This window comes from Dermochelys coriacea, chromosome 5 (assembly GCF_009764565.3).
Source record: "Dermochelys coriacea isolate rDerCor1 chromosome 5, rDerCor1.pri.v4, whole genome shotgun sequence".
In the NCBI taxonomy this organism is placed as follows: Eukaryota; Metazoa; Chordata; order Testudines; family Dermochelyidae; genus Dermochelys; species Dermochelys coriacea.
In genome coordinates, this window is record NC_050072.1 from 98997531 (window position 1) to 99099786 (window position 102256).

The following is a 102256-nucleotide window of genomic DNA, read 5'->3' on the forward strand; positions in this document are numbered from 1 at the left end:
TACTCTATGGCACAACCTTTACGTTTTGTGGCAGCATTCGGTGAGGATGTTACCAGGAAATGCCCTTATCTCCCTCCCACAAACCACACACGATTGTGGCTCATGGCTGGAAATCCTCATTGACATAAAATTCATCAATAATTATTTTCAACAGTAATTTAGGAGGATTGATTTTTTTTGGCTATAATTACCAGGTGGCTCAGCGCCAGTCCCTTGCTGTTGGCTCCCCCAGTATTGTTCAGGCATCTGCCCAAAAAAACTCCTTTTGCATGTGTGCCAATTAATTCCCTCTTATGAGGAAAGCTGGAGAGCAAGATGCAGCCTCAGGCAGGTTCTGCCAGGTCAGGGAGCCAGAAAACAAAATGTCAGTCGCCTAACTGCAGCAAAATAAAAAATTCCATGGTAAAAATATTGTATTCTGTGGCATCTTGGAAAAATACCAAATTCTACAGCTACTGAATCATGAGGCCCTAAATGATGTGAGGCAATTCACCTATCTCAATGTGATTGTTTTAGCTCTCTGCAGGCTCAGACCATGTGTTGCTGTAAGGTCTCTAGTGCAGACAGCTGTACAGAAGCAGCTAAGCTGCTGTAAGATTTCCTGAGTATCCACTCTATGCGAACAGGAGAGAAGTCTCCAGTTGACATAATTAAACCACCCCCAACAAGCAGCAGTAGCTATATCGGCAGGAGAGCATCTCCCGCCGACATAGCGCTGTCCACACCGGCTCTTCTGTTGTTGTAAATTATGTTTCTCAGAGGGGTGTTTTTCACACCCCTGAGCGACATAAATTATAATGACAAAAGTGCTAGTGTAGACATAACCTCAGGCAGTCATCACTGCATACTGTACTCTTGGTTCACAGTTTTAAGGATGTTGCGCAATCAAAAGGAATAATAACATGTTATTTAAATGTAAGCTGAGTTTCTCAAGCATAATTCTGCAGCATAGGGTGAAATAGAGTATAAAGTTGGTGGCTGACTAGTCACTAGATTCATGGGCCTTCAGGTATAGAGTAGTGGCTTGCAAGATGGAAATTTTTTTTTTTTGGTTACGATTAGTCTTTTAGATAATAGCTTCTTAAGAGGCTTAATGTTAGACTGTCATTTGAAAGCAAAACTTGCATCTTAAATTATGATCTGTCTGATAAGTATATGGCTAATTTATACATTGGAAAGATTATTAATGGCTTGACATTGTCACTTAACTTCTTTTCAAGAAGCAGGCTTCTTGCTTGAACAGTGATAATTACAGTCTGAGAGCCTATAAACTCCACCTGTTCTGCAGGAGAGAGGTGAATGCCAGGAGTTTGCATGGGAACTTGCTGTAGCATAACAGACTGTTCTCTACTTATTTGTTTGTCATAGGAGGCTAACAGAAATGGAGAAAGTGACAGCAAAGCAAATTGTATTTAACTTTTAAACAAAATTTGTTTGTGCTAAGTGGCTAGCGTCAGATTCTGTTCTCATGCTGGTATAATTCCATGTAATGTGAATGCAGTTGCTCCTTATTTTGATTTAAGTTGTTTGACAATAAAGGAGACTCGGGCCCTTCATTCTGTCGACCAGATCATTACTAAAGGCACAGCCCTGAGCATTGGATTGTACATAAATTGCACCATGCAGGAGTAACCCAGGAATCATTTTACGGAGGTAGTCATATTTTTTTCCATTTACAGTTTTTCTTTTGGCAAAAAAATCACTGTTTTAAAAAAATGGAAAAAAATCTCGAATCTTTGCATGGTTTTTGAAATTTCTGGGGTTTGGATGAAAAAACAGAAGAAATATCAGTTTTCAAAATCAGAAAGTTCTTAGTTTTCAGTTTTTCAGTGAAAAATTTCCCCTGAAAAATCTAGGGAGAAAAACTAACATTTTTCATTTCTTGTGTGTTGTGGTGTGGTTTGGTTTGGTTTGGTTTGGTTTGGTTTTGGGTTGGGAGGTTGGAATATACTTAACGTTTTCCAAAGGTAGAGCTTAATCTCTCTTTTGTGCCTAGGCTACCATGTATGGCTACTCTGGCCAGCAAGAAGGGGGAAGGGTCATAGCCCAGGGCCCACCCATTTTTGCCCCTCTCCATCCACTTTCTCACAGAGGAGAATATCCTAAGAGTATGGCCTGTGCTCCAACCAGACCTCAGGTCTTGATAGATCAAGCAAGGGTGTGGTTGAGGAACAAGCGTCCCTACTTAGCTAAATAGAACAGGAGGACAATGTAGCTCTAAATGAAATAGTTGCATATCTGATTATTGTATCTGTGTATGCTACACTGCAAGGATATCCTATATACATAGAACAGAGGAGCATTTTAGAGCTTTCCTATCATTTTGCACAGAATGGTCTCACATTACGCTAATATAATCATGGTGGGGCAATCATCATTTTTGTCCACCATTTTGTTTGCCTTTTTTCATGAACACATCCATTTACATAACTTTTTTATGTCCCAGTAGGAAGGACAGTTTGCTCAGTGAAACTATGAGAAATTATACATTGTGAAAAACATAATTTTCATTGAAAAAATGTTATTTGGTTCATAAATCTAGCCTCTCTCACGCCCACACCATATCCACATGGCTGCACATGCACGTGCACACACACACAGACCCCTTTCCTTCCTATTCATTTTGGTAATAGTTCACTAACAAAAGAGATTTCCCATCCATTTTTTTCAAACATATTTAGATTTAAACATTGACGTGAGCAATCCTTTGTTGGGCAATGAGACTGTGACGTGAGAAATAACTCCAGCAAATGATCATACGGTTAACTTTAGTTCATTTTCATAATCCAAAACTATCAAGTACAATACTGTAAAACTTACTTTGTGCATTTCCCCCTCATATTTTAAGAGAGTCATATCCTGGCTATAAAATCACAATATTACAGGATGGTTTTTCCAAAGGGCTCAGGCCTGATCTCTCTTCCCCCGCTTTCTGTAGGAACTAGCCTGATCAATTTTTGAAACCTGTTTCTTTTATGGGGGGGGTGGAAATAATGAAAGTACCTACAATCCTGCCTCAACTAGACCTCCATTATTTGTACTGCCAAATGTGGAGGCCAGTATCTGTCTTGCCTTAAAAATCACTGTGTCTTGGATAATTATCAGTTACTGAGAATGTATTTTTAATATATTTGCATATATGGAGAATACGAATGTTGGTATAAAATGGTCTAGATAATAGTTAGGCCTTGCCATGAGTGCAAGGTACTGGACTAGATGACCTCCGGAGGTCCCTGCCAGTCCTATGGTTCTGTGATTGCTGCACAGTGTTCTAAATTTCTTGGTATAAGAAAATGCTGAAAGAGTTTGATTAGTTTCACTGGGCTGAACCAATGGCCATTGACTCCCGTTGATTTTAGTGAGCATTGGATCAGGCCCAGCTGTATACTTGTCCTGGCCATGGTTTCTGTAACAAACTAGTGACAATTAGGAGTTTTCCACAGAAAAATCCTGGGGCCTGAATATACACAGCCTTGTACTTGTTTAGTTTTTTACACCTGGGAAAAATGAATGTAAAATGAGAGTAAAACCAAATCAGAATGGTAGCATTTTACACCCCTTTTCCACAAATGAAAATGACCTCATAATATACATGGCAGTGGAGAATCAGGACCATAGTGTTTGTCACACTTTTTATTTTTTTTTTTTTGGCTATACAGGTTTGTTTAACGATGATAGGAGATCTCTAATGTAGCTGTAATTTAGGAATGTATAACATGCTTTATCAGATCTAAGTAGGCTATCTTTATTTGCTTTTAAACTATTAATGGCAGCTATTTCCACTTTTCAAGTGGAGAATAATTTAATAATAAGTGCCACCAACTTTCACGTGTTAAACTAAAATGATTAGTGTTCGTTCTCTCTCTCTCTCTCTCTCTCTCTTTTTTGCCATGTCAAACAACCAGCCTTATTAATGGTGTATATTTTAACTCAAACACAGCTTTCTGTGAATGCTCAAATGCTGATGACTAAAGATGTGTTCAGATGTAAAGATGTTTCCATGAGTATTTGCACTTACTAATTAGCAGCACACACCTCCGGATGTGCAAAGTAGGTATATAGTTACAGATATATAAGTGCACACCAGTGTATAAGTCCATGTATACTTACAGGATCTGACAATCAAGCTGTATGTCTTCCCAGACATGTCTTTGGGGGCAAATTTACTGAGCGCATTTAGAAAGAAAACCTTTGTTTTCCCTCACAATATTGCATGCAAAAAAACCTGTTGAAAATTGTACCTGGATGAGAGACATCTACTCAGATATATTTTTGAACTACGTGAAGGGAGAATGAATACAGTCTCTTCAGCAAAATGTTTCCTCTTGGGAAGTTCCAGATCCCAGAGACAGTGGCTGTGGTGTAAGTGTACTTTGTATTAGATCTGAAAGGAGGTGATCTATAATCTCACTTTCCCTTTTCCTTCCGCAACCCCTTCTCCCCTACCCAAAGTCTGGTCTCTGGCTTTGCACCCCTCCGCTCCCTCCCTTCTCTCCACTTGCTCTTCTGAAGATGTCCGGGATGGTTAGGATTCATCAGGTCACACCTCAGCCTGTCAGGACACGGCGCCTCCTTTGCCCTGCTTCAGCCCATCGCTTCATTTCATCTGCAAAGAGGCTGGCGACGAGCTGGCCTCGTTAGACACAAATAACCACAGTGAGCCAAAGGCAGACAGCAATTTCCTTCTCGGTTACCTGTCACATCCCCTCGGCTTTTGCAAAACCAGCCAGTGCTTTTATTAACCCCAATCAGAGCCATGGCAGAGAGGCAGACACACAGACAACAAAGCTTCGGACAAGAACTCCTACTATCAAGCTGATAATAACTTGAAACCTGAGGAACCCAAAATCTGGTCTTTCCCCTTGCCCCAGCCTCATACCCATTCTGACAAACTTTTCCTCATCTAACTTCCCTTTCTCCCCTTTTCTGTCCTGACAACTCACTCCTCCACACTCCACCTCCTACTGAAACTCCTCCCTCTGCTTACACAATGGCTCAGATTTGACCCCTCTCCTGTTCTTCTGAATGGTTGCCTTTGTAATATTTCCCCCCCCCCACTCTCCTAGCTTGACCCAGGACACTACTCTTTACCTCTCCCTTTTACAGCTTAACTTTCCCTTCTCACCTGCCCTTCTTCACCTTCTCCAGCCTGAAACTGTCTTTGCTGCATGCTCATTAGTAGTCTGACATTTCTTCCTGCATTGTAACCCCTCCTTCCCAAGCTTGGCCTGGCCCTCTTATCACTCAGTGCTCTTATTCCCCCTTTCTTGGCTTGATGCTCCCCGTCTTTCCTCAGCCTCTGCTTCCCCAGTCTGAACATCTTCTCACTCTGTCTGATTTCTCCTTTAACCAGTTTGTCGGTGGTGTGTGTTGAGGGGGAAACTCTCCTGTTTGGTATGTGGTATTGCCTGTGTTACAACTGCAGTAGAGACATTCACTGTCTCCTCTTCCGCTTGCCATGAGGCTTACATTTCTGGCATTGGACAGAAGAGAGAGGGAATACCAGAAGGCCCAGCCAGAAAAAGTGTGTTAGGTAATTTGATGCCTCCACTGAAGTAGAGGCTGGACACAGAACATGTTCCTGTTAACACCCACTGCACACACATATATACACGTATACATATTGGTCCTGATTCTTGTCTCAGACCAGTATAAATCAGGAGTAGTCCCTCTACAGTCAATGAAGTAACAGCAGTGTAGAACTGGTATAAGTGAGATTAGAATCAGGGCTACTGTGTTTAAGATCACCAGAAACTTGAATTCATGCCTGGACCTAGGAAGGCCTTCCAAAGAAGTGGCATCAAAAATATATGCTTTCATATAACTGTTTTATATCTTATACAAAACTATCAACACATAGAGATATAATTATAGTAATGAAAGTTGAAGATTAAGATCTCTCTCTCTTTTCCACAAATATGTGCGTAGACATATATGTGTACACATGCTCTTGTAAGCCGCAAATTGTGCCCACTTACATCTTAAAAAGCATTGTGTGTGAGCACTGCAATTAGATCCTTCCATCCTGACTTTGTTATGTTGTATATTTTAAACTGGTATCATAAGGAAAGGTCCATTTAATTTTTGGTTAGAATAATACAAACCCTGCCATTTTGCTGGCAGTTGAGAAGAAGTTTAAAAAAACCTCAACAGTCAGATACCACTTCCTTCCATGAACATTTAGCAACTATAAGTAGTATTTTGGTTGTCAAAAATAACTGCAGCAATAAATCATGTATTTTTTTAGAGGTGGGTGCAAGGTAGGAACAGCTGCTGATGGGATAGCAATATCCAGATTTTGGAATCTGAGCTGTTCCCCTGTGGGTGCTGAAATACTTCCTAACAAGAAGCAGGAATCTAACACAACGTTGGATTTTATATATTTATTTAGTAATTTTACAGAATGTCATAATCTTTTCTTGGAAACCATGCAAACATCCCACCCCAACAATGCAGTCTAACAGTATCTATCTGTTTTCCCCTTTCTCCGTCCCCTTCCAACTCATGATCTCTCTTCTCTTCCTAGCTTCCCCCTCCCCCCTCTCTCTCATTAGTTTAACTTGAGTTAATTAGGAAGGGAAGGCAGCCCTCAATCTGTTATGTGTTAAAATAGAACAATCCAAACAGAGAGGCACAGACACAACTATGTGATTTCATTGTCTACGGGAGACAGAAAGCCAGTGGGGCTTCTCTTATCAAGGTTAACATCTTCCCAATGATTAATCTAACTGGCTTTAAAATGTCCCACAAATGCAGATCTAGGATAACAATCTTTCCATGTTTCCTTTTTTTCCATTTCATCATAGGCAAGAATGAGTGAATTGGATTGACGTGGAGGTGATGGAGGAAAAGAAATGGTCTACACGTCAAAATGACAATGTACATTACATGGTTAACAGAATGAGTGGTACGTGCAATGGCTGTGGGTATTTTCATCTGCTCTGTCATATAACAAGCTGCTTTCCCCCCCCCCCAAGTGTATCATCAAGATCCCTCCCAATTCAATGCAGATTAAGTGTTTGCTTGAAGGATCTCTTTCTATGAGTAATATCACTTGATAAATGTGGGATTGAAGTAAGAATCTAAGTGTTCACTTGTTGCTATTACTGCTTTGTGTATATATAGAGGTCATGCCTGGTGCTGTGACTGGACTGTTGATCACAGACCTGAGGGCAGAGTGTGCTGTGGAAGTGAAGTTTAGCAGATCTGGAAAATCAAGCTTTGGTTGTAAAGGTAAGGCCTTGGAATCTTGATTATCTGAGTATGGTACATTTTGCATTTGATAAGATGTATGTTCCAGGAAGAAAAGCATAACAGTGCACATACAAAGAAGAATGTTTATAATGCTTTAGCCCTCAAAGAAATGTTATGCCATATTATATGGGCTACCAATATTTAAGTTTATAGCAATGGTTAAATAACACTGACAGCTTTGTGTGAAGGTGTGCAAAATATAAGATTGTAATTAGTGTTAAAATTTATTTGTGAAGTACTAAAATGCTTAATGCAGATACAAGTATCTTTGAAATTTAAAAACATGTCAATAATCTTTGACATATGATATGCAGGACACAGAATGAAAAATCGGGACCTTCGCTGAGAAAAGAAGAGAGAGACCTTAATTGTTTAGGAAAAATATTCTGCTTCCCCTTCCCCCCCCCTTGCCCCCAACATGATTTTTGAATGAGCCAGAGCACCAGAATTTTAAATTAAGAACAAAGTGCAAGCTTCATAATCAGACCAAATAAGGGCATTAAAAATAGGGGAGTGGAGTATCTCTTTTGAAAGGCTTTCCTGGAAGTTTGCTTTTTCTGAAAGAGTTTCAGGCTAAGCGGAATGCAGTTGGCTTCAGACAGGGATATACTGTCTGTACATGTGCTTTGATTAGATTTTTAAATAAAATCATATTTTCTTACAAAAATTAATTTAAGGCCAAAGTGTGCTCACCTTATTGAGGAGAACAGGATTTGCCCTTTAAATTTACCTGATGTTTTTGTGCTTTATACAGTAATTCAAAATTAGTCCTCAAAAGCTTTTTCTGTGTAAAAGATTTTATATATATTGCTTGAAGTATTTTCTATTAATAATTATATAAAATTATTATTAAGAGAAAATACTTAAAGTAATGGCTCTTGACTCAATATTAGTAACCAGTGGCAGATGGTATTATGTCTAGTATTTCCATTTGCTCTTTTCTTACTGTAAATGTCTTAGATCACAGTGTGAAATATTTTTAAACAGGCAATTAATTGAAATGTTAGAAATTACAACATTTTGCCTTGATTTTTAAATCAAGAAGATTTGAAACAATAGAGTAGGTAAGATTAAGAATTGTACACATTATTGTTATTTGATATCTTATCAATTCCAACTAAATGTCAGTATGCTGGAAGTTTGTAAGGATAGCCATAACATACAGATATATGTATGTATACTTTCTTGCTTTACTCAGAAAGTACAATAAGAATTAAAATATTAATGTTTATTTACCAATTCCAAATCTCTGGAAGAGCAATCAAGGTTTCCCCTTTTGTATGGACTATACTTGTTATGTAAGACTAATATGCTGTGGGTCCCCCAAAAATTGACTTTTACTGGAGTAGATAATTGGCACCATGTGCAGCAGATTAGACCCACAAGTCCCATTACTGTTCATTGCCTTTGCCCATGTCAGACTGTCATGCAAGACACCTGAAAATCTACCATTCAAAGCATAGCATGCATCTCAGTATAACATACAGAATCCTTGGCTCCCAACAGCCACTGAGGGAGGGGTATAGGGACAGCATTGCAGTTGGAGGAGAACAATTTTAAAACATAATTAGCTAGGGCAAATGTTTGTTTCTAGTCAGTTAAGTGGAGCTACTGTAGAAAAGTGTTGTTTGAGAGAGAAATGACAATCTAAAATATTATGTAATTTATTTACTATAAAATTTAGGTCTGATTCTGGTTTCTCTGCACACTTGCAACTCCAGCTGAACTGAGTCTGGGATTGTTGAAGACATACAGAATGCAGGATCATACCCTTTTATTTGTAATAAACATATACTATACTAATTTCAGAATAATGTTTGCATTTGATTAGCGATATATGGTTTGTTTGTGTACCAGAAGAATCAACTGTATCGGCAGATTTGTCCATTGTCTAACAGCAAAATCTAGAACGCTTAAAGCTCATGTATTTTATAATTTTTCCTTCGCATGCCATTATCCTATTTATACTGCTTTGTACCAAAAAAACCCCAACAACACACTTATGTCTAGTGGATCAACAGATTTGCTAGTAGAAGCTGCTTCAAATGATTCAGTTGTGCTGGTTGGTTACCCCCTATGACCCTAAAGCTGATTAGTGTATTGCAGTGGACTTTACTGTAACATTAGATAACGATCAAAACAATGATATTTTTTGTACCTAGTGTTATGCTACAAATTAAGCATTGGAGAACTAAAATAGACAGTGATTAGTGAGTAGAAAACAGTAGTTATTTTGCTTTTGCTGAAGTGTGTGTGTGTGGGGGGGGGCTGAATGTTAAAAAACAACATACATATACAGTGTTAACACCCACAGAATTTTGTAAGTCTAAGTCAGGTGAAAGGTATTGAAAGCACAGTAACAACTGAGTCTAGTATTCAAGTTGTAACACCATATTTCTTAAGAAAAATGAATATTTTATGTTAATTGTGTAGTACCTCAACAATAATTAAGAGATTCCACTTTATGCTCCACTTCAGGCATGTACAGTATATTTACCACTGTGTCAATTTCTTCAAAGGGCAGAGATATAGCTGGCAACCTTAATGACTTCACCAACTTTTAAATATTAACAAGTATGCTGTCAAGGGGTTTGAAAATTCAAAGTTTTCCATAAACCATTTCCTACAAACTGGAATATTTTACATTGATTTGAAGTGTTTTATCTTCAGCAGTGTATATTTCATCTTGCAACCTATTGTCTTTGGCAAGGATTTAATGAGGGAAATACAATCGTAAGTTTAAAAGCAAAGGGCCTGATTGTCCACTTTATTGCACTGCCATAAAAGTAGCGTAAAAGAGTGGATCATCAGGCTCAAGGATCGTCAGACCATTTCCCCAAAAGTCCAGTGTATTTTCTTAGAAAACAGCATTGGGTACTCAGTTTTAAACATGAAGTAGACCTCTTGTTAGTCTTTGAATCTGTTTTCTGCTTGCATTTGAGTGGTGTTTTCTTCATATCTAGAGGGGGATTACAGACTTGGGAACACAAATGGTATTTTATGATCTAACAAATAAAACAGTGATTGAAAATACTGAAAAAATGGCTGCAAGGTATGTACATGGACGGGAATAACCACACCCTAGGCAATTGCAGTTCCACTATACTGACAAGTGTGCAGTTCAGGCTAATATCCATATTTTACAATAACAGTGACCTCACATGGTGGGTAACTTCTGCAATGCATACTACTTTCTTAAAACAAACCAATACCTAATGAAATTTTAGTTTTTAGGACTTCTTATGGGAAATCTGTGTTAAACAGACTTATTTCTAATTTTAAGCCGTATTTAACATAATGTGATTATTAGTTTTTTTACCACTTGCTATTTAAAAAGAGAAATAGATTTTTTTAAATGATACTTCAGTGAAAAGGGGAGTTCTGGGTGGTGTGTTTGTTTGTTTGTTTGTTTTCCTTAATGGTACAGTGGAGATGAAGTAAAGAGAAAATCACTATAAAGTATTTTATCAAAGGGGAATTTAACTACTACATGTTAACTGTGCAGACAGATATCTGACAATTAATTAATTTGTAGGACAACAAAGCAAAGAGTTTCTTTGCCCATAATGGATTTTCACACTCACCAATGTACTTTCCTTTCTTGAGCTTCGTCCACCACATATTAACAAATGCCAAACAGACACATGTTATGTAACATAAAGTCCCATTACAACAAATGCTTACTACAAGGCATAGCACCTACTACCATGACTGTGAATGCTGAAGTTCCTCACTGGCACTTCAACTGCAGGCACACACCTACATGATATTTCAGTACATAATAAGTATCTTTAATTGATTGCCATGATTATATTTAAATCCATTCTTGGGCACGAGGATCTAGACTTTCCTGTTTTTTAACACATGCTACCATTACTAATATGCTTCAAATTACTAAGTAAAGTTTAAAGAAAAGGAGTACTTGGGGCACCTTAGAGACTAACAAATTTATTTGAGCATAAGCTTTCGTGAGCTACAGCTCACTTCATCGGATGATGTAGCTCACGAAAGCTTATGCTCAAATAAATTTGTTAGTCTCTAAGGTGCCATAAGTACTCCTTTTCTTTTTGCGAATACAGACTAACACGGCAGCTACTCTGAAATAAGTAAAGTTCAGTGATCTGAAAACTTTTTTCTTTTCAGACTGGAGAAAATACTACATTAAACTATTTGATTTTCTGATGTGTGATTAGATTAGTGAGAAATTATTAAAATGATTCACAAAGATTGCATTTGGCAAATATTGTGAAATTAACATGTATTTATGAAAAATATTCCTCAGATACTTAAGAATTTCACAACATTTTCCAAACAAGATATCTGTGAATCATTTTAATTATTATTCTCCTAGTTCTAACCACAACTCAGAAAGTCAAACAGTTTGATATTATACATAAAAATGTCACTGAATGAGTCATCTGTGTGTATTATTCAACTAACTTTACTTCTTAATCCAGTATAAAATGCAGCATTGAGTATTACTTTGACCAAATGAATTTGAAACTTGTTATTAAAACTTTATTGCATTAAGTTCACAGTTATGGTTCTCATTCTCTAAGTTAAGGACAAAACTCTCATTGACTTCAAAGAGAGCAAGATCGATCCTTCTATCTCCATACACAAATAAATATTAAAAAAATAGATGCATCATTGACTTTCATTTAAGTGAATTATTTTTACAGCCACGGCTGCACTTAAAATGGACCATATACTTACTACAATCCATCTGATATAATGTCCATATAATATCCTTTTATATGTGGTACCACAAACTGATTTACAGAGGGAGTCAGTCATATGATTAACATTGTTAAATACCATATACACTCTGCTTTTCAAAGGGTCTTATGTTGATTATCCTTCCATCCAAAATCTGTGATCTCTGATGAAACACTTTTAATTGCATTAGGTGAACCAAAAATACATGATACAATTCTCAAAACACTGAATGCTCTTGAACTATGAGTACTATATGCAGCTATAAATTTGCCTAGTCACAAAGTAGCATCTTAATAACTTGCCCTAGCTTGGTATGAGCTTGCATGACTTTACTGGTAGATGACACTACTGCCTAGTTTTACAATTGTTCTTCCTCTTCATTGCAAATTATGGCACTTGAATGTTGTAATTTTCTCTCAAAGAACAGACATTTTGTAGTTTTACTATGTACAATCTTGAGTGGGTAAGAGGGAACAGCAAGGAATTCCATTACTTATTTCATAGACGTGATGGTATTCCATTGATACTATTCTGTAGGACTGATAATCCTAATGAATTAACAACAAATTGTATAGAGGGAAGAAAATATTCAGTGCAGAGAATTTTGGTTTCTGTATGTGATTAACTGCATCATATAGTCATACCTGTGTAAAAGTATTATTATTGTTATTTCTACAGCACCATAAGGAGATAGAGCCCCTTACAAACACATAAATTGAGAGGTTTCTGCTCCTGAGATGAGATTTTACATAGTAAGGGATAACAAATTGTGAAGTGGAAAAGTGGCGAACAATTATGAGAGTTTATGCTAAAATAAATTTGTTAGCCTCTGAGGTGCCACAAGTACTCTAGTTCTTTTTGCTGATATAGACTAACACGTCTGCTACTCTGAAACCTCCCAAATTGTTGGGAATCAAGAGAAACTTTGAGCACTCTAACAACCTCTGTCTCACTTTTGCCTCTCTGTTTGCTCTACAATTTGCTGATTCTGCAGGTAAATATCATCATCATCATGACCAGGGGCTATGACTTTGGGTTATAATTCAGGTAATGTATAATTTTGATAACTATGGTTATAATAAACATAATTATTGTATGTACAGTATAACATTGTCTGTCACACACACACAAACCATAGAGTTAGTAGAAGGAGATAGTGTGGATTTGACAATAGACACTATTGTCAGGAACTTAAAAAAAAAATCATATGCACTGAAACTTTATAAGCATACACTGATTTTTCTTGGGATATGTGAACCAAATATTAAATGAAATGTTGACATTTCCAGTGTACAGCCATCATATTCTCTCTTGTGTACAATGATGGAAAACAAGTAGGCATTAACTACTTTATTAGCTGATAAATTTAATAATCAAAAAAAAATCTCTTTTCATTTAAAACTTTTTGAAGTATAGTAAGTTCTTAAAGGATTTGTTTTAGGATCGGAGTCTTTCTCCTCTTAAGATATTTGGGCAACCCCCAGCCAGATAATGTTACACACGAGTGGCAATAAAAGGATTTAATTTACATTCTTGATTATATAGATTACGAGTGGCCTGAATTCACTGGTGACCAAAACTTGCTTCAGAGCATTATTCCAGACAATATTATGTACAATTTAAATAGAACAGAATGAAATATACAGTGCGAGATAAAAAGGTACTCTTATTGTATAATCATGTATTTTTGGAGAGGAAAAAAAAGAGAAAATTATATTTTTTAAAAAGCAATTATAAAAATAAAAAGTGAAGGGGAGAAAATATTTATGTTGCAAATAAACAGCTGTCTTAACATTTGGTAAATGTCTGTAACCATACTGGTTCTTGTGAATGAGTGGACTAGGTAGATAATGTATTACCTTTTGTTTGACCAATATATTCATTAAAATATACACATTTCTAAGCTACTGATTGCTAATACCTGGAGAAAGGGCTTTTTTTATTTTCTTTTTCTGGCTACTTCCCTAATGGTGAGATTAAACATTAATGTGAAATCATAGCTGCATTCAGTGATGCTACTATTCTGTATCTGTGAAATATTCTTGCAATTAAAAAAAGAATTTTAAAACAGGAAAGGGATTTGTTTTGTGCTAACTCTAATTTTGGATAAGATAGTTAATAGTGTAACTACACAACATGCAGAAAATTCAAACAGCCTAGCCTGCATTAAAAAACCCAATATATCTCTAGGATTTACTGGTTTCAGAGTAGCAGCCGTGTTAGTCTGTATTCGCAAAAAGAAAAGGAGTACTTGTGGCACCTTAGAGACTAACAAATTTATTAGAGCATAAGCTTTCGTGAGCTACAGCTCACAGTAGGCTGTAGCTCACGAAAGCTTATGCTCTAATAAATTTGTTAGTCTCTAAGGTGCCACAAGTACTCCTTTTCTTTTTAGGATTTACTGTGTACTATAATTGGGTTTGCTTTATACTTCTGCTGACTAACAGTATTCCTCCAACAAACGAGCAAATTAATTCCTAGATTTTTAGTTGATCTCTTTGATTTTTGGTTTAGGAATGTTTTAAATTTCTGGGTATAACTGGGTGTTATAGGAATGCCATTCCCTGACTGAGTATTAGAACTGGGCCTAAATATACATTCAATGTGTGTTCATATTATTTGCCACAAAATAGATTAATTTTTAAAAATATTTATTTAATTCAATGAGACTGTCCTACTCCCACTGAAGACAATAGCAAAACTCGGATTGACTTCATGCGGAGGAGGGACTAGCATCTAAATTAAACTGTATTTCCAAAAACTGCAATAAAGTGTTCTGCTTTGTTTATTAATTTTTGCTTATCAGTGTTGCAGATGACTTGGAACCTGTACATCACTGATTCAGCAAACAGTATACATGGGATCACAAAACAACCAAATACATGAGAAACTGGTATTTCAGATGATTTAATTAATGAAGTCAGTTACACTGTATTTAAATTTGAGGATTAGAGGTGTACTACAGAACAATGGGATAATGTAAATTCTACTAATTACCTTAAAAATAAGGTACCTCTCAAAATCCAGGTGTGGGAGTTTATTTGGTCCATGATAAAGTTAGCAGTTGGTAGTGAAATTTGGATCCGAAATCCAAAGTTTGAGTGTGTTCAGATCCACAGTTTTGGTTCAGGCCCATCTTTAAACAAACTGCTCTGGACTCAATGAAATGCTCAGCAATGCTTTACAAAATGTAAATGGAATAATGTTTTCATTTTTCTTTTCTTTTGTAAACCCCCCACTTTCATTATACAGCTAAGATAATACTGTACTGTATGGCAAGTGAGTACTGGATCTCAAACTGAGATCCTGTAAATCAAATGAAAACAAATCTAAAAAATGGCACTGCAACTTATACTCTTGATCAACTTTTGCTTCTAACAATGCCATTAGTAATAATAAAAAGTGGTAACAGGCTATCTTGGAAAATGCATTTGGGTATATAATCAAAAGATAAATGTGATGGTAAGTAGGAGAACAAATGTCTCACCATTACCTATCCTATATTATCAAAAACTTCGAACTGTACTACATTTAAGTGTTTATAAAATACTCCCTCAAACTCAAAAAAAGGAGAGACATTTTTACATACAAGACTTTCATAATGAAGGACATAATCTTCTACTGACACACAGGCTTATAAAGCACACAAAGCAATTATGTAAAATCAGTTGAGGCTGTCTAAATCTTGGCTTTGAAACAAATGTTCATGTAGGGAATGCTGAAAACTACTTGGCAGCAATTGTTATTAACAATGCAGGTTAATAACTAACAACTTTGGGCTTGATCCTGGTCTCACGCAAACTATTTTTACTTCACTGACTTCAGTTGAATCACTCCTGATTTACTTCACTGTGAGATCAGGTTAAGGTCATTTATCTGCAACCTGTGGCATAGACCCATCTGTTTGTTCAGACCCAATTATCTGAGAAAACTTTGAACCATTAAGCAAATTATTACTCTAGCGTTACTAGCAAGTTGGGAGCTGAACAGAATTATGTATCTTAAATTCTTTAAACAGTAGAAAAATGGGAAAAAATTGAGTTCCTTCTTCAAGTAAAACTTCCTTATATAATTCAACTGTCATATAGAATTTATAAGGATGAAATCAATAGTGTTCTATAGAAATTAATCTAAATCTTTATAATGTCAAATTCGGCTGCCATGACTGCATGGAAGTCAGTGGAGTTACACCAGCATAGAATTTACCTCAATAAGTTTCATAGAGAATACTATTTTATTTATATTACATTATCCCCTATTTATTATCCTACAATTATAACATATTTTCTATAAGTTTATTGAACTATAGACATTTATAACAGGGACCCATTTGTCTATTAATTCTAGAGGATAACTATAGGAAACTAGAAAGCTTATACTGTTCTATTAAAAAATGTAATCCTGTTGACAGCAAAGATAATTTGTTTGAGTAAATGCCACAGATTTTTGTTGGATTGATTATTAATTATAAATCTGCTGATTTCTTTTCATGTGTGTGTGCTTGATCCTGCAAACACTCAATATCAGTCATAGTATTTCAGAGCATGAGAAATCCCATTGAAATAAATGGGGTTACTTGGGATTATATGATGTATACCTTTTGGTAAGTGTGTACAGGATCAGGCCCCAATTTAAGATTCATACCTGCACTGCTGATTGGGACCAGGGCTGGCCTTAGGTGTGAGCCACCCGGGTGACTGCCCAGGGGCAACATGGTCAAGAGGGTGCTATGTGGCAGCACAGAGGTGTGCCCTGCTGGTGTAGAGTCAGAAACTGCTCCCAGCTGGCAGGGAAGCGCTGTGGGGGGGAGGGCATCCAGATTTCTCCCTGCTTCCTTTCGGCAGAGGAACATGGGTGGGGAGCAAACGGTGATGCACATATACTGTCCCCCCCACCTAACATCCCTCTGCACCCCCCCTAGGGCTTATGTGAAGGGGGTAGTGAGGAGCAACACCAGGGCTTCCTGTATCCAGGTCACTTTCCCCATCTGGGCTGTGCTATGAGGCATCAGGAGCTGCTGGTCTCCTGCCCTTCCTTTACTCAGACCAGGTGGGGAAAGTGATCTGGATGCAGGAAGCCCTGATATTGCTCCTCGTTACCCCGTCTCTCCCCACCCCCACAAAAAAACCTAGGGGTGCTCAGAGGAGCAGCATTTGAGGGGGGGAGCAAGCTGCAATGCCAGCTGCTCCATGCATCCAAGTCATTTTCCCCACATGGGTGCAGGAGGGGGGGTGCTGGGGTTAGAGGAGCGGGAGGGGGGCAGAGATTAGGCGCACAGGGGGGGAGTGAAGGGTTTGAGATGAAGGGGGGTGCCTAGATTCCTTTTGAAAATGAGATTTCAACTCTTAAATCTTTAGGTGCAGCAGCACCTAAATACCCTTAAAAAGCTTGACCTGGGTCCCTGTTGACTTGTAAATTCTCTCTTCTTACATTAATTATTATTGGCGTTGTTATTGCTGTTGTTATATAATTATTTCATGCCCAAATTTGCTAGGCATCAAGAAGACCCTGGTCCCTGCCCCAAACAACATACAATCAAAAATTAGATAAAACAAAGGAGACAAAACATAGTAATTGTCAGGGTAATAGACAGAGGGATAAATGTCATAAGAACACATGGTTGCTTAGACTGGTGCACATGTTTCTAATGAAGCAGATTGCTCCAGCTGAGCACAGCTAGTTTTTACATAAATATGCCTGGATGCCAAGTCAATCTCTGCAATGAGCAAAGACTCTCTCTGCACTCAAGAAATGTTAATCCTCTCTCTTGGACCTGCTAACCACTGACAGGATTTGTATCCCCCTGGGAAATACTCTAGCATTATTAAATCCTAATCACAAAATATTACATCTACCACAGAAATATAATTCCTAAATCTTAAACTGGAAACCACTTTCCTGGGGCAGCCCCCTAGGGCCTGATCTTGATGGACCATCCAGTCATGTCATCTCAGGCCAGTTGGGCTGAGGTGTTGGGGGGGGGTCATGACTAACTGGGCAAAGATAGCTTCCAGACTGGTTCTCTTCAGCCACCTGGACTATTGGTAGGGTCACTCAGTTGTTTGCAGCCCCTTTTCCTTCCTGGACTTGTAGCTGAAGATTACTTCTACTGCCATCATGTTCAGAATATGGTACACAGGAGGCTGGGAGTCCCCCAGCCTTCACTATGTTTGGCTCCATTTTGTCATTTCCTACACATAAGTGTCTATTTTTAAGGATTTATGGCAATAATTATAATGACTAGTTATTGCTGTATTTGTTATGACTTTGTGCCTACTTCTTGCCAGTGCACATAGAATATAGGAAGTGGAATGGGAGATTCACTTTCTAAAACTGTGCACACAGTTGGGAGAAATAAAATAATGTCATCAGCAGGGCTAAGCTTGATCGACATGGACGACATGGTATTCTTCTGCAGTGGCTCAGTTTGTAACAAGCACAGGCAATGGGGCAGAAGACACACTTGTTTTGTACCTTGTGCATGAAGTGTGTTAGGCTCGATGTGAAATTACTAGATTCTGGAAAGGTTTCAACAGGATTAATATCTAAAAAAAATAATGGCATCAACACCCTGCTGAATAAGTTAGCTGGAAATCAGTTAAGGTGTTATATAATGTCACCAGTACTCCAAAAGTTTCAGCCTTGCATTTTCCACCTATCCCATTTCCTGTACCCTTCATTGTGATGTATACATAGCAATACAGATTAAATTAACCATGACTACTGCAAACTCTTTTGTATAAATAGAACAAAAAGCCTGTATTACAGCATTTGCTTAGACTTGTTAGTGATGAAGATGTTGTCAAGAAGTATTTCTTGTGACACTGCCTCATATGTTACATTTTGTGTAGTAATGGTAGAATAAATAAAATGAGAACAACCTGCAAACCTAGGTACCTAAAGCTGCCCACTCCCCTACTTCTATTTAGGCACTTAAGTAAGTGTGCTGACTTTCAGAAGTGTGGAGCACCTAAAATTCCTGTTGAAGAAGAAACTGCTCAACTGCCCATTTTGGCCTGAATTCCTAACTCTTAAAATGACTGTTAATAGACCTTTTATGTTCACTTCAAATCCACTGAGAATTCTTACTGGCTCAGGTGTTGGTAAAGAGCTAATTCATTTTTCATATCCCTTCACGTCTTTGCCTTCTCTGCTCAGACTGCTAATATTGGTGCAAATTAGTACCTCTATAATGGTTTTCTGATGGGTATTCCTGTCCTCTGGGAACTGGATAAAGACCACTAACTCATTTTGCATAGGCCATTTATTAGATGTCCTAGATTTTCAAGGATGCTTCTAAACCCCTTTGGCATTTTTAAAACTCTCCCTCTGGATTAACATAACTTTCTGTCAGTGCCAACGAGGATAGGTCTGAAGCACTGACAGCCTCCCTTTATCTCCTGGCCATCCAGATTCTGAAGAAACATCTCTGTTTGTCACAGTTTTGAACAAAAACTGATATATCTCGTGGAACACTATTCAGATATTATTTTGCATAACTTAAATATGTGCTTCAACATATTGATCTCTTATCTAACTTCAGCATACATGATACAGACCTATTAATAAAACTGCTTATCTTGTGGACTTGGTGATGAGTTACAATGAGGCTGAAAGAAATTGTAAAAGGGCTATTCACCTTTTGAAACAACAACTTTCATATATAGTGACAAAGTTCCTGCTCTACCTTGGTGGGTATTGCACTTATTGGTGGATTTGCTCACCTTGGAGCTTCATAGCAGCCCTCAGCTTGGCCATTTTTCTGAACCCACAGTCCAGGTTGACTCCTCCTGTGTCTAACCAGGAGTTGGGAGGATTTGGGGGGAACCCGGGCCCGCTCTCTACTCCGGGTTCCAGCCCAGGGCCCTGTGGAATGCAGCTGTCTAGAGTGCCTCCTGGAACAGCTGTGCGACAGCTACAACTCCCTGGGCTACTTCCCCATGGCCTCCTCCCAACACCTTCTTTATCCTCACCACAGGACCTTCCTCCTGGTGTCTGATAATGCTTGTGCACCTCAGTCCTCCAACAGTCCGCATTCTCACTCTCAGCTCCTAGCACCTCTTGCTCCCAGCTCCTCAAACGCACCACAAACTGAAGTGAGCTCCTGTTTAAACCCAGGTGCCCTGATTAGCCTGCCTTAATTGATTCTAGCAGCTTCTTGATTAGAACACCTGCAGCCAATCAGCCTGTCTGTCTTAATTGTCTCCAGAAGGTTCCTGACTGTTCTGGAACCTTCTTTGTTACCTTACCCAGGGAAAAGGGATCTACTTAGCCTGGGGCTAATATATCTGCCTTCTATTACTCTCCTAAAGCCATCTGGCCTGACCCTGTCACAATATATTTTTTCTTTATCACACTTTTTAGGAGATTGTAACAATTGTGAGGCTCAAGAGGAATTAATTCGTCTGGGCTTTTACCTGGTCAACAGCTGCCAAAAAATGTATAATTTGGAGCATTCTCAGAACATTTGAATTGAAACAGTTAAAGATGGGGAACACCTACTCTCCATTTTCCTGCAATAACAATATGAACCCTGTGTTGTTTTATATCTAGGGAACTTTGAGTGGAAATATGGATCATCTTATAAGTTCTAATAATTTGGAGTGCGCATGTAAAGGATGCTAGCTTGACTACTGCAATGAAAAGTTGTAACCAGTTTATGTTAAGGGTGAGACTATCTGGGTTTTCCCTAAGCCCATTGATTCTTCATATAACTTCATCTTCAATTTTAGCACATAACTCTCCTTTATATTTGACATGGATATGGTGCCAGGTTTTCTTCCTTATTTGGTGATGTTTATGCAACGTTGTATATGTATGAACCAAAAAAAAAAAATCCTTCCTGAAATCCTGAACTTCCTTATGGAAAGACAACTCAGATTAAATAGTCAGTGAAGAAGTTTACCCCTTTCTTGTCCATCCCTCCTTTATATGTTGGGGCAAATCCAGGGTACCTTGCATTTTTCCACCAATGCCATAGTATTAATAAAATGTTCAGGAACTTAAAAATATTATTATGGACCATTGGCCTGATCCTATACTCATAGAAGCTCCCATTGATTTCTATGGCATGAAATCAAGCTGGGTATGTTTAGGGAGAGGTATTTCTGGCCCTCATAGTTAATCTTCAGATGTATTTTACCTTGTAGCGTAACAAATGATTAATTTTATTCTGGGCATAAAATAAATTACTTATATATATAAAATAATCGTTATTTTAAGAATTGAGTTATTTTAAGGGTTAAGAAAAAAGTCGTATTTGGAGTTGTGATATACTTGGTTAAAGGCAACCTTCAATTTATGTCCCTTACAAACAGAGTAAAAACAGGCAGGGCATAAGTAGAGATAAAGTACTTACGCAAGCAGGGCCCTCCGCGATCAGAGCTACTGTGCCTCTTGATTCATGCCAGCCATGATCTTTTAAAGACCAGTGTATGGGAAATGTGCTGTTTCTGGAAAATTAAGAACGTTCAGTGTGGTCCTAATTACTGTGAGTTCTTACATAAGGGAGCAGTGTGATCTTCCTATGATCAAATGGATATTGTCTTATATGTCATTATCCTTTGTCTTCCTTCATCTTCTTGTTCCTCTTATTTTGTTATTGGTTTGGTGCATAGTGGATCATTATCTCTGTTCATATGCACCCGAAAAAAATTTGCAATTCAAGTTTAGTGATGACGCAGTATTTGAATATCAGGATCAATAATGGAAGATTATGGTATTTCTGACCTCCACACTTGCATCTGACCCTCCTCCCTACCCTTCAGGATCATAAATACTGGACAATGGTACAGAATTATAGTCATCCCTATAACTAAAGACAAAACTTTATATGAGGATTATTCCCCTCTGTGGAAAAGTTTGAGTGAAGTATCAGTAAAAAATTGTTTTTGAAGTATTTTCCCTCATTAGTTTGTTGTTGTAGTAGTAGTAATTTGTCTCATTTTATTTAATCACAGGTGGTATATATGAACTGGCCTACCCAGTCCTTTTAGATGCAGAAGGCAACTGTGTCTAGGATAGGTATTGCTTGGATAAAAGTGATTTGTATTGCAATCATAGTGTCAACTTAGATTTGCCAGAGAAACGGAAACTACCACATTCAGAATTTAATAGTCAGTCCTGCCATCTATCCCTTGTAGATAGAAACCCAGATAGGTCTGATGAACCTCTGTTCTTTTATCATTTCAGGACAGTTGGGGGTAAACAGTAAAAATCACAATGAAAATACATAGCCATGTATATTTTAACATCATAGAGATTATTTGGTGTAAGCTCTGAAGCAAAAAGGCCTAGTAGAGGGCATTAAACCAAGAAAGAACAAACACACAGACACACACTGTAGTTGTCTAGGAACATTTTTGTCACTTTGTTGTTTTTTGTAAAAGCTTCACTCCCATAAGAGGGTGCTGTTCATAATTAGCATGTGAAGATCACATTATGAAAAAGAGAGGAAGAGCACTTGCTGATGATGTAAGCATTCCCTTTTCTGAGCTGCTGGCAGAAGTAATGCAAAGTAAAATATTTAGATATTGTCAAGTTTCTCAGGAAACCCTAAAGAGTGAGATGTTCTTGCCCCAGACTTGGGGTATGGGGGCACCTCTCCTTTCCATATAACCAAATTTGTGATAATGGTGTAATGTAATCCTATAAAATAAGATACGTATTTTACATGCTGTCCGCATAGGTATCAGATTCACAGTATGAATTTCTGGCCAAGTCCTTTATGCCATCTTCTAAAATACACTCATCTTCTGATCTATATTATCCACATTTGAGATTGTGGATCTCCATAAAGGATTATACCTTTGCCTTGAATACACCTTGAATAAGGTTACCAGAACTGAAGTTCTTGCATTTGTAATCTGATCACATTTAGATATCCACAATAAACTAAACCTGACTTTGGATGGCTTGATAGCTTAGAACTTTAGTTAATAATGAGTCATATGATTTAAATGTTTTTTTTAAATCTTTCAATATTTGATCCTTAAAATTTGTAAGTTTATAAGTTGGAAGATTAAAATTTCACTGAATAATGACACCTACAGTAGTAGAGAAAACTTGGTTTAGTTGTGGAAAGATGCAGTGCCAACTGTGAAAGACCTATTTCTAGTTGATCCAATAGTTTGTCAAGGAGGAGAGAGATAGAAGCAAGAGGATTTTGGCTGCTAGAAGTAGTTTTTTCTGGAACATTTTACCCAGGGTAGGAGGAGAAAGCTTGGAAGGGATCAAGATGGAAGTGTTTGGGCTGGAGGAAAGTTTTGGCAACTTGAATGGATTGAGCTGGAGAGAGTCAGACAAGAACAAACAACTTGAATTTGAATGTATTCTCAAAATGCGGAATTCATGTCTACTTTCATGAAAGATTCAGAATGGGTATTTCTTTTTCTCCATTTATGAAGTAGTTGGAAGGCTCATGCTTCTGTATTATTGATAGCTGAAGGGGAAATACTATATAGATTATATAGCTTCCAAATTATATGTAGCCTCTGAGGAGCACTGAAGGAAACCAACATTAAAAAAAAACAAAAACAAGTAGAGCCCTTAATCTTAGTTGGTGACAGGTTTATTCCAGTCTACACCCACAGCACAGTAATTGCATTGGTAGAAAATCACAAAGCATGTTTACTAAAAAACTTGACATCATACTCTGTGCTGCTTGTTATGCAATGAGATATATCAAGTGACTAATTTTATTGATGATTCTGTGAGGCATGAGGCTGTTGGCAAACAGCTCAATGCCAAGCTTGTGTTGCAATACATATAACTAAAGGCTGAGTGATTACAACCTTGGTGATATCTCCCAATGTTACTATACCTGAGGTATGTAACTGGGCACTGTGAAATGCCCTGTTGGTGGTTCTCTGTTTGGTTGGTTGGTTTTTCTTGTTTTTAATCTTTGTGAAGAAACCAATGTAATGCATTACAATATAATTGATGTTGTACAGCTTCTTGCACGTAAACAGTGTCTCAGAACACATTAAAAAGTTTTATAACACAATTGAAAAGTTTTTTTTAAAGATAGCACTAGAAGAAAAAAGAAATCAACAGGCTTAGGCCAGGAAGAAAAGTTGTACTATCAGATAGCATTTGAAAATAGATGGAGAATCTAGTTACAGAAAATCTCTTGTAAATTGTGGATCTGCCTTTCACGCCAGCAGTGGTGAGATAACAGTGTAAGATGAAGTAGAGAGGCACCTGACCAATACTGTTGTGAAAGGAAGAGGAAAATTTCCATACCTTGGAGGTATGGGTGAGATCCCAGGAAGGCACCAAAGATGCAGACCAGGAGGACAGATTGGATGTCTGAATCAATAAGGGAGATAGAATTAGATTCGAGGATGACACACTTGCTTCCATCTTCAAAATGTTTTGCAGAAGAAAGTTGTCATGAAGTTTCAAGTTTACTTAACTCCTCCATGCAGAGAGAGTTGAACAGGGAAGGGTCACTAAAGATGTCATACAAGATGCTCAGATGTTATATTTTAATTGAGGTTTGAGGTAAAGATAAGATGATGATTGAGATGGAGAAGGTAGATAGAAAAGAGCAATTGGTTAAGGACTGCACATTGGACATTGGTATAGAAGAGCAATCTTTCCACACAGAAGGAATCTCCCCTGTTATGAGGAAAGAACCTTTTGACAAATGTGTAAGTGATGAGATTTGCCTGCCTAGTTATGGAGGAGGTCCAGGACGATGTTGTGGTCTGCTGTGTCAAAGATTTCACAGACTTAAAAAAGAATGAGAAGGGGGAAAGAATTGATTATGGCGAAAAGCAAAAGCAGGAGGAGAGCATGAAAAGAAGCAATTTCTGTGCTAAAGCCTGAGTGAACCCCAGGTTAAAAATGGTCAGGGATGTTGCTGAATGATAGATGACTAGGCAGCTCATGGAAAGCTCCCTAATGAGGTGTTTTGTTGAGAAAGGGCTGTAGTTAGAATGTCAGGTAGAAAGGAGAAATTTTGAAGAGCCCGGCAGTCATAGAAAGCAGAAAGTTGGGGAAATTTAAAGGTATTATTGACAATAATAGTAATGTAAGGCAAAAAGTTTTAGCAGACAGGATCAAATAATATGAGAAGTCCGGGGATCAAGATAGCAGGTAATCCTTTTTTACTGGACTTCACATTGTCAAAAAGGTCCAAGGATGGTAGGGAGGAAGGAATCAGTACACGTCTTGTAGTAAAAGTAGCTTAAGTCAATCCAAGATTGAAAGAAAAACCCAAATTCCTTGCATCTGGTCAGGGAACAGTTTGGAAGGGAGAGTAAACTATGTGTGGAAAGGAGAATAAATGGCATGAAAAAGGAAGCAAGGATTTCCAGAGTCTTTCCAGGATCTCTAAATAATATCTGATGAGATTTTGCAGTCTCGTAACATATAGAGAGGTGGGATATGTGCCTGGAAATGAGAATGTGATTCAGGAAAATGTCATTTGGGAACGGCACATTTTTCATAAAAACCAGGTGAGGCCATTGATCATTATGTTGCAGACCTGAGTGATAAAGCTAAATCATGTGACTTTGAACACTTAACAGATTGGCTAACTAGAGACTGAATTATTTTCAGGAAAACTGATAACCAAATCACAGCAAAGTTATTACAAAGTATGGACGTGACTTTGCAAAGTCTTTATTTGTTGTGCTATTGAAAACCATGCTTCCCAAGTGAAAGTGGTAATGAAAACTGCTTCCCATATGAAAGTGGTAGCAAGCAGTAAAAGGCCTGAAGTGTCTCTAATTCAAGTGCATATCAAGACATGAAGAGACACTATAGAGGGAAACAGATTGCATATACCCGGTCATCAACGCAAACTGTTGTACAGTGCTTCCTAGTGGCTAATCTTTCCTTTATAGATCTTGAATGGAGAGGGTTCACTTCCTTCAGGGATGTGGAGGGGCCAGAGTTGCAATACAGCTGGGGAGCACCCAAATTAGCAGTGTAAAAGATCATAGTGCCGCAGCAGTGAGCACTGTGTTCATATGGGTATGTGGCTAGTTGGCATTTGCTGATGATGACTCACTTTTAGCTCCTCCCCTGCCAACTTCATTGGCATAACAAAAGTGTGGAGTAAACCAGCAATACACTTACATTTCACATACAAATACAATACAATTCACATACAAACACAACAAGACCCAGGAGCAATAATAAAGGAGAAGCAATCTCTCTCCTGCCTACATCAAATAAACGCACTATTTTCTCCCCCTATCTGAAGAGATTTTTTTAAAAGCAGATACTTTAATAATCCCTCCTCTGGGACCTACATTTAGTTTGGAATGCCCTCGCTAGCCACCTATTCAAATTAGCTGAGGACTGTTCCTCTACTTCTGCAACCCATTCTGCCCTTTTTTGCCAGGATAAGGTAGCTCTGAGGATAGAACTGACTTTCATTTCAAAAATTAATTTGGTCTTTCTTAAAGCCAGAAGATCATGCTACCTTCTTTTGTCCAAAGCCAAAGCTCCACAATGAGAAATTGTGGCACATATTAGAAGTCAATGGGGCTGCTAAGATATATACAGAAAGAACCAAATGGATCAGAAGATCAGCTTAACTATATGGCCTGTATCATTGATCGTGAGAGGCAACAAAGACTCTACCTTCTCCATTGCAAGATAGCTCAGATGAGGCCTGATCACAGCTCACTGAAATCAATGAGACTTTCCATTGACTTCGATATGCTTTGGATCAGGTCCAGGAGGCGTATCAGAAGCTTAGAAAATGAACAGAATAGTGTCTCCACAAAAACTCAATGCTCATTCTTCAAGAGTGATGGCATCCTCATGGGCACAGAAGTTTCATGCTTTCTATGAAGAGATGTGTGGAGTAAACACATTTACTCCACACTAAGTAATAGAAACTACACATACACAAGCATCAGTGGGCACCTCCTTCAGCAGACGGAGGGTACTGGATGTAATAGTACTTCAGCAGTCCACTTTTCTTAATGAATTACACATTGTTATTTGAATAAATTCAGATACCCTTTCTAGTGGGCACTGCTGAAAAAATGCTACTCACAATTTGTGGAGCTTCCTCGGAAAAGAAATAGGGAATTTTTTGTTTTTATCTCCAAATTTTCTTTCTTGGATCAGGCAGGTCCATCATTTTGTCCCTCCCTTAAATTACTTGGTATTGGTAAGCGTATGAGGACCTTATATTAATACATTAGTTTTCATTCCACATGTTCTACAACAATAAGTGTTATCAACAGGAATTGTGATTTGTTCCAAGCATATTAAAATCACAGTTGAGTACTTTACAGCTCTGGAAGTTATTCTGCCTGGCTCTCTCGTGCGAAAGGCTTTGCCTGCATCCAGAATTAAAAAATTTGTCTCTACCTCCAAAGCTGAAGAGCCCAGATTCGAATTTCTGGACCTGCCTGATCTAAGAAAGATATTTTGCAGGTATGAACAAGAAATGTTCTAATATTTGCAAACTTTCATAATGTCTTTCAATACAGTTTATTTCTGAAGAATTTGCATCATACAGATTTCAACCTAAGTGAAAACACTGGTGCCCTTGGTGTTAGAAATAAGTAGTGTCATTTTCTTTTTGCAGTGAAACCTTTCATCCAATCATAGTCTTGTATGCAAATATACCATAGCCAGTTCAGACAAAATAGCACAAATGAAGCTAAATGCTCAGTCAGGACAAAATCACTCAGCTACTCTGATTCCTCATTTCACCTGTGTTTCAGGAACTAACTAAACATGTCAACTGAAAATAAGAAAAAACAAATCCCAGATAGCAACTCTGCTCCAGCTCTGCCTGCACCACTCAGTGATCTGAAAATTAAGTATACTAAGGTTAGTATGCATGTTTATTAACTTGCCTTAGGCATTCATATAAGACTATATACATAATTACCGTAAGTAGTTTTGTTCAAACCATCGAAATAACACTAACTCAATTATTGTTTGCAGTGTTGTAGCCATGTCGGTCCCAGGATATTAGAGAGACAAGGTGGGTGAAATAATATGTTTTCTGAAGAGCTGTGTGTAAGCTTGAAAGCTTGTCTCTTTCACCAACAGAAGTTGGTCCCATAAAACATATTACCTCACCCACCTCGTCTCACTAATTCAATTGTGTATTTACAAATCTTTTTCTAGATTTAATTCTTATAGTGTAATTCTGGAAACAATCTCTGATCTCTTCTGTCTTGAGAAACTCTTCCAAGGAGTTGGTAAGTTTTATACTACTATTTTTTGGTGTGCTGTCCATATTTTTTTCAGAAGCTAAGACCTGTGGTCATAAGTATCCTGGAAAGTGTAAATGACCCAGAGAAGGAAACATTTACATCATTTCAATGAACAGAAAGAAAATAAAAGATAATTGTAGAATATGTTAACAAGTAGTCTAATTTTTAAATAAACTGCGATATTTACAGACAGATTTTAAGAATTATGCCAATGATGTTGGTCTGGAGGAAGGTTTTGTTTTGTTTTGTTTTTTAATAAAACTAAAGCAAGGGTCCTCCTGCATTTGACATATGTTCCCACAGATAATAAACCTGTTTGTCTTGCTAAGCAAGTAACTATCAATAAAACAGCTAAAGTCCACCATTGCTAATTAGTCAGCATTACCAGGGACCTTGTACAATAGCAAATTCTTTCCATACTCATTTAAAAACACAGATAAGGTAAGCATGAAATGGATCCTCTGGGCTAACCCTAAAACTAGACTTGTATTCCTGTCTTAAAAAAACACTTTGTGTTTCATACCACAATGCACATAGAGTTGCAAGAGAGTCTGAACTTTGAACAAACAGCAAAGTCATTGCTAGTTTCTGCAATCTCAGACTTTCAGGTAGTGTTTGGTAGAGCAAAGTGAAATACAGCAATAAAGAGAAACTGAGAAACTTCTGTAACAATTGTAGCTTTTGCTGGCCATGCCTATCTCAGATTCTGGACACACACCAAAATGCCACATAGTATGTTACTGCTATCCAGAAAAGTTCCCAAGTAAAACAATCAAGAAAGTGTTCTTGTTGCGACTTCGTGAGCTAAACTTCAATTTTTCCAAAATACAAATATGCATGGGATTGAATTTTAACTTCTCACTAGAGTCAAAACTTGACTTCTTTTCAAACATTAAGGTATAATCTGGAGAGCTCAGTGCCACTCAAGGTCAGCTCTTTTGAACCCAACTCTGCACCCCATTTTCAGGGAAACCCCAAATTGATGTTGGTGTCTATTTTTCATGAATAAAGACTTCAGGATTGGGATCTCATTTTGTAAATATTTAACAGGCTGTTAAAACTGTGCAAGTGCAGAATAGTTCTGCTATGTGATAGCTCACTTCGGCTATTCCTGTCTCAGAGTATAAAGGGCTTAATCCAGGAAAGATATTTTAGGAACTGCAATGATGCATTTTCAACTGCTGAATTAAACTACAAACAAAAAGTAATGAGGACAAGGTGATGCCCCAAGTTATTGAAGATCTGAAAAGCATAAATTGGAATATTCCTCCCCATTCCCCACTGCTTTCTTTCTTAGCCAGCATAAGCTCACTTAGAAAAAACTTTCATTAATAGGACAGATTCTGTAGGTAACCACAGAAGAGTCGTCATATCAGATGTTTTTACATTGCCATCTAAAAAGGGTATTAATAGGAATATATTTCTTGAGTGTTTCATCTTTTTTCTGAAATAACTAATGCACAAGAGCCTCGTCAGAGACTTTGCCACGAGGAAGGTGTTTCCCTATATGTAAAGGTGTACAGCTTTCAACTAATTCAGTTTCATGTGCATTATTGTGTACTCAGGGATTGAACAAAGGGTCAAATCCAGCATATGAAAAGATCATTGAATATGTAAATAATAATGGTTCCAATCATGATTCACAGCTGTACGTGTAGAGGGAACCAGATTCACCTCTGCCCTTCATAGCACTTTCCTCCTTTTCCAAAATCTCACTGAGGACTGTCTATGGACCAGGAGACCACATAAAATGAGATGGTGAGCTGGGATGAGGGGACTAGGATAGGGCAGGGGGTGAGAAGCATACCCAAGGTTACAAATACATCATCCTAATACCACACTACCAACTCATGACTAATTCTTTGACAAGCTAATATTGCCTAAGGCTGGACTGACTCTTTTAGCACTCCCCCCAAGACCCTTTATGGGGCTTCAAGGAGAACCAGCTGATGGTAAAGCCCAGGTAATATGGCATTATTGAAGTTAAGCTTCAGGGATCCACAGAAAGACCTGAGGGGCCTAGAACCAGTGCAGTTGTACAAACTTTTCAATCTTCAATCTCCTTGGACTCCAGCAGATTCTCAAATATTTGTAGATTCCAGGGACTGGACTCCTGTACAACAAACTGCACCCCCTGCCCTTCTTAGAACGATCTAGGGAAAACTCTCCAGGGGACCCTCATGGACTTTTCCTCACACCATGGGCCCCTTTCACAGGTTTTTCTACAATCAGGAGCAATGTGGCCCTAAATAAATTAATCCATTTAATCCAGAGGTATTTCTATGATGATATAAGTATTCCCAGATCATAGTCTGTACCTTTCTCATAAAGCATGAACTAAGCATTCTAAAGAGATATTTAACACACTCGAGTCAATTGCCAGAAACTGGGAATGGGTGACTGGGGATGGATCACTTGATTGTCTGTTCTGTTCATTCCCTCTGGGGCACCTGGAATTGGCGACTGTTGGAAGACAGGATATTGGGCTAGATGGACTTTTGGTCTGACTCAGTATGGCCATTCTTATGTTCTTAATTTGGATGGATTAATTTTTAAATTGTCAAAGAGAGTTTGGATCCTGAATTGGGGCATGATCTTGAATTCCTTCTATACCCAAAACTCCTGAAGAGATGTGTTCAAGAAATTAGTGAGTATTTTAGGTATGTAAGATTGGCTCATATGTACTGGTAAATATTTTACTTTGTTACACTAAAGAATTAGACAATGATTGTTTAACAAATTATTTCTGTTGTGATGCTTCTGAAAAGAGCAGTTCCTATGGCACTCCAACAGCCAGGTATCAAAGCACAATTAGTTACTTATCAGGTAGTTAAATTGCATAAGGTAGCAGAAAAAATAATATTTCTCTTGCCACCGCTGATCTTTACAGTGTCTGAGGGAAGAACATGGTGTGTGAAAAGTTAAATCACTTATGGTAAATAAAGGAAAAGTGAAACATAAATATAAAATGTATTTTAATCATTACAGCTAGAAGCAAAGAGGAAATAATAAAATGGTTTCAAATTTTTAAAAAAGGATCAAATCCCTACTCAGCTGCCACCTAATCCTGTAGGTGCCTAAAATCCCTGGGTGCCTGATTTTCCACCTTACAGGAGGTGTGTTTCTGCCAGTGAGGATGCGCACAGCCTGCTCGTTCTAAGGCACCTGGGCACCTATTTTATGCCTCAATCCCAGCAAGATCCTCAGACTAGGCATTCCCCTGCCTATTTCATCTGATCCAGTAGGCATTGCCATGCAATACAGCCCCGGGGCAGAGGGAGAATGAGGAGGATTCCTCCATCTCAGCCTTTAGCTTGTGGCTAGATCACTCACCTGGAATGTGGAAGACTAGGGTTCAGTGTCCTCCTTTGCCTGATGTGGAGCAGGGATTTGAACTTTTTTTCCCCCACCTCTCAAGTGAGGTCCTGATTAGCTGATTATGAGATGTTCTAGTCTGCAGGTCTCTCTGTGTCTCCTACTGCAGCTGTTCTAATGTGTATGAATAATTAAATATGCACTGGGCCAATGTGAGAGTGGGAATGACTCTAAGGCCCAGAGATTGGAGTATTCCCCAGGTTAGTGAGAGACCTGTATTCAAACCCCATTCTCCACACCCGACAGAGAGGAGAATTCAACCAAAGTCTCCAATGTCCTGGGTGAGTGCTAAAATGTATAAGAGAGGCCTTTTTCCTCACTTGCGTGCCTCCTTGGCATTTCTTGCAAAACATGGCTTAGACACCTAACTCCAGCAGACAGTTCATGGCTGAGAATCCCAGAATTTAGGCACCTAATTCTCAGAGAGGGGAAGGGTTTACGTTATAGCCATCTCCTCATCATTTCTGAGTGACTAGCTTAGATGGCTCCCCGTGCAGCATGCTGGCTTTTGTGGGTCCCAATCTTAGGTGCCTAATTCTCCCTATGCATTGTATAGGGCCTAGGCGCCTAATTTGGGGCTGTGGCTTTCACTGGGTGGCAAGATGCCTAAAAGAGAAGCACTGCAATGCTCAGCATTGCAATACTTAAGTCGCTTTGTGGATCTAGCACAAAATAAGTGAGGCAGAATCAGACCCTGCAGATTCCCTTTAATAGTGTTTCAGGTTTAATTGACTGATTTTTGATGGTCCATAGAACTCTTTAGGTTTAGCTGAATTGGTGGGATTTTCCATTCATACCACATCAAACAACCACAAATGTACAGGATAGGATGGCCAGGTGTCCGGTTTTCGACCAGAATGCCTAATCAAAAAGGGACCCTGGCAGCTCTGGTCAGCACAGCTCTCTGGACCGTTAAAAGTCCGATTGGTGGTGCAGTGGAGCTAAGGCAGGCTACCTGCAGCTCCCAAAAGCAGTGGCATGTCACCCCTCCAGCTCCTATGTGTAGGGGCAGCCAGGAGGCTCCGCATGCTGCCCCCCCCAAGCGCCAGCTCTGCAGCCCCCATTGGCCGGAAACCATGGTCAATGGGAGCTGCAGGGGAGGTGCCTGCGGATGAGGCAGCATACAAAGCTGTCAGGCCATGCCTCCGCATAGGAGTCAGAGGGGGGACATGCCGCTACTTCCGGGAGCTGCTTGAGGTAAGCGCTGCCCGGAGCCTGGCCCCCTCCCACACCCTAACTTCCGGCTCAGCCCTGATCCCCCTCCCACCCTCTGAACCCCTCAGTCCCAGCCCTGGTCCCCCTCCTGCCCTCCAAACCCATCACTCCCAGCCCAGAGCCCCCTCCTGCATCTCCAAACCCCTCATCCCTGGCCCGACCCCAGAGCCTGTAGCCGAAGCCCTCACCCCCTCGTGCACCCCAACCCCCTGAGCCAGCCCGGTGAAAATGAGTGAGAGTGGGGAGAGTCAGCGACAGAAGGGGGGGATGGAGTGATTGGGGGGCAGGGCCTCAGAAGAGGAGTGGGGCAGAGCAAGGGTGTTCGGTTTTGTGCGAGTAGAAAGTTGGCAACTCTAGTACAGGACTATAAACTTGGAGCAACTATCACAGTCGGTAAGAGTGTATATGAGTGGATACCAGCTATTTTTCAATATTGTGTTTCAAATTTTTGATTTAATGTTAGTGTAACTAGGTACAGTGCTCCTATTACGGACCTTGAGCCTCTTAAGAGCAGGCGTTCTGGGAAATGTAGTTTCCCAAGAAGGACTGCAAGTCTTGAGCGCACATGACCAGGGAGTCAGGTGACCACCTTTGGAACAATATAATGGGTAGCCTAAGTAGTGAGTGTACTGTGGGGGAATATGATGGCTCCTAGAGAGAAGTCTCTCCATGGCAGGAATTATAGAATACCTAGAAAAGGTTACTTGTAGAGAAGAATGTGCTCTTCCCCTCCCAACTTACTGAGACCTGGTTGCTGGGTTCAGGTGTTTTAAGTTTTTTTTATGTTGTTTGAGTCTTTTTGTGATGATAAAAGCCAGCCCTGAGGAAAGAACCTTGGATTGAACTGGTTTATTATTTGGGGGGGGGTTATTTTACCTTCCCTGGCTGGCATATGTGCCCACTATCTTACAGCAGGCAACAATTATATCCAGTTAGATGGAAATCTTTCTTGCTAAAGGATAAACATGGGGTAAATCCAATTTGTAGAGGCCAGTTTGAGTAACATGGGTGCACGCTGAGGATTGCTGCAGAGCTGGGGATGAGGAATTTCATTTTGAATCCATAGAGTAGTTTAGGAACCACTCCTCAGTTGCTATTGAAACTTTTGGGACCTGAAGCCTTTGCAGAGTAGCCAGCTGCCAGTTGGGGACCAACTGCCAGAGGATTCACGCAGCAGATAATCCTGCCTTGTTCCACTCTTAGAAACCCTTTTTCACCCACATAAGGAGGTCCTGCAGAGTGTATAGTAGATGTGCACACTGTGCAACCCCATGAAACCTTCTTCTCTCTTTCTGCAGAGCTGCAGTAGGTTCCACTTCACACCAAGCCCTCTGTGGATCAAATGCTGTCTGTGTGTGATAAATAACAATAGTAAGATAATAGTACTCTTTGTCTTAAGGGTGCCTTGAAAACACTAATCAATTTTCACAATATACCTATGGGATGGAGAAATATTATCTATATTTCCCAGATTGTGAAACTGAGCCATAAAAAGAGCAAGGGTGCCCAAAGCCATAGAACAAATCATTCTCAAAGCCAGGATAAGACCTCAGGAGTTCCTTGCTCCCGGTCCTATGCTCAGACCATGAAAGTAAGCAAATAAAATCCCCAGACAAGGACCTTAAGACTTCAATATTGCCTAAACCTCACAAGGCTGAAGCTAAACCCTTGCAGAGCTGCCAGTTTCCCACATTTCTGATTATCTGCAATGACTTGGAGAATTTGGAGAATCAGGATTTTACTATACTTTTATCATTGAAGATGAATGCCAATCAAATGAGATTTTGCTTGCAGCTGCCATAGAGCTAGCCATCTGGGTCTGTATTTTGAAATACAAAGCTTTAGAACAGTGTCAGAATCCATTACAACAAATGTTGATTTCTAGTTCTATGGTCATTATGAGACTTGCCATCTTACTTGAAGATCTCAGTGAAAACAATAGCTCTACCATGCACACCATAACATTTCTAAGTAAAAAGTTACTTGCTGCAAAGATTTGACTTGTCAAAAACTCTTAAACCCAATGAGTCGTATCCAATCCTTACAGGTGAACATAAACACCCATCAGAGTAGCAGCCGTGTTAGTCTGTATTCGCAAAAAGAAAAGCAGTACTTGTGGCACCTTAGAGACTAACAAATTTATTAGAGCATAAGCTTTCGTGAGCTACAGCTCACTTCCGATGAAGTGAGCTGTAGCTCACGAAAGCTTATGCTGTAATAAATTTGTTAGTCTCTAAAGTGCCACAAGTACTGCTTTTCTATAAACACCCATGCAGCATGTGCAACAGTGGGTGAACATCTGGCAAAAGAAATACCTTACTATGGAAGACCTAGATATCTGACAGCAAACTACCACAACATGATGCAAGATAACTGCTACTGCTTTTGCAAGCATGGGCAACGAGTGTACTGCAATTCAAGCAAGCCAGAGGCTGATCTTTGTTGCAGCATCTGTTCACGTTGGCTTGTGCACTAGCTGTTTCTGTTTTCATTGCACCACAGCCCATGTGTCCATGCAGCGTACACTCCAAAGGAGCATAGCTGCCAACATACTCTGGAAAAAATAGCTCCCAGTCTTACAACATACGTAACATTGAGTATAGGTTGGATTTGGGCTTTTTGCACCATTTTCTTTAGTTCATTCCTGTATAAGCAAAGTCATAATGTATCCTAATGGAGCTGTTGGGATACTGCAGTTTTCAGTGTTCTTGTACATTGTACAGGTTTGTATATAGTGAAAGGTTAGGATTAGGAGGAAATGACATTAGGAATAATAATAAGTAAGGGACTCTAAAATAATACCATTGTGTTAGTACTCTAAATGCAGTACTTAAACCAATATTTGCAAAACTTCCCAAAATAGTACATTTTACTATTACTCCTTTCACAGACAGACATGAAATTGGCATACTGTTGCATCACACAGCACTGTTATGTTAATCTTTACCTTTTACTTTGTCTCTTTTCTTGGCAACACAGCTAGTGACTACATAGGATTTTTTCTTGTTAACCAGCTGACTGCTGTGCATCTGTGCCCCCTCACAGCATCCACAATTTCATATGGACTCCTTAGGATCAACCATGTGAAATTGCTAGGAAGTCGTATAGTACTTTATTATCTTTACAACTTTTGACAAGCCTGAGATTCAGGCACTGTTGGCTGCAGGCATCAATGTGGCTGTGCATATATCTCTTTGGATACCTATACAAATACACCTCTACCCCCAATATAACGCGATCCTCGGGAGCCAAAAAATCTTACCGCATTATAGGTGAAACTGCATTGTATCGAACTTTCTTTGGCCTCGAGCATTTCCGTTATTAATAGTCACTTCCCGCTGCCTGACTGACCCCTCAGAACCTCCGACCCATCCAGCCCCCGGTTCCTTGTCCCCTGACTACCTCATCCAGAGACCTCCCCCGCCCCAACCACCCCTCCCAAGACCCACCCCGTATCTAAGCCCCCCTACTCCTTGCCCCCTGACCGTCCCCTCCAGAGACCCCCGCGGCCCTAATCACCCTCAGAATCATAGAATCATAGAATATCAGGGTTGGAAGGGACCTCAGGTCATCTAGTCCAACCCCCTGCTCAAAGCAGGACCAATCCTCAACTAAATCATCCCAGTCAGGGCTGGATCCCACCCTGACCCTTATCCACACCCCCACCTCCTAACAGGCCCCCCAGGGCGCCAACATCCCTGTTCCCTGTCCCCTGACTGCCCTGTCCCCAGAACCTCCAAACCATCCAACCCGCCCTGCTCCCTGTCCCCTGATCACCCCTGAGACTCTCTGCCTTATCCAACCGGCCCAGCACCCTTAACATACTGCTCAGAGCAGCGTGTCGGAGCCAGACACACTGACGCGCTGATCCACCAGAGCACGCAGCCCCGCCCCGCCTAGAGCATGGCTTTACCATATTATATCTGAATTCGTGTTCTATCGGGTCGCGTTATATTGGGGTAGAGGTATAATCTAAAATGTGTACAAAAATATAACCGTAGGATAGTAGGCATCCCAGTTTAGGAACCATTTTTGTGGACTTGAGGTTTTCTTATCAAAATATCCACCTTTACCATTTTTTTGGTCACAGTCAGTTTAAGTAATATATCTAGTTTTTGAGGAAAACAATCTCCATTCTCCCGAATTAATTTAAATCCTTTGTTGCACAGTATATGTGGTGGTGATATCCACATGCTAAATTGCAAGACCATGTGATAAATACATTTATTCTGCTGTTATAACTGCCTTACCTGCTTTCTGCCCTGTGGTAAATCAAGCAAGTTAAAACAAATTCCTACTAGGCTGAGCTATAGAACAGTGTGATATTGAAAATGGGAATAAATCTTTCTCATGCTCATTCTGCTGCAGCTTTGTCTTTCTGCACCCTCTGAGTTTGGCTCCATGGTGGTAATATGAGGGACTGACAGAGGAGCTTTGTGCCAGAAGGTGATGGTTTTAGCTATGATCATAGAGATATGCCCACTAGAAAACCTCCACTACGAACGACAGTGGTAGAGTTAGAGCTTGTTGTAAAATATAATGCAGAGGGTGAGGGATCTGGATCCACAGATGACAGAGAAGACTTGATAGTGGATGGTACTTATTTTTACTATTGTGGTCTTATATAATAATGCCCACAATAAAGACTAGCTAAGGTAACAGCAAGCACCAGTGTGAGCACTAATCTTTTTACCCACTAGGGTATTTCTTACTGATGTTTTTCCTACTTCCTTTTCTAAACCAAACTATATGCTGCTTGTGAGGCATTTCACCAAAAAATGTTGACTTTTTGTGAAAGAAAAATTAGCTCTTCAGAGCTGGTGAAGAAATCTTTAATGGAGTATGGATCTAGCCCAGTTAATAAACAAAACCTTTTTCTAGTTAACATTTATATAGAAACCAATACCTTGAATTTCACCTGACTGTTGAGTGACTTACTTCCCGCTGGGCTCTTTTAAAATTCAATATCAATGTTAAAATTTTACAGGCACTCAATAGTTAAACCCTACAGATCTGACATATATGAGGAGGCATTTTTCCTGTTTTACTCCCTCAGCAACTGCTGGACCAGTCCAGTTTTGCACCACTCTCAAAAAGAGGCTATGTCTTAAAGGCACAAAAGAGATCACAGTATTTGATGCAAAACTATTATAATCTGTTTACCAAGGTATAATGTTCACCATAAAGAAAAACACTTACCCTAATTTACCATGGTGACTTGTGAGATGTCAAATTTTCCTTATAGTTACAAAAGAAAATAACTGCAGTATCTCCAACACCACTTGCTGGTAATTGTAGGTAAATGTTGACTTTTTGATAGCAACTGCTTTGGTTTCTTTCACAGCATTTTATAGGGAGATGTTGTTTATACCGGCTGTACAGGGACTCGTACTAACCTTCAAGCAGGATTTACAAGTAACTGAACACGAAGGAGAGAGACAGAATTACCCATTTATGAAATCCTCATTTTGTGTAGTTTTAGAACATATGCAGTCAGCTTAGGGACGATCAGTGTGGCCTAATACCAAGGGGAAGGAAAGTGCCATATGGAACAGACTACAAAATTCAGAGTAAAAAGCAGATAAGATTGGGTGGCGATTTTATCCCTGCCAATCCTGAAACTTCTCTGCTGTCTTTGAAGAAAGTGCTCACATTTGACTCTGTTGTCATCCAGACATTCTAAGGAATTCAGATATTTACTTCTTGCGGGGGATTATTCCAGAGTGAGAGTGAATTTGCTAATAAGATAATCAAATGTTTTCCTGTGTGAGTGACGTGATTTGTGTGTTTAATGATACTGATGATGGATAATGATATCCATTCCATCTAGTTTTATTAAAGTGTGCTTCTGTGCCAGGATATCTCAATGTTCCTATCTGTGCGTGAGGGTGGTTGTTCCAGCTATAAAAAGGAACACTGGCATGTGCTGCTCTTTCTGCCTGTATAAAGGTTAAAGCTACATATGTAATGCAGTTCCTGGCAAATATGAAATAATCTTTGGATGTGATCTCAGCAGTTTTAAGGTTGCTGCATAAACCAGTTTGATTATCTTTGCTTTGCCACAGTACATTTTTTGTTTGTTAATTGCCAACAACATGCTCAGTACTATATAAGAGCTTAAAATCGAAAAGACAGAAACCAATAAGACGGGATACCCAGAGGGAAGAATAGCTTACTAGTTTGGTTTGGTTTGTTTGTTTGTTTTTAAATGTCACATACTAGCCCACTTCTAGTGTGGACCATGCAAGAAGTTAGTCATTAGAAATCATTGGAATGAGAACCAGTTGCTGGTTTGGTTACGTGGGATGAGGAAGGTATTCCAGGCAAAGCAAAAGCATGGAATAAGGCACAGAGAAAAATGTGAGAGAAAGAGATACATGGAATATCAAGTCTGGTGTCATTTATAGAGGGAAAATGGTGAGACAGACGTGATAAAAGATTTAATCAGAGATATAGGATGGAGTGAAGTTGTGTAAGGCCAAGAAATGCTAATCTGATGTTGTGGATGACGGGGATCCAATGAAGACACTCAAAGTGGGTGGTGATGTAATCACACAAAAACTACGGTATATCAGAAAACCTTAATTTTTTTTCTCATTTCCTATGATTGGAAATCCCCTTTTCACAAAATATATAACACTATAGCAGATACGTTTTAAAATACACACACACACACACACACACACACACACACATACACATAATTAAAAGAACATTAAGGTTGCAAAGTGGAGCTCTCCTGGGAACTAAAGTTGGTAACCATCTTGCCTAAAAATACTATGTGGTTATGTAATTTAAAGACCAAGCACCAAGTTCCTTGCTGGTGTAAATTTGGTGCTGCTCAGCACCAGCAGAAAAATAGGCCCATACTATTGTAATGCATACATACAGCCTTCACTTTTGTGTTGCCAGACTTTTGAGAGCTTCACTTTGTGTTTGTGTGAACTTCCTAATGTTGACAAAAAGAAAAGGAGTACTTGTGGCACCTTAGAGACTAACAAATTTATTAGCGCATAACCTTTCGTGAGCTATAGCTCACTTCATCGGATGCATTTGGTGGAAAAGTGAGCTGTAGCTCACGAAAGCTTATGCTCTAATAAATTTGTTAATCTCTAAGGTGCCACAAGTACTCCTTTTCTTTTTGCGAATACAGACTAACACAGCTGCTACTCTGATTCCTAATGTTGGGTTTTTGTTTTGTTTTGTTTTGTTTTGTTTTGTTTTAAATGATAAAACAAACATAGGTGCTGGAACTAGGAATACTGGGCGTATTGCCGCACCCCCTGGCTTGACGTGGTTTGCATCATATACAGTGTTACAGTTTGGTTCAATGGTTCTCTGCACCCCCACTATACAGATTGTCAGGGGGGCTGAAACAACAAAGAAATTCTGTCCCACACAAACCTTTGCTAGACAACCGTAGGATACTCTCAGTGTGTGTGCAGAACAAGGGAAGGGCTCCTGCAGGATGATGCAGGGCTGCTCTGAAGCCCTTCATCATACCCTACATAATTTCAAACACTGATTGGAAGGATATGGGACTCCTTTTGAATGAAAACACATAGTCAACCTTAACTATCGACCTTGTTTCACAATCCACCAGTAATACTCTAGAATTAACATGGAAATGAGTTACCGTGCACCATTTTCTGCTCTCAGTTCATGGTGCAACCTACTGAAGTCAGTGCGGTTTCCCCCACATAGCTGAGAATGCAATTTGACCCAGTATATTTAAAATATATCTCAATATTGAACAATGTTTTCACTTAAATAACACAATAATGTATAGTATTATAACAGTTTTAATAAGTTTCCAGCATTGTTGCATGCATTTTGAAATATATGTGCAATGTGTCTTTAAGATCTAATCATTACAAAGACAATCCATGTTTTGGCTAAATAAGCAGTGTCATTTTAGTAAATGCCTCTTGATCTGTGGATACTCCTCCATGAAATGAAATAGATCCTTTAGTTCCTGTAAAAGATTAATAGCATTACATTTCTGCTTTTAAATAAGTTTTTTATTAGGATCATATTTAATGAAGCACCAGTCCGCAGGCCAGAGGGATTTGGAAATAAAATCACAGAGATTAGTGTTCCTTTTTATTTTTCTCCTGTGATATGGAAGTAGAGGAGTGTACAAACCATATTTTCTTGCTCTTGCATTATGCCTCAATGGTTCCTTCTTTGTTGTAGATTTCATTAAACTGACTGCAGCACTTTAGTGTTGTCTTTCATTTCAGAGACACATGTTGTTTGAAAGGAAATGAAAGAAGTTAGATAAATGGTTAAATAAAATTGCTCTTTCCAAAACATCTATAGGGACTGCTCTGACCTAGTTGTTTGTCATCTTCTGTTAGGTGACAAATCATCTGCCTCTGAGACACAAAGGCTCCCGTGGCAGTAAAACCTGTGTGGTTGTGCTGGGCAAAGGGGAGATAGGATTTCAAGAGGGCTATACAGGGAGTTTACATTCCCTGTGCAGCATAGAGCTCAGATCAAGGAGATCCCTGTATGCCTGTAGAGCAGGACAGGAGAATATACTGCTACACCGTTCCATCTGCCGTCCCTACCATGTTGAAGGGGTTTATTAATACTAGAGGAGCTGCAGTAGTTGTGAAAGTGGATAGAAGTGAGAGAATGTCTGCATTTTTAAGTCATTGGTGACTCAAAACAGATAGGTGAATGTTACTGAAATTTTCAAATTCTTTAAAATTCCAAATTTATTTATCTGTATTTACTCTGCAGAAATCGAAGGGGCCTATTCCCCATTGATGCCTAGGGACCTAAAACAAAAAAGGATTGTTGGATAGCTCTCAGCTATCAGATGATACTATACTGATATTTCATTGCAACAGGTAATAAACTACGATGATATCTGTGTTATTGATGATGTTCCACTCTTGGTTTCCTTATTTCCTTGCAGATATTTATAAATAATGAATGGCATGATGCAACTAATGGCAAAAAATTTGCAGTCTATAACCCTGCAACTGGAGATAAAATTTGTGAGGTAGAAGAAGGAGACAAGGTAGGTTTTTAAAGCTTTGCCATGTCACTGCTTTCTTTGTATGCAGTCCAGCACTTGCAAGGCAATGGGACATATGCTGTGCTGGTGCCAATTGACACAGTTCCACAACTTCAGTGGAGCTATACCAGCTTCCCCCAGCTGAGCATTTGGCTCCATGACAGCTTTGCTATTGATTACACTGAGACCAGGAGCAAGACCTTTGTATTGGCCACTACTCCAGTGTACAGTAGTTTGTGAATCTGGAGAAGGATTTAGTTGCTCAAGTAAACTTGAAAAAAAGAGAACGTTTTAGAAACAAAGTCCCAAACCCTGTGTTTGGCTAATTGCTTTCTTCATTCATCTTACTATTATTCTGGTTATTTATGTCTGAATTCTTTCCTTCCATACTGCCCAGCTCCTTGTTCTGATTGTTCCTCCAGTGAAGATATAATGATATACCTGATACCATGAAAATAACTGGGATACAACGTATTCATCCCTGACTGATTTATTTCAAAGTTTTGCTTACTGTGAAAGCCTTTCTTAACAGTTCTATTCACACTAAGTGCATGTACTATGTAAGGACAGTTACAATAATCAGCCACACTGGTATTTGGCCACGCTAGCCACATTAATCCCTTAACTCTTATATAAAATGCCAGGGAATCTTTGCTAACAAGTGGTCACAACTCCATATGTATGTCTTTTGTGAATGATGATACTTCCAATAAGACAGTGCTTCCTTTCAGCACCAGTGGATCATTGATTTAATTCAGATTTGCAGTGATGAATGCTGCCTGCTGAATCACCAGCACCAGTTCCTGTGAAACGGATCTGACTCATACATTCCTAATTGTTAAGATTTGATGGGAGGACTGCAAAAGGTGGTAATAGCTGAAAAGAAATGTGTACTTTATTTTGCCATTTATAAGACCACTTGGGGTGGAAAGATACACTTACATACAGATTTCAAAAATCTGGAACGGAACCCGAAGAACTCAAGAGCAACTTTCGTATATTTTCATAATTTTGTATAATTTTCTGTTTGAAAAGATTTTGCTTAATAATACTATCTAGTTTCAGTGCACATTATCAAGTACAGAGTGATATGTTTATATATAGCAGGCTCTTTTGTTTCCATAGTTTTAGAACTGATGACCAGAAACATTTTTTGGATGAACTATCTAAATGGAAGCCTGAGATACAAGTGTTCTATTTCTAGCTGACAACTGTAGACAAACTTTTAACTAGACCTGTGGGAAAAATTTCTAGTTTTATCTGTTAATGTTTTCATTCATGCAAATATTTGCCTTTGTGTATGTTCTATTCCCGAGCATGCATGTATACACAGGCACATGCAGGCACACATTTTTTCTGTTTCTATAAAGTTTCCTCATTTGTGACATCATTTTTGGCCTCAAAATTGGCCCGTTTTTGCTTAGAAAAGTTTTTGCACACAAATAATGATTTTTATGTATATAGATGGGTCCATGGTGAAATTAATAACAAAATGCAGAAAACACAATTTTTCAGGGCTTTTGCATTTCATTAAAAACATTTTGCACCTGTTTTAATACTAAGTACCCAGTCCTGTTTTCATTGTATATTCATAACTCCCACTAAGTCAACAGCCATAAAGAAATGCTTATTGGGCTGAATCTTCAAATGTGATCACACCACAGTTACCCTAAAAAAGTGAGATGGCCAGAGGCTAGGTCAGTCCCTTTTGTGACTTTGAGGATGAACAGGATAGGACACTACTTCCACCAAATGACACTGTCATCAACAGAGTCACTGTCCACACCATTATTCTGGAGGACTCCATGTAACCCCTTTGGCCTTGACTTATGAAACTGTACCCTGCTTTCAGAAGCCCTGGCAAAAGATGTTTTAATTAAGCTCTCTCGGCTGGTGTAGAATGGTTGTTGAAAGTGCTTTTGGCAGATTGAAATCCCATTGGAGATGTTTATCCCATTGGCAAAGTTGCCCTTCCCAGTCATTCATGGGGCCTGATTGCATGGGCCACCCAGCCATGGAGTTTTCCCAGCTGTTTCTGGACTGCATCACAAGGCACGGTGAAAGAGAATCAAGCTCTGATGTGAGTGATTCAGCAGGAGCTGATACTCTTGTGGCCATTAATGATATCAGCTGCTCAAGCAGTTCTTTCTGCTAAGCTCCGTCCTCCACCTTTAGCCACCATTCCTGTTCCAGGAACTGCAAAACAAGTGACAGCTCCCATGCTGAAATCCTGCCCTCAAGCCTGAGCCTTTCCTCTTGCCTCTCGCCATGACTTTCCTCTTCTGTAAGTCCCTCCATCTTTGGTGCTGGACCTGCTTGTTGGCCCTCTCCAGAATTTCAACCATATGTTCATCATGGAAACAGTCTGTGAAGGTGCAAGGTGAAGGTCCAGGCTTCTGCTGTAGTATAGGTGAGCGATGGAGGTGCTGCAGCCAGAAGAGGTCGAGGGGCCTGGAACAGGACAAGAGACAGAGGGATATTGTCTCGGATAAACTCAGAGCAGGAGCATAGACAAACTTCTTGTGGTATTTCAAGGGCTTAAAATGTTACTTTTCCAAGCTTCAGACCACAGAAGCTCCCTGGACACAGCCTGCTTAATCCCAGCATTAGAAGTAAAGGAACAATGGTAAGTTAATTTGAAAGTTGGTTTTTTCTTTCTAAAAATTGTAGAACTACTTGGCCTTGCGAGGTGGGGGCATCAGTGGCTGAGTTCGAAAAGCTTTTTCTATCATTTCAGGCCTTCCACATTTTGGAGGACATAACAGTCCTTTTTGTGCCCAATTGACACAGAGAGATGTTATTCCAACCTGCTGCTCAGAAACCTGCAGTGTATGCAGCTGAAGTATTCATACGTATAGTGACTGAACAGCACATCTATGAGTGGAGTTGGCTGGTCAGCTACCAAGGTGGCCCAGGAAAATGCTTCCTTTTCTGAAATGTGACTACCTATCCGGGGGGAGAGTTCCTGTTTCAGGAAAAGTTTACAGCTATCAGCAATTGGAACTGGGTCATAATTCATGACTGAATCAACAGGATGATTTCTTAGCTTTCACATGGCTTAGCCTGTTATGGCTGCCCACAAGCACATAGAACTCCACAGCCATCCCCCTTCTCCTCCCCAGCCACATTTCTGGACAAAATTTCAAACTACAGTCAAATATGGCACAAAGAGTTCTGTCACCTATGGACTGCATGGACTAATTCTAACTGACATGGAGTAGATTAGTAAATGGAAAACATTTCCACTTCCCCTTCCCACAGTTCACTGTTTTCAGTCAAACTCATAAAACGGGCATGAAGTCAGTGAGTTGCCCAAGGTACAGTTCTGGTCCCTGGTTTGAGACCAGAGTAATATAGATGACTTCAACCTCCCTGGTGAGAGGGAGAGCATCCTGGCTTATGCAGATAACCTGGTCCTGACCGTGGACGACCCAGAGAACTTCCAACATAAGCGAGATGCCACCAGTCGAGCTGCCGATTGGATGGGGCTCCTCTTCAATGCAAAGAAGTGCGCATCTCTCCACATCGATGGCAGCAAAAGGGACTCGGTGCAGACGACAGGGTTCCAGATCCAGGGCGAGCCCATCATCCCCCTGGCAGAGGGGCAGGCATACCGGCACCTCGATACGCCGACAGGTTTCCATGTCTGTCAGACACCCGAGGACACCATCCAGGAGATCTTGCAGGATGCCGCCAAGATCGATGCCTCCCTGCTAACACCGTGGCTGAAGATAAACACCCTGAACACCTTTCTGATCCCCCGCATCTTGTTCGTCCTAAGGGGATCTGCCGTGGCCAAGATACCCCTCAACAAGGCAGACAAGATCATTCGGCAGCTGGTGAAGAAGTGGCTGTTCCTTCCCCAGAGACCCAGCAATGAGCTGATATATATCACCCACAGGCATGGCGGTGCCAATGTCTCCCACATGGGTGACCTGTATGACGTCGCGGTGATCACCCACACCTTCCACCTGTTGACATGTCCCGATGCCATGGTAAGGAACATCACAGCAAATGCCCTCCATGACGCAACAAAGAAGCGGATCGGCAGAGCCCCCTCCAACCAAGAAACCGCCACCTTCCTGGGTGGTTCCCTGGATGGCGAATTTGGATGGGACGCTGGCGACATCGCTTTACTGTGGTCCCGCACTCACAATGCCATGTGTCGCCTGGGGAAGCTCATTGGCTGCCGCTGGGAGTGGTGCGAGGAGCGCCAGGATCTGGGAGTCCTGCTGCCACAGATCAGGTCCGACGACAACACCATCGTCACCCCGAGCGCCAGGGGCATGCTGGAGAGGACCCTGAAGGTGGCCATCCACTTGCTGTACATGAAGTGTAAACCGGACCAGGGTAAAGCCTTCGAACTGACAAGCAAGTGGGATGCCAGCAACCACTTCCTCGCCGGGGGTGGCTTCACCCGTTTCGCCGACTGGCGGTTCATCAACTGCATCCCGCTCAACGGAGCCGTCCGCCACGGGAACCAAGACAAGCATTGCAGGAAGTGCGGCTACTCTGAGACCCTGCCCCACGTCCTGTGCAGCTGCAAGCCCCACTCCAGAGCCTGGCAGCTGCGCCACAATGCCATCCAGAACTGCCTGGTGAAAGCCATCGCACCACGCCTGGGGGAAGTTGCCATAAACTGCGCCATCCCCGGTACTGACAGCCAGTTGCAACCTGATGTGGTTGTCACCAACGAGGCCCAGAAAAAGATCATCCTCGTCGACATAACAGTCTCCTTTGAGAACAGGACCCCGGCCTTCCACGACGCCCGAGCTCGTAAACTGGAAAAATACACCCCCCTGGCTGACGCCCTGAGAGCGAAGGGCTACGAGGTGCAGATGGATGCTCTGATCATCCCTGGGCGCTTGGGCCCCTGCAACAAGGGTGTGCTGCAGACCTGTCGTATCGGTTGATGCTATGCACGGCTCATGCGGCGCCTCATGGTCTCAGACACCATCCGATGGTCCAGGGACATGTACATCGAACACATCACCAGCCACCGACAATACTAGGAGGTGTGAGCTGGTACGACATCGTGCATCAACTATGGGAAAGGGACTGAGAGACATTTTCCATTGGACCATATGAACTGGAACCATAAACTCACTGAACATTAAATCCCACCAAATGAGAGTAGATCCATCCTCATCATGGTATCCGCTCATTATAGTCCACACCTGAACATAGCCATTATATGGACAACATACCCCCATATCTCAATGTCTGTACTTTGACCCGTTAAACTTTTACCCTCAATAGGGGAGATTGCAGATTATGTATTCCTTACGCCACACGCTCCTAAACCGAATTTTGCATGCTTTGATAATCTGTACCTTATTCACTGATAACCAGAAACTTCTATGCCTAAACTCTGTACCATTTTCTTTTTACTTCAACATTATCTTAATAAAATTATTAATCCACTCCATGAACTGGTCACCGAGCCGGTAAATTTGCAGTGCTGCTATTTGCTGGTAGGTGTGGTCATTCTAAGTACTCTGACTAAAGTACACAGTTTTGCGGGCTTTATACCAGAGATTTACCCAAATCTGGCTGTGCTCCCATGACCATAAAGCAGCACGCTTTGCAAAAGACTTCTTCTGTTCAGCCTTTATTGCAAACCCAGAAGATATCTCATGGTGGGTTTGTAGCTCAGCGTAGGGAAGACAATGAAAGGGTTAAACACTGACCTACCAAGCTGCTGCATTACACCAATGGAGATTCTGTCTGTTTCCCTTGAGTGTATTGGAGATGCTAAGGACAGAGTGGACAAAGGAAGTTGGCCCATGGAACTATGGGATACTTTTGGCAGACTCTCAGGACCAAGTCAGAGGAGGCTGCATACACTGTAAAGCAACAGAGCTTAAATCCTGGGTCCTGGCTTGACTTGGGCTCAAACCCTCTGCCCCTGCAGGGTCCTAGAACTTAGGTCTGAGCCCAAGAGATTTGTGTGTAAACAGAAGAGGGTTTGGGCTAAAGCCTGAATCTGGGCCTGGGCTTAATTTGCAGAGTAGACATACCCAAAGTTTCACTGTCACAAAAAACCCTTCATATTCAGCCTAAATGCCCCCTTTCTTAATGTTCTTGGAGTTCTCCCAGTTTTAAAGCTTTTTACTAGACCAAATCATTTGTTTACTTTGTTATATATTCAGCCTTTGAATACATAGGAGCACAGTTCAGTGCCCAGTTGCTCAGGTTCCCATCCCCTTCCAGTAATCATTTAACGTTAATATGGTACTGATCCAGATCCAGCATAAAATATTCTGTCTGCAGCATAATTCTGTGGATTCTAAATTACAGGTTTCAGCACTTTACCAGATACCTATACCATGGATTTGACGACGGGATTCAGGTCCAAGTGTTATTGTCTGATAGGTGTCCAAGCATAAGAGCTGATTTGTAAGATACCTGGCAATGTTTGGAACATCTTTGCTATACAAGTTTGGATCTATTTCTTATAAAATAGATGGCTAGATGCCCTGATCGAGAATGGTTTCCTATGGTTTCAAATATCTCGGGAGGACTCATGATATTGGATACATGACTGCATTTATTGAACAAAAACTCCATGTAATGTAAAGCAAATGCACATCTATAACAAGTGTTATAGTAACACTATAAAAACCTAGTAAATCTGGCTCTATGAAATCTGGTCTTGGAATTTTTCATTCTTGTCCTTCTCCAGTCCAGGTTGTCTGTAGCTGATGCTCAGTGTGACTTTGTCTTCATTTTTCATTCCTTTTGTCCTTACCCAAAGAATTTCATAACCATTATTGATTGTATCTCACTGGCATTGTAGGTATCTTTCATGTTTCATATTTCAAGATATTTCATATCTTTCATCCTACTCTGAACTCTAGGGTAGAGATGTGGGGACCCGCATGAAAGACCCCCTAAGTTTATTTCTACCAGCTTAGGTTAAAAACTTCCCCAAGGTACAAATCCTTCCTGGTCCTTGGATGAGTACTGCTGCCACCACCAAGTGAGTTAGACAAAGATTCAGGAAAAGGACCATTTGGAGTTCCTGTTTTCCCAAAATATTCCCCCAACTTCCTTCACCCCCTTTCCTGGGGAGGCTTGAGACTAATCTACCAACAAGATAGGGAAACAAGGCAAGCACAGACCAGACCCTGGGGTTTTTAGAACACTAAAAACCAATCAGATTCTTTAAAAAAACAGAACTTTATTATAAAGGAAAAAAAAGTAAAAGAAGCACCTCTGTGAAATCAGGATGGAGGGTAATAAGACTTAAAACACAGAGGATTCCCCCCTAAGCAAAACTTCAAAGTTCCAAAAAACAGGGATAAACCTCCACCTTAGCACAGGGAAAATTCACAAGCTAAAACAAAAGATAATCTAACGCATTCCTTGCTATTACCTACTATTTCTGTAATATTAGATGTATCATTTCAGTAGGAGCTGGATTACTTGCTTGGTCTCTCTCTTTGTCTCGGAGAGAACACACACAGAGCACAAAAACAAGGCCTTCCCAGATTTGAAAGTATCTTCTTTCCCCATTGGTCCTTCGGGTCAGGTGCCAACTAGGTTAATTGAACTGATTAACCCCTTACAGGTAAGGGGATTCTGTACCTCTAGCCAAGAGGGATTTTATATTACTGCATCCATAAAGGTTATTACCCTTCCCTTTATATTTATGACACCTTCTACTACTTCTCTTTTTAATCTTTAAAAATCAAGTTACATTGCAAATCAGGTTGGCCTGATATTTGATCATCCTCAAATTAAATTACTCATGACCTGCAACTGTTCACTTAACATTTGAAACTCTTGTAGCTTTCATTCTTTACAAGCAATCTAACAACTCGTTAAATAAAGAGATAATGCTGTTCAGCATACAGGTTTGCTTCATATGCAGTAATTTTGTAAACTAATGTGTAATGACAACTGCTATTAATTAAATTGTCTAGTGAAATGTACAAATCTAATAAATTACAGTCATTGTAAACCGAATATTCTAGAGTCTAGTCTTTAGCCAAGAGATTTTAGGAATTTAATTTGTATGTACAATAGAGTTAACAGAGAGCTGTACACTGCCTTTCAGTGTGTGTTTTTTAAGTGAAGATTACAAAGTACAGACACACATGTGAATGGGAACGGTTTTCCTTTCAGTTAGATGGCTCTTTTAGGCTATGCTCACTAATCCTGAAGGCCCCTAGTAATAATAAAGCATGACTACATTTATTTAACAAATGATCAGTGAGATGTAAAGTAAATGCACATTTTATAACAAGTGTAAAAAAAAAAACACCTAGTAAGCCTGGCCCTGTCCATAATTATCTGTCTCTGTCTCTTGGTGTAGATTTCTATGTTAAATTAAGTCTCATACAACTGACAGAGCAGTTTTATATTTTATATTTTTTGCTCAAAGGACTTAATTTGTTGAATTTAAGTTTTGCGTTCTCATTTTATGGATTCTAACTATCTATTTTTTACCGTAGAAAAGATCCCTGCAAAAATAAGCATTTGATCATATATAGACTAAAAGCATCTATTACCCTTAGGCCAATAGGCACCATAAAATTAAACAGTATTAATTATTATTTTATACAGTTGTTCTGGGTCATTAATATCTGATAGAGTGCATGGGAGAATTTTGAAATTTCAACAAGTATGATGGAAAATGTCTTGAACATATTTGCATTTTTTTTACAACCAGATCTGCACATTCTATTAATTGTATGATACTGGAACCACAGTTAATTAAAATGAGAATTTGAGACAATTTTAAATGGTCTAGCAACATTTTCACCCTTGGTGCCTTAAATTAGGCACTTAAATAAGTGGCCTAATTGTCAGAGGTGCTGAGCACCCACAACTCACTATTGGCTTATGTGTGGATAAGATGGGTTGTGAATTTGTGGGAGTGAGGAAGAGGATCTGCCACTGTGCAGACCATTCAATCCTCTCTCTCAAAGCAGGGCCACATTAAGGATATGTGGGGGATACTTCAGCCGTTGAGCTGAGATTGCTTCTGCAGAGCAGCTACAAGGCTACTCCATTGGCTTGTGGGGAGGATGTTCCCTCATTTTGCTGTGCATTTCCCCTAGTATTCATGCTGAGTGAAGGGGTGGGGCATAATACCATAGACACATTGTGTACCATTGATTTTTACACTCGTAGGAAATTATTATGTCTAAATCAGTACGTGGATTACATTCCATCATACAGTGTATATAGTTGTTTCATCCGTGACAGATAAAGCATAAATGTTCAATTTGGGATCAAATCCTTATCCCTTCACAATGTCCAACTACATGGTCTATGCATGTGGTAGCTTCCATTTGGGGAAGGAATCATCTCCATCAGGCTACAAAATACTAGCGGAATATTAGCTTTATTGTAGCCTCAATATTCCCCACAGCTACCGTGCCTTCCCATGTAGGTGGGGTTGGTCAGCAGAGCTATATGGTCATGAATCCACCTGCTCCACACACTCCTTTCCTTCATCCTGCCCCCAAACCTCATGATGACTTGGACACAGAGAGCCACTGTGGAGCTGTCTGTGCTGTGATGGTAAGTACCCACTGTAGGACGATCCTGCCTACATAGCAGGTCTGCACTGGTCCTTTTGCTTTCTAGGCTCTCTGTGACGTGATTTGTCCCTCACTAAGTCATTGAAGGATAATTCAATTTCAGTTATCAATATTGATTAAAAATATTGGGCCTGATTCTGCTTTCACAACAATTTTACCCTAGTGTTGAATTCAGTGGAATTACTCCTGATTTACACCATTGTGAGAGGAGAATCGGGCAAATTACAGTGTGGGACAAATTTTCAGAAGTTGCTGCTTAAATTGTACATGCAAATTGCACAGAAAATTGTGCTACAGATATTTCTAGAAAAAGTAGGAATCTATTCTTTCAAAAAAGCCAAAGGGCTGAATTGAACCTCCATTTGTATTTTACTTGGAAAAGGAGCAGCAGGATGTGTGAAGTATGACAAATTCCCAAATACTGAAAATCATTTCTAAATAGACCTTTAATTGCTTCTTTTGCATCCTAGAACACCCTCCATGTAGATACAATTCCCTCACAGTGAAATATACATTGCTCCATTGTTGTGAAAGCCAAAAGATTAATAATAAACAGTATTATAAAAACTGCCATAGGCTGACAAGTTAACATGTTTAATGTAGAGACAGTGCCAGCATTGTGGAGTGCTTAGGATTGGCAACTAAAACCTGGTCAATTAATCAGATGCTTCCATGATTTAAAGTGCTTAGGTCCTGCACTTCCAATTAAAAAAACAAAGATTATTTGTTTGCCAAAGAATACATCTGTGATCATCATATGAAATATTTTGGGACATATTTTTAATCTGGCCTTAACCAAGCCTTTGGGCAGTTTTATGTCTAGAATTTAGGCTACATTAGATGTTTAGATGCCTGATTTGTGGGTACAGGCAGTTGGACATTGAAATAGATTGTTACACCTGCAAATAACTGTGGGTGCTAAAATGGGTGGTAAGTTTTTGGAAATCTAGACTTAAAAGTGGAGTTCCTTAATATACTTTTATGTATGTGTTTTGAGACTTCAGCTGTTTCCTATATCACTTCATATAACTGGGAAACTTTTCAAGTAATAGTGAGCATGTTTGAAAAAAACTGATGTAAAATGAGTGTTCTCCTCTAATTAGACTGTAAGTTGCTTGCAGCAAGGTTGATGTCTTGTATTTATTCTGCAAAATGCCTAGCAAACTTAAGGTGCTGTACAGATAGAAAAAAACAGGATTATATAACAGAATCAAATATTAATCAAATAAATCTCCATATTGTTCACACACAGGAGGACATAGACAAAGCTGTTAAAGCAGCGAGAAAAGCTTTTCAGCTTGGGTCGCCATGGCGTACAATGGATGCTTCAGAACGGGGAAGGCTCTTAAATAAACTAGCTGACTTAATTGAAAGAGATCGTCTACTCTTAGCTGTAAGTATAAAGCATTTACAGAAAGAAGGGAAAGAGTGGTCTTTTACTGATGCCCCGATTTTCACAGGACACATCATCAGTGGGAGAAGTTGGTGCTCAGCCCTTCTGAAAATCAGGCCATGTCAGTGCTTATTTTCAGCCAAGTCTCTGACTGGCTTGTTTTGTATTACTAATTGGCATGTTTAAATGACCAGCACTTTTGTACCCTCATTCAGCAAAGCACTTAAACATATGCTCAGCTTTAAGTCATACTCAGATCCTACTAGCATCAATGTAACTTCAATGGTATTTAAGTACATGCTGAAAATTGCTAAATCAGAGCCTAAAAGCAAAGCTCTGCTCTTAAAGATGGAAAGAATTTTGGATTTCATTAATGCACCATTTTCATCACTGCCACTGCCGCCGCCGCCGCCTCCTCCCACCCTCTCCCTTATATCTGACAAATTTTGGATCAAAGACCAAAGGCGCAACATATTTGCTGTTGACAGTGAGAAGGTGAGAAAATAGAGGACCAGCTAACTCTGCATATATAGTAGAGTGCTCCTTATTGGAACATTTTAACAGTCAGATGGCTGACAACTTGCATTAATGCATTTTAAAACTTTATAGCAGTGCTGCAAATAGCTGTGTACATGGTCCAAAATATTTACCTTCACCTTTCTCTGTAGCCCAATATTGTTGTTGTCATTGAGACATTCACTTTGCTATTGCAAGCAGTGTTAGAGATGGGATCTTACAGTTACATAAAAAATAACCACTAGGTATTGTAATTGTTCACAAAATCCTGATCTGGGACGTGTTTTTCTGCCAAAGATGCCAGAAATTTAGCCATAGCATCAGTGTAGCTAACCTCCAAGGTAACACAATGATTTAACCATGTTACCCAGAATAATTCAATCACAGCATTCAAACTATACAGCCAACAGCTGCAGACAGCACCAACAATTTAATGTAATGGAACCAGCATACTTAGCCTACAAAAATACATAAATATCTGCAAAGAAATCTTCATTTGCCCTTCTCTTTCTTTCTGGCTATAGAGTCTTTTTAAATAACACTTGCCTGCATTCCGAAAGGCTTTTTAAACCAAAAATGAAGATTTATAGGGGCTGTGGTCAGTTGCTCACACTTGAGAGTTGGCAACTGCTAGTTTCTAGAGCAGCTTATTTTTCAAAAATCAGATCTGAACATATATTTTTCTTCAGCAAAGTACCCACTTTAAACTAGTCCTGTCAGACCTCACAGAAGAACTAGCTGTCACGCTTCTTGGGAAACACTGGGGAAACTACATTGTGAGCCTTCCCCTATTTGAACTAGTGATTTAGCACATTTTAAAGGAGTCATACTTTTGATGTGGATTTTACATACCAATTTTAATGATGACATATACTGATTTTTGTATCTTCGCCATACAGTACAGACTATAGAGGTGTAAGAGTCAACAGTGTAACACTTGCAAAAAAAGCAAACATTATTCTGGTGTGTATTAGCAGGAGTGTTGTAAGCAAGACACAAGAAGTAATTCTTCCACTCTACTTCATGCTTATTAGGCCACAACTGGAGTATTGTGTCCAGTTCTGGGCACCACATTTCAGGAAATATGTGGACAAATTGGAGAAAGTCCAGAGAAGAGCAACAAAAATGATTAAAGATCTAGGCAACATGACCTATGAGGGAAGATTGAAAAAGTTGGGTTTGTTTAGTCTGGAGAAGAGAAGACTGAGAGGGGACATGATAACAGTTTTAAAGGATGTAAAAGGTTGTTATAAGGAGGAGGGAGAAAAAATTGTAGTTCTTAACCTATGAGGATAGGACAAGAAGCAATGGGCTTAAATTGCAGCAAGGGCGGTGTAGGTTGGACATTAGGAAAAACTTCCTAACTGTCAGAGTGGTTAAGCACTGGAATAAATTGCCTAGCGAGGTTGTAGAATCTCCATCATTGGGGATTTTAAGAGCAGGTTGGACAAACACCTGTCAGGGATGATCTAGATAATACTTAGTCCTGCCTTGAGTGCAGGCCACTGGACTAGATCACCTCTTGAGGTCCCTTCCAGTTTTGTGATTCTATGAAGAGAAAAGGAAACTAAGCTACTTCCACAAGACAGCTGAAGCAGTCAGTTTTGTTTTGTTTTGTTTTTTACTTGCCAATCCAATAATATCTAATTACTTCTTCCCTCCCCTACTAAATCCTCTTGTACATCTCTGTTTTCCTTAATTTGTTTTTATTTCCCATACCTTCCACGTGATATTGGATTCCTCTTCCATTTTAGATAGGAAGTGTTCATAAATTCATAGATTCCATGACCTCTGGGATAACCTCCTGTATAACAAAAACCATAGAACTTCCCAAAGTAATTCCAAGAGCGCATCTTTTTTTTAAAAAAAAAAAATCCAATCTTGATTTAAAAGTTATCAATGATGGAGAATTTACCATGACCCTTAGTAAATTATTCTAATGGCTAATTACCCATACTGATAAAATTTACACCTTCTTTCCTATATGAATTTGTCTAGCTTCAACTTCCAGCCATTGGATATTATATCTTTCTCTGCTAGATTGAGGAGCCCATTACCAAATATTTGTTTTCCATGTAGGTACTTAAACACTGTGATCAGGTCATCCCTTAACATTCTCTTTGTTAAGCTAAATTGAGTTTCTTGAGTCTATCACTATAAGGCATGATTTCTAATAATTTAATCATTCTTATGGCTCGTCTCTGAACCCTCTCCAATTTATCAACATCCTTCTTGAATGGTGGACACGAGAGCTGGACACAGTATTCCAGCAGCAATTGCACCAGTCCCAAATACAGAAGCAAAATAACCTCTATACTCCTACTCAGGATTCCCCTGTTTATGCACTAGCCCTTTTGGCCACAGCATTGCACTGGGAACTCATGTTGAGCTGATTATAAACCATGACCCTCAAATCTTTTTTGGAGTCACTGCTTCCCCAGATAGAGTCCCCCATCCCGTAGGTAGAGCCTACATTCTTTGTTCCAAGTTGTATACATTTATATTTAACCATATTAAAAACAAATACTGTCTGCTTGTTCCCAGTTTATCAAGCCATCCAGATCACTCTGTATCAGTGACCTGTCCTCTTCATTATTTACTGCTCCCCCAATTTTTGGGTCATCAGCAAACTTCATTAATTATGATTTTATGTTTCTTCATAAACATTGATAAAAATGCTAAATAATGTAGGGCCAAGAACCAAACCCCATAGTACTCCACTAGAAACCCATCCGTTTGATGATGATTCCCTGTTTACAATTGTATACTGCGACCTGTTAGCCACCTTTTTAGTCCCTTTAATGTGTGCCATGTTAATTTTATATTCTAGTTTTTTAATCAAAATGTTGTGTGATACTATGCCAAATGTCTTACAGAAGTCTATTACATCAATACTATTACCTTTATAAACCAAAATTTATAATCTCATAAAAAAATCAAGTCAGTTTGACAGGATTTATTTTCCATAAATCTATGTTGATTGGCATTAATTAATTTTTATTAGTCAAGTCCTCTATCAGACACTCCATTACCTTGATGGGATTGATGTCAGACTGACAGGTTTATAATTACCAGGTCTTCCTGTTTACCTTTTTTTAAATGTTGCTACATTAGCTTTCTCCCAATCTTCTGGAACTTCCAGTGTTCCAAGACTTATTGAATATCATCATTAACAGTCCAGCAAGATCAGCCAGCTCTTCTAAAACTTTTGGATGTAAATTATCTGGACTTGCTGTGCAAGTTTATGTGCAACTTTAGTCGCTCCTGTTTAACATCCTCCTGAGATATTAGTGGAACGGAAAGAGTATTAGCATCATATGATATGCCTACATGATCTGTTTTTCCCCCCTAAATACAGAACAAAAATATTGAACGTCTGCCTTTTCTGCATCATTATTATTGAATGCAGTGCCTTCCAGACCCCATCAATAAGAGATTTTTCCCTTCCCAAAGCTGAACCAATTTGGATAAACTCAGAACACCCCTGCAAACACCATTGATCAAAATTTAAGGATAATCCAAAGGGTTTTTTTGTTTTGTTTTGATTTTAGTTCAATTCATTTTTTAAAAAAATTTTGAATAAATTTGCACATTTGGCCAGGACCAAAAACATAAATGCTGAAACTCCGAAACAGTACGTGGGGATTTTTTGGAATTTCCGACCTACCTAGGAGCAGGAAATACTAGGTGCTTCTCTTACTGATGATCCCCACAAGAGCCTTCAGACAGTTTAAGACCCCTGGTATCTGTTTGCATAGGGAGACATGAGAAAAACTGTTCTAACAATATTTCAATCTCCAAGATGTTTCTGAATAGTTTGTTTAATCCTCAGCTTAGTTCTGTATAAACATGTATGCCTTTGATTGCTTAGTGAAACATCCCAACCTTTAGAGGTTTAACTCCATAATCTGTATCTCAGCATGGGAATCTGCCTTACTAGCAATAGGTGTTTCTGAGAGATTACTTGTACATTCTGGATGTAGTTAGGTCAGAAATCTCAAAAAGCAATAAGTGTACAGCTGGATGAATGTGAAAAACACAAATCAAAAATGTTTTAAAAGTTCAGTTCCGATCTATTTTGAGCTATGGGCAAATGTTCAGGTCCATTCTTAAATTTATGTTAACCTACTTTCCAACCCTAATTTTAACTGTCTATTTTTTCTATAACATCTTTGCTATTCTGAAAAGTTTTAGTAAAATAAAGTCAAAACATAGTGGAACGTGGGATTTCTTTAATGTTAACTCTTGGGCTGGAGTACTGACAGAAGTGGGCACCCATGATCAAGGGGAAAATTACACGTTTGGAATCACTGACTTGTCACTCTGAGAGTTAATGTTTTGGATGGCTATTTGCCAGGGGTGGAGGGAGGGCTTGAGTGCAGAAACCAAGTTAAAGGATTTTATTCATTCATTTACCACTATGTAGCTAGCTAATAAAAGACAATCCATTGTTTAGGAGGTGTTTATTTTTCCATACTGAAATGCCCTTCATCAAAGGCTTCTCATTTGTACAGGCCTTTCATATGCAGACTGGGAGACTTTGGTTTGGTTTTGGATGCCATACTGCCCTAAGAGCCCTCCACAATGGAATCCTGCTCATATTATTTGTAGATTATTCACTCTTTCATTGAGGTTCCATGGAAGGTCTCCCACAATACTGAAGAACCACAGTATCCTACTGCAATGACACCTAAGTGATATTGCCATTGCTGGGAGCCTCTGCATCCCTTGGACATCATTGAGGAGGGTTAATCAGCTCTGAATTATCTGTTGCAGAGTGTGCAACCTGAGAAGGCCCACTGGCTCAGTATTTATGGTTCCATTTATATCATCTGAGCCAGGAGCTTCCAGTTGTAGCTCTTTTTATACACACCAGTAGATTACTCGGTCTAAACTGGAGCAGCTTCACTTACTCAGCTAACAGAAATCTGTTCCTCTCCCCCCCCCCCCAAACCTGCATCTTTAAAATGCACCATTATCAAATTATCTGCATAAATCACTGAGAGTAAAGCCCTAGGGAAACATCTGGTTTACAGATTTCCAAACTGATTTTTCAGTGGCTCTGCTTCTTTCAGAAAGTGGTTGATTTGCCTTTTAGAAAGTGAATATACCAGAGCTGCAAATCTGTAATTTGGGCAGCCAATAGCAACATAACAAGTGATTAGATATAAAAAGTAACTGCCATTATTAATACATAGTTGATATGTTTTCTTCTAGACACTGGAATCCATTGATGGTGGGAAACTTTTTTCCACTGCCTACTTCATGGATTTAGGAGCCTGCCTTAGAACTTTACGCTACTGTGCAGGCTGGGCTGATAAAGTTCAAGGTCGTACCATTCCAATGGGTGAGTAGCTTTGAGAAAGTCTTTTTTTCAAGCCAGAACTGATGCACGATATGTGATATGCCTTTGAACTGCCTCTTGCTAAAAATTCTGTAACGTGGAAAAATATCTTGCCTTGGAAAGATTTCAGATAAACATTAATATGGGTTGGTTAAGACTATCAGATGCCTCTTTTTACACATTTGGCACAGTTAGCATAACTTACTTATTTACATTTTTGGTATTTATTCAACTAAACAATATTGATTATTTACTAGAGAAATATTAGTTTCTACATGTGAAAGTAAATATGAGGAGTCTTTTTTAAATGGGCAATATAAGTGGTAGAGGTTACACATAACAGTGTAACAGTATTGGAAACAGATTTTAAAAGACTTTGGTTCAATAAAGACTAAGACCTGGGCCATAAGAAAGTGAGGTGCCCTACTATTCTTTGATTCCATTATTTGAGGATGGATGAGGAAGAGTTTGACTGGAAGAAGGGAAGGGAAGAAATTCACCTGATTTAGCTCAAAGCCCATTCTGTTGTCCCTTCCATTGATCAACTCTAAGGAATCTGACTGCCCTACCTTCTCTCTAAGAAAGATAGATTTGTACTGAAGGAGGAATTAGGGTAAGCAAGAGTGATAAATACTTCGGCTTCAGAGATTTTTGCATCACACAGACCTCTATACTAGGCTTACTGGAACACATGTTTATTTGAAACCAAGAGGATTTTATATTTAATGGATTTCATGTCAGCTAAAATATAATATTAAAAAATGTCTAAGTACCTAGGATTGTGAGTAGCTTTTTAAAAAAAAACACTTTTTTAAAAAAAAAACAGGCAGGGGGGAGAAGAAGGAATTAAAAATACCTGAGTGGGCATGCTTTACACACCCCATCAGGAGGCCTACCCACCACACAGACAGAAGCAGAGCTGCCACTAGGAAAAAATCAGCCAGGCTGGGCAGAATCAAACACTGAGGCATGTAGGAAAGGTCCAGATTGAATCCAGATGTACTTTTTTGTTGCATACTTAAGATTTTGAAAATATCGTTTATAAGTACAAGAGTATGTAGCTATGTTTGGTAACTAAGTTTATCTTCTTTATACTTGAGCTGTTTCTCACAAAAGTTTGTGTCTGAGTGTACTATTTTTTCCTCTTGTTTAGATGGAAACTTTTTCACATTTACGAGACATGAGCCCATTGGTGTGTGTGGCCAAATTATTCCTGTAAGTTGGAGCCTTTACATTTAAAAAAAAAGTTTTTTATTTAAAAGGAGTTGCTTTCAAAATTATCTCTGCACAAATGAATGTATGGCTCTTTAATCATCAGAACCTTCCTTCTCAGGCCAGACTGCTTGTGGACCTGATCCTGAGAGGAGCCATGCTAAAATCAGAAGGTGCTTGGCACATGAAGGGTAAACCCCTCACAAAATGTAGCACTGGTTTAAAATATGTACAGTCTAGAATGTAAAATAAATTATTTCCTTACCATAGTGCCTAGGAGTCTTAGTCATGGATGAGGACCCACTGTGCTGGGTTCTGTACAAACATAGAAAAAAAGATGGTCCCTGCCCTCAAAGAGTTTACAATCTAAGTATGAGACAAAAAATAACAGATGGATACAGGCAGACAAGGAGTAAACAAACAATCTGCATCATCTCTTATAATAAGTTGTAAATCTCCAAGTACCTTTTGGTGTATTCACTGGCTGCTTCACCCCTCACAGATCTTCAGAGATGGCCAGATGGTACATTGTACCTTCCTCTGTCCCTGGCTGCAGGCACAGAGACCAACTGCCTCCTGCCTGCATGAAGTATTTTCAAAAGAACAGACAGTTGGCCCACCTTGCCCCAGCTGCATAGTCTGCAGCAGCATGACTAGGAGATTTCAGAGTAGCAGCCGTGTTAGTCTGTATTCGCAAAAAAGAAAAGGAGTACTTGTGGCACCTTAGAGACTAAAAAATGCATCCGATGAAGTGAGCTGTAGCTCATGAAAGCTTATGCTTAAATAAATTTGTTAGTGTCTAAGGTGCCACAAGTACTCCTTTTCTTTTTTATGACTAGGAGATGTTTCTCCAGTGCTGTGTAGATGATTTAAAGACTCTCTTTATGAATCCTATGATAGCAGTACATACTAACTCTAGCAGAAGGTAAACCTTTTCAGACACCAGCAGGAATAAATGAACATTTCACAGTCCTGCTACAGCAGATTGTGGGGTGGAGGGACAGGCTGTTAATGATCCTGAAGCTATTTCCTGTTGATTGTGAGACAACAAACCAACAGTTGACTCTCCAGAGATGCACAGCAAGGGGAGCAAGCCAACCAGCTGCTCCTTGAAGACTGGTTCTCTCATTCTCATCAATCAACCACTCACCAAAGCCATGCGGAGGTGAGAGATTGCAAGTTACAATCCCGTCCCTTTCAGTAGGCCAATTCAGGTGAGGAACTATAGAGAGAAGGAGATGGCAAGACTCACCAGTTTCATCACTAAACTGGCAACTTTTGTCAGGCTTTGCTTGAGTTGCATTAGGTGTTTTCAGCCTCATCTGATCTCTAACTGCCAGTTTGAGTGCACTAAAATCACATAAATCCAAATCAGTGGGTTTTGCACAGCCCATGTGGCAGTTCATGCTTCTGTTGAAGGGAAAGCAAATGCAATACAATGGTGTATTAGAAATAGGATACATCTTCTCATCTGTCTTTTAGTGGAACTTCCCTTTGGTTATGTTTGTCTGGAAGATCGCTCCTGCTCTTTGTTGTGGAAACACGGTGATCGTCAAACCAGCAGAAGAAACTCCACTGACTGCTATTTACATGGGTTCTTTAATTAAAGAGGTGAGTTTGCCATAGCAGACTAGTATACTTTTCTAAGAGGCCAGAACAATAGTAAGAACTAGTTTGCACTGGGCCAAAATAGCAAATAGCATATCTAGCCTTGTACTATGGAATTTACTGCAAACCGCTAGCCTACTTACAATCTAGCCTACTGAAAAAAAATCACACCACATTAGCAATCTAGTAAACTAAATTTCTTGGCAAATGACTGTGTGTTATAACAGCATCATACCTTTCAAAGTTCAAAGCAAAAAAGAAACTCCTTGGAGATGAGTGGTGGTTAGTTTATCATCACGGTTATCTTAGTAATAGATCTGTTTTGTGCAGGCGATTTGACGGAACACATATTTTTTTCACCTGGGTTTATGATTAATGAGAATAAAATTAAGCTGCTTGACTGACTGCTGCCAAACTTCATGTACAATATGTCCAACTATAATACACTCCCTCTGCTTCTGAATATCTCAAATACAGTAGTCCTTAACATTCCATTGGTTTCAAAGTAACGTTGCTGGGTGTCACCAAGCATAGAAGGGACACCAGAGAAGAGTGGTGAAACAGTTAAACTGGCTCTCTTTAGGGTCAATAAAACAAACTAAAAACTTTATCTAGATGTGATTACTGCCACCAAGGTCAATAATCACCAGGCTCAGTAACTTCCCCAAGTACTAGCAACACTGACTCAGCACATTTTAGTGTTCTGCCTCATAACAATTACTCATCACAAATGCAGCCCATAGTACGTTTAGGGCAAACATAACAGTATGACGAAGTGGACAAGGTTCACAAAAGGGCCAAATGCTGCTTATAGTGAGTCACAATGGAAAACTTTACTAGAAAATACAATTTGGGGGAATTGCTTTTACTGCTCAAAGTATTTCATCTGTTCATTTTAAACAGCAAAATTAAAGATGATGGCTCCATTGAAAAGCAATATAAAAGAAAAATTAACTGAGTTCTACCCTGACTTTGATGAAGTACCCATCTCTCTCTAAATATAAGATTAACATTCCTGCAATAAGGAGTCAACTGTATTCAAAATCTCAGTGCTGTTGTTCAATAGAGTATAACTGATACACTTTTATGTAGAAATGAGCAAAGGAGTAGAATTACTATTTTTATTTAAAAAAAATCTAGTTTTATCATTTTTCATTTTGTTTCTGTTTTCTTTATCCAAATTTCATCTGTTGAAAGTTCAGGTATATCTGAAATTTGAATATATCCGGATTGAATATTTTTGATCGATGCTCCAGTATAAGTTATAGGGCATTAAAATGTGCAAATTCTTATTAAAGTTGTCAAATTGTTTCTGAGTCCAAATTTGTGAACCAAAATTAATCATAGTTCTGCTTTTGCATCTGAATTGCCTATTGAAATCTGAGTCTAGTAGTAGTGACAAAAAGTTGTTACTCTGATAGCCGCTGTATGTGAAACCAATTGGTGATCTAAATTCATGTCTTTATGGACAAGCGTTCACATCAGAATACAACATAGTCACAGTTGGCACTAACTGATACCCTCATTGGCAGTCTCATTACGGAGACCAGTGATGGTATAGATTTATAGACCCTACACTGTCATTTTTTTAACCGTAATGTTGGTCCTTTTAGGTTAGGGATGAAACACAGCTAAGGCAGCATAGAGAAAATTTCATTGTTTTATCACAGAATGGGTCTGCAACAGAGGACTTCAGTTGCCAATGATATAAATCTGGTGCCTTTAATGAGCACTTAAAAAGACTGAGTTTAAAAAATTAATTAAAAAACCTGCTTATATTATATTATATTTGATATTATAATTTAACATGTATATTGTAGTAGGGCCTAGAAGCTAACTAGGGTCAGGGTGCCATTATGTTAGGAAATATGAAATAACTTTTAAAAAATATATACAATATGTGTATGAGTCTCAGCTATATGGTATTCTTAATTAAACACGTCTATCTGGGAGTTATATTTCACTATTAAGTGCCTCAAAGGCTTCTTATTTCAAAGACCCAGTTCTACTCTAAAAAGGGACTCTGTTAAAGTGATAAAATGGGGAATCCCTGTTTATTACCTTCTGTGATTCCATGCCACATTTGTTTCATGTAAAATAACTGCCTTCATGAAGTTAGAAATAACTTCATCTAACTGCCAGCCCTGCAGATCCATTCTATAAAATTGAGGCCCACCTTAACTACACTTACCTTGCACCTCAATTGGGTCTAAGTTAGCAGTGAGGATTCACAAGCAAGAAGTACCCAACTTTACTCTGAGACCCTAATGGGAGTTTGCTTGGGTGGAAACACATTCTTTTTGTAAACTGAGCAAATTTCATCTGGAGTCACCAAGAGACAATGGATTTGATTCATGCCAAAATCTGTACACCAGGGAGGAGGACAGCATTAAACAGAACCTTTTGAAGGGAGGTTAAACGGCACATTTCCTAGGTACACAGGACATGCCTCCTCACTAGCCAGATCCACTCACTTTGTATTGGAAAGTTCCTTACTAGCAGTCCCTCCAGGAAGTCTTTCCACCACCAAAGACCTACAGCTCAGGTTGTGCCAATGGAAAGAAGCAAGCCATTCCGTGTGGCACACCACAATGTCATTTTTACAGTCACTTTCCAGAGCAGAATCTCACTCTAAATCACCAAATGAATGGAATTGGCTTAATGAAGTTGAAACAGATATTAACCAGTTTTCACGTCATTAAACATTTTCTGACTTGGGGAGGGGCATATTGAATTAATGCTGTTTCACCATTTGACAAAAGCGTTGAAATAATGACAAAAACTGAGTCTGCTTTTCCAAAAGAATGTCTGCAATGGATTGGAGCAAGATACCTAGTCTGCAAGAAAAGCAAAAAAGACAGAACTGTCAAATAGAAAAATATTTGAGTTGGAGGTCGGAATGACTTTTTGGGTGGTTGGGGAAAAATTACTGGGGAGCTGTAGAACAGAAACAATTTAATGAGAGTAATAGACATGCTCATCCATTTTTCATCATTAACTCATAATTCTAGTGGTTTTTACAATGTAGGCTGGATTTCCACCAGGAGTAGTGAATATTGTGCCAGGTTTTGGACCCACTGCTGGAGCAGCAATTTCTCACCACATGGACATAGATAAAGTGGCTTTCACAGGCTCTACACAGGTATTATTCTGAATGCAAGTAACTATAAACTGGAATGCTCTGCTCCTCCGATTCTGAGTAATGATTTAGTGTCTAGCTTGCTTTATGTAATTATTTTAACTTTTTTTTTCTTTTTTGGCTGCTGTTTTGTTAAACAAAGTCTGTGTAATGATTTGTTAGTTATTGAAAACTTCAAACATATCTAAACAATGTTTGTACTGTAGGAAGGCCTCTTCAGACAAAGAAATCCAATGAGATACAACTGGTTCTAACTTAGCAATACTATTTTGAGGCTTCTTTTTAAAAATATTATTCTCATATCTTTTTTGAGGGGTGTGGTTGTCTTATATATTTGAAAATTCAACAAATGGAGCTTTCTGCTATTTAATTTCATCAATGGCATTTTGGTAGGGAAAACTACCTGAAATCTATGCCCAAATCTTGCAAAGATTTATGCATATGTATGCACGTGAGTGATCCTATTATAGTCAATTGGACTGTTCACATGTGTAAAGTTAAACTTATGCATAAGTCTTTACAGGATGGGCCTCTGTTTAGATCAGGGATTCTCAAACTGGGGGTCATGTCTCTTCAGAGGGTTGTGAGGTTGTTATATGGGGGGTCATGAGCTGTCAGCCTCCACCCCAAACCCTGCTTCATCTCCAGCATTTATAATAGTGTTAAATATTTAAAAAGTGTTTTTAATTTACAAGGCGGGGGGAGGAGGGGTGTGGCACATAGAGGCTTGCTGTGTGAAAGGAGTCACCAGTACAAAAGTTTGAGAACCACTGGTGTAAATGATCATTCATGCCATAGGCCTTTATCATGATCATAAATGAATGATGGCATCGATAACTCGTATATCAAAGGAAATTTTCTTTGAGAAGAAAAGTGTATTTGATAATGTTTCCATTCAATAATTTAAAGAGGGGTTGCAAATAATTTCCTGGAAGCAGGAAGATCTAGGTATTATCAACTCCCCCAAATTATCCGGCTGCAATAAAAGTCAACAGGGATCTTACTACACTATCCCTCACACTGAAGCTGGCATCGCCACCCTATCTTCTCCAGTCTGGTTTGCAAGGGAGTCCCCTTAATAATGCAATAGGTGGAAGGGAAACAGAATGGTGCCATGCACTGTGTCTGCCCTTCCCATATTCTCTAGTCCCCTCTGGGCCTCCTTACCTCATCCCACTGAAGAGGTAGAAGCTGGGCCAGGGAAGAGTGGGCTGTGCAGACAGAGTCTTGGTCTCCACAGCTCCCCTCCCATGTATGGTGTTTCAAAAGGCTTTCCCACTACCTGAAGTAGAGGAAGGCTGCTTGAATGGGAGAAGGTCAGAGATCAGAGCCCTGGTGCCCACTGTGGCAGCAGCTTTTCCTGCCCTCTGCCTCAGAATGCCTGTGTAACAAAGGCGGGGGTGATGTCAGTGCTTGGTGCTGCTCCAAGACAGGCACGATTGGTGAGGGAGGTACTGTGTCCACGTGAGGGAGCCACAGAATAACCCTTCAGAGATAAACCCTTCACAGATACATTAGAAGGAGCTGGGCTTATCTCTGGTTTGGGGATGGGGGAATTCCTGGGGGACATAAAACTCAGGGACCCATCCTACCATCTGATCCCCCCCCAAAAAAAATATTTTTAATGATTCTCATATTGGACAGCTACTAACCCGACCTTCACTTTTTTGGGAAAATGAGAGCTGGGGATAGAACAACACTTTTAAGTTTTATGGGTTTTTTGTTATGAAAACGATGAGATTAAATTCTATTTTGTGCTACATTTTAGGTTGGCAAACTGATCAAAGAAGCTGCTGGAAAGAGTAATCTGAAGAGGGTTACACTGGAACTTGGAGGGAAAAGTCCTAATATTATATTTGCGGATGCGGATTGTTAGTAATTCTTTTTATCTTTTTTCCTGTTATAGCTACCTTCCTCTTTTGCTTCATGGTCTTAGACAATGTATCTAAATCACTGGTGTTTTGTTTCTTTTTTATGTGTGCAACATTGTGCATTTGTCCAGTACCTGTGTGGGATCCTTCATTCTTTTCTAGTCATGCCTCAGGACCTTTAACTTAATTTTCACTTAAAAGCTGAAAAAAGGGACCTTGGTCTGACATTCATGGAAGGACAGAACTTCTGTCAGTGTGTCAGCCCTTAATATCATGTGGTAATTTTGTACCCAAAGTTGATACTAACTTCTGTTATGGGACATGAATCCATGAGATTCTAAACCAATGGCAAGGGTGCTGCTAACTCAGGCAGATGGATAGCTGAAAGCTGATAATTTTCAGCGTACCATAACTGAATGCTCCTTTTGGCACTGTTGACCCAGCATCATGAGAAAATATGGAATGAAAATTCTGTACCATGTAGTCAAAGGTGCACTTGTCTAAGTATATCATATTTAAAAGTCTTTTGAATAGTAGTGTTGGACACATGTAAGAGGGCTCATCTGTGCCTTAAAAGACCACATAGTGGAAAGTTTTACCAATGAGGTGGCATGACAAAGGGAGGCAAGGCAGATTTTCCAAATGTTATGGAAACCAGTATATGTAGAGACTGTAAAGAAATGAGATTTGACGAAATATTCATTTCATTGCAGTGGACAGTGCTGTGGAACTTGCACACATTGGTCTGTTTTACCATCAGGGTCAATGTTGCATAGCGGGCTCTAGGATTTTTGTGGAAGAACCTATTTATGAAGAGTTTGTCCGCAGGAGTGTTGAGCGAGCTAAGAAAATTACCCTTGGTGATCCCCTGTCTTGTGGTGTAAATCAAGGTCCCCAGGTAAGTTATAGTTACCTAACTTTTTGTGGTCCTGTAATGCTATGGCAAAGAGTCACTGGGAGGGGGTGTACTCCCCACACTGGCCCCGAGGCGGTATATAAGGCCCAGTTAACCTATAGGCAGCATCTGGAGGAGCAGCCAGGGAGCAGGGAGTGATTAATCAGCTATGAGGCTCAACTGAACAGGAACAGGAGGGACCTATATCAAGCCAGGTAGTTGGCAACAGAAGGAGGCTGTAGGGAAGTAGGCTGCAGTCACTCCGTGGGAGAATGGAGGTGTGTTAGGACTATAGAGGACAGTCCACTTATTCCCTAGGAGGAGAGTTGGGTGGCTGGCAAACCCAAAAAGGGGGGAAGTTAGGAAGATAGGAGAAGACTCAGAGGAGCAAGGAATAGGAGTGTAGACCTTGGCTGCTGTTTAGAGGGTCCCTGTGCTGGAACTTGGAGTAGAGAGTGAGCTCGGTTTCCCCTATCAGCCATTGGGGACATGGCACAGACCAGGCAGAGGACAGTGGACTACCTGGGACAATTTGTTCTGGAACATCTTTGTTTCACCCTCCCACCCTGCCCTGGAAGGGGAAACACTCATAGTAACCTGGCCGGAGGGCTGAGTCACAAAGAGGAGGCTGTGGTTCCTGGAGTGAGTGGGCTTCTGTGACAGGCACCATGCTTTAAAATATATTCTATTATTAATTAGAGTCCTGGCAAGGATTACATATCAGGAGACCTGCATTTTATGCCTTACTACCTTTAACTAAATGTTCTTGAGAATATACTTCACCTCCTTGTCTCAGTTCCCTCTTCTATAGAATGGGGATAATACTATAGTACCTACCCACCCCTAAAGTGCTTTGCGAAAACTCAGATGAAGGCCATTGTAGAAGTTCAAATTACTATTACCCATCTATACTAATAAGAGACCTCTAACAATAATATATTCAAGTAGTATCACTGTATTATAAGTGAACAGCTGTGCAGAAGTCAAAGTTACTGACATTTTTCCCACTCCTCCAAGGCTCATGTACTTCTCCAGTTCTGCTCCCCAAAATATTGCAGATTTTAAAACACATTGTATCACAATTTGGTGGTGACCCATTTTGCTCTGCAGAACCTTAGCCTGTTACATAAATATTCAATTAAGCATATTTTAAAATATAACATCATGCAGCGGATAAGGATTCTTTTTAGGTAACTTTATAGCACTGTTAAATTGTTGTCTAAAGTCTGACTAAAATGGGAGTCGGCACTGTAAGGTATGTACTGTAAATATACCTTTTTTACTCACTGTGTACCTGATCCCTATAGAATAAAAGTATCATCTTAGAGATGATAAAGCTAGAGCTGAACAAAGAAAACTCCCCAAAATTAATGGTTTTAAAATGTTCCTCTTCCTGGCAACTGTACTGACACTTGGAATAATCAAAGACATCACAAAAGATGGAAAAATACATCCAAAACCATGCTAGCTGGGGAGTTTGAAAGGTGTGCCCTGTTAGTGAAGTAACAACCCATATCCTGGGTTGAATAAACACCAAGGCCAAGGAATGTGATGTTCATAACAATGAACTTCAGAGAACTAAGGTGTGTATGTGTTTCTTAGTCTAGTGTTCAGAGTAGCAGCCGTGTTAGTCTGTATTCGCAAAAAGAAAAGGAGTACTTGTGGCACCTTAGAGACTAACAAATTTATTAGAGCATAAGCTTTCGTGAGCTACAGCTCACTTCATCGGATGCATTTGGTGGAAAAAACAGAGGAGAGATTTATATACACACACACAGAGAACATGAAACAATGGGTTTATCATACACACTGTAAGGAGAGTGATCACTTAAGATAAGCCATCACCAACAGCGGGGGGGGGAAGGAGGAAAACCTTTCATGGTGACAAGCAGGTAGGCTAATTCCAGCAGTTAACAAGAATATCAGAGGAACAGTGGGGGGTGGGGTGGGAGGGAGAAATACCATGGGGAAATAGTTTTACTTTGTGTAATGACTCATCCATTCCCAGTCTCTGGTATTTCTCCCTCCCACCCCCCCCCCCACTGTTCCTCTGATATTCTTGTTAACTGCTGGAATTAGCCTACCTGCTTGTCACCATGAAAGGTTTTCCTCCTTCCCCCCCCTGCTGTTGGTGATGGCTTATCTTAAGTGATCACTCTCCTTACAGTGTGTATGATAAACCCATTGTTTCATGTTCTCTGTGTGTGTGTATATAAATCTCTCCTCTGTTTTTTCCACCAAATGCATCCGATGAAGTGAGCTGTAGCTCACGAAAGCTTATGCTCAAATAAATTTGTTAGTCTCTAAGGTGCCACAAGTACTCCTTTTCTTTTAGTCTAGTGTGTGATTAATACTGAGCTAACATGAAGCCACTCTCATGTTGTTGTTGCTGTATTGAGTTTAAAATTAAGTACTCCTGCTTGATATGAAAGAGGAAAACAAACCTACAACAATCAAAAGGGCTGGTCAAACTGCTGAAAGGTACATTTCTGAAGAGGTTTAAATGGAAAATAAAAAAAACCTTTTCTCCCCACTCCCACCATCTCCCTCTCATCCTCATTTTCATTCTTAGCTCACCAGCACCCCTTACCTTCCTCCCAGGCGAGCAGAGCTTTTATTCCTAGAATCAGTATACTGTCCTTTTGTTTACACTGTTTTTCAAAACTGAATTGAAAAAGGGATGGAATGGGATTCAACTGAACGTGGTGAACAACAATTACTATTGTTACTGTCCTGAATGTGTGTACTGTTTAGTAATTATGTCAAACCCTTTCCTCTTTTCTTTACATTCCTTGAACTATTCTGGCCCTCTTCTCAGTCCAAAAGGCAGCACCAGTTTGTGATGCAGCAGTTTCTTTCAATGCGCCAATTGAAATATTGACTTTTTTTGTACTGGAAAGTGAGTTAAAAGTGATGGACAGGCCAGAAACTGGAGTTGAAAGAGTAGCTGTGCACTTTGGGGGAGGAGGTGCTTAAAACTCTCACTTTTAGTTCTGCCCATTTCCCTCCTACTCTAGCTGCCTCTCTTCACTCTCTCATGGTACTTTTATTTTTGTTGTTTCTCCTCCCCCATATCCATTAAATATAATGAGAATGGGTGGGTGGGGGTGGGGGGGGTGTTTTGTTCTTTACATTATTGAGGTACCAGGACCAAGATATTGCAAACTGGGTGCTTAAAGTTTGTAAGTCCATTTTTAGATACCCTAAGAGGGTTAACTTTGAAAAGTGCTGAGCACCCAGCAATTCCCATACAGGCCACTAATTTTGGTGTATGAGGGGCCAGTTTGGAAAATCTTGGTCTCACTGGGCTCCACTGGAGATTTGTGTGCAGGTGTGATGTCATCAAAAGGACCAATCCAAATTTAGACAATCAGTGTCTCCAGCCAAACTCTAACATGTAGGAGACACAGGTTCATTTTATTTTATTTTTTTAATGGATCTGCGAGAGAAATATTCTTTAGCCAAATATCCAGGATTTGCAAGATTGCTATCTGAGATTCTATGTGCAAAAGTCATATCATTTCCAAGTATGTTCTCAAACAAATAGCCGTGTAAGGCTAGGAATGAGAGCTTTATCCTATGGGGAAGCAGTGCTTTCCAGCTTCTCAGTGAAACCTGTTTCTTACTCTGGAAGGGCCTGGTCATGACAGTTTTATTTCTGTTGTCAATGTTATGACACTGGATGTTGTTTTGGGAGGTGAATTACATGCATCCTGATTTGTATCTCCCTCTGAGTCTTGCACAGTGGTACTCAGGGGAGCACACTATATCACATATTCATTCATATGTACATGCACACTGACTCACACATCATCATCATGTATTATTATTTGGGTATTATAATAAGGTCCAGAGGCCTCTATCAGATTACGGCTCTATTGTGTTGGGTGCCATCCAAACAGATAGCATGAAACAGAGTCTTTCCTGAAGAGCTTACAATCTAGTTTACATTATAACTGAAGTCGCCAAAGAGTTAATTTGGAAAGTGGACACAACTGACAGCAACATCCAGCTATTTCATTTCAACATTTTCCATTCTTCATGATGTTGCAAATATCAAAGATATTTTTCCCACCAGGATAACAGTAACCTTATATATCTATTGTGTACAATAAGGCAACTGTTTAAAAGTATTGCGGGTGGCCAACGGGGGGGAAATAGTTAGACTTTAATCCTCATAAATAATTTCAAGCTTCTATCATAGCTTTTGTTGAACCACTGGGTAGCTTGGAACCTCAAAAGAGACCAAAATGATCCAGGGTTCTCCAAAGCCTTTTAAAAATACTGTTTTATGGGAATGAGTGTGATAATACTAGAGCTGATTAAGATGAAGTGTCTAGCCTCCTGCCTTGTCCTTCTGTTTGCTTAGTCAACTCTCCTGTCCCCTTCTCTACTATGTGGAAAAGGGATGAGGTGCAAAACATCTATGGTGAATTATGATACCAGACCACAAAGAATGAAAAAGAAGAAAAACTGCTTCCCAGATAAAGCTGTCTGTGTATACTTTATTAGCGAATCCTTACTTAGCAACTCCAGCAGTAAGGTTTTAGAACACAACCCTGATAACTGTAAACAATGGTGTTAGCAGTTGACAATTTTAAGAACTGGACAAATCATGTGAGTATTACAGTGAGATTTGGCTTGAAGACAAATTCTGTAGCAAGAATTTAGTTATCACCTCCTCTCTCTAAGGTGTCATCTTAAGCAAGAAAATAGAACTCCCTCCCCCCCTCAGCAAAATGATATAATAATGGGGAAAACTGCTCAATAAGAATGCTGATAAATGCTGGGCGAAAGTAAACATAGTGTGCCTACCTGAACTTAATCAATGGGAGTTTTGCCACTAACTTCACTGGAACCAGGATTTCCCCCTGAGTGTTGTGCTGTCCAGAGTAAGGACCCTATCCACACTAATGGATAGGGGTAAGCTTACTCATGGGAGTAGTCTCATTGTCTTAATGACTGGGTGTTTGTAGGGCTGAACCCCAAAAACACACAGAAAAAAATCACTGAGAAAATGGACAAGATAGGAAGGTTCTCAACTTATAAGAAACAAGTTGTGGTGTTGGTTTTATATTTTGAAACATATGCAGAGTTAATTGTACAAAATTTCCCTACAGGAAGGAATGGACAATAGTGTGTTTATTTTGCTGCCACAATAATAACTTTCTAACATGGTACAACTCTATTTTCTGTTATCAACTTTGCCATTTTGTTGGAAATGTCTTGTCTCGGTTGCATTCGCATTGTAAATGCCTGCTCCTTCCACATCTTGCTCTGATGGACCTGCCAAGCTGATATATGTTTGGTGTTGCTTGCATTTTGTTTTTTGATTTTGGTGTAACACAATAAATAAACCACCATTCAAGCTCAATGCCAACAGTTATTCTGTATTCCAGCAACTTCCAGTGATAGAACAAAATGAAATAGTACTGAATACAAATTCTGCTGTGTTTTTTCCCCCTCTACTAGTGTTAGTAAAAGAGTGTGACCAATCTGGCAGTTTTTGGGAAGGCTTGCCTGTATACTTGATCCCAAACAATCCCACTGACTTCAGTGGCTGCTACATCGGGCCCTATATTAGGACTGCAGGATCAATCTCTGTGATGCCCACTTGCACAGGCCAGTAGTAATCCCACAGATTTCAGAGTACTGAGAGAAGTTTGCAATTAATGTATTTTATAGAGGAGAATCTTTATTTTTTATGAAACCAGAATATCAACTTGTCTAGAATTTTAACCCCTTGTACTGTGCTTATATCTCTTATTACTGATATATATGGGGAAAGCCTGTAAAGTTTTGAGAAGTTAAAGACAAAAAAATTTGTGGGGCTTGCCAGCTGTTTCATTTCAACATGTAAGATTTAATGAAGCTACAGCGTTGTTAAGGAACAGTTAATGGGTTGGGAAGGGATTGCTATCAGTACATGCTACTTTTATCCCTCCTGCAATATATTTTCATTTAGATTAATAAGGAGCAGTTTCATAAAATACTTGACCTAATTGAGAGTGGGAAAAAAGAAGGAGCCAAACTGGAATGTGGAGGAGGTCCATGGGGAGACAAAGGTTACTTCATCCAGCCCACGGTTTTCTCTAATGTTACAGATGATATGCGCATTGCCAAAGAAGAGGTAAATAAATTCATGAGAGTCTGTACTTTCACATGCAGTTCTCTGCTTAAATGTCTGTACAAAATATCCATTTAAAAGGTCAATTTGGTAGATAAAAATTTTTGCAATAAATCTTTATTCTAGGTTGGTTCAGTTTAGAATCTCTTTCTTAGTTACTTACATTAGCTTAGTCAACTCAATGAAAAGTGCTGGAAAGGGAGAATAATCTCCCTGGCTAAAAAAGGTTCCAGTTAGAGTGTATATGAGACAACAGGTACAGTGGTTGGAATTTTTAGTTACATCACCCTGTACTGCCAGAGCTAGGGTAACACATAACAGAGAAAACAAATCTTTCAGGGACAGCTTGTGAACCCCTTGATCCCCTTGATGAGCAGCTATTTGCTGCAGTAGTCCTATTGATTTCAGTGGAACTATTCTGTTGAGTAGCTGCTCCCCCGCCTTCCCCCCCCCCCCCCCGCCCCGGAAGCAAGGGGTTCACAATTTGGCTGTCAACAGATTAATTTAAAGTGAATAAAAAAGTCCTAGTGCCTCTAGAATGAATCCTGAGGGATCAGGAGCAACAGGAGAGCGGTTTAAAAATCCTCACCAGATTTACTGGTTTCCGTTAGGACATCACTCACACAAGAATAGCCTCTCTGTTATCTGCACTGATCTAGATGAAATCAGGATGAGCAGAGACAATTTTAAAATGTTCAAGTTTAATTTACAATTTTGAACCTCAGAGGTTGACTTTCCATTTTAATTTGGGGGGAATGTTCAGGTGGCTGCTTCTTTTATCCAAACCAATTCATATAGCCCTAGTTGCAAAATTTGAACTAGATGCCATTTCTAGTAAAGTCATGCACAAAGCTCCCATTCATTTCGGTGGGAGCAAGACTGAGCCTAGGTGGTACTATTCCTCTATCCCTAGTTACAGAAGTACTAAATAGTGCAGCATTGCAATTTCTGGCCGAGAACACAGAGCTAAATTAATTGCCTAATAACAGAAGAAGAGCTAAGTCTAATGGAATATTTTCCTGTATGATAGTTAACACCCAGAAGGAGAGTAGAATTAGTTATTTGACTTGGCTTCCTTGTTTAATTGTGCAGGCACTTGTGGAAATAAAATGCTAATAAAAGGTTTATGAGAGGAAAAATTGAATGTATTTTTCAATTTTAAAAATGGAGTTGACCAAAAATAAATAATTTAAGAGTTCACTGGAACACTGTACAGATGTGGTAACTTGTGGTAACCTGTAACTTCATGTTAGGTATTAAATGATCTTCTGTTTCTCTTTAATTATTTTCATGTTTACAATCATCTTACTTTAATTAATTGTCGACTCCATATTATTCTAACCTCACTTGCACTTAGGGTAGTAGTGAACATTTAGTTATCATGCCCTAAAGTCTATGTTCTTGATTTGACTAATAACCTAGGAATAAGGCTCCTCTGACAGAAATAAATACTTTAGAAATAAATTATTTCAAACAATAAACCATACTGAAGTTTCCACAGATTTTAACCACCTTTTTTTTTGGATCTGAAATAGATTTTTGGGCCAGTGCAGCAAATTATGAAGTTTAAAACTGTAGATGAAGTTATCAAGAGGGCAAACAATACTCACTATGGATTAGCAGCAGCAGTTTTTACCAGAGACCTTGATAAAGCATTGACATTTGCAAGTGCTCTTCAGGCTGGAACAGTATGGTATGTAACAATGATTTAATTATCCCTCATTGATAATATTTATACATAGCCGAGGCTGAAATAGGAGGCCATTTCAACAACACTTTATTGGGTGACTTACGATATATGTTTTTTTCTTCTAACTCTTTCTGATCTCTAGGGAGGCAGATTCCCTCCCTTTGCCCTCCAATACCTCATTTGCTATTATGAAGTATTTCTCATGAATCTGCCAGTTAGAAAGTGCAGGTGACTTGATGGACTCTCCATACACAATACTGTGGTGGCACAATATAAACTTAGTTCATAAAACTCAGTTTCCCACGTTACCTTAAAAAGCCCATTCTCTTAAAATGCTTCAGACATCAACCTTGGTGGAGTGGCACCCTGGGGATGAGCTGAATGGAGAGAGAGACTCAAATGATTAATGCTGTTCTCCACATTGAGAGTGACCGTGGTGCATCAGTAAAGTGGCACATGGTAGTCAAAGGGGTAGACAGATTTTTCAAGGGCCCAAAGCTTGGCCTTATTTTGTGTTGAATCTTAAACAACACACAATTAGCACCATTCTCCTGTCCAATTAGACTTGCATTATTCACAAAATAATATATGGTTACCGGTAACCCAAACAAATGCACCTTCTTACAAAAGTAATTTTAGGGTTTTGATTCAAGAGTAGGTATTTTTCTTTAGATTATTTAAAATTGTATAACCCCTTTAGAGAGAGAACCAGTGTGAAGCATCCCAGTAGTCAATAACCAAAAACATTTGAAGAGAGTAATTTAAAAAAAAATATTTTCTTGTCTCAAATAAATGTTGTTCTCTGTTGAAATCTCTGTTTTCTTCCTAATCCTCACTTGCCAGTGTTGAAGTCAGTGGGACCTGGCAGTGAAAGAGAAGAAAATTAGAAGCAGTAGAAATGAAGAATCACTCAGTTGAAAATGCTGGAGGACTGAGTCAACTAATCAATTGAACCAGTAGAAGGGTCCCTCTGCCCACACTATTAATTCTGCTAGTTTCCAGCCCCATTAAAAAATTTTGTCATAGGTATTACATTTCTACTGAGGTTTCTTGTCCTCAGCTGTAAATAATGTAGAGTATTGGAACTGTCATGCAGAATCCAACAGAATATCCTGAGTAAATAGTGAAATGACCCTAGACTTTGTTTCTGAGAACAAACCTGAAAGACACTGACTGTTCCTTGGGCTCTGAAAAATAGTGCCAGAACTTCACAGATTTTCAGTAGGAGGGAGATTTGTTATAGTTGTCAGTTACAAATATAAAATTATCATTATCCCTTGAAGACCCTAAATTGTATTACAAATCCAATATCTACAACTGTAAATGCAAATATTACTGTTTCACTGAACTGTGAACAACATACCTGGTAAGTATATTTAAGATCTTCAGCTGGTGGAAATCACCATAGTTCTGCTGATATCAAAGGCGCTATACTGATGTTCACCAGCTGAGAATCTGACGCATGATGTGTAAAGTCATATTTCTTTTTCAGGGTTAACTGCTATAGTGCAATGTCTGCTCAATGTCCTTTTGGAGGATTTAAAATGTCAGGAAATGGACGAGAACTGTAAGTAATGCTTTAGATCTGTACACTGGGATTTAGCTGCATGACATTCCCAGGAATTCCCAAACTCAACTTTGGGGGACCACTTTCATCATTTTTCACTAGAACTCTTTACCTAGGGTCTGTAGTGTCATATATTTCAGCTGAAGTTCAGAGCTTTCCTGTTATTACATATAGCGTCAGGCAAATCATTTAATAAATGTCAGTAATTAAATTGTTGACACTGTAGCCAGTTTCTCAAAGAATGGGCACTTGTGGTGAGGTATAAGGGCACACGTGTATATGCAAAATTGGTATTTGTGGGTACAGTTTTCCATTTTGTATGCACACATGAATGTTTTAATGCAGTTACCTGAATGCTCATGTATAATTTGAGGATTCCACTTTAGGTGCTCAGTTTTTGAAAATTCAACCCATCCTGCATATTGTAACTAGTGAGACACAAATTTCAAAAGTTTTGGAATTTCATTTTAGTTTAGATGAACATTTCCAGGTGTACAGGCTCATGGCAACAACATTTTAAAAATGCTTCCCAGTTCCAGTTTACTCAAAAGTAGCCACAGAAATAGCCTTTCACAGTCTCAGTCCTTCTACCTTTGGTTTTGACCCAAACTACAAAGTGCAGAGGTACATACAAATGAAAAATGAACCAAATGCTTTTGAATCTCTGAAGTTTGGTTCATATTCCATTTGGACTACTTGTTGGTTTATCTGAGCCAGCTCACTCATCCCTACTTGTAATATTAGCAAATGTGATGAGTCATGTAATGAGTAATATCATGAAACACCTGACATCATGTAAGACTGTTGCATTAAATAGCATTATGCCTTCTGATTTTCAGAACATACATTGAAAGCAGCCACCTGCAAGTTTCTAAAGAACACCAATATATCACAGCAGCAATGTTCCATCTACGTTAATTTATTAACTGAAGGGTAAAGCAAAAACAATAAATATTTTCCCTTTTGTTAAGTCTCAAGATAGATACTTGCATCGAACAACAGAATTAATTTGATAAATAACATATGTACAGGTGTACTGCATCTGAGTTAATGCTCTCTTTCTAGAGATAAGGGGTAGGATTTTTCAAAAGCACTCAGCATTGGCCTCAATCTGCTCCTTTTGGCAAAACTAATTTTGAAGGGAACAGCCTGGTCTAATCTAGGCACTTCTGAAAATCCCACCCAAAGAGAACAAATGATGATTTAAGCCATTGCTATCAAAGACTGTTTTAAATTTGGTATGTCAGATACTTGAGGCAGTCATTTATGAACCACTGTCTTTAGAAACCAAGGGAAAAAAGCCCTTGCAGAAATCAGGAGATACATACAGTTATTAGAGAGAGATTTCACCACTGGAAATTGTACAAAAATAACGTAAACACTGGTAGTAAGGATTTTTAAGAAAGTTGAGCACCTAATTCCCATTCGTGCCTTTGTAAATCTCCTCCCTTATGTTGTGTAGGAGTGCATCATCAGAGTTAATGGAGTGACATAAAAGGACAGTTAGAAGGCAAAGTTTCCTTTGGCTTAGGTGTCTAACTTAAGAATCTGAGCCATAAGTAAACCAAACATGAGAGAGAGAGAGAGAGAATGTATGGAGAAAAGTCTTATGGAAAGGAATAAAATTTTATGTTAAATTTCTATACACAATATTTGGCAAAAACATTTTCAAGGAGTAGACACACAAACAAGCAAATGTGTGATAAATAAAACAGAGAACAAGAACGTAAATGTGTCGGGCTATATGTAGAATTAAAACTAAAAGAAAACTTAGTAGGTAACCATTACAGTGAAGGTTATACAATTTTGCTGTTACAAAGTAAATAAATGAATATTATGAATGGCCAAGATGCCTCATGAAAGATTTCCAATTATCCTCGGTAAAGGATTTCTCAGTGTAGGGTCCTGATAGTTGATAAATCTCAGCTTTTCTCATATACATACTTAACAGTATGGTTATAGGAGCCAAGATATAATTAGATTGTAGCAAGGCCTAACTTAATATGCTGTAAAAACAATCAATTATTTCTAAACAGTGTGGCATAAAATGTAAAACATCTAGGAAACTCGAATTTAAAGCATACAGGCCATCCTGATTTCACAATGTGAAATTTAAAGGGCCACCATAAGAGATTAAGATCAGTCAGATTTAACTTTGTTTCCTGACCTCTGTTAGTTTATGTCAAAGCCTGAAAAATATTTAAACATACTGTTGTAGACAGTTTCTTTACTAACTAAAAGTTCCCATAATAGGTTAACTATGTGTTTCATTCACCCAAGAATAAGGATCTTAGGAAAATTCAGACAGCTGAGGAAGGCCCTGCAAAGTGTATGCGGTTGTATGTCGTGACAAGTTCCTGATTTGGGGCTCAGTTTAAAGATGTGCTAAATTGCTTCAGTAACATTGTTTCATACAAAATGGACATCAACATCATTCAAAATGGAAGCCCTTTGACACATTTTTCCTGGGAAGCAATTGCTTTTGTGTTAAAAATAGCATCCAGCGGTAGCCTAGCTACACTGAAAACTTCCAAGGAGGCCAAGAAAATGTAGCCAGTTGTAAAGTACTATAGGAGATCCATTCTGAGACATCACTAATATGATCAGCATTGCAGAGAATGCTATTGTTGTTTCTCATTTATCTAGGGGAGAATATGGCATACACGAATATACAGAAGTTAAGACTGTCACAATCAAAATTCCACAGAAGAACTCATAATGTTGCTCCAAGGCGGAATTTAGCATCTTCAAATGCTAAGCAAATCTGCAAAAGTTAATTGTGCTGTGAAAAACTTTACATCCCAAATTATTCATTAACTTGCAAACAAGGAATTTGCCTACATTAACATGATCGAGATTAATGTAGAAATTGTACATGTAATTAATTGAGAGGGAAATTTTAATGCCTGGAACATAGCTAACAAATTTTGAAATTCTTATTGAGAAAGGACTAACTGTTTTTTCAATGGAATATATGTGCTATGAAAATCTTTTTTTTCCAATACATACAGTTTGTGCATTTTGATTTAATGTGCTATTCTAAATATTAGATGGCAAGCTGTCTTTACATTTTTCATCATGATGTTAGCAAAAGCACTTAGAAATTACTATCTAATCAATATTCTTCTCTGTCTCTTTGGAAAATCATAGATTTGTTCTAGGTACATTGCTGAGAATGTTGAATTTGTTCATCATGTTAAGTACTCCACACATAATCTGGATGTAAACCTTATTAAAATCTATTTTCAAATCTAATATTGTTTCTTTTACTGACATTTAAAATGGCAATAGTTTTCACTGAGCACTGTACAGTACACTTTGGATGCGACAGAATAGGCAGTACTCTCAATTAAATGTGCTTAAGTCATTAGAAATATATTAAGTTGGCTCTAGGAAAGCTAAACTACCTAATTCTTTGACAGTTACTTATAGAAGAAACCTGTAACAAATACATAGGTGCACAGAGACCAGGATAATCTGAGTCCAGCATTTAGGGTGTGTCTACACTTAGAAGTGGAGATGTAAATTGCAAATTGAGGTGACGTACTCAAACTAGCTCTAATTGAGCTGCCATGCTAAAGATAGAGTGTAGCTACGCAATGGGAGGGGTTAGCTGCCCCAAATAAGGACTGCAGTCATAAACATGATATAAACCCCTAGAAAGACAGACAAGAAGTAGAAGCAGGGTTCCCTTGGGGTGGGACACCTGCATTCTCTCTCTGTCCTGTTTTTCTTCTCCACTTTGTATACACACACACACTCCTCAATGTTTTTTTCTCCAACTGTTCTCTTTAACCTCATCTCTCCACTGTTTTCCCCTCCTCTTCTTCCTGATCCCTCTTGTTGTTCTTCATCTCCTTCTCTCAGCCTCTCTCTCTCCTATTTTTACTCTCACACAATAGGGTTCCTCATACTATGTGGTGGAGGCACAGTGTGCTGATATTATCATACAGCACCTCTGCCCACACCCTCCCATTGCAGGCTGCCTGCAGCAACACTAGCAGCCATTAGCTAGACCTGAAGTTGCACTGTGAGGCACAGAGAGTGCTGCAACAGCACAGACCCGCTATCAGAGATGCTTAGTGGTCCTAGACCCTGCTGAAGTCAAGACCCAGGGCAGTTGCACTGGCTCCCCCTCCCCATTGACAGCCCTACAAATAAACTCTGTCCATTAGCCAGGATATGGTACATGAGTAAACAGAAAATATATACAATACAGAGGCTTTTGCACCATACAGAATGGAAGAGGATTTTATTTATTAGGGGTGTATCTACACTAGAGTGTAAGCCCAGAGTCTGAGCTCAGACTCAAGCCTATTTCCCCTTCTGTCTACACACAAATCGTGCTAACCCAGGGCTCAGACCAGGAATCCTGTGGGGTGGATGGTCTGAGCTTGAGTCAAGCCAAGACTAGGTTTGAGCCCTGTTGCTTTGCAGTGTGGACTCTTGCTCTTGGAGTCTGCCAAAAGTATCCCACAGGGCAACTTTCTTTGTTCTCTCAACAGTCAAGTTTTCCCACACTGAACCACAAACAAAGGGCTATAGCAGCCATATTTTGGGAGGACGCTAGGACATCTGAGATATGGGTGGTTGGACTTGGGCCTGCATAATGCAATGTAGATTCTGGAGCCCCAGGTTGGGACCCAGGGTTCACCAGTTCCTAACCTGGGGTTACAGATGAGTGTAGACGCTGAAGCCTAGCTCAGGCAACCTTTGGCATGCGACCTGTCAGGGAAATCTGCTGGTGAGCCAGGATGGTTTGTTTACCTGCAGTGTCTGCAGATTCGGCCGATCGCAGCTCCCACTGGCTGTGGTTCGCCATTCCAGGCCAATGGGGGCCGCAGGAGGGAGTGGCCAGCACATCCCTCGGCGCGCACTGCTTCCTGGAGCCTTTATTGGCCTGGAACAGTGAACCGCAGCTAGCTGACGCTGCAGGTAAACAAACCATCCCAGCCCGCCAGCAGATTTCCCTGACAGGCCACATGCCCTAGGTTATAGAACCAAGGGTCTGCTAACCTGACTTCTGCTAAACTGACTTCTACTAACTTTGGGCTTACGTTGCACTGTAGCCATACCTTGTGATACATTTGTCAGCGCAACCAAAACCCAGATCGGAACTTCACATCTGGCCCCTTCTCCAGATACTAACAAACTCCCCTGGACTTTGGGGAAGATAAGATCAGGATCCAGTCTTCATGGCCAGACCCTACACAGGATTCTATATTATCCTTTTTTTGGAAGGTGATACCACCAAATCAACTCACTCATGCTCTAGAACAGTCTCACCACCACCCACATTTGGAGAATAAGCAGGATCCACATTCCAGCTCCCATCACCAGAAGACTAAGGAGCTGTAGGAGAAATTGAGCAGAAAGCAAAATAGAGGGGGAATCAAAAGTGATAGAAATGCAAGGTTATAATGGTAGAAGGAGATTGTACAGAGGGGGAAAGAGCAAGAGAGAAACCACTGATGGTAAAATAGAGGCCAAAAAAGAAAAAAAAACCTTCTTGAAAGAAAGAAGAAAGGAGGGAGAAATGAAGCAAAACATTTAAAGATGACAAAATATATACTTTTGTAAAAAAAAAAAAAGTCTTCATAGAAAAATGGATACTAAAAAGAATTAAAGACTTGTTAAGATATACAAGGCAAAGTGGAGTCTTGAGGTGGGATTTTATAAAGCTATGATTGTTGGCTCCTACTTAAGCCAGTGGCAAAAGTCCCACTGGAGCAGAATTAAGCCAGCAGTGACCAACTTTCTGAAATTTCACCTTAGGATAAGAAAAAGAAAAGAGCCCTCTGTTTCTATGCCTTATCGGAGAGGCTGAAATCTGCCCTCAGATATATGCATGTATCTCTCCTGGCCTACATATTTTTTAAAAAACTGATAGAGCTTTATGCAGTATTTTGAATCTGGTTTTATTGGGGTTTGGCAGTTTCTAGCACAAAAGAAACCTGAACATGTTCCCATTTTGCAGATGGAGAGTGATACTATTTGCCCTCTTTCAATGACTAAATATCATTTGAAAATTGGATGCATGCAGCTAGTTGGCATCTCACACTGGCTTTAAGCTCCTGTCTTTGCAAACATCTTGGGTCATATTAGTGTGTATGTTTATGTAAAGGCAAACCCTGCCATTCAGCCAAAGAGGAATACACAATATTTTCCAGCAGAGCCATGTCTAACACCGAGTTAATCTGATATCATGCTGAAGTTGTTCTCAAGCGCTGCCAGTGTAAAGAGATGCACCTTTTAGCAATTAAGTAAGGCTAAAAGACTAAACATGTTTGTCCAAAGTATTTGAGCTACGTCTGAAAGAGGCAAACCAAGGTACTGTAGCCCAGGTAACATAAGAAGGTCAATCAGGTCTAATTGTCTGACACAAACATTCAACTCAGGAGAGTTTCAGAATATATGGAAGGACTTATCCATAAAGGTCCGAATCCTGCCCCAACCTGCAGCTTGAGTAACTCAGCTGGGTACTGGAGGAGTCCTCTCCAGAGTACAGAGCAGAAGTAGAGCCACTTTGTGGGCACTACTACAATTTCCCTGGCCTTTGTACCTGCACTCTCCACAGCAGGGAGAGGGGTTTAAACTGGAGGATGTTCAGAGCAGTAGATCCTGCAGCCACAACCCACCCTGCCTCTAAAGAGCTCCTAACTGTAGTCACACTAGAAGCCCTGATTGAGGCTTCACTCTGTGAACATATAGGGGGCACATCCCCTGAGTCAACTCCTGGTATTCTGTCCCTCCCCACCTATGCAGCAGAACTGCAGTGGTTATAACCTGTCTAAGGCTGTCCTCAGGAGCCTGGGGGAGGTGAACTGGGAATTGGGGGCTACATTAGAGCATAACACTTTCAATGAAATGTTCAAAGGGTCCCCTTAACTATGCCTGATGTTATGGACTCCATCTATCCACAGGCACAATCTTTATCAATGGCATGTTCAAATAGGTATAATGGCTTTACTTACTTAGTTTGTGCATGCATAAATGAGGGCTTAAGCTTACAAATATTGCAGATGCAATTTAAGAGGCCTCATTCACTACTGTTATTTCTGGTTTTTGCCAGTGCAACTCTACTGAAGGCAATGGTATACAACAGGAGAAAGGCAATGGCTGATCAGGCCCTCTCACTGGTATCTATTGTTTAGCAGGTTTGTGAAGTTGTAGCCACCATTTTAGAGTAAGGTTCACAGGAGAGGTGGTCTAGCTGCCTGTTTTCAAAGCTGAAAACTGATTGCTTCTGATGCCCCTGCCAAATGTATTTTATATATTAGATTTAAATAATAAAAAGACACCCATTTAACTGTCACAGAACAGCTAGTCTCTCTGAGTAGACCAGGCATAGCTCCCTTGTGTCAGAATTGGTAACCAGGTTGAGCTAATTAAAGGGGAAGGGCTACTCCTGGGGCTATAAAGACCTGTCAGAGGGTAGAAAAGGGAGGAGTAAGTGGGACAGGCTGTGCTCGGGGAGTAGAAACTACAGAGGTGTAGAGTTAACACCTGTGGTGGGTCCCTGGCACTAAGGAGGTAACAGAGCTGGCTGCCACTGGGAAGCTGTAAGACTCAAAGCAGGATCACCAGAAACCCTGGGTGGGGCAGCTGTGAACCATTCAGACAGTTGGTGAGTTAAGGGAATGTTTTTATTTGCTTATGTGTGGACAATAAACCTTGTTAAAGGAGACTGGGCATGGCAGTGTATGCTTGGGCTGGCAAGAAGCCCTGCCATGCCACACCATTAGTAATACAATAAAATTGTAGCAGCATTCAAGTAATCATTTGAACAGGAACATAGCCAGCTAGCTTCAAAATTCCTTTCCACCCTTTTTTCATTATAGGAAGCATACCTGCAGCCCTCTCAAAAAGCTATCTTTTGTGGTATGCCTGAACATCACCAAATTCAGACTATTTTAGACCAATGGGGGAGAAAGTTCCAGAGTCCCTGCAGCCTGCCAGAAAACACCTTGCCAGCTGTCCCCTCTTTTTTATAATGAGGGGGATCTAGCTTGGCTGCTGCTGACCACAGATGTGGCAGTATGGCATGGCAAGAGAGGCAGGCTAATTAGGGCCAAATAAATGGAGCTGTTAGAATCCCCTGGTTACCTAGCACCTGAGCTGATGGTTCAGAGCCTAAGATATAAGGCGGGTCATGGAAAAAATCACTAAAGACACTGAGGGTGCAGGGGTTACTGGTGTAGCTAAAAAGATAATTTCCTAATGAAGCAGGGTTTATGGAGAGATTTGAAACACCAGAACTTAGCAGCTAAAAAGGGGACAGGAGGGAGAACTGATCTAGGTGTAAGAGGCCATACAAAAGCCCATGTGGGAGAAAAAGAAGGTGAGAGAAATTGAAGGAATGTAAGAAGCAAGACCAGCAAATGAGAACAGAGATAAGGATTAGGGTGAGATTATATAGGACTTTCAAGGGGAGGATGAGGAGCTTGAATTTAATGCTGTAAAAGATGAAGCCATTAAATTGGCTTCTCAGCAGTCCCCAGTACCATTCCAGGAGAGGTTCCTCCTGAAAAATTCTACCTGTTAGACCTGCATGATTGTTGCAATGTCCCTTCTTTTCATTCAAGCTATGGGCTAGTTCTACTGGCTTGCAGGCTGCCTAATACCCATTTGCTAAAACCTGACATTTAAATCATTCCTTTTAAGGAAAAGCCCACTTTAACATCACTGTTAGAGTGAAAGCAGGCTCTCTGAAAATTGGGAATGATAGTTCTCTGGGAACTTAGTGGGAGGCCCTAAAGAAAGTTCTTAGAGGCTGAATTACAGCATTTGCCTGGCAGAGAAAGAAACAGTGGCTTGATGAATAAACTCTGGAAACAAAAAATTAAAGAGCTGGAAGCCCAACATAAATGGATTCAGTCAAAGTGTTACACAGTCTTGTAGGAAAGACATAAATCACTTGGTGTATGAAATATTGGACAGGCATACAGGTCCAATAAACAGACCTGGGAATAGAATGGATTGACTGTTGATATTCCAGCTAATGAAACAGTCCTCAAAGGGCAGCAATGAAGATGATTCACCCACAGTATAATAAACTGACCTAGAAAGCAGAAGAGACCACAGCTGCTTTTGTACATTACTACCAGATCTCATACAGTGAACAGGGAAATTTGGGGTATGTGCTAGCCAAAATACAACAGGGGTTTTGGGATGGATGGTGGAACACAGATAAAGTAGCAAAATTTTCCAAAGAGGAAAGCTTTGGAAACAGACAAGCTTGAGGAGACAAACCCCTTGGACATGTTGGTATGGAGTTGACTTCAGTGAGACTTACCTACCAGAAATGGGTTTGAATGTGTTGAGGGCTCTTTCATGTTTCATCAGAAACAATTACTTGTGGACAGGACAGAGAAATAGCCACCATTCTGATATGACCGAAGAAGAGTAAATATTTGAATTTATGTGCTGCACCAGCCTTTGCTCAATATAGGCTATTATGATGATGATTAAATAATAACAAACACCTTGACAATTATGACTGAATGCTTGATGCACCCTGCAGAAAATTTTAACTTTACAGAAACTCCATTTTCCATTGAACAAATTTAGATGGAAAATTCCTAACCAGCACTAACCTAAAGCTTTTAGAAACAATTAATAGGAGAAATAATTGGATTATTCTTCCCTTATTTTCAGTCAGGAAAAGTGCAGTGGTGAAAATAAGTTATTTGATAGGGGTTTTATTTGTTTATCAAAATTTGCCTCTCTTGATCCACAAAGAAATCTTATCAATTGATAAACATCCCCAGATTCTTATGGGGCATGTGAGGAAAAGGAGGATTAAATATAGACTACTCCTGACAGAAAATGGGCTTGAGATCTAACTTTTCTTAGCTCTCTCTTAAGTACCACTAGATAACATAGCTAAAATACCTGTTTGATTGGGTTTCTAGTTCAGATGAATGGGCATGAAAATTTATTGAGCTAGTGACCTTTTCTCACTTGTACTTAGGTTCAGGTCCATTTATTGATTTTTTTTCAAAGATAAATGTGCAAGCCCAATTTAATATCTGAGTTAATAGCACTACAGACATCTGGCATCAAGAGGGAAAATTAATAACCTTCCATTATCCAACATAGTAATGATTTTTGCCATTCCTGACATCACTCCAGGGTTCTCATGAGATCTCAGAGTCAGAATGGAAAGAAAATACATTACTTTTTCTAGACTGGTATTTTCAAGATGTGTATGTAAGATCTCACAAAGTAATTTAACAATTTAATATAGAGAGGAGAGACTTCAACCAAAACTTTCATCTGCAACATTGCTTGTTTGTAGACATGATGGGAAGTGAAACGAACAAATAGTTTGAGTACACACTGGGGGAAATCAGATATATGAGCAGGTCCAAAGGACAAGTTGCATGGATAGACGGAACATAGATGGATGGGACTGAGTAAACAAAGCTTTGAGCCAAATTCTTCTCATTTGCACCAGTGTAAATTGGAGTGTTTCTGTTAAACATAGGAGACAAGAACAAAGGGATATAAACCGGCCATCAACAAGTTAGGCTGAAATTAGACAAAGGTTTTTAACCGTCAGAGGAATTAAGGTCTGAAACAGCCTTCCAAGGGGAGATGTGGGGGTAAAAAACTTGACTGGCTTCAAGACTTAGCTTGATAAGTTTATGGAGGGGATGGTATGATGAAACTTCCTACAATGGCATGTAGCTGATCCACAACTGCTAGCAGCAAATATCTTTGATGGTGGGTGATGGGACACTAGATGGGCAGGACTCTGAGTTACTACAGAGTATTCTTTCCCAGGTGTCTGGCTGGTGGGTCTTGCCCACATGCTCAAGGTCTACTGATTGCCATATATAAGGTCAGGAAGGAATTTTCCCACTGGTCAGATTGGCAGAGGCCCCAGGGATTTTTCACCTTCCTGCAGCAAGGGCCATGAGTTATTTGCAAGTTTAAACTAGTGTAAATGGTGAATTCTCTGTAACTTGAAGTCTTTAAATCATGATTTGAGGAATTCAGTAACTCAGCCAGACGTTAGGGGTCTATTATAGGAGTGGGCGGGCAAGGTTCTGTGGCCTGCAATGTGCAGGAGGTCAGATTAGATGATCATGATTGTCTCTTCTGACCTTAAAGTCTATGAAGTACCAGACTGGATCAGATCCATGGTCCGTCCAGTTCAGCATCTGTCTCTGAGAGTGGTCCGTACGGATGCTTCAGAGGAAGGTTCAAGAATTCCACAGGAGGAAGATTCTCTGCTCCTTGAAGTCTTTAAACCACGATTTGAGGACTTCAATAGCTCAGACATAGGTGAGAGGTTTTTCGCAGGAGTGGGTGGGTGAAATTCTGTGGCCTGCATTGTGCAGGAGGTCAGACTAGATGATCATAATGGTCCCTTTTGACCTTAGTATCTATGAATCTATGTGGAATAACCTGCTATGCAAAGTATGCTTAATAGTTAGAGACTGCCTTAAACCCTTAAGCATGAGGTTTATTATCTCATTGAAATCAATGGAATTACTCCACATTAATACCAGAATTTGAGCCATTCTATAGTAAAAGCAAAATAAGAAATGGATTTCTGAGAAACTACCATGCAGAGGGACTCGATAAATTGTAGAATTTAGAGAATTTCACAATAATTGCCTACAAATATTCAATCAGACTGAAAAATGAATACTATGGAGCCAGAGTCACATCCCCTTTTTGTTTTTCTGTGAATGATCAGTTTTACTCACAATAAAATGCATGGGAATGTATGTTAAGGTCATGCACTTGAGTACTTGAAGACAGGCAAGGTAAACTCAAGCATGAGAGTAGTTACACTGGGTGTGGTCTAATTTATGGGATTGGTTGCTGCAAGGGGAACTGGACAAGATTTCATGGAATGGAGACTGTCAACTGAGTCAGGCAAGGATCTGACTGTCCTTTGCAGCGAGGATTGTGCAGGTACATGGAATTACTTTGTGTGATTGAAGCTAGAAAACTAGATTTGAACGCTGTACCCAGACAATACTTATACTAGTCTAATTTTTCTAAGAATGATGCCTCAGGGATGCATGATTGGCACAGAAAGGAATCCTTAATCCTGTTTATCTGCTACCTTTCCCTGAATGTCTGCCTCCCCCTGAAGGCCCCACTAGCTTCTTCAGGCACTCCAGGTCATCAAATCAGGAAACAGAAACAATGCAAGTTGGCTTATGCAATCAATCATTACTAACCAATAGAGTACAGCTTTTCAGTATTGGGTTCCAAACATGTACAGCATGGTTAATCCACAGGATAAAAATAATTTAATGAATACATTTGAATGATGAATAAATTAAAGGAAATCATGATTGGTTTGCAGACATTCCTCATGAAGAGAAGGGTTCTAAATTCATAGAGGAAATTACTCACTGCAAATTACTTGTTCAGTTCTAATACACTAATTACTATATATTGTCCCCACTCTATCATTTCTCTTTTGGCAGATGTTTTAGTGAGAGACAGGTGAGTGATTTTGTCTCTGCACTACAGATTATCAGAGTTCCCATGATTTTTAAAAAAGGAGAAGCTTAAAGTTAAGCTCCTAAATCTATATTCCGACTCCTAAATAAAAAACCTGAGATTCAAAATTATTGACCACCCACTAGCTCCTGTTAACTTCACACTAGTAAGACATATGTTCAGACTAAAGTTTTTCTGATCCTTGGTGCACAGGAAAGTTTGAGTGACAGGTTCAGAAACATTGGTGCAGGTAAGTGTAAGCTACATCTCCTTGCACCTGCAGGGGCCCATATGCCCCAAAGGGAGATTTGCCCTGAAGGAGAGTAAGTGCAACCAGCTGCCCTCAGGGTTCTTACTGGCAAGGGGAGGGGGGAACAATGCTGAATCTTGTCAGAGCTCCAGGGGATCTTGATGGGTGGGAGTTACTGGGGGGAGATGTTGGATAAGAACACTCCATGGCTACACCCTTCTCAACTAACACGGCCTACTTTTTAAACTATGCTACCTCCCTTATGGTCCCCATTGCACAGGGGAAATTGAAGTCACTTTCTGCCATCTCATGTACCCTTCCTGATGAGCTTGCTTCCTATGGGCTGTCACAGGTAGTATATATTCCATAATTTTCCATTTTAATGTGGTTGAGGAAAATATACTATTAGTGTTATTAAAAGGGGCAACCAAGGGATATGCAGAATGTTAACTTTGACTGCACAAAAATGCATTGGACTCATCTTACTAATTATGGCTGGGCAACTGTATGGCTGCTCTTGGTTACAGGAACTTCACAAGGGCTAAGAAACACCCCCCTGTATCAAAGTGCATATCAGGTCACCTCAGACTTTGTTTACTAAAAGATTGATCTTCATTAGTTCTCTATTTACGCCTTAATAGATAAATAGAAACCATCAAATGAAATGATTTGGAACCGTTATCATTAAACAATATTATCATTTGTGAACCTAGGCTCTATAATCAACAAAATATGAATTGTCTCTTAGAGTTTGTGCTTCACCCCCAATCAGTGCTCTCATCTTGTGCTGAGTCACTGTGTTCCTCTTCAGATGTGTCCTAGTTTCCTGCAGCAAAAAGAAAAATGTCTGCCTATTAGACTATGCATTGATGTCAGACTGATCATGTCTGATCATATGCTCCTGTCTCAATAATTGCATGATGTTGCTTTCTTTTGTGTGGATGCTGTACTCACCATAATTAATCAAGCAGAACCCTTTTTAAACTTTGATGTTTTATCTGTCACTTCTCCAGACCTTGTTAAATACCAAGCCTGGAATGACTGGGCATTGATGCCTCTATTGTGGTTCCCAGGTGGTTACTTTGTGGCTAGGGATAGTACTATTGGTACATGTAGCATCAGAGATTTCTCAGGTGACTCTTTTTTCAAGATATTCCCTTCTTTAGCTGAAAGGCTTTTTTAAAATTAATGTATTTATTGTACTATCTTGTAAAGGGTAACATACACAAAATAGATGAAATGTAGAATAAGTACCGATTGCCTGTGACCCATGTACACATTGTAATTTATGTATCAATAATCCTTTTACCTATCTGATGATATGGTATGTTACAGATACAGTTTCAGAGTAGCAGCCGTGTTAGTCTGTATTTGCAAAAAGAAAAGGAGTAATTGTGGCACCTTAGAGACTAACAAATTTATTTGAGCATAAGCTTTCGTGAGCTACAGCTCATTTCATCGGATGCATTTGGTGGAAAATACAGAATGCATCCGATGAAGTGAGTTGTAGCTCACGAAAGCTTATGCTCAAATTTGTTAGTCTCTAAGATGCCACAAGTACTCCTTTTCTTTTTATAGATACAGTGGAATCTATTTATCAAAACAGAATGGGATGACATATAATTTATCCTGATAATGTGGCTTTGCTAAAAAGGAAGTGTTTGTAATGATGGACAAATGGTGAGGGGGAGGGAAACAGATCTTCACTTCACCTCCCACCCCAGGGATACCTATTAGGGCCATGACATTTACTGCAACCTCAGATTGTCCTTCCTTCCCCTTTCCACTTCCCTAGCTCCCAGATCAGCTGCTTGGAAGGAGAGCTGGGTGATTGGATTTGACCCAGAAATTTAAATTACTCTTTTTGCATGGTTTCAGGGTAGCAGCCGTGTTAGTCTGTATTCACAAAAAGAAAAGGAGTACTTGTGGCACCTTAGAGACTAACAAATTTATTTGAGCTGTAGGTCACAAAAGCTTATGCTCAAATAAATTTGTTAGTCTCTAAGGTGCCACAAGTACTCCTTTTATTTTTGCATTGGAACACTTATATAAAAACTATTACAGATCATTAAGAATGCTCTCTGGCAGTTTACTGTATTGAATGCTAGAAGTTTCCAAATTTGTTTAAAGCACCCATTTCACCAAATGCCCCATTCTGCACTCAGAGAAGTCAATGGAGATACTGCCAGTGACATCAGTGAGTATTGAATTGGGCACCATCCATGACTAGGCACATGAGTTGGGCTGATATAGGAACATGGGAAGTGCCATACTGAAACCAGCCCCTGGTTCATCTGTCTCCAAAAGTTGGCAGATCCAGATGCTCCAAAGGAAGCTGCAACAAACTGTATCATAGGTAGATGTGTAATAATCTGCTCCCTAAGAAGATCTCGTCTTAGTCCTTAATAGTTAGAATTGGTTTAAGACCTGACACATGATGTTTTCTTCCCTTCCCAAACTGTTGTTAGAATTAAACTGTAACAATTCTGGATATCCATATTTTTCATATGAATATCCAATCCCCTTTGAATCTTGCTAAGCTCTAGGCAGAAGAAGGAACTGTCCACCAAGTTCTGTTGCTTCGTTGACTTTGGAATGTTGCTGTTTTACATTTTAAGAAGCATATTTCATCTGAAAGGCTTGGAATAAATTGAAATGTGAACCAACAAGATTCCAATTAGTTCTCTTTTTGTTAAACAAACCAACAGATCATCTTTAAAACAAACCTTTCTTTTTGAATGTTGTGTAGAATAAATTATTTTGAAGGTGAGACTTTTAATAATGGCATCCAACCAGGGAAATGTATAACAAATGTGAGGGCAGAACAAAGAGCACAAGAGTTGAGAATATCCAGAAACAAGTTAAATATTTAAAACTGAAATTCTCATTGTATAAATAAACCATTACATGATTAAACAGAAAATATCTGTTTAAATTTTACTCATTGAGGCAGTTGTGAAATCACTTGCTGCTCTGAAATACCAATGCAAAAAGGCCATTGCCCCATGAGAGAAAGAGTGCACACCTGCACTTTTACATAATAAAATGCACAGAATGAGTGCCAAATCCTGCTCACCTTATGCATGCAAGTAATTGGCTGAAGTCAATGGGATTTCTGACATGGATAAGATACACAGGGCGAAATCTTGTTCATATTTTAACAGTCTTACTGGCTTTAACAATAAAGTTGCAAAGTAAAAAAATAATAAACAGGAGTGGTTGAAAGAAATCGAGACTCCCTACTGTCAAGGGAGAAGATGTTTTCAGATAAGCTTTTAAATTCAGTGGGAAATTGATAAGGCAGAAAGATGTTCCAGGAGGTAGAAGATGCAGTAGAGAAGATTTACAAGTCAATAGATTATGTAAAGTGGCAGAAAAGGAGGCCAATGGTGGTCTTTTTAAACGTGCAATCACACATGCATTCTCTCTCCCTCTTCCTTAACCCGCTTTATCAGTGGTGTCATCATTCAGATGTGTTACTAAATTACAAGATTCACCTATCCCAACCTATAATAATACTTCTTCACATGTGTTAACCACCTTCATCCAAAAGCTCAAGACCTCAAGATTTATAGATTCTCTCTCTATAATCCCAGAGAAAACCTACATTAAATGGAAGTACAAATTAAGCATACAGATCAGTAAATGGGGGGGGGAAGGGGAATTACAGGGATGTTGTAGTAATCTCCAAAACAAGCATTATAAACTTGGGAAATTCAGTATTAAGGTTAAATTTAAAAGAAATCCTGACATATTAAACTATGGAAATGCAACCAGATAAGGCACCCAACCACTCTTAACTGCTTTGAAGTGCTATCCTGCAATAGCCATACAGTTGTGACAATAGCATTTTCTAGTGTGTGGTGCCAGATAAGATTAAACTGAATTTTAAAGACACGTTCACATTTTGCATATGTCTTTCTCTGGCTGTCAGTACAGGAGAAAGACCTTCATTACACAAGAGATTCAGTTCATCTGCCACTAAAATGAAGCTAATATTGTGACCAGGTTGCATGAGACATAATGTTCAGGGCACACAGCACTACATAGCAAAGAGGCTTTCAAAGGGGAAATGAGCCGAGCAGTGACTTGTCCAGTTGCAACTTGATTCCAATCCAGGACAAGCTGATTTTATTTACCATTTACTCTATATACTCTTGACTTTGCCACAATTCAATAAAAATGCATTGCTCAACAAAAATGCAGCAATAGTTAGAGACAGATCAGTAGACCAGAGGAATATTTGCAGAAGGATTTATATAAAAGTAGATCTTAGCTTTCCAGCAGGGGATTGTATGACATTACTTTAACTTGTTTGGTTTGTAAATGCCATGCATTGGAAATGGGGATATCATTACTTTTGGAGGCAGAAAAGGACTTTCCTTATTTAAAATACAAATATATTTAATACAGTTACCCCTTTAGGGCAAGTTTATGATGTTTTAGAGCAAGGGTTCTCAACCTTTTTCTTTCTGAGGCCCCCCACAACATACTATAAAAATTCCATGGCCCCCATGTGTCACACCTGTTCTTCTGCATAAAAAAGCCAGGGCCAGCATTAGAGGGTAGCAACCAGGGCAGTTGCCTGGGGCCTGGTGCCACAGTGGTCCCTGCGAAGCAACATTGCTCAGGCTTTGCCTCAGCCCTGGGTGGCGGGGCTCAGGGCCCTGGGCTTCTGCCCGTGCAGTTGGGCTTCTGCTTTCTTCCCTGGACCCTAGTGAGTCTGATGCTGGCCGTGCTTGGAGGACCACCTGAAACCAACTCGCAGTCCCTTAGGGACCCCAGACCCCTGGTTGAGGACCACTGTTTTAGAGCACAGGGCAGAGCCACGCTGCACCATTTAACAGGAAATCTTCATATGCAATTCTTCCATTTCCTACCCCACCCCCAAACTCGCATTTCTGGATATGTGACCCCCTCCCTTACATTCCATCCCTCCATTGAGCTGTACCCCTAGGGTAGCAGTTATTTGGGGCAGATGTGGGGAAGGGAGAAGTGTATGCACTGAATCTTGGGCCATGCAGCTGAGAATACCAACAGGATGGCTTTGTAGGGGCCTTGGAACGAGAAACAAAAATGCAAAGATACCATGCTTCAAACAATGGAGGATAGCTTCAAAAATGCTAGCCAGGACTGTAAGCATGGTAGAAATGGCCACTGCTTTGGCAGAGATGTAAAAAAACAGGTGATGGGGTTTTGTGATGTATCTCTGGCGCATCATAAACCATGTAAATTACAGCCCCATGTAAAGACTAAAATGGAGAAAATAATAATAAAACAGTTATCTTAATATCTCAGAGTTCCCCCAGTGCTTCATCTGTTAATAATCAGGAAACCTATATTCCTCCTGTTGAGTGTGGGCTGCCATTCATACCCTGCTTTGTTTGTCCATCCACCCTTCTCTGGGTTTGTTTTTGTGTTTTTCCCTGTTTCTTATTGCAAGATTTCCCACTCTGCTCTGGATTTCAGCCAACACCCTTTCAAGGGGCTAGGAAGGACATTTTCCACATTGTAGAATGACAGCTAGCTGGGGGGGGGGGAAGGGTATTAGTCTTCCTTACAGCACACAGGAAGTTTGGTTAGAGGGGATGGAAGGGGTGTTTGTTTTTTGCAACTGTTTGGCAGGTGTCTAGTGTAGGTTTCCTGAGGTAGCAGGGAGTTAGAGTTGCCAAGTTGGGTGGCATATGGCTGGAGTCTTGCCATATATTGCATGACAAGGCAAGGGCTTCAATGTTCAGTTTCAGAAAGAGGCACTTCACATTTCAATACTTATCCCTTGAATGAGGAAAAGTAAGGTGGAATCTGGGGGGTCTTGGTCCTGATCCCTGGATAGATTTCATAGGAAGGGACTGGAAGCTGCCTCCTCTTTAGGATTTCTCTGCCTTGATGATAGTTTGTTTGAAAACTGGACTAGGCTCTTCTTGCTGGGTAGTTCATATGGGTAGGAGCCACTTGGCTGCTGTTCTCCTAGCTTTGGTACATCATAAACCTAATAAAAGTTTCAGCCTTCACTTTAATCAATCTCTTTGAGTGGTGTTTTGTTTATTGTGATGTTTGGGCCACTGGGAACAGTTAACTGGAACCAGAACACTGCTGTGTTCTTTGTAGAACTTGGTGCATAAGTCATAAGGATGGGCCTACGCAATGAATTTCATCTTTTTCTCATTATGATTTTTCTGAGAGCAACTTAGTTTTTGTTACTAGAAACTATTTGCTCAATCATTTCTAGGAATGATTCTTAGTCTGTGGTTGGTTGGAGATGAGGACTGGTCAGGCAAAATGTAAAATTCAAGCTGAACTGATTGGTTAATTTGGACATTGGTCAAGTGGCATATTGTTCCTCTTCCCTCACTGCATGAGTGTAATTCTTAGAATCAAGTTGTGAGTGCAAAAACTCATGTTTATGAGTTTGAAAATTTACTTTCTGTGAATATTTGCCAATATTTGCTTAAGGTTTGCTGTTTCTATTAACATTACACATTACTGGGATCAATATAGGAATAATTAGATGAAAGTCAACGGCCTGTGTTACACAGGTCGGACTAGATGACCTAATGGGCCATCTGACCCCTGTGAATTTATGAAACATTGAGGCCAGTAAACTCATTCCATGGTGAACTCATCAGAAATTATTTCATTCAAAATTCAAACAAATGTTAGAGGGAAATTGCTGTAGAATTTGCCCAGTTCTAGTGATTAGGTTTGTCACATACCTTTTCGGTTCCTTATTCCTCAGTTTCTTTTTATATAACCCTAGAACAATAGTGTCAGTGTGCTGGTATAACACTGAACACTATCAACAAAACCCTGACATTTCTGTTAATTAACTATTTGTTCTGGTTAACAAAAACATTATTTAAAAAAACCTCTTTTAAAACAAATACAAGGTAATGAACATAAATTATTTTTAAATGGTCAGGTTTCAAGTAAACAAATCGCATTGGCTTTACCTTTAATATTGTAGCTTCTATGTTATGACTACTGTAATGTGTTGTGTTTCTGTGACCTCTGCTGGCAAAAACACCAATGCACATGTATTTTCACTCTGAGCCAGATAGTTTTTTTTTTAATCAGCAAATATAAAAGAAAAAAATGCAAGGATTTCTGCTGTACTTTTCTCCAACATATATTTTTCCCCAGGGCTTTCTCCTGTGGATTTAGTTGTTAGACTGATAGGTTTCAGACTAGCAGGCATGTTAGTCTGTATCCGCAAAAAGAAAAGGAGTACTTGTGGCACCTGAGACTAACAAATTTATTTGAGCATAAGTTTTCATGAGCTACAGGAAAGTTTATGCTCACATAAATTTGTTAGTCTCTAAGATGCCACAAGTACTCCTTTTCTTTTTTGTTAGACTGATGTATTTTTTACCCACACTTGATGACATGCTATCAGAATATAAGTAATAGCTAAGTATTCATTCACTAGTGTTAATTTTAAATTGCCTGTTTATTAGTCTTTTATTTTATTATTGCAGTATTAATCCTCCCAGAGTCTGAATTGTCTCTGTCTTGGGGTTGCTAGGCATACACTTAGGGCACAGATCCTGTATCAAGTACCCCTTCCTGAGAATACAGACCATGCCCAGCACCCTGGAATGAATGCTGACCCCTTAGATATCCGTGTAGCATAAACACACCCTCTCCCAGAATCCTACCAAAGATGTGAGCCTTCTGGATTACAGTTTAATATGCATGTGATAAGGCATTGCACGTAACAAAGACAGATAGGCAGACTTTGCATAAGATTCTAAACCACCATTGCTCTTTATTAAATAGCAAGAGAAACACATAGTTCTATACAAAAATAATAAACCCTGTATACATTTCCCTTCCTCAGTTTCCTCAACATTCCAGAGAATTCTTTGGGTTGGACTCAGAGTTGTCTGAGGCCATGCAGGGTCTTTCTGTTCACCACGTTTGGCTTTGGTTTTGAAACATGGTGCTTTCCTCCCTCCAGCTCACCTCCTGTACCTTGGCAGGTCCATCCCCCTCCCCTCTCCTGAACAAACTTCCTGTGTGGTTCTCTGAGTCTTCCCCTTAGGAGTCCTTTTCTATCCACTTGCTTTGGTACCTGTCTTTGTCCTGCTTGAAGAATTTTTGCCCCTAGTCCCCTGGTGAGGGAAGATGGAGAAAGCTGGTTTCCCCTAGGATACAGTTACTCTTTTTTATTCTCCTCAGGTAAGGCCTATGCAGGTGCTGATAGTACTTAACAAAAGACTGTTGTCAGCTCTGTATCACTACACCTTGGCATTTCAGTCCAACATGGAAGCAAGGAGACCACGGAGAGGGTAACTGGCCCACACATTCAAAAGGGAGTTTTCAGCTTGGTAAAGATACAAAGGGAGTTCACAATCTTACAAAGAATTCATAAATTGTATAAACAGATTCTCAAATCATCACACCATGCTTCAAAGAGTTTACAATCTAGTTTAAGACAAGATATAATCAATGAGTTTAACAAACAGTAGCGAGAGAGAGAGAGAGAGAGAGAGAGAGGAAAAGGGTCAGAGTAATAAAAAGGTAAGTGTTCATAGGCTAATTCAGCAAAAATGTAAGTATGTGCTTTACTTTAAACACATAAGTAGTCTCATTGAAGTCAGTGGAACTACTCATTCCTTACAGCGAAGCACATGTTTACATGCTTTGCTGGATTAAGGCATAAGGCTGGATTCACAAAGCTACGGAGGCACCTTAATCCCCCACTGTGATCCACAAAATTCCCACCGAACCCAGTAGGCATTGAAACATGTGAAGAGGAGTGACAGGATTTCAGCCACCTAACTAGCCCACCTTCTCTGTATATCATTATATTGCAATACAAAGCTTTATTATTCCAGGACCTTCCAGGGCTAGAAGAATTGTTGTTTATCTTATTTGGTTGAGACTCTTTTTCCCATTTCAGTGGTGTAAAGTAATGGTGTTTGATCATTTATTACTAGCTTAGCCCCTTTTGTAGATAGAGAATTGGTGAAGAACTGCTTCTGATTTCTATAAGGGATGAGTGCCACAGATGTACCTAGAAAGTTAGATAATCCATAAGTATTAGGAGAATAGCTCTGGTGAATAACTTTCAGCCTACGAGGTGTTTGAAAACTTTTTGCTTTCCGCATTTGGGTTTTGGCATTTGAGATTTGTGAATGGTCATGTAGGTCACATGGAAATGTTTCTGCATTCTGATTTAGATGATGGAAACTTTTTGAAGAATAAAATAATGGACACTTTTGTTATGAATTTTTGGATGAATAAACATGGTTCCAGTACACAGCAGATACATTTGGATACTTATGAATCATGAGCACTATGAAGCCATGAACTTGTCATTTTTATTTGGGAAAATATTTGAAAAATCATTTTTATAAGATTGAATCAGCTGTAGAATAAATATTCTGTTTTTGAGTTCTGATGGGTTTTAAGATATTTCAGTTTAAACCATCACTGAATATTGTCTTTCCTGAATCTCTGACTAGTATAACTGTGGGAAGAAATTCTATACTTTGGAGAAGGAAAGAAACAGTTTTCTGGCTTTCTTTTTTAAAGAGGTTGTTGGAAGCTGCACAGACTTCAAAACAGTATAAGTAATCCCAGCAGAGATGAATTAATGGACAGAGTATAGATGAGGCAATCCAATGGTCATAATAAATGTAATTTATCACAAGGCTCTGTAACTTATTAAAATGAATATCAACCCATGAGAGATACAAATGGATTTAGGTTGAAAAATCAGCCACTGAATTCTGTAGGAGCAGTTAGGCCAATGCTGATCACTTTTGAAAATCCACCTTTATTACACTATTGAAATATTAAAATAACGACACTTCTTAAATCACAAATGCCTATGAAGTTAACTGTCTTAGCTGATCCCAGTGACGAATACATAAAAAAAGAAAACGGAAGCCAGGGGCAAAAGAAAACCTCTGATATGGCACATTTGCGTGTGCAATACTTAAAGCAGATATTAATCCACCACGTTCTATCACTGTCCTATTCTGAGATGCTGCAGGTCTCCATTGATCTCCATTTCAACTATATGGAAGGAAATTCTGCTGCAGTATCTGAGCTTTGTTTTTCAGATTTTCAGGGCAAGAAGGGTGCAGACTGTTTATGTATGGGTCACTATATACAGCTGTTCTCCAGACTAATGGCTGGCTGACTTTTATTACTACACTGAACTCTTGCTGTTAAATGCCAAATATTTCTCTGTTGTTGACATTCACCTAAAAATCCTCTCTCATAATGTAAATGCAAGCAAACACGTCTCATTAAAACATCATTCTGCAAGGATGATGGAGTAGCAAATCTGAGAAGAGCTTTCCACTCACCCTCCTCCAATAGGATCTGCAACTTGTGCCTTCCATTCTTTACACATTGATTAAGGAAAGGAACAACGCTGTCCCTGGACACTGACATGGGTTTTTCACACACAGCTGTTAATTATTTCAACCACTCTATCACTAACTAGTTACCGACAACCCCTCTGAATAAGTTTATTTAGAGAGGTTTCAGAGTAGCAGCCGTGTTAGTCTGTATCCGCAAAAAGAAAAGGAGGACTTGTGGCACCTAAGAGACTAGCAGATTTATCTGTAGCTCACGAAAGCTTATGCTCAAATAAATTTGTTAGTCTCTAAGGTGCCACAAGTCCTCCTTTTCTTTTATTTAGAGAGTTATTTAAACTGGCCCAAATCCTCTCTTCTGCACAAAGCCCATGTAACCTATCTTAGCACAGAGTTCTACGGGGATCCAGGAGGACAAAGTGCTTCTCCCAAGCTGTGGAGTGCAGGCAGAGCTGCTCTGCAACTGCTAGATGAGGACATAGGTTATAATAATCCCATCTGCTACAGTCAGCTTTTCTTCCCTAGCCCATCTTGCATGGAATCACATCTGTGGGCTTACTACAGAGAGCGTAGTGCTAGCAACAGGGAATATAATAGCCCTTTATGTAAACTCCCTGCATAAGAATTGCCTCAGATCTGCTGGCTATGGTTAACATCAGGCTTAGATGGGTTCTTGAGGTAACCTTTGACTATTCAGGACTATATTGTGCCTGGCTTTGTACTGGTGTGCAGTTGTGCATTCAGAGGCTGAGCACAGACTCACTGGGGCATGGAGGAATGGCTCACAGCTTGGACTACCAGGGATACTAACCTCCCCAAAGGGATCAGGGAGAGGGAGAGTGATTCTATCTCTCTGCTCTGGTCTGCAGAGCAGGGTTGGCTCAGTTGAGAGCACAAGCTGCATCTTTTCAAAGGAAGGTGGAGCTGCTGCTCCAACATGGGCAGCTCTGGATTCCGAGTGAAGTTCTGAGGCAGCCAGAATTCCTTCTGGTGTCCCTCCCACAGTGCAGCCCCTTCACAGACCCCAAAACGCTGCAAGTGGCTTAAACCCCACAGGCTGGGCCTTAAGCTGAAGAATGGTACTGAGTTATACACAACAGAATATTGTAGGGAACATCCAATATTTAGTATATAGTACAGCAATATTCATGTTTCTCATAAGCTATTGCGGTGGAAGCATGACTCTGAATCAGTGTTCTTCCCTTACAAACCTGAGGGCTCAGTCATGGCTTAGACATCAGCCCTGAGCAAGAGGCGGTCTCATAAGCAGCCCAAGAAGCAATGACTCTGAGAATTACCGTCTGCTCTGCAATTTCCCCCTGCTGCACTGAGGCAAAGTACCCCTGTTCTTCAGTGCCGGTGTACTATGGGAGGCATGCCTACACCTCATCCCACCCTGTCCACTCCTGCAACTCACATGGGATGCAGAATGTATTCTCTCCTAGAGGCTGCTCTCATCCCCTACATGTTACGACTTGCTCCTGCTACCTGGATTATGGGTACTGGGTGTGCAGCTGTGCAAGCCAGCTCACAATCTGACCCTATGGCCAGGTCTACACTATAAACTTACATTGGTATAATTACCTTGCTCAGACATGTGAAAAATGCACATCCCTGAGCGATGCAGTTATACCGACCTAACTGCCAGTGTAGACATCACTATGTTAACTGGAAGGCTTCTCCGGCAGACATAGCTACCGCCTCTCACAGAGGTGGATTAACTAGGCTGATGGGAGAAGCTCTCCCATAGGCTTAATAGAGTCTTCACTGAAGCAGCATTGTAAAGTGTATGTTTTTTAATATAGTTACAGATATTATTGGCAAATGCATGATTTTTTTTCCTACTCAGTGGACATTAACTAGACTAAGGAATGCACCTATAAACACTGGTGAGGGGTCCACAGAAATAGCTGGAGAAAATAAAATATTCATAGAAATGTTAAAATGTGTTTGCTCAGGGATCTTTTTACAGCCTTCAGTCCAGTTAGCAGAGATCAGGCTTCTAGCCCAGGAAATAATATTAACCCACTAATACTACCAGATGGACTAGGTACCCCTACACCCCATTCTTGTCCATCACCAGCAACCTGAAGTAACAGATAAAAACAATAATGCCTTGCATTCTTATAGAATGTTATATCCCAAAATGTTCTTTAGACTCAGGATCATCTTTCTTACTGTATCCTAAGGAAATACTATCTATCATGGGTACTCTTGTGGCCGTCATTACCTTAGTATCCAAGCATCTCAGGCTTTCATGTACCTATTGACCCAATATCCCTGTGAAGCGGGGTTACTACTGTTACTGTGGTGTTTGCTGTATGATTATGTGAGGTTAATTGAAACAGTGGTTAGACTTCAGGTATTCTGGACAATAAATTCAGGTGGCCCCCATGCACTGATACTTAACTGACAATGCAGGTGTGATCCACTTTCGAAGTTTAACTCTGACCATGCTGAGTTCAACATCTGGTCTTGGCACAAGTGAGGGGAAAATC

General features: G+C 39.7%; 1 protein-coding gene and 1 pseudogene across 1 annotated transcript; one reads left to right on the top strand and one right to left on the bottom strand.

Annotated features, from left to right (window-relative positions):
* Positions 1-5170, bottom strand: part of LOC119856300 — a 17513-nt pseudogene extending 12343 nt beyond the window's left edge.
* Positions 5171-27590: 22420 nt separating this feature from the next.
* ALDH1A1 (aldehyde dehydrogenase 1 family member A1) lies at positions 27591-79961 on the top strand. Its single transcript, XM_038402410.2, has 13 exons — positions 27591-27780; positions 41689-41793; positions 52597-52737; positions 58471-58600; positions 59751-59812; positions 61292-61420; positions 64446-64559; positions 66325-66427; positions 67141-67325; positions 73288-73452; positions 74985-75142; positions 76632-76706; positions 79353-79961. Exons 1-13 carry the CDS (start codon positions 27685-27687, stop codon positions 79423-79425), a joined length of 1536 nt encoding a protein of 511 aa, XP_038258338.1. The 5' UTR covers positions 27591-27684; the 3' UTR covers positions 79426-79961.
* Positions 79962-102256: the final 22295 nt, after the last annotated feature.

Excerpts from the sequence above, each read along its gene's own strand:
- ALDH1A1 (XM_038402410.2), top strand. The coding sequence starts at position 27,685 with ATGTCAACTGAAAATAAGAAAAAACAAATCCCAGATAGCAACTCTGCT. Across the intron at positions 27,781-41,688 it reads TGAAAATTAAGTATACTAAG|ATATTTATAAATAATGAATG; the intron begins GTTAGTATGCAT and ends ATTTCCTTGCAG. Across the intron at positions 52,738-58,470 it reads GAGATCGTCTACTCTTAGCT|ACACTGGAATCCATTGATGG; the intron begins GTAAGTATAAAG and ends GTTTTCTTCTAG.